General features: G+C 40.4%; 2 protein-coding genes and 1 pseudogene across 3 annotated transcripts in view; 1 reads left to right on the top strand and 2 right to left on the bottom strand.

The window, feature by feature from the left end:
- The window catches only part of LOC309601650 (mesoderm induction early response protein 3-like), a 21,688-nt gene extending 1,726 nt beyond the window's left edge, over positions 1–19,962 (top strand). The window contains exons 2-11 of the mRNA XM_082334808.1: positions 7,142–7,276; positions 8,813–8,933; positions 11,048–11,133; positions 11,333–11,405; positions 13,919–14,070; positions 14,546–14,627; positions 16,688–16,779; positions 18,859–18,986; positions 19,170–19,315; positions 19,452–19,962. Coding sequence (XP_082190934.1) covers positions 7,142–7,276; positions 8,813–8,933; positions 11,048–11,133; positions 11,333–11,405; positions 13,919–14,070; positions 14,546–14,627; positions 16,688–16,779; positions 18,859–18,986; positions 19,170–19,315; positions 19,452–19,909 — 1,473 coding nt within the window. The 3' untranslated portion in view covers positions 19,910–19,962. The remainder of the gene's footprint in view (positions 1–7,141; positions 7,277–8,812; positions 8,934–11,047; positions 11,134–11,332; positions 11,406–13,918; positions 14,071–14,545; positions 14,628–16,687; positions 16,780–18,858; positions 18,987–19,169; positions 19,316–19,451) is intronic.
- Positions 19,963–31,521: 11,559 nt separating this feature from the next.
- Positions 31,522–39,933, bottom strand: LOC309601889 (SET domain-containing protein 9-like; annotated as a pseudogene). The gene is made up of 7 exons: positions 39,848–39,933; positions 38,790–39,004; positions 37,233–37,383; positions 35,374–35,497; positions 33,688–33,803; positions 32,342–32,447; positions 31,522–31,619 (listed from the first exon to the last, which is right to left on the bottom strand). The product of its transcript is annotated as an SET domain-containing protein 9-like (transcript).
- A 6,342-nt stretch (positions 39,934–46,275) lies between these two features.
- LOC309601731 (mitogen-activated protein kinase kinase kinase 1-like) lies at positions 46,276–118,874 on the bottom strand (the record flags this gene model as incomplete). Its single annotated transcript, XM_082334895.1, has 21 exons — positions 46,276–46,425; positions 47,776–47,907; positions 48,367–48,509; positions 49,504–49,635; positions 52,518–52,680; positions 54,050–54,202; positions 55,255–56,527; positions 56,857–57,046; positions 57,305–57,396; positions 59,907–60,028; positions 60,468–60,758; positions 61,552–61,729; positions 61,861–61,942; positions 62,679–62,800; positions 65,214–65,362; positions 65,903–66,019; positions 66,916–67,116; positions 68,393–68,596; positions 71,296–71,446; positions 116,909–117,708; positions 118,719–118,874. 21 exons carry the CDS (start codon positions 118,872–118,874, stop codon positions 46,276–46,278), a joined length of 5,001 nt encoding a protein of 1,666 aa, XP_082191021.1.
- Positions 118,875–144,179: the final 25,305 nt, after the last annotated feature.

Genomic DNA, 144,179 nt, shown 5'->3' with positions numbered 1-144,179 from the left:
ACACTGGCTGGGCATCGGTTGGTTGGTGGTGAGCAATTGTTTTCATTTGCATCACTTGTCTTTCTTGGGTTTTACTTCCTCTCTCTCTCCTACTTTTTTTTTTTTTTCTCTTTTCCTTACAATTTTTAAAAATTATTATTTCTTTTAAATTATTAAACTGTTTTTATCTCAACCCACAAGTCTCTTTTTCACTTTTGCCCTTCTGATTCTCTCCCCCCATCCCACTGCGGGGGGGGGGGGAGTGAGCAAGCAAGCGAGTGGCTGTTTGGTGTTTAGTTGCCAGCCAGGGTTAAGCCACGACAGTCCACAGTTTGGTGCCCAACGTGGGGCACAAAGGGTTTGAGATAATAACAGTTTTGACCAGAGCGTATTAGAAGGGATTTATATCTGTTAACAGTTGCTGATCACAATATTGATTTATCTGTTCTCAATATTTGTTTATTTGATCTGTGCCATGCTCTTGTTTTTGCTGTACATGTTAAAGATTGGTGTTGGGTTTTGCAGTTTGCTGTGCTCTGTAGTGCTCTAGTGATGTTTTGTCTGGGAGATTTATTATTAAAACACTGGCCTTGAGCTTAATCCGGTATTTGGGCTCTGTACTGAAGCCATTACTGTGCTTGGGGTACCACTGCATGGAGACAATTAACAATTATACTTCTTCCTCTGAGAGTTTTTTTGTGGAGGAAATACAGAATGGCATCTTCACCACCTTCTTCTGTAATGTTTTCTCCCTCGTTACAATAACTTCTCAGTATCTTCAACATACTTGGGTAGTCAAAATACTTCTATTGGTATTTCTTAGGAATATTGTTTTGGCTTTTTCTAAGGTTAACAAGCAATTTAGGAATATGACCCAGGCCCTGTGGCAGTGTGGTTATGGGTGGCAAGGCATGTGGGAGAATATGGGCAGGTATCTAGAAAGCTTCTCACCTCCAATGGTCTGGAACTTCACTCCCGAACAAGTGCAGAATCCTGATGAAGTGATAGAATGTTTGGAAAAGGAAAAAAAAAAATAGTGCCCTGGCTATTCCAAAGAGGCACAACTTATCGCAGTGTGCTGGGGCCCAGCCTGCACCTACCAAACACTGCTCAATACTATTCAGCACCCTCGAGTTGAAGAGAGGGTCTCTGGATCTGAAAACATACCAACAGACGCTGTGGCTAAACCAGAGACCCAGCCTTCAACTATATCAGTCACCCCTATAACTAAAAAGAAACAATGGAAGTGGAAGTCAACTCGTTTAGTAAGGGATGAAGAAGCTTCTCCTAAGAGGGAGCAGGAGAAAGAATCAGAAGATGCAGTCTGTTCTGCAGCAGAGCAGTCACAAGAACAAGAGGAGGAAGAGACTGAAATCATAAATGAGACAGAAACCACCCTATCCCTAAGCAAGCTGCGAGATATGCAAAAAGATTTCAGCTGTCAACCAGGTGAGCTAATTCTCAGCTGGTTACTCTGATGCTGGGATATTGGGGCCAATAGTCAGGAATTAGAGGGTAAGGAAGCCCGGCACCTAGGATCCCTTGCTAGGGATAAGGCCATTGACAAAGGGATTGGAAAAGGGGCAGGAGTGCTCAGTCTTTGGCAGCGACTCCTGTCAAGTGTGAAGGACAGGAAGAATTCTTCAAGGAAGAATTTGTGAATTCCCAAAACAAACAGACCACCAGTGGTGGTCCATTGGTGGTGGAGGTGATCTATAACAACCTGGATGACGACCAGGTATCCAAAGACCCGGATGAAATCCAGTGCACGTGGTCCATGTGGCGAACGTTTGTACGAAATGCACCAATGTCATATGACAACACCCTGGTGATAATGAGCTGGACAGACACAGAGGCACCAACTATGGATGGATTGGCCAGACAACTCCAAGAATATGAGGATAACCTCACTTCTTCCCTATGGGTCTGTGTCTTGGCTGTGGAGAAACTGACCCAAAAACTGTCCGAGCAAACCAAGAAGGATAGGTCTTCCTCACGCACTCCAACCAAGGTCTCAGCTATTAAGTCAGCCTTTTTCTGTTCAAGGGAGAGGGTACTGGTGGCACACACCACGTACAACCCTGTGGTTCTTCCTGCGTGAGCAGGGGGAGGACATGAGGAAGTGGGATGGTGAACCTACCTGGAGACTAGAAGCTCGGGTACAGGAACTGCAAGGAAAAACAACAGCCAAAAGGCATCCATCGAGGAAAATTACTGCTCCAGTGTCTGTTGGGCAGAGTAGAAGGGCTGATCGTACTTTTGACCCTGATGAAGGGACTTCTGGTTTGCAGTTACAAAAATCAAGTAATGAATGCTCCGACCAGGAAAAGAGGGGCCCTGCCTTTGGCCAGGCGGAAGAAAGGGACAACTGGGTTTACTGGACTGTGTGGATTCAATGGCCTGGCACATCAGCCCCACAGGAGTAAAAAGCTCTGGTGGACACTGGTGCACAGTGTACTCTAATACCATCAGATTACAAAGAGGCAGAATCAATCTGTATTTCTGGAGTGACAGGGGGATCCCAGCAGCTGTCTGTGTTGGAAGCTGAGGTAAGCCTAATTGGGAATGAGTGGCAGAAGCACCCCATTGTGACTGGTCCAGAGGACCCATGTATCCTTGGCATAGACTACCTCAGGAGAGGGTATTTCAAGGACCCAAAAGGGTACCGGTGGGCTTTTGGTATAGCTGCCTTGGAGATGGAGGAAATTAAGCAGCTGCCTAGCCTGCCTGGTCTCTCAGAGGATCCGTCTGTGGTGGGGCTGCTGCGGGTTAAATAACAGCAGGTGCCAATCACTACCACAACGGTGCACCGGCGACAATATCGCACCAGTCAAGACTCCCTGGTTTCCATCCATAAGCTGATCTGGTGACTGGAGAGCCAAGGAGTGATCAGCAAGACTCCCTCACCCTTTAACAGTCCCATATGGCCAGTGCAAAAATCTAACGGAGAGTGGAGGCTAATAGTGGACTATCAAGGCCTGAATGAAGTCACGCCACTGCTGAGCGCTGCCGTGCTGGACATGCTAGAACTCCAATATGAACTGGAGTCAAAGGCAGCCAAGTGGTATGCCACCATTGACATCGCTAATATGTTTTTCTCGATCCCTTTGGCAGCAGAGTGCAGGCCACAGTTTGCTTTCATGTGGAGGGGTGTCCAGTACACCTGGAATCGACTGCCCCAGGGGTGGAAACACAGCCCCACCATTTGCCATGGACTAAATCCAAACTGCACTGGAACAAGGTGAAGCTCCTGAACACCTGCAGTATATTTATAACATCATTGTGTGGGGCAACAGAGCAGAGGAAGTGTTTGAGAAAGGGAGAAGAATAATCCAGATTCCTTTGAAAGCTGGTTTTGCTATAAAACAAAGTAAGCTCAAAGGACCTGCACAGGAGATCCAGTTCTTAGGAATAAAATGGCAAGATGGGCATCGTCAGATCCCAATGGATGTGATCAACAAAATCACAGCCATGTCTCCCCCAACCAGCAAAAAGGAAGCACGAGCTTTCTTGGGCATTGTGGGTTTTTGGAGAATGCATATTCCAAATTACAGTCTCATCGTAAGTCCTCTCTATCAAGTGACCCGCAAGAAGAACGATTTCAAATGGGGCCCTGAGCAACGACAAGCCTTTGAACAAATTAAACAGGAGATAGTTCATGCAGTCGCCCTTGGGCCAGTCCGGGCAGGACAAGATGTAAACAAATGTGCTCTACACTGCAGCTGGGGAGAACGGCCCTACCTGGAGCCTCTGGCAGAAAGCACCAGGGGAGACTTGAGGTTGACCCCTAGGGTTTTTGAGCCAGGGATATAGGGGATCTGAAGCCTGTTACAGTCCAACTGAAAAAGAAATATAGGCAGCATATGAAGGAATTTGAGCTGCTTCAGAAGTGGTTGGTACTGAAGCACAGCTCCTCTTGGCACCCTGACTGCTGGTGCTGGGCTGGATGTTCAAAGGGAGGGTCCCCTGTACACATCATGCAACTGATGCTACGTGGAGTAAGTGGGTTGCACAACAGGCTCGAATGGGAAACCCCGACTACCCAGGAATCCTGGAAGTGATCATGGACTGGACGAAACTTTGGAGTGTCACCAGAGGAAGTGACACGTGCTGAGGAGGCCCCACTGTATAACAAATTACCAGAAAATGAAAAGCAATATGCCCTGTTTACGGATGGATCCTGTCGTATTGTGGGAAAACATTGGAGGTGGAAGGCTGCTGTGTGGACTCCCACATGACAAGTCACAGAAACTGCTGAAGGAAAAGGTGCATTGGGTCAGTTTGCAGAGGTGAAAGCCATCCAGCTGGCTTTAGATACTGCTGAATGAGAAAAGTGGCCAGTGCTCTATCTCTATACTGACTCATGGATGGTGGCAAATGCCCTGTGGGGGTGGTTGCAGCAATGGAAGCAGAGCAACTGGCAGGGCAGAGGCAAACCCATCTGGGCTGCCGCATTGTGGCATGATATTGCTGCCCGGATAGAGAACCTGGTTGTAAAAGTACATCACATAGATGCTCACATACCCAAGAGTCAGGCCACTGAAGAACATCAAAACAACCAGCAGGTGGATCAAGCTGCTAAGATTGAAGTGGATCTGGTTGGCAACATAAGGGTAAGCTATTTATAGCTCAGTGGGCCCATGACACCTCAGGACATTTAGGAAGGGATGCAACATATAGATGGGCTCGTGATTGAGGGGTGGACTTGACTATTGATGCCATTGCACAGGTTATCCATGAATGTAAAATGTGCACCATAATCAAGCAAGCCAAGCGGCTAAAGCCTCCCTGGTATGGAGGACGATGGCTGAAATATCAATATGGGGAGGCCTGGCAGATTGATTATATCACACTCCCACAAACCCGCTGAGGCAAGCGCCATGTGCTTCCAATGGTGGAAGCAACCACCGGATGGCTGGAAACATACCCTGTGACCCACGCCGCTGCCCAGAATACTATCTTGGACCTTGACAAGCAAGTTTTATGGCAACATGGCATCCCAGAAAGAATTGAATCAAAGGGACTCATTTCCGAAACAACCTCATAAACACCTGGGCCAAGGAGCATGGCCTTGACTGGATGTATCACATCCCCTATCACGCACCAGCCTCCAGGATAATTGAATGATACAATGGACTGTTAAAAAATACACTGAGATCAGTGGATGCTGGGACATTCACACATTGGGATACACATTTAGCCGAAGCCACTTGGCTAGTTAGCACTAGAGGATCTGTCAGTCGACCTGGCCCTGTCCAATCAAAACCCCTGTGCACTGTGGAAGGAGATAAGATCCCCATAGTACATATAAGGAACTTGTTGGGAAAAACAGTCTGGCTTATTCCTTCCTCAGGAAAGGGGAAACCTATTTGTGGGATTGTTTTTGCTCAAGGACCTGGGTGCACTTGGTGGGTGATGCAGGAGGATGGGGAAGTCCGATGTGTACCTCAAGGGGATTTAATCCTGGGTGAAAATAATCTGTGATTTGAGTTATATGATGGCAGTATTACATGATGCTGTATGCCACCACTGCTGTGGCTGCCATATGTTAAAGGTATGACAGCAGGAACCTTTTGCTGCTAGCCAGGCTAGAGGCAAGAGGAGGATTTCATTGCAATGTTAAAGTTTATGGCCTAATCAAAAGGGGCCAGGGGTGGAGATTTTAATGGATATACCTCTAAATTGTCATAACCTGTGATTTGAGTTGCATGTTATAGGAAGTACTACAGCAGAAACCACCTGAACCAATGAAAGACGAATCTCTCGCAAGCAGCAGCGCAAGTGCAGTAGTGACCTGACTTGAGCTGGCTTTGGTGCCCAATAACTCCACGCAGCACACCACCTTTCCTGTCCTGAGTGAATACCATAACAGATGAAGCCCAAAGTCATAGACCAAATGAACTCAATGGACATTTTATGGATATTTATGGACATTTTATGGGGGGAAGGGATGGTTAATGAGGATGTATTGCGATAGGGTTGGACCTGAACATGATGTAAATGGTATGGAATAAGGGGTGGAGAATGTGCTGGTTTTGGCTGGGGTAGAGTTAATTTTCTTCATAGTAGCTAGTATGGGGCTATGTTTTGGATTTGTGCTGAAAATAGTGTTGATAACACAGGGATGTTTTCATTATTGCTGAGCTGTGCTGACACAGAGTCAAGGCCTTTTCTGCTCCTCACACCACCCCACCAACGAGTAGGTTGGAAGTGCACAAGAGGTTGGGAGGGGACACAATTGGGACAGCTGACCCCAACTGACCAAAGGGATATTCCATACCATATGACATCATGCTCAGGAATAAAAGCTGGGGGGGAAGGTTGGTGGGGGGGACGCTGCTCAGGGACTGGCTGGGCATCAGTAGGTTGGTGGCGAGTAATTGTTTTCATTTGCATCGCTTGTCTTTCTTGGGTTTTATTTTCCCTTCTCTCTTTTTGTTTTGGGTAGGTTTTTTTCCCCCCTCTTTTCTGAACAATCTTTTAAAATTTTTTCTTTGTAATTATTAAACTGTCTTTATCTCAACCCATGAGTTTTCTCACTTTTACCCTTCCGATTTTCCCCTCCATCCCACCAGGGGGGAGTGAGCGAGCAGCTGTGTGGTGCTTAGTTGCCGGCCGGGGTCAAACCACGACACCTTCTCAAGAGTCCTTATAAAATATATTGTGCGGGAGATGGAAAGGAGGGATAAAAACTTGCTATATTGGTTTACTTCTGTGGTGTTTTGCACACTTGCAGCTGTAACTATATAGGACTAAAGTCTTCAAGTTTTTCTGCATTTCTTTCTTGTAGGGGGATTGTTAGTGTTTCTAGTATATTTTCTGTCTTGAAGAAATATAGGCAAATCATGTTCTACAGTATGAATCAGATAAGGAGCAAATTTTTAATAATTATTCTCTATTTTCATCCAGTAAATGGTTTTCTTCAGTAGCTTGATGGGACTTCATTATATGCCAAGAGACATGGTTATGAATTATTTCAGTCCTGTGCCTGAAAATATTTTAGATCTTTAATCAAGATTCCTGCTTTCAATTAAGTTTTTTTTGTTTGTTTGTTTGTTTTTTTTTACTTTTGTTTTTTAAAATATGTCTTATCCTTGTAGGCCTGAACTGTTTACAAGTATTTGGCAATATGTTGAAATGTCTGTAAATCTTCTTGTATTAGGAAGGAAACATGCCATTGGAAGATTTACTGGCATTCTATGGTTATGAACCTGTGATTCCAGTTATGGCTGGTTCCAGTGCAGATAGCTCTCCAAGTGAACTTGCAGATGAACTTCCAGATATGACTCTAGATAAAGTAAGTCAGAACTATTTTCCCCTGTATTATGTTTTAAAAGCAGAAATCCAGGTGACCTTAAATTATATTTCACTATTTCTTGGTGTTACAAAATACATATCTTTGTCAATTTCAATATACAATTAAGAGTTACTGTACTAGTGGTGGACTTGGCAGTGCTAGGTTTACAGTTGGACTCAATGATCTTAAAGGTCTTTTCCAACCTAAATGATTCTATGATTCTCTGATTCTACTCTGAATTCATTCTTTTTCAAGGATATTGAGGATCTGAATCTAATTATAATTATCACACTTACACATGCATAGCAACTTTAGTAGCACTATATTACTACAAGTGAGGAATTAATAAGTTAACGGTTCTTCTGAAACACATCCAGAGAACTTTAAATAGATTACCTCTTTTTTTTTTTTTTTTTAATAGAAGTGGGATTTTTTCTGAAAAGATCTGTATTTTATTTTAATGTATGCAATGTCCAGAAATAATAATTCTGGCTTCCAACATCCATGTCATGTATCAAACCTTTGTGGATAACTTGAAAATGCACTCCTGAATGCTTTGGAATGTTCCTTTCAAATGCATATAATTTGGAAAGGTCTCAACTTTGCAGGGTGAGAGAGAGATAGTCGTTGAACATAAAACAACGTGTTGCATTGTTGAATATAAAAACATGAAACTTCAGTTTTTGTGATTTGCAGGCTAAGTTTGAATTCTGAGACTTTAATCTGATTTTTGGCTATAAGGCATATGCAGCTAGTAGTTTGTATTATAAAATCTGTAGTATGTGTCTCTCTTTATCTTTTTGTAAATATGATGAAATGATAAACTCCACAGAAAGTAGGGTATAATGATGGCTCTGCACATCTGATTCTCATTAGGAGTCACGATTGTGTTGAGGCTACAGAAATGTAGTCGGCTTGTTGTCTAATACAGTTCTTTCCCTCCCTAATCTCTATACAGAGGGTTCAAACATGTCTGCTAGTGGAGGAAGTGTGCTTTTTCTTTCTTTCTTCCTTTTTTTCTTTTTTTAACCTATAGAAACATCAATTATTTTTGTGTGATTTGGGAAGATAATGGGTTGTCTATTATCTGTAACTCTTCTCAGCAAAAGTGCCTGGCTGTTTCTTCCCCCCCACCCCAGAGTTTAAGGGGTAACAGCCTGTTAAAGCTTTAGTATATCTGTTGTGCAAAGAATGACAGAATTCTGAAGATTTCCACTGGCATTTTTCATTGGAAGCAGTTGGAGGAACATCTGAGATTTGATGCTTGCAGAGGCTACTACTTCTGCATTTATTTTAATAGAAGACAAGGGGGAAACGAACCCCTGTGTTCAACTCTGAAATGAATGGTTATATTTGTTCTAAGATTTAGGAGGAGTGAACTAGCTTTTTAATTAAGAGAGGATGGTCTGCTAAAATTAATTATGGTAAAATAATTCATTTTAATTAATGGGACTTACAATTTGCTTAATCTAAATGCTCACCAGTCTATACTTAATAGTCAGTCTGAGGTTTTATTTTTTTATTTTAATGATACAGGAGGAAATAGCTAAAGACCTCTTGTCGGGTGATGATGAAGAAACACAGTCCTCTGCTGATGACTTGACACCATCAGTTACTTCACATGAAACTACCGACTTCTTTCCTCGACCATTAAGATGTAGGAAACCTAATTTTATAATAGTACTCAAAATGTCTTAGCATTATATATAGCTTCCTAGCTTAAAATATCAAAATTGCAGAGTAGTGGTGACTTTACCGGGAATTGAGAAACAGTGCTTTGCAGGATGTTGTACATGAATGTTGTCTTTGGTTGGTATTATTGATTACCTAAAAGACCTGTATTTTGTACTGTGCTCAAAGCACAAGTATAATTAATTTTTCTACAAATACAGTAAATTTTCATAATTAATAGTTAATGTGTTGAGGAACACTCTTTGTGATTTTCCGTATCTTACTGAATGACATGAATATGTAACCCATTCTTTTAAATTAGTATTTCTCTACTAAAATTTTTTGCTACTGCTTTTAAGCCAGTGACTCCTCCATTCAGCCTGTGGATGTGAATTGGGATGTGGTTTCTTTGTGATTATTTCCCTTCACACATTCAACAGTTTTCCATAGGACTTCATGAGCCAAAGTGGTTTTATATGGGATGGGGCCTATGAACCCATGACCACCAAAATTTCACTACCCATGGAGCTATTATGGGAAAGATCCAAGAACCAGTGGTTCAGTTATCCAACCTGGATGAGATATTCCTCATTGCTCCAACTCTAGTACACCAGTGAACAAATGAACTGCAATAGGCAATGTGGAGGATTTTTATCAGTTTTAATTTGGCAAGCATCTTGAGCTATTTCTGGGGGATTTCATTCCTCTAGAGAAGGGGGATGATAAAGGGGATGTGCTGTCTCAGTCATCAGCAATTGTAGCCAACATACAACAGACAATGTAAGACATCTGTATTGAGAGAGAGAAACAAAAACCTTTAAAATTATAATGCCCTTTTTTAGTTAAGCAAGCCCCAACCTTGCTGGCACTTAAATATTGCTTGTGAACTGTTAATGAATATGACACTGAAAGTGTGGCAGTTTTATGGAAAAAATTGTTAGCCCCTCATCTTACTCAGGATTAAGAAACAGTCATCTTTGCTTTCAGCTATCATGGTTTTCTATCAGAATGTTACTCTTTCTCTATTAGAACTTTTGGTTGGGCATTTTAAAATCAAATATCCACCATTTCAGGGAGGGAAATGTCAGTTTTCTGTGCTGTTGACAGTTTCATCTTTTATTCTTATCCCTGTCCATTTCTCTAAGATAACATTCAATTTTAAGATAAACGTGTCTGACAGGCTATTTTATTAAATTTGAATTAACTGGAAAAAATAATTGCATATTATTATCTAGGCATATTGTTGTTTCATGCATTCATGTTAGCTTCTTGCCTGCTACTTCTAACAGCAAAAAGAGATAGACTGGTGATTGTAGTAATGACTACTCCATACAGTCTTGGATATTGTCTCTGATGTTGATGATTCTATTTAGTTGTGATGAAGCTAAAATTGCAACCCTATTTATGAGCATGTTGTTACTGAAAATTGAGAATACAAAATAGCTTTAATCTTATCAGAACCCAGTACCACAGTGTTCCAGATTATAAAATATGAGTTATTTTGTGGAGTACTGTATTTGAATTACTTGGAGTGCTCTGCTGTATTTTTTCCTAAGAAAAAAAAGACTAAAGAGGAATAAGCAGTCTTTTGCTGATTCTGTTTTGTGTATATCTACTATATCTTCACTCTATGCTGAGGCAGCCTTGTTTAAAGGAATGTTTTGAATGCCTATTAAAACTTTTGATGAAAGGCTTTAGTAGGTAATAAAGACTTGCCTTCAATTTTACTTTCTTTGTGATTAACCAGGGGCTAAGTCATAGCCCTGGAAGTTTTCTGGTTTTCTCATACCTTTTCTATAAGGTATAAGCCTTTATTGAAGAAAATTGATGAAGAAAAATGATCTCATTTCCTTTTGACTGTTAGAAATATAGTAGATTGTCCCAGTTGCAGTGATGATAAATGTTTTAGTTCTGCAACATACAAGTACCAGTGCTTTCTGACTTCATGCTAGTTTGATAGAAATTTAGATCAACAGACTCATGATGAGTGTCTCCCAGAATAAAAGCAGGGGCTCCTTTCAAAAGTAAAAGATATCTTGTAGTTCTGTATTTGAAATGAAAAGTCTTCCTAACTAAAACCAAACTTCTTTGTGTCTGAAGCAAATACTACGTGTGATGGAGATAAGGAATCAGATGGTGAAGACACAGAGGCAGACAATGGTAATTCATCTGAAGATTTGAGAAAGGTAATAACTATATCTTAAAATAAAATTAAGAAAAACTTTACTATTAAGAAAAATGCTTTAAGATTTATAGTACATATCTAAAATAGTACCTTAATTCTGGAATTCTCTGCAAAATGCCATGTTAATGGAATTTGTAATGCTTCCATACACAAAATATTAAGCTAATAGCTTTCTCTTGTGATTTTTGTTACATCTTCAGGAAATAATGGTTGGTTCACAGTATCAGGCTGAAATTCCACCTTACCTTGGCAGATACAGTGATAATGAAAAGGGTAAGTTCTTCTGACTGTTTTACTTTTTATCTAATGTTTATATATATCAATCAGTTGATGGAAAAAAAAAGATATTTAAATTTATAAGATAAATTCAATGGCTTAGTTAAAATCTTGGAGACCTTAAAAAGAAAAAACAAACAAAAAACCCCTAGTCAACTGAAGTAACACGACCACATAATTATATCTCAGAAATGTGATTTACAGTTTTGAGAGGAGATTCTCAAGAGGACATAGGAGGGTAGATTACAGCGTTAATTCTGAAGTATCTAGTAATATTAGGAGGCAACAAACTGTGGGTCAAGAAGGAAATATTTTCATCAGAGTATCATAACTGGGCTATGAGCATGTAACTTAGTTTACATTGAAGATCTTCAAAACAGTATTTTTCTTTGCTTGTTTTTTGGCAAGCACAACAGTGCGGGTTACAAAATGGATATGAAAAACAAAGCAATAAACTATTTTAAATTTCCATAGCATGAGTAGAAGATGTAGGTCCTGATACACCTCGTCTTTTAAAAAATATGTTTTAAGTATGATGTTATTTCTGTGTAAATTTAGGTTAAAAACTGCAATTGTGCTAGAGTAGAAAAAATAACTTATTTAATAGAGTTTTATTTTGTATCTTTAGAAACCTTCACTATGAGAAAAGTATAGCACATATAGCTGGGGAATTCAAAAAGCAAATATTGAAAGAAATTTGCTCATGGGTGGAACAGCTGTGAAATTAAGGAACAGTTTGGGGGAATATATTAATAAATGAAGGGCATTCTGTTTTTTCTTCTGTAAGTTACTTGTGTTTGAACTGTAACATTTCATGGGAATATCATTCTAGTGAAGTATATAAAGTCTTTTCACCATTACCAACTGCTTTTTGAAGAATGATCCTTTGTAATAGAGAAGAAGAATGTTTAGTATGGATGGAGCTGGAAGCATTAGCAAGTGAACATCTCCTGTGTTGCTTAAGAGACCTAGGGAAGTTTCCTATTTTCTAAGATTCAAGCATGATGCTTACTGGTTGTAAGAAATGGAGGAGTAAGAACTGGATTTATCCGGATAGTCCTTTTACTATTTACACATCTTGACTTCTCCTTGGCCGAGAACTAGAGAAGGGCCAATAACCAGAGGATGATCAGGAAGGCGTTAATTTGACAACTTTCTCTGGAATGAGCTGGTGCTAGAGAGAACCAGTGAGAGTATTGTCTGCTGGCATGGCCAAGAGCAAAGAGGTAGCTCCCAGATTGGAGAGCCTGAGGAGCTCCTCTTAAGAATATCAGGCATGGACTCCAGCAAGAAGTGCTAGGTTGTCTTGGTTGATAATGGAAGTTGAAGCTGAGCATCAGCAGTGCTCGGAGAGGTTGGACCTGGCTGTATGGGTGGAGGATTCTGTGAAAGCCTCTTCTGTACTCCCTGAAGAGCTTGTGATGGCAAACAGGGGCTTATATTTCTGCTGTGTAGTCCCAGCTACTGGAATTGTGCTAGAAGGCAGTTCTGCTCTTCTATAAACCTTACACTTGTAACACATCTGTTTGAAAGCTTTCTGTGTTCTTAAGCCATAACAGAACTTTCAAGAGAGATGTAATTTTATTCCTCACCTTAGCTTAATATTCTTTCCTGCAGTTTTATGAGTGATTTGAGAATCTTCTTCATCTCTTCTACTGTAACTGCCATTATGCTTGTGTGTGTTTGAATTTAATAACTCTAATTTTGTATTGCCAAGAGAGTACGTGAAGCATTATGTGTAATGTTAATCACATCTATTGTTCAGAGTAAAGGATTTATAGTTTAATCTAGAATTCAAACGTGTGCACAGACAAAGGTTCAGGCCAACTCTTGAATATTTCCAATATATTGTCTTTCAAATAAGCTACTTAAGAGGTGCATACATGATTTCAGTATACTGTGAAGGAGGACTGTACATCCTGATTGCTTGTAAAATATGGAACATACAAGTTGTTAACAGCATTTGGTTGTTAGTGAACAGAAAAAGAAATTACCACATTGAGACCTAGATTTCCATTCTGTTAAGTAAGTTTTGGCAAATTTTAGTTGAAAATGACCAGTTAGCTGCCTTTTTTTTTTTTTACATGTAATATTTGAAATATTAAAGTAATATCCTGCACTCTTTTACTGTAAACTATAGCTTATTTGTTGAAAAAAGCTGAATAAAACTAAGTGGTTTTGCTAGTTTGTTTATATGAAGATGATGAATACATATGCATAATTTGACTTGAATCATCTAGCCATCAACAAGCTGCTCCTCTGTAAAGACTCTGTCTCAAGAGTTCAGTCCCTTATCCTTATGGAAACTGAATTTCTTTGCCATACCACACTGCAGAGCCTGTCTCTTAACTGAGGCTTTTGGGGAAAAAGTGAGCTGCAATTTAAAAGTGGCGTGGTGGTGCTTGATTTGATTACTTCTGCATTCCTGTTCTTTGTCTTTGTGAAATAGCTTTTTATGTTATAGCCTTAAAAATGTCACACCTGGCATTAATGGATTTCTGTTTTAACAGCCTATGAAAATGAAGACCATTTACTTTGGAAACCTGATGTGATCTCAGAAAGTAAAGTTAAAGAATACCTTTTTGAAACCTCCTTAAGAACAGGAAATGAAAACACGATTGGCAGAATTCCTGAAGGACTACATACACGGGACAATGAACAAGTATGTTTTATATCCTGTTCTGTTTATGACACATTGCTTTGTAATTAATATGTGTTCTCTTTCTCTGCCTTGTATTATAAAGGCAGCAATATTCAATTTCTCTCTTTTTTTTTTTTTTTTTTAAATTAGATGTTATTGGGGTCAGGATCTTATATTATTTGTAATTTTAAGCATGTGCTTAAAATTACAATTATTTGAATGTTGGCGGTGTTGTGATCTGTGATGTTTGCTTGCTATGCTGTTGACAAATCCAGCTTTTCTAATAATTGCATGTAATGTTTTACATTTGCTTAATTAAACCTTGCCTCAACTTTTGGATGGTTTTGCTTTTGGTTGTTATTTTAAAATTTTCATCCTGTATAAAGATAAATCCTCTTTTTTACATTAGATATGCTCACTGAAAGGCTAGTTTCAGAAGTTTAGATTGGACATTTGCAAACTTTGACTCTTTCTAAAGACTACTTCTATTTTATAGGCGCTATATGAACTTCTCAAAAGTAGCCATAATGTTAAAGAAGCAATTGAGAGATACTGCTCAAATGGAAAGGCATCTCAGGGTAAGAGAGAGTACCTGCTTTTTAAGAAATGTGTGTTTGGAGGAAAACAAAAGATTAAAAAAAAAAAAAAACTTGCATAGAAAAACCTTGAGTAAGATTCAGATTGATGAGCACATCCCTTTCCATGATGTTTTTAGCACAGATTAGGTATAATCTGACTGTTGGCCAGATGGAAATTTCTGCTAGAGAAGTTAGCAACTTGTATAAAGGTTGCAGGATCAGCTGTTACACCTTTTCTTCCCTTCTTTCCTACATTGCCGTTTTAAGAACGGCACAGACTGAGGAGAAGGATGGGGGGAGTCGTGATTTTGCTCCCATAATGCAGTTCTCACCCACATTACAGTACCTTTTTGAGATCATGATCAATTATAATCTGATGACATTTATACCAGAATCAGGAGAACATAGCTGGCTATGTAAGTGAGCCCCACTCTCTTCATCACTGTGCTAACGCTGTGCTATGTCAACCCTAAACTGGTTCTGCAGTATAGTTCTATAGGTCTTTGGTAGAGTGTGGAGAGATTTACTAGAGTTTACAGTGGAAAACGAGCTTCCATCTTGTTTGTCCCTAACTTTATTACTCCCTTAAATAAAAATCAGAGTTTATCATTTAGCAAAGACGGTTCTTTGTCCTGTATTTTAACATGTGTTGCATAAAGCAGAAATGGACTATGAGCCCTGGTGTAAATTGGTATTCTGGCAGATATTCCCTACTCAGAACTGGATCCAAAGGGAATTTGAGTGTTTACAAGTTAGGTCCTGTGAAAGCTAAGTATCTAAGGTAAAGCTGAAGGGAACAATAAGGAATATCAGAGCAGTGCTTCAGAAAGCTCTTGTACAAGAAGAGATTGCGTAGAGCTAAACAATAAGGAAGTATCAGCTGCAGGGCTGTATCCTAAACCCCACACCTCTCTAGGATTTAGATTCTTGTTTTGGAATTGAAAAATACCTCTGCCCATTTGTGGGTCAGAGCTCCAAATTCTGTCCTAAGGACTAGTACTCACTCCCCCACCCCAAATCAGATGGGATTTATACCCTCATTAAAAATGGTAAAGGATGATAATACTGTTTAGTGCCTGTCTCTTAGAGTAACCATTGTGCTATGATCTACTCTACCCACTGAAGTTCACTGCTATTCTCAAGATGAGAGTTAAAAATCCACATCTCCCAAGATAATTTCTTAACAGTGACACTTTACATGGGGATCTTCTCTTCTCTTTGAAGCTTGAGAACTCTGTAGTAAGGAGTGCAAAATTAATGGGGTGAGAAAGAAAGAAAATCACCTTGTAGTGGAATGATTATCACTTTCATCTGGGAGCAGAAAGGTCTTGGTTCCAGTGTCTGCTTCCAGAAATGTTTTGAAATGGGTTTGTTGGTTGAGTTTTGTTGTTGTTCCCCCCCCCCCATAGCTTTAAATAACAGCTGAACAGATCACCATTACGAATGTAAGATGCCTGAAATATCCCTCCTTTTATTATATATAGACATAAAGCCATAATCAAGATAGGGAAGCAACAATACTTGAGACAAAACTGACCTACTCCAATAGTTTGAGCTACTTTGTTTTAAAACTCTTATTTTTTTTTTTAGTGATTTCTTTTGTTTTGTTTTGTAAAACTAAAATTCAGTTTTATCTTAAAAAAAAAAAAAAGATTGTTCCTTCACTCTTTTTTTCCAACAGCCACTGTTCTTTGTATCTGATGCAAGAAGAAATAGTTTAGAAAAATAATCTTACTGATATCTCAGTGATGTTATCAAATCTTGGTTTTTTGATGACAAACTTCTTAAGAAATAATAAATCAAGTCTTTTGAATGTCCTTTGCCCTCCAGGATAAAAGATTTCAGAAATCAGACTCTTTTATGAGTCTTTATAAACAAGAATGTTAGATTTCAGGTAGGATATCTATACAGTAAAGAACATGGGTCTAAATAACTGAACTATTGGGTTTTTTAGAGTGTGTTTGGATATTCATGCATTAGCAACACAAATATTTTATTCTCTGTAAAATGTTAGTGAGTGAAAATAAGTTTATCATGCTACTTTTGCAATTGTCTAGAAGAGATGTCAGCATGGACAGAAGAAGAATGCAGAAGCTTTGAACATGCACTTCTGATTTATGGAAAAGACTTTCATCTCATACAGAAAAACAAGGTTAGTATTTTACAGTTAAATGGAAGAATTGGTAGATGATATGATGCTGAAAATTTGTAAAAGCAATGCATTTTTCAGAAGCCATGCAGAAGAGTGAAATAAGAACCAACATATTAAAACCAGCTTGGCATTTTTGTGCTAATTTTACCTTCGATGTCATTGGAAAAGCTAGGCGTTGCAAGATGAGTCAATATATTTTCTCTGAAATTGACTTATGTTGACATTACTTCCATTTATGCATTTATATTATAATTTAACTTAAATTAAATGTCTGCCTCTCCTAGAAGTATAGTATTTCCATACCATGGCTGTGGGAGGGGAAAATGCATCTTTAATTATTTTTGTCACCAGGAAGGTGTAATTCTACAGAAACAGGATTCGTTCTTTGTGTTTTCAGAAAGTGTAGTCATCCATCAGTACTCTGGTTTCTGGCCAATGAAGGACTTCTAGTCTTGATCTGGATTGCTTCTGATTGACTCCTCTGTGCCTGAAGAATAGGAATTGGATTTTTTTTTTGTTGTTTTTGTTTTGGTTTTTTTGATCAAATATACGTATCATTTGGTACAGTTGACAATATGGATGTTTCCAAACTTTCTGTACATCTCCTGTATGTTTTGATACCACCTTGAGGTTTTGTACTAGTTTTGGCTGGGATAGAGTTAATTTTCTTCATAGTAGCTAGTATGGGGCTATGTTTTGGATTTGTGCTGAAAACAGTGTTGATAACACAGGGATGTTTTCATTATTGCTGAGCAGTGCTGACACAGAGTCAAGGCCTTTTCTGCTTCTCAGACTGCCCCACCAGCAAGTAGGCTGGGGGTGCACAAGAAGTTGGGAGGGAACACAGCTGGACAGATGACCCCAACTGACCAAAGGGCTATTCCATACCATATGACGTCATGCTCAGCAATAAAACTAGGAGGGTGAAGGTTGGCGGGGGCTGATGTTGCCTAGGGACTGGCTGGGCATCAGTAGGTTGGTGGCGAGCAATTGTTTTCATTTGCATCGCTTGTCTTTCTTGGGTTTTATTTTCCCTTCTCTCTCTCTGTTTTTTGGGGTTTTTTTTGGTTTTGGTTTTTTTGTTGTTTTTTTGTTTGTTTGTTTGTTTTAAATTATTAAACTGTCTTTATCTCAACCCACGAGTTTTCTCACTTTTACCCTTCCCATTCTTCTTCCTCCATCCCATTGGGGGGGGAGTGAGCAAGCAGCTGTGTGGTGCTTAGTTGCTCAATGGGGTTAAACCACAAGTTTTTTCTTTAGGAGACTGGTGGTTTTGTTGTATTTCGGGTAAACTTTATAGGGTTGTGGTTGCTGTTCAACAACAGTCAGCTAGTCCTGCTCAACACTTGGCTTAACCTGTCCTATGATAAATATTTGGGTGGTTCAAATTTTAAATGGACTTTACCAATAAGCAGTAATTCACCAGAGATATAAAGAAATAATTTAAAAATATTTTTTCCAACATGCAGCAAAGCACATGAGTTGATCTGTCACTATGGACCAGAATTTGTCTAAGTACCCAAAGTATTTTCTGCTTCACTTCTCTTAGGTAATTGATTTGCTCAGCTTTTTCCTCTTAAGAGAGAGTCTGTCTTATAGTTTAAAAAATTGTTATATAGGTTATGAACTGAAATGCTTCAGATGTAGATACAGTTTCAATCTAGTTTAAAAAAAACCCAAACAACAATAATGCATACAATAGAACAGATGTAGTACTTATTTAGAATAGAATAGAATATTTCAGTTGGAAGGGACCTACCAACTGCCTGACCACTTCAGGGCTGACCAAAAGCTAAAGCTTTTAAAGCTTTTAAAGTAAGGGCATTGTCCAAATGCCTCTTCAACACTGACAGGCATGGGGCATCAACCACCTCTCTAGGAAGCCTGTTCCAGGGTTTGACCACCTTCTTGGTAAAGAAATTTGAAACTGTAGATCTCTTTCAAGTCTCCTGATTTAATTGGTTTGTTCCAGATACTAGAACAGTAAAACTAACAATGTTGCAGGAATATGGGTACTGGGGAGATGACAAAACATAATTCTTTGCATTAATCTTGTCAGTTCTTCTTGCCTTCTTTTAGGTAAGAACCAGAACAGTTGCTGAGTGTGTGGCTTTCTATTACATGTGGAAAAAGTCAGAACGTTATGATTACTTTGCTCAGCAAACAAGATTTGGAAAGAAGAGATATAACCATCATCCAGGAGTTACGTAAGTAAAACATTCTTGGAATATGTTTTCTGTTGCAAATCGTAAATGTAGATGATGATCATTTTTTTTCTTCCCGTCATTGCAGTGTAATGCTACAGTAGCTATAGCAACTGAAATTAAATCCATCATCATTTTTAGGCCTTGTTTTCCTGTTATGAAATTATGAATGCCATATTCTTTAAGGGACTACATGGATCGTTTGGTAGATGAAGCAGAAGCCCTTGGTGGAGCAGTACATTCTTCAGCCTTAACATCTAATACTCGAACAGAAACCATTCCCGATCAACAGCTAAGCATTCTGAACTCTATCACTGCCAATGAGTTGACAGGTAAATCAAGGGAAAAAAAAAACCAACAAAAAAACCAACCAACCAACCAAACAAAAACCCCAAACCAAAAAAGCTTTTTGTTGTAACTATATAAACAGCTATTTCATTTACATTTTATGTTTATCTTTTTTTCCAGCATTGACAAACAGTGTAGCTACGGTCTGCCACACTTCAGATGTGAACTGCCTGGATGATGCCTTTCCTCCTATGGACAGCTTACCCCGAGCACCAGTTAATCATGAGCCTGTTGGAACAGAAGAATTGCTTAACTTGCCTAGCAATGGTGAAAGTGATTGTTTTAATTTATTTGAGACTGGCTTTTATCATTCAGAGCTAAACCCAATGAACATGTGCAGTGAGGAGACAGAAAGACCTGCGAAGAGATTGAAAATGGGAATTGCTGTCCCAGAATCTTTCATGAATGACGTCTCTGTAAATAACCTTGGTGTGGACTTTGAGAACCACACACACCATATTACCAGTACCAAAATGGCTGTTTCAGTGGCTGACTTCAGCAGTCTATCTGCAAATGAGACAAATGGTTTTATCAATACCCATGCTCTTCACCAACATACTGCCCTTCACTCAGAATGACTGTGGAAAACTAAACAAACAGTGGGTACTTTATGCAGTAGTAGTAAACTTGATGGGAGCTGTCAGGTTTGCTTAGTCTTTCACTGGAAGTTTGAACTTTATGACATCAGTGATGTCTTTTTATGTATAGAATTATATCTTGATTTATCAAGAGTAATTTCTTTTTTCAGTCCATAAATGTGGAAATGTTCGGCAGAGTTTGGGACTAAGAGAACTCTGTGGTGCAGCTTTAAGCTCTGCTTCAAGTTTTTTTTAAAGCCTGTAGACAGAGGCCACCATTTCAAAACCAGCACAGAAGTTCTGAACTGATTGGAGTGGCTTTTTAGTCTAAGTTACTTTTGCTGTAATGGATGCAGTGTAATAACAATGTTTACAGGTACCAATCCTGATCCCTGCTCAATGTAGCATATTTTTTTTTTCTTATAAAGGCAGGGATGGGCTGCTTTTAAGTTAAACTGCACAAACATACAAGGATGTTTTTTAAATGGAACCTTCTCTCATGTGATACTAAACTAGAGCACTTCAGTTTAAAAAACAGCAAGTTCATCTTGGTAGAAGCTAGCACAAGGGACTTAACATGAGTAAAGTATGAAGACCTATACTTGGATGCTGTTGCAAAATTATAGGCCATGGCTACCTTACACAGAAGTAATTATGCTGCCAGAGGTATCTGTGTACTTTAAACTTACTGGCTTAAACAGGTGCATCTTAGGCTATTGTATTCAGATGGGTTTTGTCCACAACTATGAAGATTAATGCACCTGTGTAACTTAACTTTCCTAAGGCAGCTGATGTTGTATAAAGCTACAGTCTGCACAGCTTAGGATTTACCACTAAACAGTCTACATTTTGGAAGACAAATTGTTTGGAGCACTGCAGTTCAAAGTGTTACAGTTTTGAGGGACTTTATCTAGTTTATATAGAAGTAGTAGAACCTTGAAGTATGTATTTGAAAGTTTTTCTTCAGCGTGGATTGCATTTATTTGTTTTGGCAAGTCATTGGCTCAAAAATGGCACTTCACAACCTTGGTCAAATAGGAAAGGATGAGTAAAAATGTTTCCCATAAAAGCAACTATTTAACTTCAGTAATTTTTTTATTTTGAACATTGAGTGCAATTTAGCCATCCATGAAGTTTTTCTTGCAAATGTTTGTTCTAATTCTTGCGGGAGAACATTACTTTGTTAGGATTACCCCTTTCCCTCCATACTTTTTCTTTGCACTGTTCATATTACAAATTTAACTGCCACTACCTTGTTTTCATTATTGAAGTGATTAAGCTTGCATTGTTGATATTTTTAATAGTTGCTTCAAGGTTATGCTGAGTAATTAGAAAGTAGTGACTTTAATATTTGAAAGTGAAGAGGGTATTTATTATGCATACTGTGAACTGCATTGACATCCTGAGTTTTGGATGCAGCATATGGAATTTTCTTTACAGCATTGTAATGAAGATGATTGCTTTGAAGCATTTATGCAATAGCACATTTACCACATTAAAACAAATTAGTTTAACACAGTGGACAAAAGTAAAGATAATTTTGTAATCAGTTCTTAACTTATACATTTGAAATATGTAATTCTAATAAGTACACAGTAAATAATGGGTAGCCTTGGCCCTGTGTTGTACTCTGACATTTTTAGCCAAGTTGTCAGCTTCTTGTTGCTGTGTTTTGTGCTGAACTGTGTACCTTGTTTCTTTTGTTTATGAATCAACACATTTTATGTAATTTTGTAAAATACTGGCCATAATCCTTCATTGTTATACATTCATGTTTATGGGTTTACAGTAAGTGGCTGGTCTGTAAAAAAATCATTATCCAAATATGACTGAATGCTTATACCAGTTGCACTTAAATGAACATACCCATTCTCATTAGCTGATGCAGTAATATATTCAGTTTATCTATGCATTGCTGGGCTCTTAATGTAGACAGAGACTTGTCTAAGGTTTGGGTTGTCAGCAAGTTGAATGGACACTTTAGTTATTAAATAAAGACTTTTGACCAAAATTCAGAAAATTATGAGAGAAAAATGAATTCCAGCTAGTCTAATAGATTTTTTTAAATGCTGATCTTAATTAGCCTGTTGGCTAGCTACCTGGTATCGTTTACTTTTAATTCCTTGTTAAAATGAGGCAATAATTTGCAAGATTTTGTAAATATGTAAATTCTTCATATCTTTTTAGATATCTATTTCAATATTTTCTGACTACTTCTGTGTATAGTAACATTTTTGTGCATGCTTGATGTGACATTCATAAATTTGTACCACTATGACTTTATCCATGTAAAATAGCTATTTATTGAATTTTTCTTTTAGAAGCTGGACTTAATTATTTTTCTCCCGGTTTAAACATTTAAAATGGAGAACTTGTTACTGTTTATTAAAAGAATTGTGTTTTGAAAGTCAGCATGAAGATAACTGAATTGCAACCATATGAAGAAATTATATTGCCTTGGTTCTTTGATGGTGAAGCACAATTCTTATAACAAACTGTGATGAATTCTTGTCCTCTGCCATACTTTTTCTTTATACAAACAAACCAAAAATCCATAATGGGCAACTGCAGTGTTGGTAAATGTATCCTTTTTATGTACAGGGAATTTGAAGACGATAGCTGATTCATTTAGATGTGTAACTTGGTGCTGTGATTATAGCAATACTTTTACTTTGGTTAGTCATGTGTCATCTTCTCATGCTAGGTTTTTAAATGTTTAGTTTTCTTCTTGTCATGGTCAAACTGCTGAATTTACTTGAAGGATACTAAATTGTGTACTGTTAGGTCAATGAATTGTGCAATTGTTTCCTGTTTTTAATTTTTAAAACTGAGGGTCAAAAATGTATGAAAGCTTCAGATCAAGTAAACATACTGATACTACTTAATTTAACCAAAGTCTTCAGGTAAATATTTCAACTTTGAATGTAAACTAATGGATAAACTGACCAACAGGGACACTATTTGCCCAGCACTACAAGCACATTGTCTACAGATGGGGAAACTAAATACAGTAATTTATAAAATAATGACAAGGTTACTATTTTTTTATTCCTATTTTTCATTGGAAGAAGGAAAATACTATCATCAATTGTAAAATACAGTAGGTATGGTTATAGTCCTCTTAATAAAACAGAGATTCCAGTTATTCTTGGTTCAAAGTAAGTACCCTGTGCATAACAACAAATTTAGTGACAATCGGAACATGTTTTTAATATCAGATGTTCAAGAGGAAGTTGCTATTGTTGCATTGGTTTTAATATTTGTACATAAACACTGATTTTTTTTTTTTTTTAGCATTATTTTGTATTTGTTGTACTTTAATACCTGGTGTACAATTCCAGAAATAAATGTCTGGAAACCTTTCTTTACTTGTAAAGCTTTTCATGCATCTGCATTATGTTTGCTACTTCCTTTTCAGAATTATTTAGCAGTAACTCTGAACATATTTTAAGATACTCTGGGTACTGCTGAAGTGCACGCTACCACTCTACCTAATGTTACAGATGAAATATTCTATAAGCAGCTGGGAGAAGTCTCATGATCGCTAGCCCTTGTTCTCATGGGGGACTTCAATTTACCAGATATCTGCTGGAAATACAACACAGCAGAGAGAAAGCAGCCTCGGAGGTTCCTGGAGTGTGTGGGAGATGATAACTTCCTGACGCAGCTGGTAAGCGAGCCAACCAGGGGAGGTGCCCCGCTGGACCTGCTGTTTACGAACAGGGAAGGCCTGGTGGGCGATGTGGTGGTCGGAGGCTGTCTTGGGCTCAGCGACCACGACATGATAGAGTTTTCGATTCTTGGAGAGGTAAGGAAGGGGGTCAGCAAAACCGCTACCCTGGACTTTAGAAGGGCAGCCTTTGGCCTGTTTAGGAGTCTGGTTGAGAGAGTCCCTTGGGAGGCAGTCCTGAAGGGCAAAGGAGTCCAGGAAGGCTGGATGTTTTTCAAGAAAGAAATCTTACAGGTACAGGAGCAGGCTGTCCCTAGGAAAAAAGAAAAAAAGATAGTTTATGACCTTTGGAAGAAGGGCAGGCAACTCAGGAGGACTACAAGGATGTTGTGAGGTTATACAGGGAAAAAAATAGAAGGGCCAAAGCCCAGCTGGAACTTAATCTGGCCACTGCTGTAAAAGACAATAACATTTCTATAAATATATTAACAACAAAAGGAAGGCTAAGGAGAATCTCCATCCTTCATTGGATGTGGGAGGAAACATCGCCACAAAGGCTGAGGAGAAGGCTGAGGTACTTAATGCCGCCTTTGCCTCAATCTTTAATAGTCAGACCAGTTGGGGCAGAATGAAGCCCCCATTATCCAAGGGGAAATGGTTAGCGACCTGTTACACCACTTAGACACACACAAGTCTATGGGGCCTCAATACCCAAGGGTACTGAGGGAGCTGGCAGAAGCGCTCACCAAGCCACTTTCAATCCTTTATCAGCAGTGCTGGCTAACCGGGGAGGTCCCAGCTGACTGGAGGTTAGCAAATGTGACACCCATCTACAAGAAGGGCCAGAAGGAGGATCCAGGGAACTACAGGCCTGTCAGCCTGACCTCGGTGCTGGGGAAGGTCATGGAGCAGATCATCCTGAGTGCCATCATGCGGCACGTATGGGACAACCAGGGGATCAGGCCCAGTCAGCATGGGTTTATGAAGGGAAGATCCTGCTTGACTAACCTGATCTCCTTCTATGACAAGGTGACCCGCTTAGTGGATGAGGGGAAGGCTGTGGATGTTGTCTACCTGGACTTCAGTAAAACCTTTGACACCATTTCCCACAGCATTCTCCTGGAGAAACTGGCTGCTCAGGGCTTGGACGGGCGTACTCTTTGCTGGGTTAAAAACTGGCTGGATGGCCGAGCCCAGAGAGTGGTGGTGAATGGAGTTAAATCCAGTTGGCGGCCAGTCACAAGTGGTGTTCCCCAGGGCTCAGTATTGGGGGCAGATATGTTTCATATCTTCATTGATGATCTGGATGAGGGGATGGAGTGCACCCTCAGTAAGTTTGCAGATGACACCAAGTTGGGTGGAAGTGTTGATCTGCTGGAGGGTAGGAAGGCCCTGCAGAGGGACCTGGACAGGCTGGATCGTTGGGCTGGGGCCAACTGTATGAGATTCAACAAGGCTAAGGGCCAGGTCCTGCACTTGGGTCACAACAACCCCATGCAACGCTACAGGCTTGGGGAGGAGTGGCTGGAGAGCTGCCTGGAGGAAAAGGACCTGGGGGTGTTGGTTGACAGACGCCTGAACATGAGCCAGCAGTGTGCTCAGGTGGCCAAGAGGGCCAATGGCATCCTGGCCTGTATCAGGAATAGTGTGGCCAGCAGGACCAGGGAGGTGATAGTGCCCCTGTACTGGGCACTGGTGAGGCCGTACCTCGAGTACTGTGTTCAGTTTTGGGCCCCTCACTACAAGAAGGGCATCGAGGTGCTGGAGTGTGTCCAGAGAAGGGCAAGGAAGCTGGTGAAGGGTCTGGAGAACAAGTCTTATGAGGATCGGCTGAGGGAGCTGGGGTTGTTTAGCCTGGAGAAGAGGAGGCTGAGGGGAGACCTTATTGCTCTCTACAACTACCTGAAAGGAGGTTGTAGCGAGGTGGGGGTCGGTCTCTTCTCCCAAGTAACAAATGATAGGATGAGAGGAAACGGCCTCAAGTTGTGCCAGGGGAGGTTTAGGTTGGATATTTATTAGGAAAGATTTCTTAGCTACTTATATTTCCATTAAAGTAATCTCAGGACACATCCACTTCTGCCACTAAAAAGATAAGCAGCCCCTGAAATCTTTATAGTGCTTGGCTATTTATTTGGTGCATAAAAGGTCCACAAAATGCAAGGTGGCAAAGACTTGAAACATAACATAAACCCCAGAGACCAGTTTGCTAAAACACGTTTTACTAGTTCTTGGATTTTTCTTCCCTCGCTGCAGGGAAAAGTAATATAGAGCTTCTAGCAAATCTTGGCCTTCCAATAAGGGGGGAGGGAGGCCAGGATGCCTCAGCAAAATCATGCTCTCCTGCTGCTTTTGCGCTATGCTGAAATTATGGGCCTCTTCCTGCCCTGCGGTGTGGCTGCTTCTCTCCCCCCCACTTTGCGCCGTAGTGCTAGCACACATCTGCCTGCTACACAAACAGATTTAACTCAAGTCATTAACTTGACAGAAGAACGTCAATTCCTTTTGGTGAAGTTATTGACTCTGCTATCTGTGTCATCAGGTGAGTTCCAGAACTAGCACAGCGAAGGAACATGCAGCCAGGGAGCAGAGCTGCCTGATAGGCAACAGCTCCCTGTTGCCTAAGTACAGCATCACCTTTATATGCAAAATGAAAGCATCTTAAAGCATGGCTTCACAAGATCCAGTGAGTCAAATTAGCAACTCACAGCCACCAACTATAGGCTTCCTGCTGGATCGCTTGTTCTGACCCCTCTATGAGCTATTTCAACTCACTGCAATAGCAGAAAACAAAACAAGTGAGAAAGCCTGGGGTTTTTGTTAGCAAGTCAGATCAGCTCACAGTAGGGTCTGATGAGCAGTGGCCAGGAAGGAATGATGGCTTTGAGAACAAGGAAGGAGGGAAGGATGAGCAGCAGCATTTACACACACTCACACCTTCCCCCCCCCCTCCTATCAGAGTGCCACAGGAGTTGCCTGGGGAATGGTAGCCACTACACAAGTCCCAGTTAGATATATGTATATTTATATAGAAACACACCTGTGTATATATATGAATATATATACACACATGAATATACATATATATGAGAATATATATATTCATGTATATACACACACATATATACCCTTCGGTAGTTTAACAGATTATTTTTTTCAGTGCCTGACAAACTCATTCTCAGTCCTTCCAAATCTGAAGTGCCACAGCAGGGAGACATTTGCCTTGATCACACTCTCTGAGGCCACACGCAGCGGTGACAGACAAAACAGCTCCAAGAATGAATCCCTGAGGGAAGGTGGCTGCCTCTGAGCTGCCACCAATCGCCCCCCAGCCCAGTCGTTCCTGGTGGACCCCCATGTGGACAGGGATTTCAAACACAAGTGTGCTAGCCAGGAAAGCTGTCCAGCTACTCTAAATCATACTTATGGTTGTGCATCAGCAAGCAAAAATCCCACTACCGTTCTGCAGCCCCAATTAAATAGTCCTAGTACTGGGCTGACCTGTACTTCTCTGCTCTGGCTCTCCCAGTGGCATCTTCTCATCTTCCCAACTCCTTGAGGTACTGTCCTCAGACACTGAGAGGTACTGCTCTGCCTTGCTTTAAACGTCCATCCTTTCTGTCGGCAATTCGACTGATGTCAGCGTTTAACTAAACTGCTTCTCTTACCTTGCACACTGATCCCTGTTCGCCTCACTTTTTGCCAACAATTGTTTTATCCCTGCACCTAAGCAGTCTGCAAAGGGAATTACAGAAACTGCAAACACATAATCTTGTGCAAGCTTCTTGGCTGCTCTGCCCCTCCACAATGGGGAATGAGCTCTTCTGGGAACTGGGGTGCCTTTTCAGACATGGTGCACCCTGTGCCTCATTGTTCTCAGCAAGCCAACCAAGCAGTCCTCAGTCTCACCTGTTCCAAGTAAACCTTTTGGTGCAGGACAGTCATACTGCTGCTCCCTTCGCTTACTTCAGTAGCTTGATTAACAATTGCTTTTTTAAAGTGAGTTTCTGATTCTTGTGCTGACGACAACCCTTTGCAGCTCCTTCCCCCAGCAGACATGTCCCTCTCCTACTGCGGGTCATCTCTCAGTTCTTTCTGGGAATCTGCAGCACCTCTGCAAAGTTTTTAGCTCATCTCTTGATCTTTCAAGCACCTCTGTTTTCCTGCCATCCCAAATCAACAGGGATTCCAGTTAACAACCTCCTGGAGAATTACAATCGACTGTTACCACCAGCTTCACCTTTTGAGCTAAGAAGTCAAAAGTCAGAGCCTTGCAGACCAATTTTCTTCAGAAGAGCCTGGTGAGAGCAGCTGGGTGTCTCTTGATGCAATCATCTCATTTATTCCAAAATCTGATTTCACTATCTGAACAGCAGCAGCAGGCCCTCACAGTTTCCAAATCAATACTGTAGTGTCAAAGGCTCCATCCTCCTGCTGAGGAGGCACATGGATTCAGCCCAACCTGCTAAACTTAGCCTCTCACACCCCCACAAGTTGGCAAGCTGCATTTGAGTGCTGGTACCTGCAATCAGGGGACTCCCTCACTGGCAGCACCAGGACTGCCAGGACATTTACCACAGGGGTGAGGAGTGAGTTTGGACAAATCCAGGAAAAATAAGCCTAAAACTCTCCATGCAGTAGTGAGCCTTTCCCTTTTCCCCACACGCTCCCGGTTTTGCTCTTATGTTGGTGATCCTCACTGAGGATCCAAGCCAGCGCATCACAGCTGGCAACAGATTTAAACATATGAATTATCTCCTGAATTAGTACAATATTTACATGTGCAGACTATAGGTCTGCATCTGGGAGAAGGACTTTACAGACCTGGCCTATAAGTTGAAACTACCTTACATTTTAGTTTGATTTTCCTTTCCTCCTTCTACCACTAAGTGTACAGGCATATAGAGGTAGAGTTAGCCAATGAAGTCCCTATTTTTAGGGAATTCAAATGAATATTACCCAGGCAAATCATCTTTCAAGAGAGAAATTGTACTTACTGTAATGAATAATTTATTATTATTAACAAACAATAAATAGATTGTATGGGGAATTTTACTGAGATATTAATCAGATTGCACATTACATCTGAAATAATATCAGAATGTGTCCTCCTCTTAGCCACTGTTGGTGTCTGTTTGGTGGTAAGGAATGGACACACAGGGAATTAGAATGACTTTCAGCTTTAACAAAGAAACAGGAATCTAAAGACAAGGAAAAGTCTGATATACCTGAAGCCATTTCCATAGGCTGTAGCACTTTACCGGGACCATTATTTCCACTCTTCCATTTTCCTCTCTCCTGCTCAGTCACCATGTTGTGCTGCTTCTTGCTCAGAAGTACTACCTAACTGCACCTCCTCCTCCTGCCAGTTTTTGGCTTTCTATAGCCACCATCAGACAAAAAAATCAATTGCTGCTGCCAGTTGAAGGCCAGGTCTTGCTTTCCCTCATGTATGAGCAGTCCCTGAAACACTGTCAGGTTTCAGTATTTCAGCAAGGAGAAACAAGTCCCATGTGTCCTGTTAAGTGATATGCAGCCTGTACTTCAGCACTGCAATCCTCCACTACTGTGCAACATTCACATCCAGGAGGCAGCAAGTGCAGTAAAGCAAACCATTCTCAATAAATGAGTTGTAAACCTAATTTCCACAGTTGTCAGACAGGAATACACTTCCAAATCCGGTCATTTAATAATTAAATGTATAATGAGACAGCTGAAGTAATCTATGCCCTTGCATGACAGCATCTCAGCCTGGAGAAACATGAACAGCACCTGCCTTTTCTGGCATGCTGAGACTAGTATTCCTCACCTACCCATAAACCTTGACCTGTTGAGCTAAGCAACATTGCAGGCACCCTGACAACCAGCTTCCTCTTCAGAGATCAAGAGATGCCCAATAACCTCCTCCCAGAGAGCTGGGGAAAAGGCCCAGCTCAGGAGAAAAGGGATCCTCAGAGTGATGGAGAAGCATCCTCTTCAGTAGACTGGAGATCACCGCCTGCTCTGATCTGTTACCACAGTGAAGACACAACAAGGACTGCCACTAGAAGTTGTCCCCAGCATCTTCATGAAGGTTGTACAACCCATGCCGAGCCACATGCCCCTGTCTCATAGCTCTGATGTTTAAATCTTAAATCTGAGAAGAACTTCCAGATGAATATGAAAGACAAGGTTCAGGCTTGGAAGGGGACTAAATAACATAGACACCAAAAAGTTTTGAATTCTGAAAAGGAGACTAGATGCTTCTGCAGCTAAGCAGGGCACCTTGGCTGTCGCAATCACTACCAGATTTGTTAGAGCACACCATTTCCCAGCTCCTCCTTTCTCATGTGTTCCGTCCCAGTAAACTAGAAAGGAACCGATTCGCAGATTCTTTGAGACTGAGTTAAGGTGAAACGACACACAAGGTCCAAGTAGTAAACACACACAATTTATTTGATGCACGACCCAACAGCAAATTACAGTCTCTAAGTCAAGCTTTGCGTCAATCGTTACAAAATCTAAATGTTCTTACAATGTTAAAACAAAATATACATTGGCCCTTTTAATAATTATATCTAATAAGACACTCTCACAAGCTATATGGCTTTATATAAACACCGACTTTAAACTGGGGTAAGGCAACAACTTCAAGAGGAGAGAGGAAAAAGAGAGAAAGAGAGAGAGAGAGAGAGATCACCAGTCCTGGCTCCAGCGTTGGACCTGCCAACGGGGGGGCTCCACGTGGAGAAAAAAGAGAGAGCGAGCCCCTATTTAGAGGGTCCAGTCTCAGCCCCTGGAACCTTCTCTCGGCCCAGTTCTGGGAGTGGTTGAGACATCTGTCAGTCAAGAGGAGAGACACCAGGCCCCTCCCCATAACTTGACTCTGTTTCCTGGATCTTTCTCTCGGAGCATGGTCTGGGCTCACATTACAGGGGCTCGTCCCTTACATCATGAGCTTATGCCAACCACAAATTCATTGGGAGGCTTGCTTGGACTTTTGCAGTAAAATACTGGGCTGATTTTTCTTTCTCAAGAAAGCTGTTTATCCAGACCCAAAGACTGACAAGCTGTCTCTTGTTTACTTTCTGAAGGCAGTTTGCAGACAGCAGCAAGAATTAACATGGGGATGGCTGGCTCTGTTTACGCCAGTAACTCATTAAAAAAAATACACAGCACACTTGGTTGGCATTATTTCCTCCAGCTACGCTGAGAATAAAAGCTATGAAAGTTGCCACATGCCAGGAAACCTTCACTGAACCACTAAAACTAGGGTTGGACAGGGCCTCAAGATATCATAGCATCTTTCCTGCTACCCCAAGACAGGCATAGCTAAAGCGAGTGGCTGAAGTTGGCCTCTTGATGACAGCGCATCATGCAGGCACATCAGAAATGCATATTAACACTGTCCAAAAGGCTTCATAAGAGATTTGGACAACTGGCTACACTGAAATACCTTCTAAAAGGAAGCAGATACCAAAGAGAATAGAACCAACTCCAAGAAAACCAGAGCAAGAACTAGTAATTACTGTAAACTACTGAGGATCATCTGAGGAATACTTCACAAGAGGGAAGTAATTTTTACAAATTGTGTCCATTGTAACCATGAGAAGTGAAATGGCAAAATATTAAAACTGAGCCACAGTTATAGACAACTATGCAAACTAGAAGATTAAATGACATGTCCAGAACTTACATTTTTATTTTATGAGATATTGTATGGACAGCTGAACACCAATAAACAATAATATCAACAGTAGATAGCTGAGAAGCTAATTATGTAAACAGTTAAACCTTCACCTCTGCATCAAATGTGGAGTATTTTCAGGGAAATACAAGCCTACAGCTTGCTTTCTAAATGGTAAAGCTACAGCCCTCCATTGTGTAAAAATGCTCATGAAGCTTGAAGTACACACACAATAAGTATTTTAACGACACAGATTTCTTCAGTCTTGAATCTATTAATTCAGTTAACAGCAGTGTAGTAATTCGAAAAAAGTTCTTCTCCTTGCTTGATGTATCAGAGTGACAAGCACTACACACCTCAGGTGTACAGCATCCAGGCTTCCTAAAGTTCAGTCTTACCTCTTCTTTTATTAGCATTTATTTATTTATCTGCAGTTTATAAGTGCATCTTTAACCTTGCCTCAACAAAGTCTAAGGTTAATCAGAAAAGCCGTTTTTCCAATATGCACCATAACTCTCTCAGAGTTTTAAAATAGCTCCAGAATTACATTACAAGTCTAGATGATCTGCTCTAAAATCCTTATACATCCTCTAAATGAAGAGGATTAATTTGGTCCCTGAAGGTAGCAACTGGACCCAGGAGTGCAATTTCTTTGGTGTGTTAAATTCAGGACCAACATTACAACTTACTTTCTCACAGCTTCAAAGTTATTCTTGACTACATACCGGTACAGGACACTCACTTGCAGACAGCTCCTTGCAAATATTCATCTAATTTTCACTTTTCCCACATTTCCAAACAAAACTACTACTAGTACAAAACTACTACACTGTAGTGCAACCACTGCTTATAAAACCGCATCTTCAGAGCTACGCTGATCTCATTTGCGAAGATGTGGAAAAGGGAACAAAAAGAAATAGTCTTGTAAATCACTTAAAATCAGTCCATTCAAAAAGCTAACTCTTCTACACAGGTGCACACTTTTGTGTAACTCATCTTCATATGGAGTAATATTCTTCTTCAACCATGTTTGTCATTTTTACACATACAGTATGCTTTGTATCATACAAATTTATGAGCTCTTTGATTCACTGATAACCTCTCTATGTTATGGTTGTAGATGATGTTTGGTAGATACTGTTTCACTTCTGCTGAAAAATATCCCAGCACATCAAACTCCTGATAACACACATTGGCTGCTTTTTCTAGAAATAAGAAAAAAAACCAAGTGTCTCTGATACAGAGAAATTCTTAGATAGGGTTTAGAGATGTGTAAAAGTAATAAATGTCCTGAAAAATCCTGCAAAAGGACCAGATGCTTCATCAAGCCTGAAAACCATGCCTCTGTTGTGAGCTACTATACTCCTCTGAAGTCCTATTTTGAATTTACACAAGAGATACACAGCCAACTATGGGAGCTTTAATTCATCCTTATTGCATTAAACAGGGTGACCTGATTATCAACGTGTATATGAAGAGGCACAATTTGCATAGCACCAGGGATAACTTAGAGCATTGCTAAACATTGCTAATATACATTTGCTTGTACAGTTAAAATAAAAATCTTGAAAAAAGTTTTCATGGTGGTAAGATGTGTCATAAATACAACCAGGGAGAAAATCACCATCTGTCCAGCAGGAAGAAGGGAATTTTCTTTACATGGACATTGGACCTGGAAGAAACAGTTTCATGGGACAGAGTTTTGTCTCTGTGCCAGTCAATACCTGGTTCGCTACTCCAGCAACCTTTCTGGATGCTACTTGGAGGCAGGATATCTTTAGTGTAATGCAGGCTCTGAGAGCCACTTAGAGGCTAGGTATGGTAGCAACTGAACTTTCTGTATCTCACAACCATTCTCATGAGTTAGTTATTCCCCCAAACCTTAAGACCAACGCATATTGTGAGGTAGAAGAAATAAATAGTTCCCCTCCATGTCCAACAGCTATATCATACCAAGTTTCCTAGATTTTGCACACAAACTTAAGGAAGTCTAAAAAAGTATTATAGTCCAAACTGAGCAGTGAGAGAATCTTATTGTACATGTCACTGTGTGTATGGTTTTCTCATGAAGCCTGCTGGAACCATACTGGGGAACTCTATCTGCAACTCTGTGTACTGCCTCAGTCCAGTGGTCCTTTGCTAGATATCCTTTCCCCCAGTCTCACATTTTGGGATGTGTGCCTTTCATTCTACATACCAGTAGGGAGACATCTGGGGAATCAGTGAGAAAAGCACAAGGATATTTGAAGCGTTGCTGTGCTAAAGGATTCTAACACCTAGCTATCACAAAAGGCCTCAGAAACTCTTTATCCCGTAAGAACCTATCTTGTTTTAAACAGCAGTTTTGCCCCCCAAGGTCAGTATCTGATTCTCTGTTGTCACCTCCAAAATAATTTATATCCATAAAGACAAACTCATGCATGGAAAATTTACCTGGCAACTTACCATGTGAGCAGCTGTTGACATACTGTCCCACTGCCAGCAGGTTTTGAAGGGCAGCTGTGAGCCAGCTCACATTGCTTGTTTGAAATGGGCCAAGTTGATCTCTCCTGCTGCAAGACCTGAAATGACCAACAGCATTAATGTGAATCACTGCTCCTTCACTGTCGTGGTTTAACCCCAGCCAGCAACTAAGCATCACGCAGCCGCTTGCTCAATCCCCCCTCCCCGGTGGGATGGGGGAGAGAATCAGAAGGGTAAAAGGGAGAAAACTCGTGGGTTGAGATAAGAACAGTTTAATAACTGAAATAAAGTAAAATAGTAGCAGTAGTAGTAATCATAATAATAATATACAAAGCAAGTGATACACTGTACAATTGCTCACCACCCGCCAACTGATACCCATCCCGTCCCCGAGCAGCGGTGCCCCCCTCCCGGCCAAGTCCCCCAGCTTATATACTGAGCATGACGCCATATGGTATGGCATAGCCCTTTGGCCAGTCTGGGTCAGCTGTCCTGGCTGTGCTCCCTCCCAGCTTCTTGTGCACCTGGCAGAGCATGGGAAGCTGAAAAGTCCTTGACTGGTGTGAGCACCACTTAGCAACAACTAAAACATCAGTGTGTTATCAACATTATTCTCATCCTAAATCCAAAACACAGCACTATATCAGCTACTAAGAAGAAAATTAACTCTATCCCAGCCGAAACCAGAACATTCACTTAACAGGCAATCTGTACATCCTCCTGTAGAAATGTCCACAGTAGCTGGGTAAAGTTACAGCTGTCCAACCTACCTGGGCAACAGGACAACATTGGGGTGGGGGGAATGGACAACACAACACAGACAACACCACCAACACCTTGATGATACTTTAAAAAGTACATTTAAACCTCCCACCAGTGTGCGGTGTCTTTCAGACTCCAGTGGAAGAACCCGTACAAAACCACCATGTACAATTTCAGAAATCAACATCAAACTTTACCATTACAGAAGTGTCAATAGATCTTGTTCACCTCTAAAGATGTGAAGGCTCATTACAATATCAACTTCAAACTCATTCCCAGAATTCAAATCTGGTATTAGTAGGTATTAGTATTCAAATTAGGTATTATTTTAGATCATTTTGCTTGTTATTCATTTTATTTTCTTTTCATGTCATGTTTAAACACAGAAATTGCTATAAATTATATTTTAAGGTAAGCTAAAACAGTCCAGTTCATGTCAGCCTCATGATTACTATTAGGGGTTACTGCTCCCTTCTTAAGTGCTTCTCATCTGTAGACCAGAGCTAGAGTTACCAGCTTCACCCTTTTGGTATTAGCAAATCCATATGCAGACTTTTTTTGTTTGTTTGTTTTTCATTCACTAAGCAGATTTGAATAACAGCTCAGAAGCATTTCAAAAATTTTATGCTACGTCCTGCTCCTATTAAAACTATTTTCTTTACAGGAAACAGTCTCTGTACATCAAAACACATCTCATTGGCGTTACAGATGGAGACACAAGTACATAACAGATCGCATCCAGCAGCTCTTACCCTCGTACTGTTTGTATTACAGTACGAGATACACATAGGTGGATGATATTCAAATATAACTCAATTTAGGGTAAGTCAACAGGGAACTGAGACCTAGTACCACCATTTTAAATATCAGTTGAGTGACATTCCCCTATTTCTTTTGACTGTTTACCTGTACACTGATCTTGATAGTCCTTTATTGTTCCCATCAATAAGGATGCCATCTATGCACCTAAAAATAAAGGGATTGCCTAGGAACTGGAAAAAGATGGGCTCATGCTTTCTGTATACTGTATCTGTTGCAAGACAGATATGATTATTTCAGAAGAAAATAAGTAAGTTAACTGTCAGAATGGGTTTACAATATCATCCAGTCCCCTCCACACAGAAACTCAAAAGAGATAGAGGGGGTAGGAGAACTCTTCTCTCAGTTCATGACATTAACACTTGTAAACCTGCAAGCTTTTAGACACATCTTTGTGCGATACAAAAAAAAAATCTATATGAGCTGAGATATTCCAAAGAGAGAAGCCATTGAAAGAAATCATTAAACGGAAGGTCTGTGTCCAGTACCCATGTGAGAGAGAGATAAAACATCACAGTCAACTGGCCTGCCTTCGAGAGGAAAACATGAAGTGATGTTTGTTCAGGAAAACACAGCTGAAGATATTCAGCTACTTTTTGTTACTACTATGTCAGGACTCTTTGAAAAGCACACAGAGACAGCAAAGAACCTGAAACACCCCACCCCCCCAATCAGAGGTTTTTGCTTGGTACAAGAGGGGGAAAATGCCAGACCAAGAAGAAAAGACAAATCATTTCAGCAGAACATTCCCCAAATCTGTGGGCAGGATTTAACCTGCCTTGGGTTCCAAGCAGACAAGTGACAGCAGACTAGCTTGCAATTTTTCATGATATTGCAGTCCTGCATCCCTCACACCCACTACATCTTCAGCAACCCTCTGCATAAAACTTTCATTGCAATCTCGCGAGGAGCTAGGTGAAGGCCCTGCCGGCAGGCTGCGCTCACTGCCAAACAACAGGCAGGAGAGCACTGACCTGCTCTCTCCACAGGGTCCTTTCCCCAGCCAGCAGCCCTGCGGTTTCCTTCGTATCCCTGAAAACAGCAGGCATTTCAACAGCTCATCCTCTTGTTTTGCTAGATGAGCTGCTAGATGACCCTCTCGATGAGCCTACACTCACATTTAGTATGTGCCTGAAATTTGAAGTGAGATGCAAGGTTGCAGACTTGTTCCCTGTGATTTTCACTTGGCAATCGCTCAGTTTACCAGTCAATGGTAATAGCTAGATACTCCTGCTTTAGCAGGCAAAAAATGCTCTGCTGCCCAGTTCTTGGACTGGTCCCAATCCCATACCACTAGCATAAGCTAGAGACCACATGCAGGGGATGATTCTGTTGACAAGATCTGTCCTAGCTTGGCCATACTGACAGAATTACAAATCTTTTAAAGAAATGTAAGCAAACACAGTTCCAAGAAATGAGAAGGAAGAACAGAGAAGTGCTGATTTTCCAAACATGCTTTACTGGAAGAGAGTTCCGCTAAGTAAAGGGTTTATTTTCATTCTCCAATTTGTATTTTTGTGCTTTGAAAAAATTCATAGTCTTGTCTGCTGATCTGTGTGGAGACCTCAAAACCCCATTTTTCAGATCCTTATCCAAAACAAATCCCCCAAAGGATTGCTCACCTGCTTGAAATTGCTCCCATGCATTTGTGTTTAAAGAATCTGGAACAACTTTTCTAGCAGCTGAGAAATCAGACATTGAGTATGGAAAGGGTTTTTTTTAGAAATTAAATTACCCCCCTCCCCCTAAATATTACTTTGTTTATTTCCAAAATAACTCTAGTCAGTTTATACAAAAAATATTCTCATTAATCTAATCTGTGATTTTGTTAAGGAATGACAGAAATAAAACCCATGGAAAAAAAATTAGTGTAGAATTTTGGCATTCTATAATTAGATGGTTAGAAATCACATCTAACTTAACCAGAAATAAGAACATTTCATTACCAGGATACATAGATACAACCATCCCTTTCGGTACAAAACCTTTGGTAACAAAGACTCCAGTTCCAGCAGATACCAGGGAACTTCAGACTCAAGTAATACTGAACCATAGTGTATTAAACAGAACTTCCTCTGGACTAAACACGCATTGACCCTGTGTCGTGGTTTAACCCCAGCCGGCAACTAAGCACCACACAGCCACTTTGCTCACTACCCCCCAGTGGGATGGGGGAGAGAATCAGAAGGGTAAAAGGGAGAAAACCCGTGGGTTGAGATAAAGACAGTTTAATAGGTAAAGCAAAAGCCGTGCACGCAAGCAAAGCAAAACAAAGAATTCATTCACTCCTTCCCATCGGCAGGCAGGTGTTCAGCCATCTCCAGGAAAGCAGGGCTCCATCACACGTAATGGTTACTTGGGAAGACAAACGCCATCGCGCCGAATGTCCCCCCCTTCCTTCTTCTTCCCACAGCTTTTTATTGCTGAGCACGTGTCGCGGAGGGAGTGAGAGTGTACTTCACTCGTAAGAGAGAAGCAAAAAAAAAAAAATTTTTTATTACTATAAACCAGTGAGTTAACAAAGTTCAATGGTAAATGCGACAGTGGTTTAGCAAGATTCGATGGCAAGGTACACTTGATTATTTACTGCATAGAGGACAGGGTCAGACAAGACTGTCGGGGAGACCCTCCCTTTGAGTCATGAGGTTCAGAATAGACCCCCTTGCTTTCTAAACTCCTTCTCAGAGAGGAGTCTAGGTGCGGCTGGATCCAATCCTAGTCCCAGACTTGGTCAAGGGTTTATGTCTAAAAGATTATATATGCACGATCAATCCTTTATATCACTTAGCTAAGATTACAAAGTTTAGCATGCTATTAGTCACCTACCGAGGATCTGTTGCGGCAAGGAATCTCTCAACCTTGAGGAGTAACCTTGAGAGGCGTCCCTGCTCAAGGGGAGATCCTGGCATGCAGCCCACTGCCATGCAGGAGAGCTCAAAGGGCTCTTGGGCTGCTCACTATTTATGGAGGTAAGATGATTGACTCAGTCATATTTACATATTGACTGCATATATTAGTTTCTTCCAAATTTGGCTTGAGTCAGATGTTGACCAGCACTGTGGTTAGGTGGACACATTACCATAAATTAGCCCTTGGCTATTGTGCTGTTATCTGTCTCCCCTGAATCCACTTTGAGCTGGATGCATCCATCACAACTGCCACTGGTGATTATCACTTGAGCAGGGTTATGGGAAAAGGTCAAGTGTGTGTGTGAGGGGAGCACACCACCACAGCATGGCGTCATATGGTATGGAATATCCCTTTGGTCAGTTGGGGTCAGCTGTCCCAGCTGTGTCCCCTCCCAACTCCTTGTGCACCCCCAGCCTACTCAATGGTGGGGTGGTGTGAGAAGCAGAAAAGGCCTTGACTCTGTGTCAGCACTGCTCAGCAATAACAAAAACATCCCTGTGTTACCAAGACTGTTTTCAGCACAAATCCAAAACATAGCCCCATACTAGCTGCTATGAAGAAAATTAACTCTATCCCAGCCAAAACCAGCACACTCTAATAGTTACATGAATTTACTTTTGATCGCTTCCACTCAACAATCGGTAATTCCAGATATTTACATTTAATTTCTGAAATTAAGGCCAAGATATGCATTTCTCTACTGAAATAATTAATGAACAGAGCTTTAAATATTTTCAGTAGTGTTTCAAGGACATCTTCATCAGAGATAATTTTGTCTTGGGAGCTTTCAGGAACATATCAGAGGGTCCTGGGGAAAAAAAAAAAAAAAAATCTTAAGATTATATTTTTCCCAAATAAAATACAGGAGAGTCATTTTACAGCAGCAAGTTATCTGCACTATTGTTTTAAACAAACCCAAACTCTAAACAATATTCTTTCGTACCGGTCCTACTACAAACCCATCATCTGATGTATTTACAGCAACACAGGTAGGTTAAATCCCACTGAGCTCTTAGTGACAAATGTACCAAAAATCAAATATATATATTTTTATATAAATTTTGATAATCAAATATAAGTTCATTACACTTTAAATGAGGAGAGGAAAAATATTATGCTGACTAAGGACATTTTAATTTATGTTACTTACAACAATGTCCTACTCATTTAAATTCAAGCACTACTTTTACATTCGAAAAGATGGCAGCCATCTTATCGGGGGAATAAATAAATAAATTCCATCTGGCTACTTCAAGCTCTGATTTTAATGTTAAATACCATTCTAAAGTATCCAAGTATTAGAGTTTTACGCCATTGAAGTGACACAGAAGACTGAACCACTTTTGCAAAGCAGCCACGTCACAGTGAAAAACCCGAGTTAGCTCCTGCGGTGCCCCCCATCACTCCCGAGAAGGGTGGGGGAAGCGGGGTCTCAGCCACGGCAGCCCCTCGCCCCCAGAGGGGAGCTCTCCCCCACCTCCAGCTGCTACTCAATGCCGGAAAACCCTGCGGGAACCCACCAGGCGGCGCCGGCCGCCGCCTGACCCCACTGGAAAGCAAAAAGGGCGGCGGGGCGGGCTTCCCCCCAAGCAGCCTCGCCGCTGCGCCTGGGGGAGCTGCCGCCTGCCTAGGGCCTGCCCCTCCGCCTCACCTGCGCTTGCGGCGGAGGTTGAGGTCCAGCCAGGGCACGAAACGGTACGTGTAGGCACCCCAGCGCCGCCGCAGGACGCGCAGCATGGCGCCGGGCAAGCTGCGCCCGCTCCCTCAGGGCCGTCCTGGGCAACGCTCTTTCTCGAGTCGCGCCCGCGCAGCCAGCCCAGCTAATCTCTGCTCCGGACGCGCGGCCGTATTTGCGTGCGGAGCTGCCGTTAGCCGGTAGGGCGTGCAGGGCGAGCAGGCTCCGGGGCTCCAAGCTTCAGCCGGGACCCAGGCTTCGAGTGGCCAAAACCCAGGGCCCGGCCGGAGCTTGGAGCTCCGCGGGCTGTAATAACAAGCAGTACCCCACGCATGAGATCAAACGTCACTTAGGAGGACAGATAAAAAAAGAACATTTTTAAGTAGCAGATACCAACTTTACTTAATGTAACATTGCTGTGCACTTAACACACATGAAGGCATAATTGCAGTCAAATTTTTTTTATTTTATTTTAAAAATTTATTTTTAAAATTAAAATTGACATAGGTATTTAAATAAAGTAGAACAAAATACAAGTCAGCCCATCAGAGCACTGAACTGACTGACTGAGAGGGCTTCCTCACTCCCTGCCCACCATGCATCTGAGGCACAATCCCATCACCCCCTAGAGCCAGGGAAGGATGCCCAGGGAAATATGGATGGATTGACTTGTCCTGCACAACCTAACAGCTGGGCAGGGAGCAGCTTTCACCCAGCTAAGAAGAGAAGGCAGCTCACAAGGACCATGAGAAACTTTTTAATGCCAACATGGAGTTGTTCATTGATGAAACTGTACTCGTGCAGCTGGGACTCTGTTCTTCAACAGCTGACAGCATATGAAGAGCTAGTTAACCATAGGATGCTATATATAAAGTCATGATATATTTGCACCAAAAAAGGGAGAGTTGTGGGCACTGGAAAAGAAAACTTGTATCCCATGGGTGCATATTTATATATGTAAATACACACACATATCTATCTAAAAGATATTACATACCCCTTCTGTGTTTTATTAAACAATCAAAAAAGGCAAGATCTGATACCAAAATGAGTTAAAAAAAAATGAGCTAGAAGCAGCAGTTGAACCCCACCTCCTTGACAATTCTACATTCAGGAGCAGTCCAAACGCTATCATCAGCTCACCTTTCCAAAATTATGCTGTGCCTGTGGTCTACTGACACTGAAGACTGTCAGCACCTCAGATGATCCACTTCATAGGAGTAGATCAATAGCCCAAAGCTGAAACCTGTTAACATTTCTGTCCACTTTTGAATAGTATTTGGCCCTGGTGACAAGGAGACATGAGTTATACTTTGTAGCATCGTAAGCAACTGCAGCTTAAAACATACAGCCCACTTACTAACCTAACAAAAGGAATATATTTACAAATTATGAGCATTTAGGACTCAAGTGTGTGTGGGGTGAGGGCGAAAACTCTTTTGGTGCCACATTCTACCATCAATTGTCTGTAAAATGAACCAAAAAAAATCTAGAAAAGAAAAAAATCATTCCACAATTGATCTTCAAAAATTAACTAACTACATTATGTGTTGGTACCTAGGTGTAAGTTTACATAAATCAGCCCATATGCAAATGGAGTAACATTTGGGGAGGGTGATAACAAAACCATTTATCAAACCAACTTCATAGAATGAAATTAAAAAAAGTGATATGACATTGTTCATAAACCTTGACTAGAGTGCTAACACAACCTGGACTACATGCTATGACCCACCCAAGCCTTACTTGGTGTTCTTAAGAGCAAGGTACTTTATTCTGACAAAGGCCCCCAAATTATTCTTTTCACATCATAAGTTTAGAACCTGTTAAGAGATATCAAGATAAGAGTAATCTTATGATCTCCTTGGTCACTGTTCTGTCTCAGTCTCCCTTCTCTGCTTAGGTACCTACTTTCATAAAACTTGTATCTTTAATGGTGCTCCTGATCTGTAATTTTAGTTAAAATCTCCCAATGAAGCCAAAAGTTACTGGGAAAACAAGACAGAACATGACAGCATATATCTTTCTTATGAAACTAGCTTAAAAAATAATCATAAGCAGCTAGTGTTTGGGAATTGGTTTTCGGGTGAACAGAGAAAGCAAACCTCAAGTCACTGTCAAGGCTTAACTCCTAAGTCTGGATCTGAACTCTTGCCAAGAGTTTGGGATTTTGAGCCAGACCCACCAAAGCAATGAAACAAGCAGGAGAATTCACTTCCCATCTCAGAGCCTTACAAATATTTATAAATTGCCTCTTCATTTACTCCATATCCACTTTAATTCTATTGTTGGTCTTGCACATTTTTCCAAGAACAGGAACCGATATACTGCAAACTGAAATAACTGAGGGAAATAAAAGGAAATGGCACAGTACATCAGGGTAAGCCTCAGCCTTTGGCTGGCTCAAAGTGCTTTCCCGCCATCTTCTGGACTTTCTTGGTAATGACATGGAAGAAAGGTAGCAATTCACAAGTAAAATTCTGAATTTGAGCAGCTGTGTGCCTTAATGAGAAAACAACATGAATGTTTGCCACAGTATATGTATATTGTAGCTCTTAAAAGCAAGACTGTCACATTCATGATTCAGCTCAGCAAGGAACACTAAGCAATGAGAGAAAAGTTAGTAAGGGAAATAGTGTCTCAGGAGGTGGACAGTCAGGACAGAACAGCCATGCATGAGTTTACCCACTCAGATGATGAAGAGGAAATACATGATCCTCATGACATTCCAACATGCTCTGAAAGCAATCATTGCCTTTCAACAAGAACTTGCAAAGATGAAACTCTGTCAGACTTCAACCTATGACAGTCACATAGAACACAACATAATATTATTCCCATCAAAGAAACCAAAATGGGCATAACTTACTATTTGCCTGTGGAAGAACTGAATATGCCCTTTGCAAATGAAGACATTTGGTTCCATAAGTAGGTGTCTTTGACATTTACTGCCAACTGCTGGAGACAGGTGATCTCTGCCATCCCTTGTTCCTAAAAAGGAGACTGCAACATTATAACTACCACATAATACGGTAAAATTCAGGAGTTTTACAGTAAATCAAATGAAGGAAAAATACCTTACACTCAATTTATCTTTTATTTAACCCTCACCATATGTTCTCCTTGACATTTCAGTTAATATATTTTTCTGATTTTAAAAATCAGATATTATAATTTAACTGAATATTGCTGCTGCCAAGTTTTGCTGGTGAATTGATATGTTCATCTCTATTTGCAGAAAAAAAATCACAAATAATGGAGAATATAAAGATTGATCCTTCAAAATGTAGAATTTAGTAGTCACAAAAGAGGCTACAGAACACTTGAACTTAATTTTCAACTATGCAAAAATGAATTAATTTTTAAAATATCCAAAAAAATCAGGAGAAAGACAAGCAACTGAAACAAGCCCTAGTTTTGCAATACATATTCGGATTGCCTGAATAAGGAAAGATTTGTTTGCTACTTAAATCAGAAGCAACAGAATCATTTCACTGAAAACCATAAAATAGCAGATTAACTTCCAAGATACACCTCAATGGCTCCAGAACTTATCTAACCAAATCAACTTGCTTGACTTGGCAATTAATAGTTACATTTCTGTAGTAATGTGAAATTTAGACATTTAATGTTAGATCTAAGGGCATAAGCAAAATGAGGTTCATAGATACAGAGCAGTTCCTACCTTTATTATCAATTAAAAAATATTTAGTGTTTGTTGCTGCCCTTTATCTAAGCATTCTTCATTGATATACCTAAGATATATCAGCCAATATTCGTATGTCATTTAATATTAGAAACAAAGTCTTACTATATCAAGTGTTGCATATGAAATTCTGTATAAACAGTGAAGTGTACCAGAAATATTTTATTCACATCGTTAAACTGAACATATTTACATTAAAATAAGCAAAGGACAAAATTTGTTCAAAAACTTTTATTTACTATAAAGAAAAAACACCAAAATGGGTACAAATTATACTATATAAAATTGGTTCAATGGGGTAAAAACTTAATTAAAATATCTTGATATATTTAAAATAACAAAGGATACAATGAAGCCAAATTTCTTAACCCAGAGATTTCTGTAAAATTTGCTTGCACAGTAAGGTGCTAATAGAAGTTAGCCCTTAAGCCCTGGAAGCCTTAGGAATCTATCACATAGCAAATATAATTTCATTGTGAAAGCGAACTTTGGTAGAAGAAACTCTATAGGACACCTGAGGTAGTAGAAACTGGAACAAACAGCAGTAGATGTTATTTACAATTTAAGTACCAAATAACATTAAGAACACACACAAAAAACCATTACACAATACAATTTTCAGTCCAGCTTTGATCCAAAGAAAATAAGAATGCATCACATCTGCATTTTAAAAACACCACAATTACCAGCAAGCTGAGGGAAACACAGACAAACTCAAACAAATACATTTGGACACCGAGAGGCAGTTTGAGTTTGAAATGTGGTAGGCATGGTGATCTACAAAGTAATACTGATTAGCTGAGGTTCATTAGTTTATAAAGTTTACATTTCTGCCAGAAACAGTATTAATTTGACAACTGATCTTCCAATACATGAATTGGCAAGAGGGCATCCTTTAAAGCCTGCACATAAGAAAGACTTGGAAACAATTTTATTAGAATAAGAAATTCTAAAGTGGTCAAAAAAAGTACAAAACAGTTAGAACTACCAAACTTCACATTTCAGTATTATCTTTTTAACTCTTCAAAGTCTGTCAATCTTTCAAAACAAAGGAATGTAAAATTTCCAAAAGAAACACATTCACAACTAACAACACTGCTTTTTATTAGTATGAGCACTATCATCCCTGTAAACTTAATCTTTAAGATGTTTTACTTCCAATTTGTACTGTACATTTTTAATGTACTATAGCTTATTTAGTTTGTCCTGAGTCTTTGAAAATAACCAATTCTATTTCAGTCCAACAATTCAACTGGCTTCTGAAGAGTTAAAACATGAACAATATTTTTTTTTTCCCAAAATTGATTAAACACAATGAGTATCTGATTTAAAAAGATCCCCCCTCTTAAAAAGGCAAAAGAAAAGCTGCCATTTTCCTTCAGCATTACATACATCAGAATCTAAAAACTTGCCTTTAAAATAATTTTAAACACACACCTGCTAAAAACACAAGTTTTGCACTACAGGTGAAGCTTTACTTCACATTTTACTTAACTTTGTTTTTCAAGTCCAAGTTTGTTTCTTGTTAAAATAAATACCTTTCTTATGGTATTATTTTTAACATTTTCAAATTAAATTATCACTAATGGCTACAGTAAATAGATGATGTACAGCAGAAGGAAAACAGCAAGTAAAACTTGTTATCGGTGGAGAATGTGACCTCAGTTTTGTTACACAAAGAATGAGATTTGCTCATAGTTGGCACCTGCCCCCATTGAAGTACAGGACAAAGCCTCCCATAAACTTTAATGAGAGCTGGGTTTGGGGCCTTTGACATGAAACTTCTCTACACAATTTGCCAGAAGGAACTGCTATATGAAAAGAAGGCTCAACTTTTTAGCACGATTCAGACTAAGTTGTTTTATGCAAAATATATTTTTTTAATAACCTATACTCTCAGAGGCTGAAACACTGACTTGAAGGTGGCATTTTATTTTATTCCAGATTTCCAGCAAATCTGTTTTTAAAACTCGTGTCAGCAAGATGTTCCATGACACAGTTTGCATCTTTTTCTAAAGACTATTTTAAAAGATCACCTTTCCCTGAAAGTTAAAAATACAATGAAAGCAAACTTTAATTTCAAAAGAAATTACATGACCAGCAGTAAATGTACAGTGAACTACAACTGCCTGCTCTTACTTTAAGGAAGGCAAAATGTTTTTTAAAGTATCCATCAATGTTTGGATTGGTTACTCAGAGAACTTTGTATAATTAAGAGAGACAGATACAGAACTTCCTTTTAACCAGTGCTGAAAACTGACTAATTGCGGAACCCTCTGTTTACATCTACACGATGTGAAATGGAACAGTGATTGCGATATTAAAATAGATCCTGAGCCCCTCAACTGCTAATATTGCTGAAAAAGTGCTCCAAATAAAATAAAACTCACTTATCTGCTAAATAATCATGCAGATTTAAGGAAAAATGCTTTTGTGTTCACATAGAGCCAGATGTTTGAAAAGGCACAGTTTACAAGTCTCTGCACAAGTTGTGAAATGTTGCATACTGAGCTTAGATAAAGATCTAGATTTGTCAATCACATACTTAGGTAGGGTCCTCCACTGGCCTTATGTCCTTGATGTACCTATCATTAAGGTCAGCAAAATAATACAAGCTACTGTGCTTAATTGCACTGCAAGACAGTTATCATATATTCAGTAGCATCTTCTTCAGTATATCAGCCTTACACATAAGTAGCTACCATGTAGTACGGAAGACTGGGTGTTTCAGCAGCTCCCTTGATGGGGGTCTGTCCTGAGGTTGAAGTTCTAAACACCGAAGAGTTACATCTCTCAAACCAGGAGACAGATGTGAAGGGATTGATGGAGCAGTAGTTGCACTAGCAATCTGAACAAAGGGAAAATATCTTTTTTAGAAGTCAGTGATTCTTAAACCCCCTCTCCTACCCCAAAAACCTTCAACAAGCTAATAATTTTCAGCTGACTAGTTATATTATGAGCTTTTATCCACTTATATTTCCTACTGAAGTTTGAGGATTACATTACTGCTTCCATTTTATAAAATGGGTCTTAAGTTCCCTTTATGCTTCTTTCCCCAATAACATATGCTCTATTGCTTTTCACAGTCTGCCTCTCTCCTAGCACTTTTCTCTAAATTTTCTTCTTACAGCAAGATTCTGCAGTAACCATCTACTAAGCAGGCCATAAGAAAAGCTCTTACGCCACACTTATGGGTATTCTTTAGTCTAATACTTGCCACCACTGTTAACTGGCATAGCATAAGCAAACACTGAGATATATTAAGCTGAGTGATGTTACATTATGATATATTAAGCTGGGTATATGCTCTCTTGCATTGTCTTACCGTATTTGTGCTACCACCCCAGAGGGCAATCTTTCTCAGAGAGAAGCAGATCACTCCCAACCAAATTAATTTTGATCTTCTCTAGATCAAATTAAGCAAGACTGAGAACACTAGGGTGGCACCACCAGATTCACACAGACACAGAACCAAGACAATTACATCTCTTTATGATAAGTGATTTATACTTAATTAGAACATTTGAATACCACTGTGCTAGTTCTGTTTTGTGGAAAAACTTTCTTCACTCATGCTAGTGAAGATGCTAATCACTTTCTTCACTTGTGGCAGTATTTTCTTCATTCATGCCTACAGTTCAACTAGATTTTTAGAATTAAATATACCTAATTGATTTTAGTAAGAAACATGAATGCCAAAATAGATGACCTAGAAGAGGGAGGGATAATATTCATATATAGCATGGCATAATGGTAAATATCTTTCAGCAAAATCTGAACATGGAACATCAGGTGTTTACCAAAGGACATTCCCCACCATGAAATATGAATACACACATAAATGTTTTACGGTAGAAAAACATCTTTTGCTCCTGTATTTTACAGGATTGTAAAGAAAGAGTTCAAATACCAATCTTCTGCCTAGAGTCAAGATCAGCTCTGTTACATTATGTATTTATATCTTAGAACAGCGCTTTTTCTGCATATTATTGTGTTGGCAGCCTTTTTTTTTTTTTAAAAACAAGCAAGTATGATTATTATGTTGGTATCAATATTGATTTTGTACTAACAGCTCCAATATAAAGAAGAGCCATTGCAACAAATCCTACTACTTGTATACTTTTCTAAAATTCACATTGTTGTATATGAAATTAGTCAGTGTCTTTTGTAGCATATTTGTAGCAACAAAGTACCTCACCTTAAATATCAGAGCAAGATGATTGGAGTGTTTCTCTGCATTCCAGGGAGGTTTAGCACAAGCCATTTCTATAACAACACAACCAACGCTCCACACATCACAGCTCCTACCATACTGCTGACCTCTCAGAACCTGAACAGATCAAAGTTCAGATTATCCAAAGTCTCTTAACTCTAAGTAATTTAGAGAAAAAAAAAAAATCATCAATCAAGTGCATTCTGATTAACATTTCAGGTTGAGAGTGATCAGTGATGTAAATGCCATAAGATTTATACAGCTGTAAAGAGCTAGTAAATAAAATGCCTGATCAAGGGGCAAAGCAAAGTATCTTGCAATAGTTAGCTTTTGACCAAATGGTCATTTGAGCTTTAATAACAATACTTATTATGTATCTTGCAAAAAACTACTTAGAACAACTTTGACAGCAAGAAAGAAATGTCATTAATGTTGGAATCATTCCTAGTTTTTAGAACAAGTACATTTAAAACACATTTGAAGCATTTACAGCAATTTTCTGTTATTTGGCTGTATGAATTAGCTTAAAGAGTACAAACAAACTTTTTGAAGTAACTTCCAAAACTGGTTTCTTACCTCTGGTGCCATAAATGCAATAGTTCCCAACAACTGTCCCTGAAACTCCCCTGCACCAGTTCCTTTTGATGCCAACCTGGCTGCAGCTCCAAAATCAGCAATTCTTAATCTATGACCTGTGCTGTCAATTAGCAAATTGGCACCTGTCAACAGCATAATAAAAATACTGCTAGTTGGCTTTTTATTAAAAGCAAAAGGATGAACAGACACTCTTCCTCCCTCTGTTTCAAAGCTATAAATAGGTTGATAGTCCCCATCCACAATATCAAGGAGATCTAAAAATCAAGGACAAAGTCTAATAATGTCACTTTTCTGTTATGCCTGAATGATACTGCACACAGCTTGAGGCTGTCTGAGAGATTTAGAGAAGCAATCGAACTTTCAAAGTAGGGCAAACACAGGATTCTGGGACAATACCTGGAGATGGAGTAATGAAAGAAAATGGTGACCTAAAATCCTGGAGGTTTTCATTGCCTGCAGCTCCCTGTGAAATTTAAACTTATTTCATCCTTAAGCAACTTTGAGTTGTCTTGAAGAGAATTACAGAGCAATTGAAAGTTTTCCTATTTTAAGGAGAAATATTAAAAGGTAAATATTTGCCATAGCTATGTTGCTACTTATCTGGATATCTCTCCAGTTTATGGACAGCTATAGTGACATTACAGGGAGAAGTTTAGTAAGACTGGTATTTCCCAATAAAGTCCACATTTTGTTCATCAAACAGTACAACTGTGTTTATGTTCAATTAGGATGAAGGAAGAAAATCCATCATAATATTCCTATACATTAGAAACCTGACCTCTTTATTTTGGCTTATTCACAGATTTTACTATGATTTCAGGGTATTTACATTAATTTAACCAACAATCATTAAAGCTATATGTCAACTTCATATTTTATTTGAACAAATTCAGAAAACAATTTTTCTAAACCATTGGCACAGGTAGCAAGTATCCCCAAGCATACTACGAATGTTCTGATTAATTTCAGTAATTAAAGATTCTTAAATATGATCAGACAAACCCAATAGAAATAACACTCTTGAGACGGTATCCAAGAGAAGCAATAGGTCTCAAGCCAAAATAAGTGCTGCTTTCGGAATATTCCTTTTTAAAAGACATTCTAAATAATTATCACCTTTAACATCTCTGTGGATTATCTGATTCTCATGGAGGTAAGAAAGGCCACGTAACAGTTGATCGGTATAATTAATAATAACAGATTCTTTGAAGGCTCCATATTTACTTAACAAATGAGCAACTGAACCCCCTAGAAGATAAAAAAAAAATACAATTTATCAACACATAGAATCATAGAATCATCAAGGTTGGAAAAGACCCTTAAGATCATCGAGTCCAACCATTAACCTAACACTGCCAAGTCCATCTATACCATGTCCTCGAGCACCACATCTATCCGTTCTTTAAATACCTCCAGGGATGGAGACTCAACCACTTCCCTGGGCAGCCTGTTCCAATGCTTGACCACCCTTTCGGTGAAGAAGTTTTTCCTAATATCTAACCTAAACCTCCCCTGGCGCAGCTTGAGGCCATTTCCTCTCGTCCTATTCGTTCGTATTAGTAGAATGCAGCACTGCCTCCTAAAATTGGAACTTGGTATTGATATTCCTAATTTATAAATTGATTTCCCCCCATCAAACATTAAAAGTTCCATAGGCAAAAAGTAATATACTTGGTTACTTAATTACTTTTTACCTGGAACTGTACACATTACAAAGATATTTCCTAATATTTTCATCTGTCCTTAAAAGAATGTACAAATCCCTTAGCGTACAAAGTACTGTTGCTGATAAAAAGCTACATATATTTATATCTACGTTTTGCACTAAGGTTTTCAAGTAGTAGAACACTAGCTTTCTTTGGGGCAATAAATATGTGCAGCCTCCAGTAAGTGTTCCCTCTGATAATCTTAATTTACTTTTGTTATCATCTAAGTACCAATATATAGAAGTAACTATACAAGCAAGGAAAAGCAGTATCTTCCTCTGTTTTCCAAAAGTGGTATCTAGATCCTCAAGATTTTGGATTTCCATTGTGCCTCTCAAAGTATTCTAATATAATTTGGGCTTGAATGAGGTAAAGACAATTCCTGACATTTCATTATCTAAATAATACTATTTCAGAAAAATTATACTTAAGAGTTAAACACCCTTAGTTTTGAGAAAATATTTTCTGCACTATTGCTTGTAATAACACATACTTTGGCTTTGCTTGTTAGCACTTTGGTATTGCCAAGTGGTTTCTGCCAAAGAACGTAAGTTAAGGTGCAATGTTGTCTTTTACAAGAAACAAGGATGTATAAAACACCAAATCTAGTCTTAGTAACTGGACTGCAACAACATATAATCCCATTCATAAAATTAATAAAGCTCCTTCTTAAAAAAGGATATAAACTTTCTTGTATCCGCTTTATAAAATAATGAGGAGATTTCACTGTTTATTACTAAAATTACCACTTCATATACTTAAGATTTGAACATGTTTTTCCCAAAGCATCCTGCTTACTCCCTGTTATTAGAAATTTACTTCTCAAATGCCTTTGCATGTCACCTCACGCAAATTTTATGAAAATGCATGGGACAAAAACCAAGTGACAGGTATTCCAAATTTTCTAGCAAAGTTATTTTTAATAATAATTTAAAATTACACAGGTACACTGAAAATGCAATAGTTTGATGTATTTCCAACTGAAGTGTCTGTGTCTCAAAGTTTCTAACTTGTGATGGGTTGACCTTGGCTGGATGTCAGGTGCCCACCAAGCTGCTCTATCACTCCCCCTCCTCAGCTGGACAGGGGAGAGAAAATATAACAAAAGGCTCGTGGGTCAAGATAAGGACAGGGGGAGATCACTCACCAATTACCGTCATGGGCAAAACAGACTCAACTTAGGGAAATTAGTTTAATTTATTACCAATCAAATCAAAGTAGGATTAATGAGAAATAAAAACAAATCTTAAAACACCTCCCCCCCCCTTCTTCCCAAGCTCAACTTCACTCCCGGCTTCTCTACCTCCTCCCCCCGAGCAGCACAGGGGGACAGGGAATGGGAGTTGCGGTCAGTTCATCACATGTTGTTTCTGCCGCTCCTTCCTCCTCACACTCTTCCCCTGCTCCAGCGTGGGGTCCCTCCCATGGGAGACAGTCCTCAATGAGCTTCTCCAATGTGAGTCCTTCCCACGGGCTGCAGTTCTTCATGAACTGCTCCAGCGTGGGCCCTTTCCACAGGGTGCAGCCCTTCAGGAACAGACTGCTCCAGCATGGGACCCCCATGGGGTCACAAGTCCTGCCAGCAAATATGCTCCAGCATGGGCTCCTCTTTCTCCATGGGGCCACAGGTCCTGCCAGGAGCCTGCTCCAGCATGGGCTTCCCATGGGGTCACAGCCTCCTTCAGGGTACATCCACCTGCTCCAGCATGGGGTCCTCCATAGGATGCAGGTGGATATCTGCTCCACCATTAACCTCCATGGGCTGCAAGGGGACAGCCTGCCTCACCATGGTCTTCACCAGGGGCTGCAGGGGAATCTCTGCTCCAGTGCCTGGAGCACCTCCTCCCCCTCCTTCTTCACTGGTGTCTGCAGAGTTGTTTCTCTCACATATTCTCACTCCTTTCTTCTGGCTGCTGTTGCGCAGCAGTTTTTTTCCCCCTTCTTAAATATGTTATCACAGAGGCACTACCACCGTCGCTGATTAGCTCAAGCTTTGGCCAGCAGCGGGTCCATCTTGGAGCCGGCTGGCATTGGCTCTATCAGACATAGGGGAAGCTTCTAGCAGCTTCTCACAGAAGCCACCCCTGCAGCCCCCCTCACTACCAAAACCTTGCCATGCAAACCCAATACATAACTCCTCATTTAAATTCAGAAATTGAGGTAGTAGTAGAAGAATTTTTGTTCAGGGCTTCCAATTACTTTAATTGTATGACAGATTAGGTATGGAAAATTCCAATTCAAAAAAGGATGCCAGTAAGAATACCGCTTAAACTGTTCTGTAAGTAAACCTTTATACTGGTTACCAACAGCAATAAAAATATAAGTTTGCAAACTGAAGAGATGCATAGAATATTTTGCAGTATGAAACTACATAGTTCAAGACTCAACTGATACTTTCATTTTCTTTGGCATGCAGTTGTTTACCTGCCATCCATTCAATAAAGAGGTTATAGTTACTCTTCTCACATGTAGCACCCAACATTCGAATAATGTTAGGATGGTTCAGATGACTCATCATCCTTATTTCTTCTCTCAGCGCTTCAACTACCTCTTCTTGCTCAGATGATGTGTTCCTGACATACGTCACCTGTTTTGAAATATGGTATTCAGATTTACCTTACATAATTACCAGCCCTGTAACCACCTCCCTTCAGTACAGTAACAAGAACGAATGGTTTTCTGTCCCTTTTCACCATCTGGAAATAGCAAGTATTCTTTTATCTCAAATCCCTTCAGCTGAGACCATATATCTCCATGTGAGACAGTCATAGAAAATTAAGAGTGATCTTCTGGAGAAATACCAACAAAAATCTCTCCAAGTGTGGCATGGGGAAACTTCCCTCTTCACTCTCCTCTGCTTAAACTAGGATTTTTTTTCAATTTTTTTTTCCAGATATTGAAGAAAAGGAAGAAAGATAAGGCCTGAAACAGGATTCTGACAGTGATGTTATTTGTAAGACTTTTTACCACTTTAACCATACTACCTGTTTCATAACTAAACCTCTTATCCCAGAAAGTAGATGGACAAAAAAAAAAAAAAAGCTGATCAGAAGTCCAGCAATGGAACTGGAGCCAACCCCAGCTCTGATCCATACTAAATCTGAAATAATAGTATGCTGCAGAGAATTTCCCCTGGGCTTCAGAATAGTCATCTCTCCAGGAGGAGCCTCAGGGACCACATGGACAGTCCTACTTTCACAAGCAAGAGAGTTTCAAAGGAGAAATACCTGATGACAGATATTCTTTCCCTGATTAAATGTTTTGAAACTGCTCAATTCCATAGATATAAGTTCATTCTAGAATTAATAAGAAAATGTTAGGACTAAGATTCCCTCTATGTTGGTATCACTGATTCAGACCTAGGGCACCTTAAGTGTGGAAGATTTACTCATGTCTAGAACCTTCCAAAATCTTGAACGAAGCATGTGCATTTGGGCCTCTTTCCTCAGTCACATTTTTTTATCTAATAATTTAAATATTAAAAATACTTGCTTCAAAGCTGGCTGTTGGATTGGAGAAAAAAAGCATTAAACTACATTTCCCCTGCTTAAACTGTTTTAGGAAAAAAATCTTGACAAGGGTAAATTACATTTAATAGCTATCTTTCAAATAGACCATCAGTTTGGAATCAAGAGACCTGGACTCCATTCCTATCTCTGTCACTGATTTGTGAACTTGATAAAAACAAAAATGCATTTGAAGAACTATGAAAGAAAAGGGGCATATAAAAAAGTACTTTTTTTTTCCTTTTAAGGAAAAGTGAAAGAAACTGAAAACATTATGTTAATTCCATGCACATAAAGACTTTGTATTATGGATCATGTGAGTATACACGACAGGGAGAAGAGGAAGTAGGGAACAAAAGTTGTCTGTGAGAGCAGAGAGCTTTTATATTTAATATTTCAAAGAAATATTGAAGAACAAGCACAATATATTCAAGAAAGTGAAGTATTTACCTGTTTTACAGCCATTAATGTCCCTGTTCCTACATCTTGAGCTTGGTAACAGGAAGAGAAAGCTCCAAGACCAATTTGCTGACCTTTAAGCCATTCTGCATCTTCTCTGTAATGGTGTTTTGCTTTGGTATGTCCAGGCAAGGTTTCTGGTGTCTGCAAATTAAATTCCAAATTAATCCCATGTTTACTAACATGCATCTAAAATGTAGATATTCTGGAAGGTTAAGAAATATCCAAGTTTATATGCCTCTCCTCTCCCTTACAGTTATTTGTACTGCATGTTATACATGTTTCAGTTGAGACCAGAACACCAGTGTATTCCTTAATCCACATATTCCTACTGTATGTAAGAACAGAGAGCCTCCTCTATGTTACTACCTGAAGGTGAAAGGCAAGATGTAAGGACACAAATAAGAGCAAGACTTTTTTCTATTCCTGATCTCATGCCTAGTCAAGGTTTTAGTCAGCACCTATAGTAAACACAAACAAAATAATGTTTTCTACTTAATTTATTTCTGTCATTTTATGCTTCACATGCTGTTACCTCATGCAAAGGATCGCAAAACCCAACATTTCATTCCTCTTTCCAGTAACTCTACCAAGTCTGTTACCTTTCCTATGCATGCAGCCTCACAAGCTTCCAGCACCTGTCTTACTCTCAAGTCAATACACTCAACCATTTTGTGAACTTCTATAAAATACTCCTTTCTTTCTCTATTCTTATTTCTTATGCTTTTATCTATTTGCAAACATCTTTTTTCTGATTTCTAAAGTATCTCACATCTTCTCTCTCAAGATGCGCTGACAGCAAGATCTCTTCCTACTCTATCTGCCTTTTCTTTCAGAAACTAATTTGGTTTTGTACAATTGCCTTCAAAGTAAATCAGCATTAAGGTCCAGTACAGTTCTACTCCTGCTTAAAAACTTTGTTCTCATTTCCCGTTTCCCCACTTTTACACTTTCTTCTTTACCATTTTAAAGGTTGGTATATGATATGATGTCTCTCTTCCAAATACTGTCTCTAAACTTGTTAATAACCATAGAAGGATTCTGTTAGCATCCTCAACTGGTTTATACTCCAACTTCTAGGAGAGGGTATTGAGACCCTTTGTGTTTTATATAACTTTGGAAATACAACAGCACTGCCTTATAAATTCAGTGAACCTCAGTTGAGACTTCTGCTAAATTACCATATGTATACTTACATCCTGCTGAATGATTACGATATCTTCACCATTTTCAAGCTGTAGTTGGGGAATTATTGGCAGGGCATCTTGAGATGCTGACATTGCCATAGCAATAGCTAAAGCTTCCTCTTCTTCAGCTTCCATCTTTTCCTTGCATTTTTGATTATGATTTACATCATCTTTGTAAGTATCATCATTTTCTGCCTGCTCAGGAGAAAGAACTGCAACTTCAGACTTGAACGTAACTGTGCCATCACTCGTTGGCATGGAGGCCTCGAGCAGGTCCTCAATACTGGAATTGAGCTCTGCATTAACATCCAATTGACATTTCTCATCTACTGGTGTGAACACTGTCTCTTCACTTGGTATAACCACACTGCTACTACTATTCCCATCACACTGCAAAATATCGTTCAGGTCAAGTATCATACTAGTTTTTGAGGTTTCTCCCTGCTTGTTCACATCACTTGGGGTGGGTTGTGATGGCTTTGGCCTGTGTATGTGACTGGATGGCAATGGCCTGGCTTGGGTAAAAACAGGAGAAAGTTTCTCTGGTTCTTTATTTTTAGAACAGTTTCTCTGAAACTTAAGAGAAAGTTTCCGCTGTGTTTGAGGAGAAGGTGAGGGGATTTTGCAGGGAATGAATCCCTGAGGTCTAAGTTTAGAGACATCTGTTACAGTGCCAGCTAGTACAGATGGGTTTGAAGGAGACAGAAGCATTGAGAATAGTGACCGAGAATGACTGGATGAGGGAGAAGAGTTCAAACACTGACTGAGGGTTTTTCCTTTTGTTTGAATGGCTGGCTTTAGTTGCTCAGTGGTTACTGATGAAATGGGAAGTCCCACAGCAAGGCCAGCCAGTGTCTCAGAAGCTTCCTCTGCACTAGCACTCAGTTTTTTATCACTTAAACTTTTCTCACTTTTCCTTGATAACTGGACAGTATTGCTAGGAGTGTTACTTTCTGTAGCTTCTGGAGAGTTATCTGGTACAGGTAGCTGCAAAAAGTCTTCATGTTGACATTCCCCAGAGTGCATTTCTTCCATGCCTAGCTGGATAGCATCTGCAATTTCCATTTCATCTGCTATTGCCATCAGACGTCGACGCATCCTTGCGTAATGTGTTGAGCTTGTCACACTCAACATTTCTAACAGTTTTACAAAAACATAGGGCACTCTTGCCACCATTCTTGCTGCACTCAAAAATACTCTCCGCGATAGCTTTCCAACCATTGAGTGGGAATTGTCAATTGACTGCAAGGCGAAATTTAAGAGAGAGAGAAGTTTCTTATACCTGAAAGTTAAAAAAGAAAAAAAAAAAAGAAGTGTCTTATAAACTTATATGCTCTAGTTAACTAGTGCCAAGAAAGCCATTTCAAGATAATCTATTTAGCTGTCAGTTCTGCAGTAGAAAGGAGACTTATTGCTGCACTAGTGCTTCAGAATTGTTTCATAGGTCAGAAGTTTAAAAAAAAAAAAAAGGCAACCATTTACTCTGTAAAGTAGGTGCACTTTTGCATATACACTATTTGTTTACAGGAATTAAAACAACCCATTTTTGAAGAAATCACCAACAACACATTCAACTATAAAGAGTAACAGTCACATAGTATAAGTAAGTACCTGCCGACTATAGTATCAGCCTGTAAAACACCTCCACAGACAATGTGGGGATAAAATTCACCAGGAAATTCCAACAGAAGTCTGTCTATTAGACAAAGTCGCCCCAGTAGTGCTTGCCAGTTGCTAGACTTGGTTTGGGTTCCAAGAATACAGTTTAAGACATAATCAACACCACCGATACCAACAGACCCTATAAAAACGTTGATAAAATAAGGATTAGATATGTTCACAACCTAAATTCCGATCTAAATAAAGATCGGAACTATATCATACAGAAATACACAATGTGCACCCAAATTAACACCACCCTCCCCCCCAAACTGCTGAGAGCCACGCTGTTCTCTTTGCCATGCTGGCAAATAGAGGATAAATCCTGTATTAAATTTAAAACACTTCAGTATATTTGCTTGTAATTATAATTCAATTATATATGAAAAACTATTATTACCAGATTTAAGTATTTCTCTCCCAACTGCCAGCTCTCCCACTTGGCCTTTACACATCTCCAATAGCGTCGAGACTGAAAGTTGACTTGTTCGACTATAAGAAATTAAGACAAAAAACCCAAACAACTTTTAGCAGATGCTTTCAAGAAAAAACATTTTAATCATTACATTTCAACAATCGTTAGCTTGGAATTGTGCTTGGAAAATTATTTCACATCACTTCATTCCAATACACTTTTATAATTATCTGTAAGCTACCAATATGTCCTGGTTTCAGCTGGGATAGAGTTAATTTTCATCTTGGTAGCCGGTATGGGGCTGTGTTTTGGATTTAGGATGAGAACAATGTCGATGATGATACACTGATGTTTTGGTTCTTGCTAAGTAGTGCTAAGCTGTTGCTAAATAGGTGCTAAGTGGTGCTCACACCGGTCAAGGACTTTTCAGCTTCCCCTGCTCTGCCGGGGGCACAAGAAGCTGGGAGGGGGCACAGCCAGGACAGCTGACCCAGACTGGCCCAAGGGCTATTCCATACCATATGATGTCATGCTCAGTATATAAGCTGGGGGAAGAAGAAGGGGGGGGAATATTGGGCCTGATGGCGTCTGTCTTCCCAAGTAACAGTTACATGTGACAGAGCTCTGCTTTCCTGGGGATGGCTGAACACCCGCCTGCCCGTGGGAAGGAGTGAATGAATTCCTTGCTTTGCTGTTTGCATGCACATTTTTTTGCTTTGCCTATTTAACTGTTCTAATTTATTTTACTTCAATTATTAAACTGTTCTTATCTCAACCCACGGGTTTTCTCCCTTTTACCCTTCCAATTCTCTCCCCCATCCCACGGGGGTGTGGTGCTTAGTTGCTGGCTGGGGTTAAACCGCGACAGTCCTTTTTGGTGCCCAACGTGGGGCACGAAGGGTTCGAGATAACAACAGATTTAATTGGAATGCGCTAGATCGAATTTATAGCTGTTATTGCTGTTTAGCTGTTAATCGGCAGGCTTCTGTGCTTGCCATGGGGCTTGCTTGCCTTACTGTATATTAGAGTCTAGTGCTTGTTAGTGGCTGGTTTTTACTTTTGCTGCTTGCTGTACTGCTTATCATCTTACTCTGCTGTGCCTGGGAACATTTTGATAACAGCAATGGCCAGGGCATCGCTGCTGTTTCTGTACCGCTGTACTGGACAGGCTGGAACTCCAGCATGAACTCGAGTTGAAGGGACTCTGACCTGTGGATGAGTCCCTGTGGGAGCAGAACACCCCAAAGTGTCTGTGGACATGGATAATCCCATGTCAGAGCAGCCCATGGAAGTTAAGAGTGGAGCAGAGATCCACCTGCAGCCCATGGAGGACCCCATGCCAGAGCAGGTGGATGCACGAAGGAGTCTGTGACCCCATGGGAAGCCTGTGCTGGAGCAGGCTCCTGGCAGGACCTGTGGACCCGTGGAGAGAGGAGCCCACGCTGGAGCAGGTTTGCTGGCAGGACTGGTGACCCCGCAGGGGACCCACGCTGGAGCAGTTCGTGAAGAACTGCAGCCCGTGGGAAGGACTCACGTTAGAGAAGTTCATGGAGGACTGTGCCATGGGAGGGACCCCACGCCAGAGCAGGGGCAAGGGGAGGATTCCATTGCAGTGTTAAACCCTTAAACCTGGCCCAAAGGGGTCAGGGGTGGAGATTGTGATGGAAATACCTTTAAATCGTTGTAACCCATGATCTGAGTTGCATGTTATAGGAATTACCATAGCAGGGTGGGGTTAAACCATGACACAGTAGTTGTGACATTTTTTACAAGGACACTTCCAGAAATGTAATGTCTATCACTAATAAATAAAAAACCCACATAGAAGTCAGCTTCCCCATTTCTCAAATTCTTTGAGACTTTCAGGCAATAATCTCTTTATTAAAAAAAATTAATTCAACTGCACATTAGAATCTCATCCTCTTGCACAAACAGGTCAAATCCAGGAATCCAGCACCACAAGGAACAGTTCTATTTCACTTATACCTTTAATTTTAGATTTTCTATTGCTAAATTATTGCCAGTGCATCTCTAGTTGCAGTTTCAGAAGCAATGCTGCTTAGGAACTAAACTGAAAGGAACAAAAAACTTAAGAAAACCCCAAACAATCTGGTGGACTTCTGCTACCACTTCATGACATAGATGCACAACAGCTTTTGTTCAAGTAGGAAGCATACATATATTAAAGACACAAAATTTCATGACTGGTACTTGCTGACTGCTTAAAGGAGAGTCATGAGAATTAGACCAATATCAACTGAGATGGAGGGGATGGTTGATGACTGCACCCAACATATCTTCTTTTATTTTAAGGGGAAAAAAGGCCTTACGCAAGCAAAGCATCATTTAAGATCTCTAAGTGCTGGAAAAATATCATCGGATACTTTCAAAACTTACATCTTTCAAGGTAGAAGTTGGTTGGTAGCAACTAGACTTTAACAAAAACATTTATACGCATGATCTACACATTTTATTTCACCGCCACCTATAAATGGTCTCCTAGTTCCATATAAAATAGCAACAAATGAAGCTTCAAGACATTTCAGTAACAATCCAAAATGAATTTGAAGTTCATGAGACACCATACCTGTTGGCATCTGCACATTTAACTAATATTGTCTCTACAACTGGCTTGAGAAGTTGCTGTAGTTTAGTCCTCTCTGCTAAAGTATGACAAGGAGTATATACCAGCATGGCTCTTAAGGTTTTCTAAGAGAAAGGAAAAAACAATACACATGAAATCAAATTAGCTACACAAATTTATTTTATTTTTTTTTAAAAGTTGTAAATAGCTCTATATAAATTGCATTCAAAATATCAGTGAAACGTTCAAAGGATAAACAGCTTACTACATATTCACTTTTAGAATTAGTCATGTATTCTTTGAAATTGGAAAGAATCTGGTCATACAAGTACTGTTAATACTTAGCACTGTAGCAAGCATTTCTTTATATTTGACCAGTGGAGTCATGCCATTTCACTCTTGTTGAGGATTTTATTCAACTCGCTTTCAGATGATGGTTAAAAGTCAAGTCATCAGTGGTGCTCAAGAACAATTATTAGGATTCCTGACTTCATATATTTCCTCCCTTTCAAAAATGAAGTCACTTGGAAGTTAATAGAATACAACGAGTAAACAGCTACTTACTAAAGCAGCAACATACACTTTGTAGACAGGGTCAGCACAGACCATGGACAGCACACTGCAGCAGGATTCTACCACCACATCTCCTGAGATACTGGTCTGAGATGACCCACTAACTGCTCCCAAAGCTCCAGCACTTGTGTTGTTTCCATTGCTACTTCCAGAATTTCCAGTGCTTTCACCATTAGCCAGTAATAGAGCACCACTAACATCATGGGAAAGACGCCTAAGTGCCATCTCTCGTATATTCCAGTTTCGAGAAAACAAGCAGCCAACTAACTCCATTCCAAATACCTGCCAAGGAAAAAGCAACATTACAGGAGTCAAATTGAATAATACTGCAACTTAAGTACTTCAGAACAACAATCAAAAAGAGCAAAGAAATGTTTCTGGTGAAAGATCACCTTAAGAAGCCTGATAGCAAAAATGTGCCAGAAGGTGGTGTCTTAAAAAAAGATTCTGTGATAGAAATGAAACATCATAAATGATAAGTCATCGGTTCTCCAAAACCTCTGCTAAGAAAGGTGGGGGAATGTCTGTATGGATGGTTTCATTCACTCTGAATTTTAATTATTCAGTATGGAGTTCATTTCTAGACATCGATATAAACAACCCTGAAACCAAGGTCCAGCTATACCAGACAAAAGTTACAGCAGACATATAGGCAATACAAAGTTCTCCCACTCTTAAGTATGTGATCCCTGCTCAGTTGAACCCACCTCTAGACTCTAGAGGTTATTTAGGTCATTTGGCTCCTGCAACCCAACTTGGGTAACAGTAAGTGCCAACTTTGTATTTATGTGACACTTGCACAACCAAAACTAGAATTAATACTACTACATTTTATTACATGGACCTTTAATACGAGGCCTGAGATGAAGTCCAAAACTGAAAACCCCAGTGAAAACAAGACTGGAAAACCTTTTCTTCCGATGCAAGTTAAATATAATTCTTTCCAATAATAAACAACCATAAAGCTGATGGGATTCAGAATAAATTTTTGAATTGTTGATTTGACAAATCCAGCAAAACAGTTAAAAAAATATCAGTTTTTACATTTGAAGCTTCTTTTACAAAGTAAAATTACCTGAATCCATGGCTCAGCTAAATCTTTATAGGCAGAAGGGATCTGCTGGACCCCATAATGAGTAAGGTTAAAATTGCTATCTTGGATTCTTCTCTGTGATGCAACTGTAGATTGCTGCTGAATTTGTTGATGAACCACACGGAGAACAGAAGAATCCACAGGGCTTGGCAATTCATGACTATAGATTAACAACAAATAACGTGGATTAACAAATGAAACATTTACCAAAGTGAATACTTTAGCATATTTAGGAACATCAACTAAGGATCCAGAAACAGATAGTTTGTTATACTTAGACTGAATCCTTACCTATAGAAATCATGAGATCTCCATTTAGATCTACAAAGAGGACATATAAGCGGCTCTCTGTTTCTTCTGCATTCTTCTGCCCCTGGAACATAGCAACAGAATAATACGTATTTCAAGTTTTACAGTGCATAAAACCAGAAGATGGTATTATTATTTTTTAAGTTTTACTGAAGAATGTCAGTTTCAGGATAAACACTTCTGAACTGAGCCATGTGCAGAAGCCTGATAAATACGTGCATTTAAACATTTTTGCATGCAGAAACACTTCAGCTTAGCACTACAATTAATATTAAAAGTTATGAAATGAAATGCAGTTCTTTGTGCCTCAAACATAAGCAATGCTTTTTCAAAAGTATTAAAACATGGGAGATGGAATTTTATTTGTTAAAGAAAACTATTTATATACTTTATTTAATGCAGTATATAAAAACATACTCCATAATTCACTATATAATCCTAGTAGATGGCTTTCATGCATTCTAATGACAAGTCACAGAGGGGTAAAAGTCTGTTCCTAACCTTGCTCTAATTGGACATGATCTTCTCACTCAGGTAAGAGGTTCAAACCTCTAGCCCTGCAGTTAACTTCTTTCTCAAAGCATTCACAAATCAAGTTTTAATTTGATAACTAATAAATAAGGCATATCAATAGTACCTGAATGACACCAAACTCTCAAAGAGCTACAGTCATCACTTAAGAGCAGGTTTCTGTTTAACTTTTAAACCAAACAAAAAACCCTATAACACACACACTAACTTATAATACTTTTGCATATTTAGAGTCACCAGAACTTAACGAGACAAAGATGACAACGTACATATTGACATGCAGTGGTGGTGTAATTTGTTCCTGCAGCCATCTTCACACACAGTTAGGCTCTCTTCATCCAGCATGCCTAACAAACAAATGGGGCACATCTGTTCTTCTTCATCCTTCATACTATAAAAATAAATATTTGTGATTCTAAAAATGGCATATCAGAATTCAGAACAGGCTTTAACAGTGAAAAAGATTAACTTCCAGTTTGGAACAGTCACTTCTGAATAACTATATTCTATTAATTAATCATTCTCCTAAACCTTGGTGTGAATAAGTGAGCAACCAAATTTTTAGAAGCACTGAGTACAGACAACACTTTGTTGAAATGAAAGGAAACGTCACAAAATGCATGACATCTTTTCAAACTAGGTCAGATACCAATTAGAGATTGAAAGGCCCAGCCTTGGGCACTTATTCCCCCCCCAAGGTTTCTTTAAACAAACCAATCTTTGCTTTTTTACTTATCCTTTGGTTTTGAAAAGCTAAGACATGTTTAGATTTTGAAAGCTATATACATTTTTTTTTCCACACTCCTTTCAGAGTACCGAGTCACAATATAGTCTTTAGACCATCACAGAAAACTGTAAATACTATTTGATGAACATATGTAAAACTCAAAAAAATTAACAAAAGATAACAGCCACTCAAGAATTTTCTGCCACTGAGAAACAGATGTAAGATTCACATGAACACTAATATATCTACATATCACATGTAGATTTAAAAAAACCACCATTTTCCCTGTTTTACATGTTGCTTCCATTTTATTTACCCCTACCTTAATTTTTAAATGGATATAACCAGAGATTTCACCAGAAAAATTATTCTGAACTTAAACAACATGTAATGAAAAACACAGATTTAATCTTCCATAATATTGTTTACATGTGCAAAACATGTGCAGGAACCCTGTATTTGTTCAGCAACAGTATATTTTTAAAATAAAAATAATTTTTATATACATTGTTTCTATACATATATATTCGCTTCTATTTTCCTGCAAATGGCTGACACTAATTTTCTTTGTCCTTGAAAAATCCACAAAAATAAGCTTACTATGAAAAATTCAGTTCCACGGCATGTATAGAAACACAAGTATTAATTTAAAACTTATTTTTGAAGAATTAGTAGTAAACCAAAAATAACTGCAAGTCACAGTAATTATCAGAACTGAGTAGACTTTTATCTCAAATGAATCTGATGCTCAGTATTCTCCAATACTTATATCATGCAAGATTAGACTCACACAGAATGACAACTTATCTCATTGAACCAGTAATGCTGGGAACTAATCATCAGGTGTACTGGCAAACAACTGAAAGAATCTTTCATCCTGTCAAAAATGAGAACTAATGTAGCAAAGTTCACAGTCCAATGAAGCCATTCCTATGGAAAAAGAAAATATCTTCCTACGCAATGTATATAATTAAAGGAACTGGCTTGCCAAATAAACCAACCAGTTAAATACATAATATACTCTGGAACTATTTGTGTAATTTATTTACAATGACACAATTTGACAATTTGGAAAAATAATTAAAAGACTGAGAAATTAAGGTCACAATCTGTATATCAGAATTATAAACCTGTCTGAATATATTCATCTAACTATATGGTTCTTATCACAAAGTAACATATCAAGGTACTCCTTAAGTTTCACTTTACACAAAAGAAAGCTGCAGTTTTGGTTGTCTTCTGTGGTTTGATCTCTCTATAGGATGTCTAGTTCACTCAGTCCACTAACTAATGCATGCACAAATCACTTGTTTAAGAAGTTAACCAATATCTTCTCAAAATAAAGGAAAAGAACAAGCAAAAGCACTCAAGTAGAAGTCAGAAAAAAACTATCAAAGAATCAAACATCACTTAAAATTGATAAGGCATCTTTTAATATGGTATAAACTATAAAAATCATAATAGTTTAATAACTCCCTTAAAATAGTTTAACCACTCATTTTGCATTAAGTGTTTTTTAAAATATATGCTTACTTAAATATATATAGATATATAAAAACATTTATTATATACGTTTACACAAACACAGTACATTTACCCAGAAATTTTTCAGTATATTGTCACAGGCACAAGCATTTCTCCAAATAGTACAAAGTTATTAGGACAAGAGGAAAAAAAAAAATAAAAAAAAATGAAATCCTGTTTCTTCATTTGTCAACATTTGCACAAGTGCTGTATTTGAACAAATACACACAAATAAACAGGTTTCCAAAGTTAATATATGCTTCAGTCTTGCAGATGATCACTTACATTTCTAGAGTTTGTTTCCCAAATTCACAGTCAAAAAAATTCTTTTTACAACTCTAACGTTTTTTCAAACAGAAGGTATAAAGCAGATATGTCCACTTGGTATAACTGTGACTAATGTGTGCATGACTTGATTGTTTGCAAATACAGAGACTTAACATGGCTTGAAATAAAAGCAGCTTTGAACGGAAAGAACATAGGTGATTCTAAACCTCAAAAATTAGAAAAAACTACAGAATAAAGCTTTTAAGTCCTTTAGAAAAATACTAACCTGTTTTCTGAACTAGATGTAGAAGTACTAGATGATGACAATGTATGAGAATTTGACATGCGTGAGACAAACTTCTGGATGGTGTTACGAGATGGAGCTTTGATCCTCGAGCTACGCCTACTGTGATATTTCTGGAACAAACTCTCAACCTAACATCAGAAAAAAATAGCAACAGTCATATTTATGCTATGAATAGCTTGTATTTAAAGGTAATATTACTGAAGCTTAACTACTGCTAAGAAAGATCTATTCACCTTCACAACAATGCATTAGCAGTAGCAGCAGCAGGAATTTCAGAAGTCTTACTAATAAATAGATCACAAGAAACTTCACAACAAAAACCTATTTGCTTATTAAAAATAATAGCTTTAAGTATACACATGATTACTTCTGAAGATCCTTGTTCTCTTTACCTTTCAGCTAATCAGCGAGACAGACAAATTAGAGCAGAAAATGCAAGATTTGAATCACTTGCTAAACTACAGCTCTCTACTAATTATTTTAGTTATGCCTTTTATTTGCAGTTTTTTTTTTTCTACTTGCAGAGACCCAAATTAAAGATATAATTAAAACCATATATTCTTGTTGCTTTGAAATGCAGCAGTTCTCAGCATTTTTAAGATAATACCCTAAAGACTTACCTGGAGTGTATTTTAGATCTGCCATTAGATCTATTAGAAATCTATTACCTCAAAGTTCTTCAGTGTCTTTCTCCAGAGCATTGGGTCTGAGGGTTCAAGCTGGAAGACCCGCAACATAACAAACAGCAGATGAATACAAAACGTCCCACGGCCACAGCTACAAGTCTGCAAAGAAAACTATATGCTAGGGCTCTACTGGATTGATAATTACACAGATCATTAAGTGCATCATGGAGACATATACTAGTCTGCCCCCCCACTTTAAAAAAAAAAAAAAGGAATAGTTAATGCAAAATATTTCATACATAGACATAAATATCTTCTTGCATGGCCTTACAGAAAATGTGAATCCCCAAAACATTATTCAGGAATACGTATGGAAAAGCAGACAATTATAACACTAGTTTTCTCTTGACTTTTTTATTTTTTAAAATCAGCTGAAGCTATTGCTATGCTTCATACTAGAAGGAATTTATGCATATAATCATCACATATCCATAACATGACAGCAATCAAACTTAAATGAGATGCTTCTGTTTACTCAAAAACCTAAACGTTCCCCAACGCAGCATCACAGCAGTACTATGCAAGTCTCTGAAAAGAACCTCACTATGGGTATTAATGAAATTATCACACCATTAAAGGAATTGTGTCATGTGCTTATCATTTATATATCCCATGAATAGAGGAAATATAGTGTTTCAGAGTGAGAAACTAGAAAAATGAAGTGGCCAAATTATAGCAAAAAATACTTAAGACATATAATTAGGAGACACTTCTAGGAATAAGAAATATACAGAACATTAGTAATTACTTCCCATAGTTTTTGTTTTTTTTTTTTCTTAAGATAAACTCTAGACAAAACTAATACTTGCTACATATTTGAAGAAATACAAGCTGATCATTATATTACATGAGCACAAATTACAACTTTTAAACATTACTTTATAGAACCGTTAGCAAGGGTTGGTGACTAACTTGATCTAATTTGGTTTTGTACAGTTTTCCAAGATTAACTATAAATTAGTTAAAGCTACAGACAACACAAAAATGTTCTCTACCTGAGGCCCAATAAACACTCTGTATTTATTATCAGGGCTGTCTCCTCCAATTAAGAAAGAGTTGGGTCCTATCTGCTGCAGCAGGTACAGCCTGGCTCTCATAACTTTGTTGACACGACGATTTGTTTCCTCAGGGCTGTATGGAGAGGAGCCATCTGGAGATGGGGCTCGTCGAGGTGGTGTTATTCGTCCACTCTGAAACTACATAAGCAGTTCCATCGTGAGCATTTCCAGGACAACAGTAAGTTTAACTACGTATTTTTTCCCCAAATGACATAGAATTAGAGTCCCCAAAACCTGAAGAAACTATAACCTGCTTAGACTATATGAATTTAAAATGATTAATTTTGTTCCATGCCCAGAACTCAAGAGCAGAAGAGAGTTGTAGCCAAAATTTCTGTAGCCAAGGTTATTTCATAAATGAAGAAATCCTATGACTACGGTTTACAGAAGGGAATATAAGGTCAATGAAGAATAAAAGTTAAAGAAATTCCAAAGGGTTTCCAAAGAAAAGGAAAAAGGATACAAAGAAAAACAATCGAGCAAAAACAGATCAAAGGTGAAATTGTATGTGTGTGGGTTTACATTTCAATTTCTTTTGTCAAGAGGAAAGGAGCTGTGCTACAGCACTGTAATTTGTGATTTTTGTCCCTAGTTCAGAGGAATGGCAATACTTATTTTAATTGATTTTGGAAACCTTGTTTAGAGAGCAATGGGACAATAAAAAACAATCAGATCTTATTCTTACTCTAATCGCACTGTGAAGTTGTAGGCAAGTCAACTGAAGCTTAACTGTGGATGAGCATTTTTATAACAAACTTGTTACATACTATTGCTCAAAACATTATGTTCTTGATCTTCTTTAATAAAGCCAGTTACTACTGCTCAAAACATTCTATTCCAGATCTCAAATGTAACGATAGAGATTTTGGTCTTCTAACAATGCACATAACTAAATCTTCTCTAATCTGTACATAACAATCAGTTCTTGAAGAGAGGATCACAAATAGCATACCATAGCATACCAGTAACACACTTCTGCAGCAATCTTAATCCAGTCAACAATCCTAACCCCAAGGGAATGTACCTGCCTGGAGAACTGACATCGGGGTGGGGGGGGTGGGGGGGGTACCGGACAGACGACTATGACACATGCAGGACAACACAGACATGACAAAACCAAAACAAAAAACCAAACTCCTGGCACCTCTTCATGCAAATCAACCTAAGAGAACATACCTGTCTTCACAACTGAGTACCTATATTTCTTAATTTATTTCCTACAAATAAAAATTGAAAGCAGGACTGAATTAAGAAGAAAACACGCACATACAAGCAGAGAACAAAATTCCACACATAAGAGAAATGTAACATGAGATATGGTCTGCAGGATTAGGATTAGATACCAATTGCCTCCCTAAGCAAAAGATTGCAGAATATAGCCAAATTCAAAATTACATCACAGCTTGCAACTTACAGGCACTGGAGATACCCTTTTTCTTCTAACACCTGGTGATTCAGATTTAACTGTCCTAGAGGATGATGAAAAGCTACTAGGAGAAGGACTACGTCTTCCTTTCTGTGTAGGTGAAGCAGCAGCGCTTTGTCCTTCAGCCTGAGGTTCTAGAGAGATTTTGTTCATTTCCGATCCATCTCCTTTCCCAGGGATAGGTTTCACCACCTTGCAGGAATTAAACCATGTGTTAGAATTATGAATTGATCATTTTACATTAAAGCAAAACAAATTCATCAAAACTTGTTTTGCTAGCATTATAATAATTAAGCCATTATTTAGACATCCAAAGTTTGCATGTTCCCCAGGTTCTAATATTAACATCTAATAGGGGCTATCTTGTTAATCTATATGCAACACAAGCAAGAACCTTTTTTCCTGTCCATTTGTGCTACTTATGTTAGAGTTGTGGCAGCAACTGATTTGATTTTCTCAAAGTGCTTCTGTAATTGTCATTCATGGTATCTCAGAGGACAGCAATTCTCCCATTTGGATAATAAGAACCAAAAGATTTTTTTTTTTTTTTTCTACAGGCATTGTCTGCTTTTTTAAGAGATATAACCTTGGATCCATCTGTTACATACAGTATCAGTTGATAAATACTAGGATTGCTATTTCTACAGCACAATATGAATGCTTGCTGCAAAGTAGTTACTTTAAACCTGGAGGCAATTCAGCAAAATTAAGGTGTGCTGTGCCCTATAAGAACCACAGCCAGCTTTTCTGCTTGCAATACAAGTAAAACAGCTACACTGCATCTCGTATCTGAGCTAATCACTGTGCATAGTGCTGCACTACCTGAATAGACACATGTGCTCAAGAAGAGTGAGCACATACACTTCTAATACAGTGATTTGTTGCATAAATGCTGAATTTTGACATTGAGATATGGAATATTTCAAGACAACTTTCAGCTGCCTGCTCCTCAAACCTACATAATGTATGAGAAGAGTAAGGCCCCATGGAATCAAATTAAAAGTAGCCACAGCAGGCAGTCAGCTTTAGTTCTACATTTCTCCATATCTTAGAGGCTTGACTCAAAGCCAGAGGGAAACTCCAAGTAACACTTCAGATTAACAGAGCAGCTCTCCTAGAAAGTTGCAGAAGTCTCTTTGATTTAGTCAAAAAAAAAAAAAAAAAAAAAAAAAAAAAAGCCTGCTCAGGGCATGAGGAAGAGACATCCAGCCTCAGTGCCTTTCTACCTGTGGATTTAGACTGCATCCACAAGGTCAAATGCTATTTTAAACTGAAGCATTTAACTCATCCAGCTGAAGCTGTTCCACTATCCAGAAATGCATTCAAGTTTCAGCAAGCTACACGGAGAAGAGGACAATGAGAAGGTTGTAGCCTAGCAGTTAGGCACTGCCCAAGAGAGGAAAAACCTGCATTTACAGCCTTGATCCAAGCACTGCTTGTTATACTTTAAGAAGTCACCATATTGAGTGTATACTTATTTCTGTTCTAGAAAAGCTGCCCTCAAACATTTGTTTACTGCATCAGATGATCTTAGCTTTAAATTAGCACCCCAATCAAGTGTTACACAGGAGTCACATTGACCACTGCAACTACGTTTATACGTAACTAATTGCTATTAATTAACCAGCATTATACTGAATATGCTAGTGATAGAATCATAACTGTGTTTAATAAGTTTTCAGTTTGATCTGTCTGAAATTTCTTAAAAATTACTTCTGAGCCGTTTATACAAAAGCATTACACAAAAAGGCTAATAGGAATACTCTGGCATCCAAATTTTAGCAGAGTTGAGACTTACGTGAAAGAGTTACTCAGATTTGATTTGTCTGGTTGTAATAAGCTTGCGGTTTGTACATTTGTCCTGGTTTTGGCTAGGATAGAGTCAATTTTCTTCCTAGTAGCTGGTGTAGTACCATGTTCCAGATTTAGTATAAGAATAACATTGATAACACACTGATGTTTTAGTAAGCACTGCTCAGCAACAACACTAAGTCAAGGACTTTTCGGCTTCTCATACTGCCCTGCCAGCGAGGAGGCTGGAGGTGCACAAGAAGCTGGGAGGGGACACAGCCAGGACAGCTGACCCCAACTGAGCAAAAGGGCTATTCCATACCATATGATATCATGCTGAACAAAAAACTGGGGAGGCTGGCTGGGGAAGGGCACAGCCACTGCTCAGGAACTGGCCAGGCATCGGTCAGTAGGTGGTGAACAATTGCATTGTGTGTCACTTGTTTTGTATATTCTTTTATCATTATTATTATTTTCCCTTCCTTTTCTGTCCTATTAAATTGTCTTTATCTCAACCCATGAGTTTTACCTTTTTTTCCAATTCTCTCCCCCATCTCGCTGGGGGGGGGGGGGGGGGGAGAGAGAGAGAGCACGCACGCGCGCGAGCAAACAGTTGCATGGTATTTAACTGCCTGCCGGGTTAAACCACAACAATATTAATCTAGCAAGAAAATCCACACACAGTAAACATAGAAAACTTTCATTTAACATTTTCAAACTAAGGAAATGTAAAGTCACAAAACCCTAAAGAATGAAGGGAATACAAAGCTCTACAGTGCAGTTTTACACTCAAGTGTAAGTTTTTATCTAGTGAACAAGAGTTACTTAACATTAGAAGGAAGTGTTGCCACAGCAGTACTTTATACTACACAATCAGCAGCACAGCAATGTGCCTTTTTTTAAATAAAGCTCAAGAAATGCGTACACTTCAGGAAATCAGCCACAGTTTCCTGTTAAACAGCTCTTAAAAAAAAAGAATGAGAGGATCACAAGAGTCCGCAAATTGTTAACAATAAAGAGGTTTCTAAAAGAAAGAAATTTAAGGGATTTTTATTTGTAATAGTTGTCACAGATATCACCCTTACTTCCGTGCCACTTACCACAGGGCCTCTCCTGCTTCTTCTTTCCAGCCATTCATGCTTCCAGGCTGGCATACATGTTGCCTTGAGTTTCTCCCTGATCATACGCTCTTCTGGGCGGTCATCCATCTTCTGCAACCCCCTGAGGGTTTCTCTAGTCTCCACGTCACACCTACATTGGGGGGGGGGGGGGGGGGGGGGGGAAATTATAGTCATAGTATTATACCTTAACTAAAAATAATTGTACCTATACCATTCTTAAGCTTTGTGCCATCCTGTTCTCCCTCTCCTTACAATGCAGCTACTAAAACATTACTTCCAGCTGACTGCAACAAGCCTGTCAAGAGTTACAATTTTTGAGTTAGCTGATAGTGGCATCAAGACAATCAAAATGGACTTTAGACAACTAGGGCAATTGCTTTAGAGAACTAGGTTGCTAGAGCGATTCCTTAAGAGAACTAGGGCGATTGCTTGAAGGATCAGGAGCGCAGGTAGTGTTTTTCCTCCATCCCATCAGTAGCCGGGAGGCATACGGAAAGGAACAGGAAGACCCACCTCATCAACACGTGGCTCAGAGGCTGGTGCCAGCGGTGGAATTTTGGGTTTTTCAACCATGGGGCAGTTTACATGGCACCAGGCCTGCTGGAGACAGATGGGGTTCACCTGTCACAAAGGGGGAAAAGGATCCTGGCCCAGGAGTTAGCAGGCCTCATTGAGAGAGCTTTAAACTAGATATGAAGGGGGAAAGGGATAAAACCAGGCTTGCTAGGGATGAGCCTAGGGGTGGCATGCCTGTGTTGGAGAAGAGATCTATAGCCCAACTGAAGTGCATTTACACCAATGCACGCAGCACGGGCAATAAGCAGGAGGAGCTGGAAGCCATTGCGCGGCAGGAAAACTATGATGTGGTTGCCATCACGGAAACACGGTGGGATGACTCACACAACTGGAGTGCTGCAATGGATGGCTACAAGCTCTTTAGAAGGGACAGGCTAGGAAGGAGAGGTGCTGGGGTAGCCCTGTATGTTAGGGAGTGTTCTGACTGTCTAGAGCTCAACGACAGTAATGATAAGGTTGAGTGCTCATGGGTAAAGATCGGGGGGAAGGCTAATAAAGCAGATATCCTGGTGGGAGTCTGTTACAGACCACCCAACCAGGACGAGGAAACAGATGAAGTATTCTACAAGTGGCTGGCTGAAGTCTCACAATCCCTAGCCCTTGTTCTCGTGGGAGACTTCAATTTACCAGATATCTGCTGGAAATACAACACAGCAGAGAGGAAGCAGTCTCGGAGGTTCCTGGAGTGTGTGGGAGATGATAACTTCCTGACGCAGCTGGTAAGCGAGCCAACCAGGGGAGGTGCCCCGCTGGACCTGCTGTTTACGAACAGGGAAGGCCTGGTGGGCGATGTGGTGGTCGGAGGCTGTCTTAGGCACAGCAATCATGAAATGATGGAGTTTTCAATTCTAGGAGAAGTAAGGAGGGGGGTCAGCAAAACCGCTACCCTGGACTTTAGAAAGGCAGCCTTTGGCCTGTTTAGGAGTCTGGTTGAGAGAGTCCCTTGGGAGGCAGTCCTGAAGGGCAAAGGAGTCCAGGAAGGCTGGATGTTATTCAAGGAGGAAGTCTCAAAGGCGCAGGAGCAGGCCGTCCCCATGTGCCGCAAGTCGAGCAGGCGGGGGAGAAGACCGGCCTGGCTGAACAGGGAGCTTTGGCTGGAACTCAGGAAAAAAAGGAGAGCCTACCGCCTTTGGAAGAAGGGGCAGGCGACTCAGGAGGACTACAAGGATGTTGTGAGGACATGCAGGGAGAAGATCAGAAAGGCGAAGGCCCAGCTGGAACTTAAACTGGACACTGCCGTTAAAGACAACAAAAAATGTTTTTACAAATATATCAGTGACAAAAGGAGGGCCAGGGAGAATCTCCCTCCTTTGCTGGATGCAGAAGGTAACCTTGCCATGAAGGATGAGGAGAAGGCTGAGGTACTTAATGCCTTCTTTGCCTCAGTCTTTAATAGTCAAGCTAGTCATCCTCAGGGTTTTCAGGCCCCTGAGCTGGGAGATGGAGATAGGATGCAGAATGAAGCCCCAGTTGTCGAAGAGGTGGCAGTCACTGACCTGCTCCTCCACCTGGATGCGCACAAGTCCATGGGACCAGACGGGATCCACCCGAGGATACTGAGGGAGCTGGCAGAGGAGCTGGCCAAGCCACTCTCCATCATTTATCAGCAGTGCTGGTCAACCGGGGAGGTCCCGGATGACTGGAAGTTAGCAAATGTGACGCCCCTCTACAAGAAGGGTCGGAAGGAGGATCCGGGGAACTACAGGCCTGTCAGCCTGACCTCGGTGCCGGGAAAGGTCATGGAGCAGATCATCCTGATTTCATTATGCAGTAAGTGCGGGACAACAGGGGGATCAGGCTTAGCCAGCATGGGTTTATGAAAGGGAGGTCCTGTTTCACTAACCTGGTTTCCTTCTATGACAAGGTGACCCGCTTAGTGGATGAGGGGAAGGCTGTGGATGTTGTCTACTTGGACTTCAGTAAGGCCTTTGACACTGTCTCCCACAGCATTCTCCTGGAGAAGCTGGCTGCTCATGGCTTGGATAAGTGCACTCTACGCTGGGTTAAAAACTGGCTGGACGGCCGAGCCCAGAGAGTGGTGGTGAATGGAGTCAAGTCCAGTTGGCGGCCGGTCACGAGTGGTGTTCCCCAGGGCTCAGTGTTGGGGCCGGTCCTGTTCAACATCTTCTTTGATGATCTGGATGAGGGGATGGAGTGCACCCTCAGTAAGTTTGTAGATGACACCAAGTTGGGTGGAAGTGTTGATCTGCTGGAGGGTAGGAAGGCCCTACAGAGGGACCTGGACAGGCTGGAATGATGGGCTGGGGCCAACTGTATGAGGTTCAACAAGGCTAAGGGCCAGGTCCTGCACTTGGGTCACAACAACCCCATGCAACGCTACAGGCTTGGGGAGGAGTGGCTGGAGAGCTGCCTGGAGGAAAAGGACCTGGGGGTGTTGGTTGACAGCTGCCTGAACATGAGCCATCAATGTGCCCAGGTGGCCAAGAAGGCCAACAGCATCCTGGCCTGTATCAAGAATAGTGTGGCCAGCAGGACCAGGGAGGTGATAGTGCCCCTGTACTTTGGAACTGGTGAGGCCGCACCTCGAGTACTGTGTTCAGTTTTGGGCCTCTCACTACAAGAAGGACATCGAGGTGCTGGAGCATGTCCAAAGAAGGGCAAGGAAGCTGGTGAAGGGTCTGGAGCACAAGTCTTATGAGGAGCGGCTGAGGGAGCTGGGGCTGTTTAGCCTGGAGAAGAAGAGGCTGAGGGGAGACCTTATTGCTCTCTACAACTACCTGAAAGGAGGTTGTAGCAAGGTGGGTGTCCGTCTTCGGTCTCTTCTCCCTAGTAACAAGCGATAGGACGAGAGGAAACGGCCTCAAGCTGCGCCAGGGGAAGTTTAGGTTGGATATTAGGAAAAACTTCTTCACCAAAAGGGCAGTCAGGCACTGGAACAGGCTGCCCAGGGAAGTGGTTGAGTCCCCATCCCTGGAGGTATTTAAAAGACGGGCAAACGTGGTGCTCGAGGACATGGTATAGTGATGGACTTGGCAGTGATAGGTTCACGGTTGGACTCAATGATCTTAAGGGTCTTTTCCAACCTTAACGATTCTATGATTCTATAACTAATTTGCTAGTCTGCAGTTCACAACATATCTGATGTAACATTGGACACCCAGTAAAGAGGAATGTCTTGGCAAATATTAAACCAATACAAAAAATTACCCTGTATGTCATGTCATTCACCAAAAGTTTCAGAAGTGTTGCGATGGTTCATGCATGCATTGGCAATTCATAGCTTGCAATCTCTATTTTAAAACAATTTACAAAGTGTGTATAAATTAATGGTGAAAAGTTTCCATCTTGATAGGACGCACAAGGATGAAACTATGTATGTAGTGCCTCTTCCTATACATGAACTCTTCCTCAAAAAAGAGGACTTGTAAACTAATACACAGTATGTTTAAACTAGACATAGAAATAACGAAAGTAAGGCTAGTGTCCTTGAAAATTGGTTTCTGAGTGACTGATGACTCAAAAGCACTTCACGAGTCAGCTATAATTATATCTGTAAAATGAAAGCATAAGTCATCTGGGCTTGTGCTTTTTTGACCTACAGCAAATAGTTGCCTGTGATTGCTGGCAACTACAAAGGAGCATAAAATACTGTCAGACACTGAAAGACAAATATGAACAGTCTGGAAGATTTCCTGATTCTGTTGAACTATCTGCTAAACCACATTCTTAAGCAGCAGTACATGATCCCCTTCCATCTTCCTGAAGTTATCAGTCTTTAAAAATAAGCAAGCTTGACTGCCCTCAGAATAAAATTTTGTTTCAAACAAAGTCACAACTTAAAGTAGAAGATAAGGCTAGATAATAATTTAGTTACAATGAGAAGCAGTTGCATATTTACATCCGCTGCTTTCATGCATGCAGTATTCAACTTTTAAAACATTTAGCTATGCAGTTAAAACTATATTTATGTACTGTATGACAACCTACAACATATTCCCTACAACATTCACTGCAATAACATGTCAAAATTACAATGCCTATCAGCAATGTATCACTGAAGTTAATTTATCACAAATCCCTACTTAGAAAAGTGAGAAGTTTTCACTGGTCAGAAGGAGTCATCAGGTTATTTTTTTCCTCTCATTGTAGACACAAAGGAAACAAAGTATTCTGAGACAGGAAATAACTCTTCCTGTTCAGTGCTGAAACATAATAAGCAGATGGATATTGTAAACAAAATTAATTTTCTTTCAAGCAACATCTAAACCTACTGTTAGCAACCAAATTTAGACTCTCAGAACCATGTCTAGCAATTAAATAATTAATAAATAGAAAAACAATCCACCTATTAATGTTTTTTCAGAGGTTAAGCATTAATGCTTGCTTAACTTCAAAACTAATGCAAGTGAGAAGTTATTTTTGTCCCAACACTGAATTTCATACTATTGATTTCTAGAAAGAGACAAAATCTAGCGATTCTTCATGAAAAACAGACATCATGAAAAACAGCAGGTAGAGTCCAAATGGAGAACATGCCTAAAAGCTTAAAATAGGGGAAGAAACACTATTGTCTAAAAAGAGCTGATTTTACATTTTTTCCTCAGTCAAAAAATATCAGTTCAAAGACAAAAATCTTCATCTGCATAAGAACAGTACAGCTCCAAAATAATATAGGTGCAAGTTAAAAATATAGAGTTACTCTGGTTTTTATATTAGTTATTCCATGGCATGAACCATCTCGGTTGCATGAATACTTTGTATACAAGACAGAAAACACTATTCCAGCAGCAAAAGAATGACACAGTATTTCATTTGTTCATATAACCATGATTAACTTCCCAACTGATATAAAAAAGTCTTTTAGAGGCCCTTGGACTTGAATTCATGAACAATGCAATATGACAGTGGAGGCTTCACAATCTGTGCTTGTTCTCTAAAAAGCAGAAGCAACTATCTTCCTGTCATGTGACAGCTAAACTGATCTACTCCTGCCTGCACAAAGAACTCTTGTGCTTTTCCTCCACGCAGGTGGGAAAGACCAACCAAGTCTGAAAGCTTTCGCTCAGTAAACCAGTTATCTTTTGCAGAATTTAATTATTGTGTGTATTTTTACAGAACAGTTTCTGAAGTGTTCAAAAAACCTTCCTATTTTAACTCAAGCTTGGCTAAAACTATAGTTTATTAAATATTCTTATACTGCTGGATCTGTGGAAAAAAAATATTTTTTTGTGAATGCACAAAGTTTCTTGCATACTGCAGGACATCCTCATTTTTGTAGCCTAAACCTACAGGTTTTGTTTATTCTTTAATCTAAAGCAAAGTCCCTCATCTAGTCAAGCTGAAGTTTGCCTATGTGACAACAGCTGGGTTGCGATTCCCCATATCACTGTACCTCAGTACAGAAAAATAAAACCCAGAGTGTACTCCACTGATGACTTGATCCTGCTCTGATCTTGATCTTCATACAGCAAAAGCTATTCCCGAGTCAACGTAACGATGTGCTTAAGTGACTGCCACGTGGTACTTTATTTGAACAGCAATAACACAGCTAAGGAACAGGCAAAAAAATAAGTCTCAGAGAATGTGCTAGCTTGGACCAGGGAGTCTGACATTTCTCAACATCCCACCCTTCTGTTTCACCAGGAAGCAAGGATTTTGCTCTTAAGTGTTTCAGCTTTCCATGAATCAAGCAAGAAGGATACAAGGCTTTTTTCCAGATAAATTTTAACTTTTAAACTCCCCCCCCCCCAAAGGCAGCATTAAGAATCTTTTAAATTCTTTTTATTATTATTTTTAAACCATCAGACATTAGCTCCTGTATTATTAGTCGAGAAATTCTGAAGAAATGGGTCCAAATTGTAATTCTAAAGTACTGAGCAAGCTCAATAGTGCAATGACTGTTTTTTAATGAATAAGCTTAGTGGTCTGCTCATTAATAATTGCATTGTTCACTTTGAATTATTTGCTTCATGAACTATAAAACTAAATACACTAGAATTAATGTATTGCATGGAAACAGTCTAATGCAACATCTTGTACAATACAGAAGGCAAAACTTTGTCCTTTGTTTCTGTCTCAATTTTGAAGACTTGCAAACAGTAATTGAACAGTTAGATTATTAACAACTGGTTCTCTATGGATCAATGATTCAATATTTTAAAACAAGGTATGCAATACACATTATTTAGCAAACTATTGTGAAATACACAAGTTTTACTTCTGAATGGCTCAGTGAATTTAATACTAATTCTCTGTAAGTATTTTTCTTACAAAGGGCATATAACAGTATATGAAAGCTGAATAGTAACTCCAAATCAATTTTCCTGTGATTCTCAATGTTTAGAAACAGTTAGATGTCTGCTTCTCTGCTATCTTATTTGGGAAAACAGCTTTATCCAATAGCCACACTGGACCAGATTTTATTAGCAGTAGGAAAACAGGAAAGAAGCAAGTTCTGAAATAGGAAAGAGTCAATTCACCAAGAAAAGGAAAGCTCTGTCTGCCATATCCACAAATACTCAATCGTAGGGAGGAAAAAAGTTATTAGCTGCTGAGTTTTTTGGTGTTTTTTTTGTTTGTTTGTTTTTTTAACATTTGTCTGAAGCAAGTTAGCAAAGATAACTTGCATACCAGCAGTGGTCAAACCATGGGTGACCACAGAAAACACTCATGAACAAAAGTGGTCACACAGCAGCTCTATCAGAACAATCAATGCATTTAACAACAGGTTGTGAGAAGAGCCCGGGGTTTGATGGAAAAGCACTGAATGAGAAGGAACGAATATGGGAGAAATTATATATTCTGCTCAGTGCAAATATATATGGTGACAATCAATACTGGGGGCAAGCTTAGATGGGAAGTACAGAGCTCATTTTGGGGACCTTAAGCAAGAAGTAAGAATATGGGCACCCAGCTACCTGCAACCCAACCCTCAATAGGTCCTGAGAACACTGGGCTAGTCAGCTGGCCTGGAGGCATGCTAGGAACAGCTTTCAGTGTGGGGAGCAGGGGCAAAAGAGTTAGCCATTCCCTGAATTGAGAAGGTCAGCTATTAGTGTTTTAGATAACTTCTTGCCACTAACAGTTCCAGTAGTGCTCAAAGTTTCTCTTTTGCCATTAAGTATTTTCAATAATATCAAGATCAGTAAAAAAAAAAATAATCAGATCAAGATGGGCAAGGCATGGTCTGTCCTCCTGCCAGTCTCCCATTCCTTCTCTTCCTGATCCACTACTGCTGGCATCTAACCATTTGTGTCCATCTTAACAAAACAAAAGATCAGGTATGGCACATTTCATTAAAATTAAAAACTTAACAGGGAACTTTCTCAACCTGTTACTAAACGGCAGCAACTGCCACTTAAAGACAGCAGTGAACACACTACTTCATAGAGACTAATGAATCTAGCTTCCTAAAATAGTTACAGGGATTTTAGCCAAATGTTATAAGTGTGAAATTAAGTTCTATTCTTCTGTTAGCATAGCTGACAAATACAAAAGGGAAAACAATAAATCTTATTTCTTTTTTCTAGCTGCCTCACCTTCTCCAATAGCTCTTCATCATCTTCCCTTGAGAATAACATAGACTCTCTTCATTTGGCCAATACACTTCCCACTGAAGCTCACAAGGAGTATGTATTGAGTGGTACTCTGCACCCACTGTTTGCCTTTCACTCACATGAAAAACCTGCCACTTTATGTCATTATGAATCACTAACAAGCATTTTGCATTTGAAAGGTGTTTCTATTTACCTCAAATAAACTTATATCTTCTACATATATTTTGAAACATACTTATAAAATATAAATACATTTACATGTTACAAAACTACAGAAAAAGCATAAGCAGTGCCCAGGTGTAATGAAACAGAAACATAACACCCAGCAGGTTTCTGTGGAACCTCCACTGCCCTGGGGATCCCAGGCTGCAGTGCAAGCGTCCCTGCTGGAAACCACCATCAGGTGACAGCCACTGCATCTTTACAAAATAGTTTTAAAAGCTAAAGCATATCCTATTTCTTCCAGCATTTTTCTATAAAAGGCTAACAAATCTATTTAGAATGTGAAAACATGGAAAAACCCTTTCTGTTATTTGTCTCTGAACCCAAAGCTACTGAGCCTACATCTCTACTAGCTTAGTAGCAATTGTTATTTACTCAGTTTGATACATCCCTTGTCTTCTCTCCCTATAAAGTCTCAAAGACCACAACAATCAAGCATATCTCTGGAAGACTGACAAATGTGTCTTTTGACCTGTCAAAAAGAACATTTCACTGTTAACAGGACAACATTCACAACTGAAGCACTAACTCCACAGACTGAGCCATCACCTTCAGCGGAACCTCACAGGCCCTGGTCAAGAAGGATCATCTCCTCAGTGATGAAGACACAGATCTTCAAAGATGAGTGTCTAAAGTTAGAGGTAAGTTACCTGCCATTTTCTAGCTCCTAGTACATATTTGAAATATGTTAAAAAAAAAAATGGTTGGATTGCTCGCTCTGAAGCCACCTAATCATACTTTGAGATTGTGGCACTATTCAGCAGCCACTGAAAAGGAGTCCTCCTACAAAACAAGCCAAGAAATAATTGGCCTCTATTTGCAACAGATGCTTGCCACAAAGCTAATGAAATGGGCTTCTTTTCTGTATGCTTCCTAAGAAAGCTATCAGACATCTGAAGCAAATGTTACAAAAGCTCCTAGGTCTCTCTAATCCTTCCTGCTGTTATTTAGTCTCTCAGTACCAACTCAGATGCATTAAGGTATACACATACTGTGGTATTTTCAAGATTTAAAAATAGCAGTTCATTACATGATCTCTCAAACTCTTTACTTTCATACTAAAAGGTTTGCAGAGGGAGTCTGGTATTTTATCTCTATAAAACTAAAAGTTTATTCCATTATTGAGCAAAGTTTCTAAAAATTACAGGAAGTAGATAATTTATATTGATACATGGAGGCCCAAAGCTACTAATAATTGTGCAGCTTAATTCTTGTTGTAACTCTATGTATTTGGACTAATATATCTAAAGTGTGACAATACAGCTTACACAATGATTCAGTAAATTTATTACTGTATGACAAACTTCAGTATCCCAACAGAGAAAAGAATCCAATATGCCCAGTTCACATTGGGCAACTGAAGAGAAAAAGCATGTCCTGCCCCCATCCCAGTGTGACATACTACTGGGCATTACTCCAAGAACTGCAGTAATGTCATTAAAAAGAAAAATATAGCAATAAGAGTGCTCACTGACAGTTAACTATGATTATTTCACCTGCACCAGGTTATAGGATCACAAGCACAGGTATTAGAGAAAGGGATTAGCATATAAACAAGTAACTTGGACAGGATTAGCTATGTAGATTTTCCAAAGCTACAACCTATTAAATAATTTCTTGAGGATTTATAAACAAGAAAGGGAATTTAGACCATTCTGGCACTGTTCAAAACTGCAGAATTATCAGCAGATATCAAATGTTCCAAGATTGCTGCTGTAAAGAGAATTTTAAAGTTCTCTCAGCAAAAGATGATCATAAAAATAAATCACATAAAGAAAATAAGAAAATAAAGACTTATAAATATGTTCTTCCTAGCAAAGAAACATAACAGTCTAAAATTTTTAAGTCTTAATGACTGGTTAAGCAGTAAATGGTATGTAATGCAAATGGAGAACCAAACTTACTCTTTTCAAAACAAATAAGTCTTAAGATTTAAAGCTAAATTTAAGTTATAAAACCCAACAATCTCTGGCCTTACAGAATGAAACTAGAGACCCAGAAAGATGTTTAACAGGTTTGCTCTTGTTCTTTTCTGAAGAATGATTTTAATACCATATTTCCATGGTAAAAGTCATATTTCTCACCAGGATTATGTTTGTTAGCAGGGTACACTAAGAAACAACTATAACAAATTATTATTGTCATCTACTAGTTTTACTGAAGTAGCATTTAGAAGTCATGAAGCAGGACCCTGGTATGCTAATCATCCCAATTTATATTCTTATTTATGTATCTTGTCTGTATCTGCTTTTGTTATTCGGTATTCATCTTTAAGCTTATGCTCCAATTTGTTTTTTCTTCTTTTTTCATGTAAGCTTGTCCATATATTTATCAGTCTGAGTTACACTGGCAATTAGTATTATTAATTTTATTTCTTATGATTTAGGAATCCAATAATAAACTGTATTAAATAAGCACTAAACCTTGCTAAAGAGATATCTGTCTTGCTCACTGACACTCAGAGACCCATTCAAAAATGTCTCCTTGTTCTGCAAAGACTCATGCATAAGCTGAACTTGGCTCCAAAAGCCAAAGGGGACTAAACATTTCCACATATATTTCCGGCTCCAGCATAAAAAGCTTTCCTGGGGTGCAGAGATAAAGTAAAAAATTCCTTGCAAGCCTATTTTGAGTAACTGCTAGGTGAAGAACCACCCTATAGCAACGCATTAGACCCCTTCACTCACTTATGGTAGATCCATAGTGGACAGCATATTTTCTATCAGCAGAAAGTCACAGGTGAACTGCACTCTCACCATGAAGACCCAGACTTAGGATCTTCAGTAACTCTCACATGCTATACAGAGTGCTCTGCGCTGTGCAGGAAGAGCAAGTCTCCTTGTGCAACAAGGAGGGACCTTTTGGTGATGTCTGTCAACTAGTCTAGCCACAGGCTGGGCATACAACTACACCCATTCTAACAATGTCAGCTACTATTACAAGTGTTTATTTTTGTAAGATGATAAGCTACCATGACATGTTTTCACTTGAAAGGCAGCAATACTTCCCTTAAAATTGTCTTTTTCAGCTTTTCATTATAACTACCTTCTCTCCTCACAGAATTTGTCATTATATATGATACTGCCATGTTACTTCAAAAGAACACCTATTTGGTTTTGGACAAGTAATGATACCAAATCAATTTTAACTAGCAGGTAAAGGTAGTATATTTAAACTGGGACAACCCGAGCAAACATACTTTCCTTTGCACCAATCTGCCACAGTTGATGACAGCTCCTAGCACTAGAATACATATATGCAGACAGTGACTTTTTAAGATGCTGCAGTCTAACTCTACAAGATTTTGCCTAACAGAGTCCGTAGGCAAACAATATAAACTTCCACAGAAACACAAAAAGGAGCAAACCCCAGACTTCTAATACAGCATCAAAACACAAAGCCTGTTTCTCAAAATCATTGTTTACATATTTACAGTACAAGTCTTCTTTCCAGAATCTTTTTTTCCTCATTTTGAAATATTGTCAATATTATCAGTTATTCAGTGGATTTATTGTGTCCCAGGCTTTATGCATACAGTTCAACAGTTTACTTCTGTGAACATACCCTCCAAGCTTCACACTGAATTGAGAATTTTTTTCATGTTGAAAGAACATATTGCAAAATTAAGACTTTGTCAGAAATTGACTGTCGGCATTCAAGCTAATAGGTTCCGATTTCCTATATGTTGTTGATCGCTTAAGATATCAGTTACCATTTAAGACCAGCAATATTAATTTTTCTTCAATCACATACAACCTACAATTACTCAGACCATCTTTCAGGTAGCTGATAGAATAAGCCTGGGGCCATTCAAACTTTTCAATTAAGATAGTCAAAGCAGAACTGCAAGAAAGACTATGAACCAGCAATCAAGGAAAATCTGGTTTTAAGAACTGCCATGCACCCCAGCCATGCTAAAGGACTCAGAAAAGTCTAGATAGGAAGTGGTTATTAACCATTTGTGCAGTATCCTCAAACATTGCTTCAGCTGAGATAGCAGCACTCAGTGAAGTCCACAGTTTCAAAGAAGAAACATGAATACACAAGTGTGCCTTCAGATTTTTAAATTGCTCTCCCACATAGCCCAAAAGACAAGATTGTGTTTGTTTTGCAATACTACACACTAGGCTTTTGTGGACTACTCATGTAAGCTCATCAACGCAATTCTCAAACCACCATCTTCTGTCTGCAATTGTGTTCCCCCTCTATAGATTAACTCTGAAATTTAATGGAGCAGTTCTCTGGAATTATGACACTATCAGTAACTTTGTATTAAGAAATCTTAGCAAGGCCCTTTTACAAGTATTCCTAATTTAAGAAAGAATGCCAAGATGCTCCTACATTTAGTTCACAATGCTTAAGTATTCATTTACAGCAATGACAAGGTTTCCTTGCCTCATCCCTGCCCCCTCCAGAAGGAGCCAATTAAAAAAAACTGGTATCAAACACGTGGTCAGGCTAAAATGAAGCATTAATGCTTACCTGAGCTTTACAGTGAAGTGAAAGCAATGTACTGCTTCCCCAAGACCAGAAAGCCAGAATGTACTAATGCTTTTAACAGTAACTTCCGTAACAAAAATTAAGGTATACATAAAGGTAAACTTTAGCCATGTGCTGAAATTAAAACTAAAACCATTAAAAATATTTTTGATAGGTTGAGCAGTCACTTAGTTGCACATATATACAAAGCTGCTCCACGGTTTTCCCAAGCTTCTCATGATATGTGATTGAGAAAATTGTACTGACAGAGAGACCTCCTATTATCTGTCTGGAGGATGACATCTCACTGTTACGCATGAGAAATAAGGACATATTGAAATTAAAATTGCAAGGAATTAAAGTTTTCTTTAGAAGGCTTTCCTCCCAACCCTAAATTTACAGCACAATTTTCAAAAACTTCTTGATTTGCAGACCTTATTTTTCATTGTAAAAGTATGCCTTTGTACAGAAAAGCAAGGCTTTTCTTAGCTGTATTTCACAAATTCCTTAAAACTAGGCTATAAACCCTGAGGCAATGTGTAGGCCCCTGTTTCAGGGGCACCTGTTCTAGAACACAAACAGTTGAGTCAAATATCAACCTGATGAACAAGAACAATCATTATTAGGAATTAGTGAGCATGATTCAGAAAGCAGTAGAATTAAGAACATTTTTGTATTCTATTTAAAACAGCACAAGACAAACCTGAGTCCTGAATAGCAAAGATTTTATTCTAATTATCCTTGCATACTTCTTCGCTTTACAAAAATAAAAGTATCAGAGGTTTTATTTTTAGTTTCACACATATTAGCACTGTCCTTGGAATTTTTTTCTTTTTTTTTTTTTTTTTCCTTAAGAAAGATATCTTGCAGGGTAAGTTAAAGCTATATAGGGAAAGCATGTAAACTGTGTCAGTCCCTGTATGAGGAGCGTCTCATTTATAATGAGAACATAAAGTGAACATACTTCATCTTAAATGTTGTTGCCACCAATACATTAAAAATTTTAAAAATCCACACATTAAACAGAGAGCCTGCTATACAAAACCCTATGTACAGGATAGTATTTCCATAGCTCTGTCAAGTCCCACAAACAAGACAGAAGAAATTCAGATGCTGCTGCAATCTTATCGCATTTATCACTCCTACAAGGAAACTTTAACATTAATATTGCTTTAATGCACAAGTGTGTTTTATCCATTACCTGTATTTGCCTACATATTAAGCTTTAGCACTCCACCCCAACAATGTTGGATTTCAGATAGTCTGAATACAATTAATTCATAATCAACACTAAAACCTAACTATACCATGACAAAAAGATAGGAAAATATTGTCTTGCTTACAGCCACACTTACGTGCTCTAGAGGGATACAAAATTACAGCCCTCATCTGTATGACCTGCTCCCAGAGCAGACCAGTTTTCAACTTACCACCTAACACTATCAGCACAATCAATGTAACACAAAATTCAGCATTGGGTAGGAATGTGTAAACACATAGTTAGACTAGGAGTCCATGCTGATGTGTGGTGGGTTGACCTTGGCTGGACACCAGGTGCCCACCAAGCTGCTCTATCGCTCCCCTCCTCCTCAACTGGACAGGGGAGAGAAAAATACAACAAAAGGCTCGTGGGTCGAGATAAGGACAGGGAGAGATCACTCACCAATTACCATCATGGGCAAAACAGACTCAACTCGGGGAAATTAATTTATTGCCAATCAGAAGTGGGTAATGAAAAATAAAACTAAACCTAAAAACACCTTCCCCCCACCCCTCCCTTCTTCCCGGGCTCAACTTCACTCCCGATTTTCTCTACCTCCTCCCCCTCAGCGGCACAGGGGGACGGGGAATGGGGGTTGCGGGGAATCTCTGCTCCGGTGCCTGGAGCACCTCCTCCCCCTCCTTCTTCACTGACCTTGGTGTCTGCAGAGTTGCTTCTCTCACATATTCTCACTCCTCTCTCCCGGCTGCTATTGTGCAGCAAGTTTTTTCCCCTTCCTAAACATGTCATCACAGGGACGCTACCACCATCGCTGATTGGCTCAGCCTTGGCCAGTGGCGGGTCCGTCTTGGAGCCGGCTGGCATCGGCTCTATCGGACATAGGGGAAGCTTCTAGCAGCTTCTCACAGAAGCCACCCCTGTAGCCCTCCTGCTACCAAAACCTTGCCACACAAACCCAATACGTACTGTTAAATGCCTTCCTTAAATTTAGTTCAAGTATTAATGACAAAATGCAGTTACAGCAGCGTGACAGGCATTTAGACTCATGAAAACTGCTCTGTTCCCCTTTTCAGGGAAGGGGCACAGTTAAGAGATAATATTGTCAGCATAGAGCTAACTACTACATGAAAGTGTAGTCAGCACCCTGGAACTGACAGAAGCGATTTAATGAGGAACTTCTAATCAGGAACAGTTAACTTTGAAGAAGAAACAAAAGACTGATAAAAAGGAGTCTCCCGGTCACAGGGCTGAGAAGTTGCCACACAAGAATTAAGTCAACAGATTGCTGGAGACACCTAGCCTGAGAGAAGAAACAGGAGGACACCACAAAACAGTCAAGCCAGGAAATACCAAGATAAGCATGAGAAAACAAGGCCACTGATAAAGCCGAAGTGAGAATCGCTTGAACCATGAGTGAACTATCCTAATTAACATAGTAAAAACCACAGCTCCAGCAATGAAGCCCCCCGGCCCAAGCAAAGACCCCTACCCACTGAGCATGCTCTGGAAGTTTAACACACACTGTACCTTTAAGTAGGAGACGAGGCTTGTGAGAACCAATAGAAGCAAGACTGAATACGCGGAATGGTAAAACACTGATAACAGATACTTAGAATGTATAAAATGTCGCTGTATGTTAACCAAGGTGTGCTTGATTTGTGGGAAACCACCGAGCACCCAGGATTGCGCAAACCTGAAATAAATAAGCAATGTCTCTCCTGAGTATGTGACGATTGGCTTATTGCACACTGGGTAATGAATCCGCTTTTCAAACAACGGTTTTCTGGCGACCCAGATGGGACTGCCGTGAAGCCTTGCCCAGATCGACTTGCCGGCTACCGGAGGGGAGAAGCTACTCTTCGGATTCTGGCGCGCACCGACCTGTTTGTTTGGGGACTCCGTGAGTGCTCTCCCTGTCTGGAGCTGGTAAGCAACTCAAAGGTGCAATGCGTAAATTAGAGACGTTGCAAGGGGGTATAATAGGTGGAAGATTGTATAAAAGGTAAAAAAGGTATTTTATGAGTTTCGTGCACGCTTGACAGCGATGACTGGAGTGCATGAAAGCGTGGGTAAGAACATTCTTTTTGGGTAAAAATATGGGAGCGGGACAAGGGGCAGGACAGTCTGGTGAACCTCCCCTCTGCTCTCCATTAGGATGCATCCTGAAACACTGGGATAAGTTTGGTGGGGATCCCCTAACAAAAAGAAAATTAAAAGAGTACTTCAGTCAATGGTGGCCGATGTATAAATTGGATGATGGGAAAAATGGCCAGAAATGGTGTAGAGAACTGCTAGTGCAAAACAACAAGATGTCTCAAACAGCCTGGGTGCTAAAACCACAATGCAGAGCGACGGTCGCTAGGACCCAGGACCGGACAGTACCCTGGAGTGAGGGTGAGGGAGGGAGCCCCGTGGAGACAGGGCGGCCTTGCCTCGGCCCCATCCCCATGGTCTGCGAAGCGTCTTATTCCCCCCCACATCTACTGCCTGGGGGACAGTCCTGGTATCGCTCCTCTTGGTTTGACTGGTCGCTGATGTAATTTTCCAATTAGCAAAACTACTAACCACTTGTGCCTTGGGAAAGGCACAAAAAAACAAAAAGCAGCAGATTTCAAACTGAAGCCTCAACTGCAAACTTTGTTTTCTATGCAGTTCAGTCCAGAATAACAACTTCCTGATCGCAATTTAAAAATTAAACTTCATAAATTTCAATTTATTAAAAAAATTAGACTATTAAGAAAAATCCCTGTGTAATTTGTTTAATAAAACCCGTTGTGTAGTTAGACACAAGATGCAACATTTTCCCTAGTTTGCTCATTCTAAAACACAAAAAACAATTAAATAGAAATGTTGAATTTAACTCAAACAACAAGTAAAGCTGACCATTTTATTTTTTAATATTTCAACTAAAGGATGTACTCATACAACAAAAGGGAAATTGGACACGTAAAGTCTACTCTATAGGCCAGAGTTGAACTGGATCATAAGCCAGAAGAGTCAGGAGTACTGTGAGATTTTTTTTTTTTTTTGCAACATAAATCAGCTCACAGCAGGCTGCAATGAAGTTCTAAGAGCTTCCAATCTACTAGCAGTATGTGACAGAGATAAGTTATTTTAACATAATAATGTAGTCTTTAAAAGAAGCTGAACTGAATCGCAGAGAAAGCTATCAAACTGAAGGTCATATATAACATTTGTAAAACTGGAAGTTCAGAATGATTACTGAAAATCTATTCCATGGGACAACACAAAGAGTAAACATTGCAAGGTTTTAGTTTCTTTACTAAGCAGCTTTCAAAAATTTGAAAAAATAAAAAACAAAACAATTTTTCAGAGTATTCATTTGAATGCAAACCCATTTAAGCAAGGCATCCAAATTTCATCTCTTACCACTGCCATATCTGCCATTCTATATCCATTAAGGAAAAGCCAAGTTACTGTTGCTGTGGGTAATTTAAGTTTTTCAGTTTGGTTATGGATCTAAATCTCAGCCATAAACACTTAAAAGTTCTATAGATTAAGATACTTTTAAGCATGAAAAAAATACACTGAATATTTAAAAAAAAAAAAAGCAAAGAGTCCATAAAATATTTATGCAAGTAGGATCTTGAATTTGCTGATAAAATACTCTTAGATCAAGTACTATTAGAACTAGAGCAATAACAAGCACAGAAACACATTTAAGTAATTTAAATACCTAGACTCTGAATAAACAGCTATATATGCCACTACAGAGGAAGAAGGGGCCAGAAGCTATCCTTGGGTAGGTAACCTATTGAAACAGTTCCATATACCATCTTCCCAGCAGCAATATCAATTTAAGCAGTTCCTACTCCCTACCTCAATTATTCACTTATATCTCTTCCCACTGATGTAGATATAAAAAAAAACCACCCCCACCACCCCACACAAAAAAACCACAACATATTTTGAAACGAAGTTGAAGAGGAGACAGTGGAAAACTGTTGAACTGGTTACAGGACTGGTGCCACAGCCAGGGGTTTGGCTACTTAGACCATGGAACTTGCTTTGAGAAACCTGGTCTACTGGGGGCTGATAGGGTCCATCTGTGAGCAAAAGGGAAGAGTGTCTTTGGTCATAGGCTTGCCAAGCTGGTGAAGAGGGCTTTAAACTAAAGCTGCCAGGGGAGGGGAACCTCAATCCAGTTTGATGCCAGTGCCAGCAATAGATGCCTAGAGCCTGGAGAAGGATCACAGGTCAGCAGGAGAGCACCTGAAGAGCAGCACAAAGGAATTCCAACCAGTAAGTTGGCTTCATCAAGGACCCAACTTAAATGCCTCTATGCAAACACAGGTAGCATGGGGAATAAAAAAAGAGGAGTTAGAGACATGTGCATGCCTGCATGGCTATGATCTTATTGGCATCACAGAGACATGGTGGGATGGCTCCTATGACTGGAGTGTTGGAATGGAAGGATACAAGCTCTTTAGGAAGGACTCTTTGTTGGATGCTGTCGTGGTTTAAACCCCAGCCAGCAACTAAGCACCACGCAGCCGATCGCTCAATCCCCCCTTGTTGGGATGGGGGAGAAAATCAGAAGGGTAAAAGGGAAAAAACTCATGGGTTCAGATAAAGACAATTTCATAATTGAAGTAAAATAAAATAGAACAGTTAAATAGGCAAAGCAAAAGCCACTCACGCAAGCAAAGCAAGGAATTCATTCACTCCTTCCCATCGGCAGGCAGGTGCTCAGCCATCCCCAGGAAAGCAGGGCTCCGTCACACGTAACGGTTACTTGGGAAGACAAACACCATCATGCCCAATATTTCCCCCCCTCCTTCTTCCCCCAGTTATATACTGAACATGATGTCATACGGTATGGAATAGCCCTTTGGCCAGTCTGGGTCAGCTGTCCTGGCTGTGCCCCCTCCCAGCGCCCCCCCCCTCCGTGCACCCGGCAGAGCATGGGAAGCTGAAAAGTCCTAGAGCAGTGTAAGCACTACTTAGCACCTATTTAGCAACAGCTTAGCACTACTCAGCAAGAACCAAAACATCAGTGTATCATGGACATTGTTCTCATCCTAAACCCAAAACACAGCCCCATACTGGCTACAAAGAAGAAAATTAACTCTATCCCAGCTGAAACCAGGACAGATGCGGAGGGAAACTTTGCCATGAAGGATGAGGAGAAGGCTGGAGTTAGCAGGCCTCGTTGAGAGAGCTTTAAACTAGATATGAAGGGGGAAAGGGATAAAACCAGGCTTGCTAGGGATGAGCCTAGGGGTGGCATGCCTGTGTTGGAGAAGAGATCTATAGCCCAACTGAAGTGCATTTACACCAATGCACGCAGCACGGGCAATAAGCAGGAGGAACTGGAAGCCATTGCGCGGCAGGAAAACTATGATGTGGTTGCCATCACGGAAACACGGTGGGATGACTCACACAACTGGAGTGCTGCAATGGATGGCTACAAGCTCTTTAGAAGGGACAGGCTAGGAAGGAGAGGTGCTGGGGTAGCCCTGTATGTTAGGGAGTGTTCTGACTGTCTAGAGCTCAACGACAGTAATGATAAGGTTGAGTGCTCATGGGTAAAGATCGGGGGGAAGGCTAATAAAGCAGATATCCTGGTGGGAGTCTGTTACAGACCACCCAACCAGGACGAGGAAACAGATGAAGTATTCTACAAGTGGCTGGCTGAAGTCTCACAATCCCTAGCCCTTGTTCTCGTGGGAGACTTCAATTTACCAGATATCTGCTGGAAATACAACACAGCAGAGAGGAAGCAGTCTCGGAGGTTCCTGGAGTGTGTGGGAGATCACTTCCTGACGCAGCTGGTAAGCGAGCCAACCAGGGGAGGTGCCCCGCTGGACCTGCTGTTTACGAACAGGGAAGGCCTGGTGGGCGATGTGGTGGTCGGAGGCTGTCTTGGGCACAGCAATCATGAAATGATGGAGTTTTCAATTCTAGGAGAAGTAAGGAGGGGGGTCAGCAAAACCGCTACCCTGGACTTTAGAAAGGCAGCCTTTGGCCTGTTTAGGAGTCTGGTTGAGAGAGTCCCTTGGGAGGCAGTCCTGAAGGGCAAAGGAGTCCAGGAAGGCTGGATGTTATTCAAGGAGGAAGTCTCAAAGGCGCAGGAGCAGGCCGTCCCCATGTGCCGCAAGTCGAGCAGGCGGGGGAGAAGACCGGCCTGGCTGAACAGGGAGCTTTGGCTGGAACTCAGGAAAAAAAGGAGAGCCTACCGCCTTTGGAAGAAGGGGCAGGCGACTCAGGAGGACTACAAGGATGTTGTGAGGACATGCAGGGAGAAGATCAGAAAGGCGAAGGCCCAGCTGGAACTTAAACTGGACACTGCCGTTAAAGACAACAAAAAATGTTTTTACAAATATATCAGTGACAAAAGGAGGGCCAGGGAGAATCTCCCTCCTTTGCTGGATGCAGAAGGTAACCTTGCCATGAAGGATGAGGAGAAGGCTGAGGTACTTAATGCCTTCTTTGCCTCAGTCTTTAATAGTCAAGCTAGTCATCCTCAGGGTTTTCAGGCCCCTGAGTTGGGAGATGGAGATAGGATGCAGAATGAAGCCCCAGTTGTCGAAGAGGTGGCAGTCACTGACCTGCTCCTCCACCTGGATGCGCACAAGTCCATGGGGCCAGACGGGATCCACCCGAGGATACTGAGGGAGCTGGCAGAGGAGCTGGCCAAGCCACTCTCCATCATTTATCAGCAGTGCTGGTCAACCGGGGAGGTCCCGGATGACTGGAAGTTAGCAAATGTGACGCCCCTCTACAAGAAGGGTCGGAAGGAGGATCCGGGGAACTACAGGCCTGTCAGCCTGACCTCGGTGCCGGGAAAGGTCATGGAGCAGATCATCTTGAGTGCCATTATGCAGCAAGTGCGGGACAACAGGGGGATCAGGCTTAGCCAGCATGGGTTTATGAAAGGGAGATCCTGTTTCACTAACCTGGTCTCCTTCTATGACAAGGTGACCCGCTTAGTGGATGAGGGGAAGGCTGTGGATGTTGTCTACTTGGACTTCAGTAAGGACTTTGACACTGTCTCCCACAGCATTCTCCTGGAGAAGATGGCTGCTCATGGCTTGGATAAGTGCACTCTACGCTGGGTTAAAAACTGGCTGGACGGCCGAGCCCAGAGAGTGGTGGTGAATGGAGTCAAACCCAGTTGGCGGCCGGTCACGAGTGGTGTTCCCCAGGGCTCAGTGCTGGGGCTGGTCCTGTTCAACATCTTCTTTGATGATCTGGATGAGGGGATGGAGCGCACCCTCAGTAAGTTTGCAGATGACACCAAGTTGGGTGGAAGTGTTGATCTGCTGGAGGGTAGGCAGGCCCTGCAGAGGGACCTGGACAGGCTGGATCGATGGGCCGGGGCCAACTGTATGAGATTCAACAAGGCTAAGGGCCGGGTCCTGCACTTGGGTCACAACAACCCCATGCAACGCTACAGGCTTGGGGAGGAGTGGCTGGAGAGCTGCCTGGAGGAAAAGGACCTGGGGGTGTTGGTTGACAGCCGCCTGAACATGAGCCAGCAGTGTGCCCAGGTGGCCAAGAGGGCCAATGGCATCCTGGCTTGTATCAGGAATAGTGTGGCCAGCAGGACCAGGGAGGTGATAGTGCCCCTGTACTGGGCACTGGTGAGGCCGTACCTCGAGTCCTGTGTTCAGTTTTGGGCCCCTCACTACAAGAAGGACATGGAGGTGCTGGAGTGTGTCCAAAGAAGGGCAATGAAGTTGGTGAAGGGTCTGGAGCACAAGTCTTATGAGGAGCAGCTGAGGGAGCTGGGGCAAGGTTGTAGCGAGGTGGGGGTCGGTCTCTTCTCCCTAGTAACAAGTGATAGGACGAGAGGAAACGGCCTCAAGCTGCACCAGGAGAAGTTTAGGTTGGATATTAGGAAAAACTTCTTCACCAAAAGGGCAGTCAGGCACTGGAACAGGCTGCCCAGGGAAGTGGTTGAGTCTCCATCCCTGGAGGTATTTAAAGGACAGGTAGATGTGGTGCTCAAGGACATGGTTTAGTGATGGACTTGGCAGCGATAGGTTAACAGTTGGACTCAATAATCTCGAGGGTCTTTTCCAACCTTAATGATTCTATGACAGGCAGGGGATATGAGGGGGTGTTGCCCTCAATGTCAATGACTAGCTGGAGTGCATGGAGCTCTGCCTGGGGATGGATGAGGAGCTGACCAAGAGCTTATGGGTCAGGATTAAAGGGAGGGCAGGGACAGGTGACATTATAGTGGGGGTCTGCTACAGGCCATCCGACCAGGAAGACCATGCGGATGAGGCCCTCTATAGACAAATAGGAGCAGCCTCATGTTCACAAGCCCTGGTCCTCATGGGGGACTTCAACCACCCCGACATCTGTTGGAGGGACAACACAGCAGGGCATAAGCAATCCAGGAGGTTCCTGGAATGCGTTGATGGTAACTTCCTTCTCCAAGTGATAGAGCAGCCAGCAAGGAGAGGTGCTATGCTGGACCTTGTTCTCACCAAGGAGGGGCTGGTGGGGAATGTGAAGCTCAAGGGCAGCCTTGGCTGCAGGGACCACAAAATGGTGAAGTTCAAGATCCTTAGGGCACCGAGGAGGGTGCACAGCAAGCTCACTGCCCTGGACTTCAGGAGAGCAGTCTTTGGCCTCTTCAGCGATCTGCTCGGTAGAGTACCATAGGATAAAGCCCTGGAGGGAAGAGGGGCCTCAAGAAAGCTGGTTAATATTCAAGGATCACCCCTCCTCCAAGCTCAGGAGCGATGCATCCCAATAAAGAGGAAGTCAGGCAATAACGCCAGGAGGCCTGCATGGATGAACAAGGAGCTCCTGGACAAACTCAAAAAGGAAGCCTATAGAGGGTGGAAGCAAGGACAAGTAGCCTGGGAGGAATACAGAGAAATTGTCCGAGCAGCCAGGGATCAGGTTAGGAAAGCTAAAGCCCTGATAGAATTAAATCTGGCCAGGGATGTCAAGGGCAACGAGAAAAGCTTCTATAGGTATGTTGGTGATAAAAGGAAGACTAGGGAAAAATGTGGGTCCTCTCCGGAAGGAAATGGGAGACATGGTGAAGGCTGAGGTACTCAATAACTTTTTTGCCTCGGTCTTCACCAGCAAGTGCTCAAGGCACACTGCCCAAGTCCCAGAATGTAAAGGCAGGGACTGGAAGAATGAAGAACCGCCCACTGTAGGAGAAGATCAGGTTCAAGACCATCTATGGAACCTGAAGGTGCACAACTCCATGGGACCTGATGAGATGCATCCGAGGGTCCTGAGGGAACTGGCAGATGAAGTTGCCAAGCCACTATCCATCATATTTGAAAAGTTGTGGCAGACTGGTGAAGTTACTGCTGACTGGGAAAGGGGAAACATAACCCCCATTTTTAAAAAGGGAAAAAAAGGAAGACTTGGGGAACTACAGGCCAGTCAGCCTCACCTCTGTGCCTGGCAAGATCATGGAGAAGATCCTCCTCGAAACTATGCTAAGGCACATGGAAAATAAGGAAGTGATTAGTGACAGCCAACAATGGCTTCACTAAGGGCAAATTGTGCTGACAAATTTAGTGGCCTTCTACGAAGGGAAGGGCAACAGATGTCATCTACCTGGACTTGTGCAAAGCATTTGATACTGTCCCACACAACATCCTTGTCTCTAAAATGGAGAGACATGGATTTGATGGGTGGACCACTTGGTGCATAAGGAATTGGCTGGATGGTCACACTCAAAGAGTTGCAGTCAATGGCACAATGTCCAAGTGGAGATCAGTAATGAGTGGCATTCCTCAGGGGTCAGTATTGGGACCAGCACCATTTAACATCTTTGTTGGTGACATGGACATGGATTGAGTGCACTCTCAGCAAGTCTGCCGATGACACCAAGCTGAGTGGTGCAGTTGACACGCTGGAGGGTAGGAATGCCATCCAGAGGGACCTTGACAGGCTGGAGAGGTGGGCCCGTGCAAACCTCATGAAGTTCAACAAGACCAAGTGCAAGGTCCTGCACCCAGGTCAGGGCAACCCCCAGTACCAGTACAGGCTGAGGGATGAAGGGATTAAGAGCAGCCCTGAGGAGAAGGACTTGGGGGTGTTGGTTGATGAGAAGCTCAACATGACCTGGCAATGTGCGCTTGCAGCCCAGAAAGCCAAACGTATCCCGGGCTGCATCAAAAGAAGCATGGCCAGCAGGTCAAGGGAGGTGATTCTGCCCCTCTACTCTGCTCTGGTGAGACCCCACCTGGAGTACTGCATCCAGCTCTGGGGTCCTCAGTACAAGAAGGACATAGACGTGTTGGAGCAGGTCCAGAGGAGGGCCACAAAAATGATCAGAGGGATGGAGCACCTCTCCTATGAGGACAGGCTGAAAGAGCTGGGGTTGTTGAGCCTGGAGAAGAGAAGGCTGCGGGGAGACCTTATTGCAGCCTTTCAGTACTTAAAGGGGGCTTATAAGAAAGATGGGGACAGACTTTTTAGCAGGGCCAATAGTGATAGGACAAGGGGTAATGGTTTTAAACTAAAATAGAGTAGATTCAGACTAGATATCAGGAAGAAATTTTTTACAATGAGGGTAGTGAAACACTGGAACAGGTTGCCCAGAGAGGTGGTAGGTGCCCCATCCTTGGAAACATTCAAGGCCAGGCTGGATGGGGCTTTGAGCAACCTGAACTAGTTGTAGATGTCCCTGCCAATTGCAGGGGGGATGGACTAGACCTTTAAAAAGTCCCCTCCATCCCAAAGCATTCTATGATTTGTATATTCACCAATTAGTACAATTAAAAGCAAACAAGATATTTCACTGTATACCCCTTCAGTGCTTCACAAATTGATTTTTATTATTAAAAGCAAGGCTTCTAGTGTAAAATATACTGTTAACTGTTAAGACATTAAAGCTACACTGGTATTAATGGCAGCCCCACAAATCAATCAAGCAATTCTATCTAAACAAGCAAACAACTGACACAATCTGGGAAAAGATGTAAACAAGAAGTCTTGAAACAATATCAGAGAAAATTAAAATAAATCAGTCCAGCACCTGGCCTGGCTCTCCCCCCTCCAACCCAATCTATATATTTTTTTCTTGCACTTTATTCCATGAAAGTACTCCCAAATGTTCTAGCTAACATTACATTAGGTTAAAAGAAATCATATTCAGATTATTGAAATATCTCATAACTGTCACTTGTGCCAGAGGTATGTGCCCAAGTTTGCTGGTAAACTCCTTGCTTATTAATAGGCAATGAAATAAATTGAGACAGAAGACTGAAGCACTTTTTTTTTTTTTTTTTTTTTTATAAAGTGCTGAAAACCAGCCATGACAATGATACTCCAAGACTATTTAGGCATTTCTGTGAAGTAATTCCTGGTACAGGCAATTATGCCATACTATCATAATTATTACAATATTCTCCTCAAAGATTAAAAAATGAGGAAATACTAGGCTGAACCTGTGGAACAGGTTTAAATTATAAGCCATATTTGTTTCCCACTTTTTTAAACCATTACTCTTTAAAAGCAGCTTCCAGATTTCTCACTTCATAGCAAATCCTATGTGTTTTTATGCCAGTATATCTAGTACACCTTTCTAACTCAGGTATGAAATGTAATGTAAATGGCTATCTGATGGAAAATTTCATACCAGTGTGCAGATTAAGATTTCTGCATCTGCAATGAAAGCAAACTCCATAATTCCACAATTTCTCTGATTTTAAAAGCTTAAGAAAATATCCCAGAAAAGAATAAAACTAAGTACTTTGTAGGACCTACTTGGTAGTAGACAATATTAAAAAATATTATATGAATTTAAGGGTTTTTAAACTACAGTATTAGACCTAAACATGGGTGCAATTAAGGAAGAATATATGCTTTATTTTTAAATCTTATGTTTGAAATTCATCTATATAATTTTGCACCTAGTGGCCTCATTTATTTCAAGGAAATTTTCAGTCAATTTTGCTTATATTCAGAAAATAAGATTTAATTATCCTTTGTCTTACAAGAACAGCATTATTTAATTTAACATTCCTTGATGGTCTGTGCTTTTGGGGAAAAAAGCTAAAAACAGAAACCCTCCTCCCAAAAGATCTAGCACAGATCCTAACTACAGAAATTTTTTCCTTAACTTTTACCCTACTGTTTACTGCTGTGAAGAACAATGAATGAAAAATACTTGAAACGTGTACAACAAAGGTAAACCCAGAACAATAGGCCATAAATGACAATGCTGAACCTGCTCCAGAGTTTCAGTAAAGCCAAAACCTGTCTTTCTCTCCACATCCCACTGTCTGAAACAAATCCCTACCAACACAAACCACAAGTTTTGAGGCTGGCTGAGAAACCATTTTCTCTTGCAAAAAGTCAAAAAGCCTGATCATTTGCAAGTTTTGCCATTTCACTTTGGGACCAACCTAGAAGTGAACTCCTCAGCCATTTCACAACACTTAATTCACTAATTGAGATACTCTGTCCTGCAGTTTTAACAGGAATTTCTGAAAATAACACATACATTCCTGAAGGAAGTTTTTACTTCAATTTATTACAATTTATCAGTTTCTCATGAAGATTCTCCAGTAGTTTTGAACACCATGATGTCCTAAAACAAGAAAGGCACCACGTGAATCTGTGCTTTCAAGTGTGTGTCAGCTTTCTGGGGCTTTTCCAGGTCATTTTATTTCAGTGGTCTAAGGGAAGGTTAAACTAATGTTGAATGAATTTTATATTTCTGTTCAAAACCATCTCAATTTCTTAATGCAATAACAAATTCTGGTCCATTAAAGCAATGACCTTAAAAAAAAAAAAAACTTATTGGGTTTTCAAATTGGTGAATAAAAGCCAGCTAGTCTCTCTTCAAAAACATTTAACAAAAACCATTTCAAGCAATTTATGTATTTTGAGAAAAGTAAAGTTTTGGTATTATTCTTGGAAGATTCTTAACCACTTCCAACTTCAAATTAATAATACAAATAACACTATGTTATGCAATCAATCCTAAAAAAGCCAGAATAAACCACATCACTTCAAGCAAACTGGCTGATAAACAGAGTCCTCAGTAAGTTTGTTCCCATTGCCAGCTTCGGGGGGGGAGGCCATTACACTTGAGGTGAAAGACTACCAGTGGCTGCTGTTCTGGACTGTTCCCCTCCCTGCCTTCACATTACAAAGAACACACATTCTTATTTGGAAAGATCAAGTTGTCAAATCTGCCTTATAAGCTTTCTTCCAAAAGTTTCATAGGTGTTTTATGCAGAAATACTCATAAGAAATATTTTACTAAGTTGCATGTTATCCACACTTTCACAATCTATTTGAGGATTTGAAAATAGAATCCATATAAAAATCAGTATTAACCTAGAGCAGGATGTTTTGGGTTTTTTTTTTTTTTTTTTTTTTAAGCAACACATTTAAAGATAAGAAACACACAGGAAAATTCCATACACACCACTTTTTGCATATACTTTTCAACAATACAGAAGACTACTGAAGTGGTTATTTGCTAAATGTCCTCTAACAAATATCAACCAAAACCTGAATTTAACTTCAGCACAACAATACTGAAAGAAAACAAAACAGATGAAAAATGTGTTGTAGCTGCCGATATTCGAACATTATACTCAACTAGATTACTGTAGCTTTGTTACATTACAATGTAGTGAACTGGAACTTAGAAAAAGAACAAAGTTAAGGCTGATTATTCCTGTCATTCAAATCATATATTAAACTAGATCTGCTAATTTAAAGTGAGACACCAAAGCCTAGCAAAAAAAAAAAAAAAAAAAAAAGGGCTATAGCCATAAAACAGTCCTAAGGTCAATTGTTTTCACTTTCTGACCTTTTTTTACATCATTACATACAAGAATGAAGCAGAATCAAAATGCACAATATTCTAGCCTACCTTTCAATTAGTATCTGCCCTACTGAATTAAACTGAGAATTTTATGTATGGTCAAACTGCTTATGGAAGACTCTCAACCTGCACTTCCTTCCCACCTTCTTACAAAGCTAGCTCTTACTAAAACAAGCAACACTTGGCACACACCTTTGAAAAAGCCAAGCAACACATGATAATTACTGTAGTTTGTATTTCACAAAAGTGGCACTCCAGACTGTCACAGCATTCTTATTAAGGTACAACTGGAGCTGTTATGACTTCTCAAAATATTCTTGTTCAACACAATCTCACCTGAAAAAAAAAAGCCTTCTACTGCCTTCAGCTAATGATGCACCCAATTAAGACACTACCAAAAATATTAGAAAAATATTTGTGTAGGGGATGGGAAAGGACAGGAAAGAGTCTTCTGAGGTTAGGAGTGTTTTGTTACAATAATCTTTTGACCACTCTTAAGTAATTCCTTACATGAAATGTTAATTTTCACCTCTTCATGTGAGCATTTTAGGTTCTGTCATGTTACTGGTTTCTGAAGAACTCCCACAAAACACTCCAGGCAAGAAGTTGACAAACTGTGATATGTATATGACCAGTAGTATTCATTATACTTCAAAAAGGCACATGGCCTAGGAAATAGGTACCCACCATTGGCAATACTGACAATTATGGCAAAACCCTTTATGAGCTCTCTCCATTCAGAAATCTTGCCTCTTTAACTGTGTTAATTAGTATCAGCTAGTTCGGTTTTGATAGAATATAAGACAACTTTGCATTTTGTTAAAATATTTTAAAAGAGTTATAAAACTATCCACCACATACAATGCATAACTTCAGTGAGGGTTCAAACAGTTACTTCAAATTTTAAATTTAAGGTCAGAAAATCCAAATTTGTAACATGAAGAGTTATCTGCTGAAACAATATGAAAGCCTATGAGATGTTATGCAGATGTTCCATCTTTGCCATTACATCTTTATTACCTTTTTTAAAAGATTATGTATATATTTATATAATTTAGATAAGTGTATATATATGCATGCACACACAAACACAGAAAATAGATACTACTGATGATCTCCTTTAGTCACATTCCTTACTCTCTACAAGCTAGGACTGACTTGAAGCAGTAATACCTACTATAGTAATATGAGAGTCATTAAAAAAAGTGGGAAATAAAATTGTAAGGTTTCAACCAAACCAGCTTAAGAAAGGGGAAATAACACCCCTTGTTACAGAGGAAGTCTCTTTCACCCAAAGGAAATTAATAACAACTGAATCCGAAGTCATTCCCTGAGGTGCCACTAAGAAAGCTTTTGCTCATCAGCTGTGCTTCAATATAAGAAAGGATAAAGAAGCAACAAATTAAACAGGTGATTGCCAAGCAGTCTGATCAGCTTGGCAGCTGTACTGTTTTATAGTCCCATTTGTGACCATGCTGCTGTGTTATGACTTTCAGCCTTAGAGTTAGAAACAACTTGTGTTAACACAACTTAGTAAGAAATCTATTCCATAATTTGTCTGATTATTACAAATTCATAATCCAATTTCATACAAGTTCTACTCTGAAAGAATGAAAAAAGTGGAAAAAATCCACACCTCTTACAACTCTGGAAGGTGCTTTAGTTTAATGGCATTGCCACATATTAAGAGATTACAAGAGGAACCTTATGTCAAATCAATGCATGATCATAATGTCTTAGAAGTTTAACTACTGACACTGAAGCATATTTGAAATATGCAGATTTTAAGGTCAATGAAAAGCATACTATTCTGAAAGACCTTCAGATGAGATAAGTGTCAAAAGAAGATGTAAAAAGCATTTACTTTAACACACATAAGTTCCTAAGTTAATAAAATATTCAAAGATTAAGCAAACATTTGTGATCATTAAAGATGGCTTAGACTCATTTTACTTCTTACCATAAAGACTTGTATCACAGTAACAGCCTCTCAAAAATGGGAGAATAACTTGTAACTGAGAAAGCGGTCTCACTTCTTTAAACAGGTGCATAAAGTGCTTTTCAAATCACTATGAAACTACATCACATATATAAGAAACCAGAATTAAAAACTAGTTTCCAGGAAACACTGGTGGAACTATAGGTGAAAAAAGTCAGTGTATGAAACAAGTCATGCCCTTGTGTCTTACTAATGGACTGTTTATGGAAATACTTTTCTCAACAGGTTAACCTTATACTAGGTACTGGAAGCAGCCTAGCTGTGAACTAGAAGCTGATGTCACTCATTGACTTAATTGCTACACTAAACTTACAGGCAATAGGATGCAGAATCTGTGACTAGGGTGACTGAGCCCCAAGTCCATGAAGACATCAGAAGGAAGACACACCTTTGAAATGGAATTGGAACAAGGCTGACTTCAGTCCAGACTGCACAGGACAAGTAGAGAACACACTTCTACATAATTCTATCCTGGAAAACTAAAGGTGCTTGCATAGTCAGCTTCAGTCATATTTTTAACAACATGTAATATGCAAACATTTAGATATAGGACCCAAACAGTATTTCTGACCACTGCAGATAGGAAAAGTCAACACTTCCACAAGACAGCCTTCCCATCTACTTAATATGTCTGGGTTAAGCATTAGCCAGCCAGCCACGCATCTACACAAAGTTAGAAGCAAGGTGCTGTATGACTATGGAATAGCACAATTCTCAACACTTCTACTGACTGCTCATTCACAGCTTCTGAAGGACTAGTGTAGTTAAACTGAAAGAGTTAAAAACTTTTCAACTCATAATTATTTTAGTGACTACAGATAAGTCTACAGTAACCCAACAAATCCTTATCAAAAGTTGCCATGGTAAGAACTAGCTACATTAACCACTTCCCTCATGAGAGCCAGTTTTTCCCCTCCGAGTTATAAACACATGCCATTTATTTGAACATGGAAAGGTAGTAACAGTGCTAGACCCACATTGTCTCATTTCCTGTTTCCTTTTAGGTATCAAAATGCAGACCTTACCACAATAAGGTTCAGAAATACAATGAAGCAGACACTGGACCTTCGGGGGGGGAGGGAGGGAGGGAGGGAGAGATGTTAGTTCTCTAAAGTGAGCTTGGGGGGGGCAAGTGCTATGTAATCTTTTTTTTATTTTCTGAAACTGATTGTAAAGAAACCTGAAAGATTAGATAGACTGTTACTGACAAATGCCAAAAACCTTGGCCAATTATAACAACTACAATGAAAACATCAACTGCATTTATGCTTACCCACTAATTTTTTGTGGTTTCAAGAAAAAAAGTCTTAAAAATTTCTTTAGGGCAAAATCCATAGGTCTGCTCTGTGCCTCCACCAAATCATAATTTGTCATCATGCTCGCTGCATAAGAAAGTGTTTTGAAATCCAGAGGCAACTGTGTCTTCTCCCCCAAAGTTTTACTGAAAATACTTAATGGCAAAAAAAGAGCTTGTCCTTCTTAAGGTACCAGCTCCCATAACACAAGCTGTGTTCTCCCCACAGGAGATAGAGCACAGCTGGTCCCAACTAGTATAACTAGTAGAGCTCTTTTGCAGATGACAATGTTTCACAGATCTGAAAATGCAACAATTGCATAAATCAGTCCTCCATCTATTTTTGGCTTTGTTCCAAGCCAGTTTACCTACTTACCAGTTGTGCAAATCAGGGAGATGTATAGACCTTTTGGCTCTGAGATCAGAGAAACTTTATGCACATTTTGTACCAATGGTAACAGGAGAAGGTTAATTTGTTCAGTAGTCTTTCCCTTACAAACATTAATTGGAACAGAGCTGAATTATTTCCCAATAAGCTGGAACAAGCAAACAGTATTTTTTTTTCCCCAAAAATCTTATGGCTCCTTAAGTATAATTATTTATAGTTAAAAAGATCCTAGGCTTATTAAAGAAAAAGAAAACAAAACAATCATATTCTTACTTTTGACAACTTTCACTGTTATATCTTTTGAATCAGGGTTTTAATCATGACAAACTCACTCTTTTTAGATATTTCACAAATCAGCACGGCCCAGGCAGAAGCAACCTAAGATTAGTGAGGCAGACCACTCTTATGAGCCCCATAGCAGGTTTTTATGTAGCTGAAGGCCATAAGATGCAGAGCACTTACCTAGTCATTGCGAGCACAACAGGCTTCATACCAGCATAGCCCTGCTGCCAGTAGTTCGATAGAGTTGATAAGCAGAGAAGCTTCAGTCAGAACCTTGCAACAGTCACATGTAACTCCAAGGCAGGCATAGTGGTAATTCGGGTCCTGATTTTCCTCTGAATTAGGATTCAGGTTTTGAATGAAACCCAGATCAGAGAAGTTTCACCTACTCGGTGATAAACCTTGCTTCATCTCAGCCTAAGGCACCAATACCACAAATTGTATAGATACACAAGTGAACACTTGCTCAAAAGAATACTAGTAAAACCTATAAGGCTCCACCATTGCATAAGGTTTTTACTAGAGGCTCACTCACAAGATTAAAACCTGTATTTTTGTTTAGGTCCCAGCTATTTATGGTTATTTAGGTCTCAAATATTTGTGCATATGTGAGTATTGTTAAAGACAATGGAACTACTTATGCATACAGCTAAGCTGCTGCCTAGAAATTTTTTTTAATTATTTGTCAAGTCAGAGACCCATTTTGATGAAGCTCCTATGGAACTTTGTCTACACAGTAGAAGCTGGCAGATTTCCTACTAGTTCCCCTTGCTAGCTCTTCAGCAGTCCACCCTGTGGGCTGAAAGGAAGTCAAAAGCCTAAAAGGTCTGGCTGTGCTCTCCCTTGCAGTCTTGATTCCCAGGGTCTACAAGTGGCCTGCCCTGGCACTGGACCTCTATTCCCATTTGCAGTCAATTTTAAAAATATAGAAATGTAATTCATACATAGCCGATTTCAAACTACCAAAGTCCTTGTCCTTCCCCACTTGGCTTCACTGGGCATTCTCACTAGTGGCAGAACTGTAAAATACTGTCACAAACATGCAACTCAGAGCAGGTCAGAACAAGCAAACAGTAGAGCATACTAATTTTCTGCTGAGGTACTAAGGGGAATTATATGCTTCAGCATATTTACTAGGACAAGATACTTTACCATTGTACCTGAACATGCTGGAACTTCACCACATGCTTAAAAGACAAAACTGAAGATACAGTAGCACTGTTCCTCTTCACCATATTTACACATAACTTTCTGAAGAGCTGATCTATACTTCAAAATTTTCAATATAAATAAGTTTCAAGACCAAGTATACTCCAAATGAGTTTAGGAAGATGAACATTAAACAGTTTCATTAGTTTAACCAAATCTTTCCCCTATTTTCTCTAGTGATATTAAAGACAGTACCTTTCTGAGAAAGGCCAGAGTTTTCACAAAGGTTTATGATGTTATTAGTAAGCTTACATTATATAGAATATCCCAAGAGCAACAGCCAAGGAAAGCTACCAACACTGATGCATTTGGTACAGACAGTAAACATTTGAATGAGATGTCATCAAGACTTCTCTCATGGACATCTCATAGGGCAACTTTCAGCTCAAAGCCTTCCAGCAATTTTTTTTTTCCCCCTTCAGAAAGGCAAGTCCAGCTTCCATTGTAGAAGAGTCTAGGACCGCAGTCTGCAAGCCCTGACTTCTCTTATCTTGGACAGAAAAAAGCTTGGCCTGAGAAATTCCTTTGGGCTGAAATGTGCATCCCAGATACAAGGAAACAGTTCATATTTATTCTACTGATCTGCTGTTTTCTATCCCTTTCCCCCGTGTTTTCCCAAGAGAGTCACTTGGGCCCATCTGCCTTTGAAGTACCTACACAAAAAAAAAAAAGGCGCTTTCTTTTAAAGAATTGAATCCTTCCACTACCAACAATAAAGCCAAAATGAATGACAACGGCAACCATTTTGAATGGAGGCATGCTGACCCACAGCAGAAGCCAAAAGCAATGGCCAGGCATTACACCACTGTAACCCACTACAACAATTCTAGATTGCCCCATATCATCACCTAAACCAAATACTTTGCCAGTCATTAATATTACCCTCAGCAAGCGGAGTGAGAAGAATCAGCGTACATCAGTTTACAATACTTAACACATCCTTACATGAAAGAACCTTCCTACTTTGCACATATGGAAAACTTCTTAGTTTAATGCAAAATATTTTATTACTCAGTTCCCTGATGGGGATTACCTGCCTTCTTCCCACAAGAAAAAGGTAGTTTGAGTGTCAGTCTGCATGTCAGTCTTCACAGTGAGAAAAACCAAGTAGATGAGTCATCCAATCTTTTCTATATTAGTTTGGCACAACGCACTCCTAAAATGACAACCCCGAAGACTATCTGCATTGTTCTCTGCCAGAGATCTGCATAGCTTAAGGAGTTTCATTTCATGCCTTCTTGTACACTAGGCAGGGGGCTGAGAAAGCTCCTTCTCCTCCCTCTTCCTGTAATACTGGCTTAAAACAAATACAGAGAACAATCTGCATGTCTTCAAGACCTCTTCCGGACATACCCCTGCTCTTCCTCCCAAGAGCCTCTGAGAAGGATAAGAAACATGCAGTTGCGGCTCAGAGCAAATTCTTGTCATTCTTACCAGTGCAGGAGATCCTGACCCTAACCTTGGAGGTTCAAAGAGAAAGCTAGTTCTGCTTGTTACAGTAACCTTGCCAGAAACCAGCAGCCACAACTGCAGGGCAGGCAGCAAAGAGTGTGGCTGTGTTTGCTTCGCAGTATGGAAGAACTAGTTTCCACACTTATGACTGAAAACCTAATAGAAACCCAAGTGCCCCTGTGCTTCCTACTGACTGGGGCATCCAATGTGCCTGCAGAGCACAGAAAACCTACTGTATTGAATTGTTAATTACAAATAAAAGGAGAACTTACAGTTGAAAGATACAACAAATTCATGTCTATTCTATATTTACAGAAGAGATTGTTTTCCAGAACTATATGCAGACATTGAAATTATTTTAAAAAAATAAACTTAAAACTATATTAATATGCATAAGAGAAACTCCATCCAGCCCCACTGTTTAAAAACCAACCATTCACATTTTCATTTCAAGTTTGAACTTCCTGACAATGCATTTCACAACTATAGGAACCATCACCTATGTTTTATATAAATAAATAATCCAACAAAATTAATAAGCAATATGGATCCTTATATGGGAGATCCTTTCCAAATTTTTAAGAACATATTAACACTGTTTCAGTGAGCTTCCATACTAATCACAACTGCAAAATTTTCTTACATTAAGCAAACAAGCCTTTAGTCATAGGCTAGGCATCTTAAAGATATTTACTTCGGTGAAAAAACAAAAGTTTCAGATGTATTTTATGGGAACATTTAAGATACTGATTACATATGTGGTGATAAAGTTAAAACTTGCAACAAGAGGAAAAAAGTGAAAGTAACATTAGTATCATACCTGGCAACTCTGCAGTCTAAAAACATGAAAAAAGTTTTAAAACTGTAAAATATTGATAAATTGAGAAAACTGTCACTGACTACACATGAATTTTCAAAATACATATTCAGCAACCAGAAATTAGAGTACTGTCATAAATCAAAGCAATTAGAATATTGTCTTAACCATGACAACAGACAAACACTTGCCTGCTAGAGTACGTTAATCTGACAAGGTCAAACTCTACATGAACTGCAAACTAGAGGTAACTGCAAGTTTCACCACACATTTCAGATATTTGAATTTTGTATGCCTCTTCAGATACAGAAAAGGGAAATATTACCTGAAGGTAATTGGGAGACCCTATTATCCACTCAGCTTTGACACTTCCCTTTTAAAGAATACAAAGGATTACCAAAATAAAATTCCACAAGCATTTATTGGTAGTAGAATGGGAGGTAACACTGATTTGTTTAAGAAACAAAACTGTTTCTCAAATTGGTATTATCACAAATTAAATTTTTTTTCCTTCAATGCCAAGCCCTTTCAGATACTGAAAGGAACAATTCTGATGGTCATAAAAAAATCCTCAGAGTGTAAGAGGGTATTTGACAGAAATAACTAGTGAAATGGAATGCATATCCATGGATCAAAATAAGGAGTATTAGTCACATACCTTTGAGGGTTAACTACCAGCTCACAAAAGGACCTGATCATCATTGCCAACAGCTGAGCAAAGACTCATTTCAGTTTGCTCAAAAGCAAGATGACAGGATGCTCAAGAGGAGGATGGAAAAGACCTCAGAAAACAAAGTGTCAGATGTGGTCAGATGTCAGCGTGGTCTAGCAGACAGAATCCATTTCTCCAGCACTCTACTCCCACTTTCCAGAGTAACCCTGGGTAAGTTACAAGGAGGTGCAGTATCAACAGCAGTGTGTCAGCAATAAATACTGTGAAATCTATTGATGAGAAATACTAGGGAAGAACTGAAGTCACCTGGTGTAATAGGTATATTAGTAGCCATTCCACTACAAATTAGAATATTAGGACAAGAGAGATGAGAACAAACAATGATGATGCAAAGATCCATCCAAGGGGTTGACTAAGGTAAGCCATTCAGCCTCAAACATTACAACAGCAACCGGTAAGAAAAACAGAAGGGTAATTGTCATAGGCAACTCCCTTCTGAGGGGAACAGAGGGCCTAATATGACAACCAGACCCATCCCATAGGGAAGTCTGCTGCCTTCCTGGGGCCCAGGTCAGAGACATTACTAGGAAGCTCCCTAGGCTGGTAAAATCATCCGATTATTATCCACTATTGGTTGTTCAGGTTGGCAGCGATGAGGTAGCCGACAGAGGTACAAAGACAATCAAAAGGGATTTCAGAGAACTGGGGTGATTACTTGAAGGATCAGGAGCACAGGTAGTGTGTTCCTCCATCCCATCAGTAGCCTGGAGGCATACGGAAAGGAACAGGAAGACCCACCTCATCAACACGTGGCTCAGAGGCTGGTGCCAGCGGTGGAATTTTGGGTTTTTCAACCATGGGGCAGTTTACATGGCACCAGGCCTGCTGGAGACAGATGGGGTTCACCTGTCACAAAGGGGGAAAAGGATCCTGGCCCAGGAGTTAGCAGGCCTCATTGAGAGAGCTTTAAACTAGATATGAAGGGGGAAAGGGATAAAACCAGGCTTGCTAGGGATGAGCCTAGGGGTGGCATGCCTGTGTTGGAGAAGAGATCTATAGCCCAACTGAAGTGCATTTACACCAATGCACGCAGCACGGGCAATAAGCAGGAGGAACTGGAAGCCATTGCGCGGCAGGAAAACTATGATGTGGTTGCCATCACGGAAACACGGTGGGATGACTCACACAACTGGAGTGCTGCAATGGATGGCTACAAGCTCTTTAGAAGGGACAGGCTAGGAAGGAGAGGTGCTGGGGTAGCCCTGTATGTTAGGGAGTGTTCTGACTGTCTAGAGCTCAACGACAGTAATGATAAGGTTGAGTGCTCATGGGTAAAGATCGGGGGGAAGGCTAATAAAGCAGATATCCTGGTGGGAGTCTGTTACAGACCACCCAACCAGGACGAGGAAACAGATGAAGTATTCTACAAGTGGCTGGCTGAAGTCTCACAATCCCTAGCCCTTGTTCTCGTGGGAGACTTCAATTTACCAGATATCTGCTGGAAATACAACACAGCAGAGAGGAAGCAGTCTCGGAGGTTCCTGGAGTGTGTGGGAGATCACTTCCTGACGCAGCTGGTAAGCGAGCCAACCAGGGGAGGTGCCCCGCTGGACCTGCTGTTTACGAACAGGGAAGGCCTGGTGGGCGATGTGGTGGTCGGAGGCTGTCTTGGGCACAGCAATCATGAAATGATGGAGTTTTCAATTCTAGGAGAAGTAAGGAGGGGGGTCAGCAAAACCGCTACCCTGGACTTTAGAAAGGCAGCCTTTGGCCTGTTTAGGAGTCTGGTTGAGAGAGTCCCTTGGGAGGCAGTCCTGAAGGGCAAAGGAGTCCAGGAAGGCTGGATGTTATTCAAGGAGGAAGTCTCAAAGGCGCAGGAGCAGGCCGTCCCCATGTGCCGCAAGTCGAGCAGGCGGGGGAGAAGACCGGCCTGGCTGAACAGGGAGCTTTGGCTGGAACTCAGGAAAAAAAGGAGAGCCTACCGCCTTTGGAAGAAGGGGCAGGCGACTCAGGAGGACTACAAGGATGTTGTGAGGACATGCAGGGAGAAGATCAGAAAGGCGAAGGCCCAGCTGGAACTTAAACTGGACACTGCCGTTAAAGACAACAAAAAATGTTTTTACAAATATATCAGTGACAAAAGGAGGGCCAGGGAGAATCTCCCTCCTTTGCTGGATGCAGAAGGTAACCTTGCCATGAAGGATGAGGAGAAGGCTGAGGTACTTAATGCCTTCTTTGCCTCAGTCTTTAATAGTCAAGCTAGTCATCCTCAGGGTTTTCAGGCCCCTGAGTTGGGAGATGGAGATAGGATGCAGAATGAAGCCCCAGTTGTTGAAGAGGTGGCAGTCACTGACCTGCTCCTCCACCTGGATGCGCACAAGTCCATGGGGCCAGACGGGATCCACCCGAGGATACTGAGGGAGCTGGCAGAGGAGCTGGCCAAGCCACTCTCCATCATTTATCAGCAGTGCTGGTCAACCGGGGAGGTCCCGGATGACTGGAAGTTAGCAAACGTGACGCCCCTCTACAAGAAGGGTCGGAAGGAGGATCCAGGGAAGCTGGCTGCTCATGGCTTGGATGGGTGCACTCAGCGCTGGGTTAAAAACTGGCTGGACGGCCGAGCCCAGAGAGTGGTTATGAATGGAGTCAAATCCAGTTGGCGGCCAGTCACGAGTGGTGTTCCCCAGGGCTCAGTGTTGGGGCCGGTCCTGTTCAACATCTTCTTTGATGATCTGGATGAGGGGATGGAGTGCACCCTCAGTAAGTTTGCAGATGACACCAAGTTGGGTGGAAGTGTTGATCTGCTGGAGGGTAGGAAGGCCCTGCAGAGGGACCTGGACAGGCTGGATCGATGGGCCGGGGCCAACTGTATGAGATTCAACAAGGCTAAGGGCCGGGTCCTGCACTTGGGTCACAACAACCCCATGCAATGCTACAGGCTTGGGGAGGAGTGGCTGGAGAGCTGCCTGGCAGAAAAGGACCTGGGGGTGTTGGTTGACAGCTGCCTGAACATGAGCCAGCAGTGTGCTCAGGTGGCCAAGAGGGCCAATGGCATCCTGGCCTGTATCAGGAATAGTGTGGCCAGCAGGACCAGGGAGGTGATAGTGCCCCTGTACTCGGCACTGGTGAGGCCGCACCTCGAGTCCTGTGTTCAGTTTTGGGCCCCTCACAACAAGAAGGACATGGAGGTGCTGGAGCGTGGCCAGAGAAGGGCAAGGAAGCTGGTGAAGGGTCTAGAGCACAAGTCTTATGAGGATCGGCTGAGGGAGCTGGGGTTGTTTAGCCTGGAGAAGAGGAGGCTAAGGGGAGGCCTTATTGCTCTCTACAACTACCTGAAAGGAGGTTGTAGTGAGGTGGGGGTCGGTCTCTTCTCCCTAGTAATGAGTGATAGGATGAGAGGAAACGGCCTCAAGCTGCACCAGGGGAAGTTTAGGTTGGATATTAGGAAAAACTTCTTCACCGAAAGGGTGGTCAAGCATTGGAACAGACTGCCCAGGGAAGTGGTTGAGTCTCCATCCCTGGAGGTATTTAAACAATGGATAGATGTGGTGCTCGAGGACATGGTATAGATGGACTTGGCAGTGTTAGGTTAACGGTTGGACTCAATGATCTTAAGGGTCTTTTCCAACCATGACAATTCTATGATTCTGTGAAAAAAAAAAACAAACCCTAAAAAGCCAAAACACACGTCCCAAACCCACAAACCTATCTTATAGGAAAAAAATAATCAAGACTATTCACCACCAAGCAGGATTCTCCAGTTCTGCAGGGTGGTGAGACAGGAAATCAGAAGTGTCCTACAGGCAACACGCTCAGCTTCCAGGTAAAGATAAAAAGGGAGGGAAGCAACAGAAAGCAACTTTCCACTTAACCACATTCTCCTAGTCACCTAGAGACAAGTAATGAAGCCCTCTTAAAAGCTTTCTGTCCATTTTGCCTCGAACAAAAGAATGAACTGTAATTCTATCGTTTTAAGTGAGAGCAGAGCAGATAAAAAGTAAAATAAGACAACCCTTGGGTCTTCACAGAGAATCTGCCAAGAACACAGAGATTAGCATTAGAAACTCCAGAACTCAGACCAGATTCATTCTCTTATCACCACTGCTGCTAAAAACTAGCTTTACAAGTTTTTTTAAAGAACAGCTATGTGGCAACATATAATTTCTACTTTATACAACCTTAAGCCAAGTTTCACCAATACTGGAAGCCAGCAAAAGCATTCCCACAGTCACCCCACCCACAGCCACTTGTTTCCACTGCCACCTCCTCCTCTCCTGCACTGGGATAGACTTCTGCACAGCTGCACCATTACCTTTACTCCAACTTCAAACAACAACAAATGCATTAGCACAGTAAAAAAAAAAAATCTCATGAAGTTCGAATCCATCATACAGAAGGAAAAACTGATCTTCAAAAGTATCTTGTACTCTACATGTTTGAGCTTTGAATAAGGCACAATTGCACACATCTATACACAGGTATCACACTGATCAGTACCTAGACTCCACTGAGTGACAGTGAAGACTTAACCTTTAGTATCACTAAATCAAATGAGACAGAAAGCTCCAGATTAGTTAGTTACAATCTATTTACTTTGCATAGGAACAAAGAACCTGCCATACCAGATCAAATCATTTAAGCAGAACCCTACCACTTGCAATAACTAATAGCGATAAAAATCAGACATGGTAGAATATGACCCTCTTCCAAAAACACTCTCAAGCCACAGAGCACAGAAGAGGTAGGAGGTGAAACTTCTCTCACAGTAGTATTCAGCTTAAAGTGGAAGCAGAAAATTTGGCAGCTTATTTAAGCAGACAGTGAGAAATATCCAGCATTATGGACTTGGTTAAAACACATTAAATTATATTTTACCTTAGCTATTCTTAGCCAAGGTAAATAAGCTATATTTTTTACCTTAGCTACATTCTGACAATGTGAACTGAGAACATTATCATTTCAGTAAAAAAAGAGCATGTCAAACCTTGGCCACACTGTGCTTTCACTGTACTTACTCTCCCTCTGTTCTCACTCCACTGCCCAGTCCAGTGTTCTCAATATGTTCATGCCCTCCTTTGAAAGTCACCAAAGGTGCTACAAATTGATAAGCAGAGCTAAAACTGACAAGCTTTTAGTAGTACACTTGTACATATAGTCAAAACTTCAGTTTCACAGTGTGTCTTTGGTATCTCTAGCAGACATCAATGCAAACAGCAATTGCAGAAAATATAGCATAAATATCTACAAAGGTTGTCTTGCAGCTGAACTGACAAGTCTGCACAGCATATGTATTTTCAAATTCAAACACTTAGTTTTCACCCAAGTCACACAGTACATGGTTACTATATTCAGAGGAGACTAATTGCAGCATTTCCCACTTTTCATTTTTATAAACACAGGGTTATAGAAGTATAACTAATTCTGTACTCAGGGATGTAATAAGTCACCTACACCGATTTCAGACACAAAAAACATCACTTAAATGGTTTGAATGTTTTAAGAGAACATGGTTAAGGTCGCAGAGAAAGAGGTGCATTTTGCCTACATAAATTTGCCTCAAACTGGAAGTTATAACTCAAGTTACAAGAAATCATATTACAGTTATCACTGAACTCACCGTGAGGATCTTTTTCTATAAACCAAATCAATATACTGTCAGTATAGACATGGGATAAAAGGTCTGAAGTGCTTTATCTTGAAGCTGCATTTCCTAGTAAAACAACTCCCTCCTCCTCTTACAGCAATATAAAAAGATAGCTTATAACATTCACAGCTTTTAGTGAAAATATTTGTTCTACTGCACTGACAAGCAGAATGCTTGAGAGATTAAAGAAAAAAAAAAGGTAATATTTACATTTAGGACTTAACAGCAGAGTCAGTTTTCCTTCTCAGCTTCGTTCTGAGGATCATGCAGGTCTTCCAGCATAAACAGAAAATCTATTTAAAAAGAAAGTGACTGTAATAACAGAGACTGATAGGACAACTTTGGAGCAAGTACAGTATCTTTTAACAAACAGTATAGCCTTACAGGAAAGTACAACTACTGTATTTAAAAACAGAATAGAAAACCTCCACATAACATTATTTTGATTATGCCCTTCAGTTCACTTCTTAAGTGTCTGGGCAACAGCTGCATGCACAAATTTAATCTGTAATACGCTAACTGCTACTCACATACAAATTTATCTCCCTCCAGCTATAGCAAGTTAATATTACAATAAGGGCAGAAAGATGTTTTAAATTCTTGATGTGGCCTGACAAAGTAGTACTTTGTCCAACATCTGTATGTCGCGTTACCAGTAAATAGAATTACTGAGATATCCTATAAATGCTCACGTAGAGTATTTCTGAAGAAAAATCACTATTAATGCTGCCATGTATTTAAATTTATCGTGAATACAGTTGAAAAGTAGACTATCTCACTAAAATACTAAAGGGAAAAGCACTTGGAATATAAACAAATCATAGAAAATGCTAAATGCCTAGTCAAATGTGAGAGAGCATTTGGGGAGAAAGGTTTTAACTCATACATACACTCAAAGCACTGACTTGTCCAAATGCAGGCACTTAAAAGTAAGCAAAACTGTCCATGTGAAAGGAAAAAATCCACAGCTGCTCTGACATTACTGCTGTGGGACTGACTAGCAAGGATGATGTCTTGGTTTCAGCTGGGATAGAGTTAATTTTCTTCTTAGTAGCTGGTAGAGTGCTCTGTTTTGGATTTAGTATGAGAATAATGTTGATAACACACTGATGTTTTAGTTGTTGCTGAGTAGTGCTTACACTGGTCAAGGACTTTTCAGCTTCCCATGCTCTGCCAGGTGCACAAGAAGCTGGGAGGGGGCACAGCCAGGACAGCTGACCCAGACTGGCCAAAGGGCTATGCCATACCATATGGCATCATGCTCAGTATATAAACTGGGGCAAGCTGGCCAGGGGGGAAGCAATCACTGCTCGGGAACGGGCTGGGCATCATCGGTGGGTGGTGAGCAATTGTGTCATGTATCACTTGCTTTGTATATTATTATTGTATATTATTATTACTACTACTACTATTCTATTTCATTTTACTTCAATTATTCAATTATTATTCAATTATTATATATAATATTACTGTTCTTATCTCAACCCACGAGTTTTTCTGACTTTCACCCTTCCAATTTTCTCCCCCACCCCACCGGGGGGGAGTGAGCGAGCGGCTGTGTGGTGCATAGTTGCTGGCTGGGGTTAAACCACGACAGATGGACTCAATGTTTCAGCATCAATGCAACATACATTGACCTTCCTGTACCTCTAATATCAAGCGTAACTCCCACTTATTAAAACAACTCAAAGTCTCCTGGTAATAAACATGTTCTGACACTGACTCTATTTTCCTTGAAAGCCATGAAACTGGATACAATTGTATTACGAGATACAAGACATTATAAATTCCCGACTCAAGAGACAAAAGTAGTGCTAAGAGTCATAAAAAAAGCCCAAGATACTTGCTAAAATTCATACTTTTTCCCCCCCCCCCCTCCTGAAACATTTAAGATTTCCCACTAATCCTTCTTTAAGTACAGAAGCATTTCTTATATGTTAGGACCACATGATATCAAGTATTTTTACACTGCCCTAGAAATAGACCAAAATCCATCAGACTTGCTGAAAATTCATATAAACAGGACATTGGTCTATAAACCAGTTTTTATTATGGTAGTCCCAAGATAAGTCAACCTTTAAAAAAATATCCTTGAAGGTTAACTGCCATAAGGGCGGTGATAGTGCCCCTGTACTCAGCACTGGTGAGGCCGTACCTCGAGTACTGTGTTCAGTTTTGGGCCCCTCACTACAAGAAGGACATCGAGGTGCTGGAGCGTGTCCAGAGAAGGGCAACGAAGCTGGTGAAGGGTCTAGAGCACAAGTCTTATGAGGAGCGGCTGAGGGAGCTGGGGTTGTTTAGTCTGGAGAAGAGGAGGCTGAGGGGAGACCTTATTGCTCTCTACAGCTACCTGAAAGGAGGCTGTAGTGAGGTGGGGGTCGGTCTCTTCTCCCTAGTAACAAGTGACAGGAGAAAAGGAAACGGCCTCAAGCTATGTCAGGGGAGGTTTAGGTTAAATATTAGGAAAAACTTCTTCACTGAGAGGGTGGTCAAGCATTGGAACAGGCTGCCCAGGGAAGTTGGTTGAGTCTCCATCCCTGGAGGTATTTAAAGAACGGATAGATGTGGTGCTCGAAGACATGGTATAGATGGACTTGGCAGTGATAGGTTAACGGTTGGACTCAATGATCTTAAGGGTCTTTTCCAACCTTGACGATTCTATGGTTCTATAAGACACAACTAAAAATAATACACAAGCCATCTGTTCAAACTGGAACTAGATTTCTTATGAGGTTTAAATAATTAGCCAGGCAAACTGTAAGGCAGCACTAAAATAGGTTTTTTGATGTTAATACTACATCCTTAAACTACACAGTCCCTATCATATAAAACCTTACAAGAAATCCATACGAAATTATCAACTTCACATCAAAATTACACCATCACTACTGCAGTGCCTTCCCACACACATACCAGTTTGACCTAGCAAGTACATATTAAAGCTGAAATGCGCTCTGAAGTACTTAAACTGCTTCACCATGGACATGTTCACTTTCACCCTGAATACTTCTACATATATCAAATAGAACTGCTCATACTATGCCTATAAAACCTCAAGAAATTGGACTTATCAAATAAAACACACGGAAAGCAAACAAGGACTACAAACACAAGGGCACTAAATGAAACCACTCAAATGTATCACCTAGACTGAACCACTACAAAATTACTTTCTCTCTGAAAAAGAGAAAGGACGTTTATGTTTGAAAGCCTTCCTTCCCCCCCCTTACTAAAAAAAAAATCAAAAAAGAAAATCAAAGAAAAAAAAATCAAAGAAATACACAATACCACGATGCTGCAAGTTAGAATTAGACTTCAGAGAAGTCCTTTTTTTTTTTTTTTTTTTTAAAGAAAAAAATAAAATTACTCAATTTCGTGCAGCAAACTGCTAGGAAAGTGCAGAAAGCAGTTAGGTACTCAGTGAGCACCCGAAGCAAAAGCACAGCTGCCCGCTTGAACCACGCCGCACCCTCGCGCCCTGCTCTGGCACCGAGGCGACAGAGCTGCAGAAGAGTTAACGGGCTCCACTCGCACCGAGATCCAAAGGCTGACACATCCGACCTCGGTCCCCGCCACCACCACAAACTCAAACTTCAAAGTCTTTTGGAACTCCGGCAGAAGTTAAACGCAGAAACACTCCCCCACACGGCTCGGCTCCCGCGCAGCTACGCCCACGGCGCCGGGACGCGCCGCCCCGACCCGCTGCTCCGGCGCCGGCTGCTGGGCCCCGCGCAGCCCCGCACCGCTGACAGCTGCGGGCGGCCCGCGGGGCAGCCCGGCGGCCACCCCTCCCTCAAGCACGCACCAGGTACCTCCGCGCCCCAGGAGAAGACGGCGGACGAGGGCTGCCCGCCGCGCCCCAGCCCTGTAATCCGCGGGCAGCTCCCGCCACCCCCGCATCCGCTCTTGGCCAGGCGGCAGCCGGGCGCCCGCGGGGGAGTGGAAACGGGGCGCCCGAGCCCTCCCCACGGGAACAGCCCCGCCGCCTCCACTGTCGTCCCCTCCCCCCCACCTCCCCCTCACCTCGTGGGGGGAGACGGCTCCATCCTCCGCTCCGCAGCGGGCTCGGTCCCCGCCAGACTCCCCGCCGGCAGCGGCTCCAGGAACTCGGCGCAGCGGCTGGGGGAGGCAGCCGGGCTGGCGGGGCTGGAGCGCGGCCCAGGCAGGTAGCGAAGCAGCAGCGTCTCGGGAGGCTCCAGCGAAGAGGAGGAGGACGAGGAGGCGGCGGTAAGGAAAAGAGGCGCCTCAGGCAGCCGGTCCAGCTCCACACTCCGCACTTTGCGCAGCTGCTTCCGTCTCCAGTCAGAACGCTGCTCCCGGCAGCCGCCGCCGCCCGCCTCCCGCAGAAACCCCCCACCGCTCCCGGCGACGCTCCCCGCGCCGCCCTTCAGGCTCCCGGCAGCGGCCACCTCCGCACTACTACCCGAGGATAATCCCGACGACGAAGTGCGATTCCCCACCGCCGCCATTTTCTCTAGCAGATCACATAGGGCTCCGAAGGCTCGGGGGAAGCTAGTACTCGACCCACTACGGAAACGGCGTAGGGAGGGGGTGGGAGGCGGGCAGCGGGCGCGGATTGGTGGCAGCAGGCGGGGCGGGGCGGCCGCCTGTAGGTGCAGCGGCCCGCGGCGGCGTCCCGCCCCCGCACAGGTGTTGGTGTCGCGCTCGCTCGTCAGGGGTAGGGTCTGGCCTGAGAGCTGGCGGAGGTGTTGGATGGGGAGGGTGTCCCCGTCCCCACGCGGACCTTCCCATGTGCAGGAGAGCGGTGGGTGCTCCTGCGGCCTCGAGGCGTGGGCCAGCCGCCGCTCTGTGAGGAGCCGGCGCTGTGGGGCAGCGCGGGAAAGCCCTTCCCGAAACGTGCCGGCTCCTGGTGGCGCCGCGCCCCAGCTCACAACACCCTGTCTGTGTGCTCTCTCTCCCTAGCACTCCCAAAACTTCCCCAGGCGATGTCCTCCCTGGGTGCCAGCCGAGAGGTGAGGAAGGAGCAAAATGCCTGCGGTGCCTTCCTGTGCTGCAGTGAACCGCTGGGAAATCGCTGCTGCGCCCAAGCTTACCTGCTCATTCGTCTCTGGGATTAGTACGTAATTCAATGCACATCCTTGTTTGCAGCCTTCACGTGTCCTTCTCTGAGTTGGCAGGTGCTGCTTCACCTGTCCTCTGATACTTTTCCATGTCTGTAACTACTTGGAAGCATTAATGTCTTGTCAGAGTACACCCATTTCCATGTGTGCATATATATGCACATCTAGTTTAGATTATAGCCTGCCACATATACCTACCGCTGTGGCTTTTTCCCAAGAGACTGGGAGAGAGAGAAGAAAGGTAGGAGACATCACATGACCAGAACCTTGGGGAGGTCCAAGTAAAATTTACTCTTGGTCTAGATTTCCACTCGACCACAATTGGGTGGTTTTGCTTTCAACCTCTGAGCTGTGGAGAAGGGACTTAAAATTTTGCAAGAACAGAAAGGCATACATTGTTGTCAGAGAGGTGCTGTTTTGCTGCCATTAAACAAGTCTACCTGTTTGAATGCTGATTTAATCTGAGACAAGAAAAGAAAAACTGAATGTCGCTATGCATACCAGGTTGTTTTCAGGTTGGTGTGATTTTTGATACAGTAGAAGTCACACAGTTCAAAGCACTTTTTTTTAGTTGAATATCTTAAGCTTATTTCTCAGAATTTGTTGTGTATCCCCCAGGTGTAACATTAGCTAAGCATCTTGACAATGATTTTTAGTATGGTCACTTTGCTGGGATTGCTGCTTTGATCTGAAGCGCTAGTTGGATGAAAAGTGCCTCCTAACAGAAGCAGATTCTTTCTTGTCTTACATACGTGATCATATGCTAACCTAAATGTAGAGTCTTTGCTGAAGGATATGACAAGCAGATTAGAAGAGTTCTTTTCCTCTAGACTTGCAAGAGCAAAAGCTTGAGGAGACCGTTTCAAATGGTACTCCATATAATTGCAGAATAGTATCAGTATGCACATGGCCTCAAGGTCACACTAAGTGAATCACTTAAATGGTCTGTTAAGATGCCATGTTCTAACTACCCTTATGAATGTTTTTCAGTGAAGGATGCTGTGAGAAAGTCAGTTGCGTTCATTGTCATCTTGTAAGTAGGGTACCTTTGGGATAAGCAGGTCATCTAAATATCCTCTTGTAATGTGCAACTCAGGGATGTACATTTAAAGATAAATTAATTCTGAATTTCATAAATGCAGTATTTGACACTTCTCTTATTTAAAGCCTCAACTATGTAGTAAATTAGGGACAGTTTTCTGGAAGATTCCTAAACCAAGCCTTATTGTCAAAGTGAGGATGTTACTAAATGCAGGGAAGAACAGAGAAAAAGTATGTGTTTTGTAGAAGTGGGATGAGATTAGCTGCATGCAAATTCTGAAGCAGATGGTTGAAATGAACTCAAATTATTACCAGTTGTTGGCAGTGTAACCTGCATGTACACAGGATCATCTAGTCTTCAATAGAAAAAAAAAAAAAAACAAAACCAAAAACAAACTGCACAATTATACCTTTTCAAATATTCCTCTCTGCCATAAAATCCCATACACAGAAAAAACCCTTATGCTTTTAAAGTATTCTGAACAGAAAAAAAAAACAACTTTAGGAATTTACTAAACACTTGTCACATGGAGAAGGAATACAGCTTTGAATAGCAATTGGTTAGAAAAGGATACAGAGAAGAAAAAGAACAAATCTCTAATAAAACTAAATCTTGGAAATAAGAGTGCATACACGTCCTTTCGGTCTGACAGAGTCCTAGGGGGCACCTCTCCCAGAGTGCCAAGGCTCCAACAAGGCTTAAAGGAGAGGGAAACTTGGGAAATTTGAAGCAAAATGTCAGAGTGGCAATGGGGTGCTGAGGAATGTGCATGTGCACTGAGGTGAAATGATTTCTGGAAAGCAGCTAAGAACAGGGCAAAACATGAAATCCAGGGACAGCGGGAGGCACCAGTGTAAGAAATAATTAAGCACAGACAAGTGCTGTCACCATCCCTGTTAAGGCACGACTTTGCTGTTTGAGTAAGGCCGGCACTATCAAGGTTTTGAGTTACTTTTTGGATAAGATGGAAAGTGGAAAAACCTCACTATTTAGTCATTAAAGAATACATGGCATGCCTTATAAGGGCTGTTTATCCCCTGATTATTGGCTGAAATCCAACTAATAAATTACATTTTGCCTATGATCCTTATATTCAACCTATTGTTTCAAATGGATGTTTCTCCACTCTGCCTTGACCAGGGGAGTACAGCAGCAAATGAGAAAACACCTGCCGTGCCTCACTCCAGAACACTAGGTAATGCAATGCCTGTATGCAACATAGATTTATGAACAGTACAGAGACACTGTATAGTAGAGGCTCTACTAGAAGCACTAAATTCTGAAATCATTAATTGAACATGCTGACTGACGCCTGTGTTTTCTTGTGATCTGCTCTTAAAAATCCTTTTGCACTTAATCAATATGAGTTGACCTAATTGTAAAAAGCATAAAACTTACTGAAAAACTCAGAAAGATACTGAGTTATCTCTTGCACATATTCTTTCTCAGTCTATCAAACTGCTGAGTTCCAATGGGCCAATTTAAAATGCAGCTCTGAAGGGTAACATGAGACTTTTTGCAGTTTTCAGTGAGCCTGTTTCCTCTAAGTCATAAGTAGTGGCACCCAGGGTTTCTTATGAAACAGAAGCCTTTGGCCTCAAATTAGCATCATGCAACATTTGGAACATCAGCTGTTGTACACAAAGAAAGTTCTGTTTGGAAACACACTAAGTTTTTGCAAGCCAAGGAGTTTCCTTGTTGCACAAAACCTGTAACAGTATCATGAATAACCAACAATTTTCAACATGCTAGAGATAGGAATCTGCAGTGACTCTGAATATATAACATAGGCATCATCATCCACAAACAGAATAAATATGAGAGATGATAACACAGTGTCGTGGTTTAACCCCAGCCAACAACTAAGCACCACACAGCCGCTCGCTCACTCCCCTCCGGTGGGATGGGGGAGAGAATCAGAAAGGTAAAAGTGAGAAAATTCATGGGTTGAGATAAGAACAGTTTAATAGGGAAAGCAAAAGCTGTGCACGCAAGCAAAGCAAACTAAGGAATTCATTCGCTACTTCCCATCGGCAGGCAGGTGTTTAGAGCCATTTCCAGAAAAGCAGGGCTCCATCATGCATAACAGTTACTTAGGAAGACAAACACCATCACTCCGAACGTCTCCTCCTTCCTTCTTCTTCCCCCAGCTTTATATACTGATCATGACGTCATATGGTATGGGATATCCCTTTGGTCAGTTGAGGTCATCTGTCCCAGCTGTGTCCCCTCCCAACTCCTTGTGCACCCCCAGCCTACTCGCTGGTGGGGTGGTGTGAGAAGCAGTAAAGGCCTTGACTCTGTGTAAGCGCTGCTCAGCAACAACTAAAACATCCCTGTGTTACCAAGACTGTTTTCAGCACAAATCCAAAACATAGCCCCATACTAGCTGCTATGAAGAAAATTAACTCTATCCCAGCCAAAACCAGCACACACAGTCCATAGCTTCTGTTCTTCACTAAACATGCAAAAAGTGCTTTAATACTGTATACAAACTAGATTCTCCCTGCCTTGTTCTTCTGTGTAGAAAGACTTATCCCCACCTTGATCTTCCATTCATTCTTTCCATTGTGAGAAAGGGAAAGCAAACCTGCTCCTAAGCCATAATCCTTTCCTGTTTACTCCTCTGTGTAATGGAGAAGTCAAGCAACTAAATGAGGACACAGAGTCTGAGGTCCTTTTCATTCTTGTTTCCTAGGACCTGCTGTGAATCTGCTGGCATCTCTGTTGCCTATAGAAATGCTTTGCCATCTTGCTGATGCTCAGTTCTTACTTTGTAGCATAACAGGTGTGCCTTTTAGAAGCAATTCCACCTCAGATAATCAGGATCCTATATCACTTTTCAGGAGAGAGAAAGCCAGGTAAAACCAGAATCTGTTACAGGGAAGTCTCTGGGTTTAGTTCAGACACTGGGAATGTCTAGTCTTACTATTATTTAAGTATTTTTCTTACTGGTTTGCCCATTAATTTCAGCATTGATTTCCATGGAAAATGTGTTTAAAGATTTCTTCCCTCACGTTTCAGTTCACACAGAACTGAACTCCTGTTAAAAAATGTATTTTGGATCCACAAAACTTAAGATTACATCTTGACCTAGGTTTCAGACACATTATATAGGAGAAGAGCTGTACGTAAAGCCTCCTTTTTCTGCTAAAGCACGTAATCATAGTTCTCTGTTTCTTTTTAAGAACTAATACTGATGTTTCTTCTAACAGCCCTGTACCATCTAGTCACATTCGTCACAGTTATTGATTTTCTTCCTGTAGCATCTGTTCATGAACTGGGGAACCTTTTGGTCTATCCACCATATGGTCCAAAGTAAAAAGGGGATCTGTTCCCAAAGAGTTTGCAATTTAAGTATGAAAGACAGGCAAGGATCGACGAAATCAGCAAGCTAGATTGCAGTCCTTGTACAGCAGAAGTCTATCTGCTGCCTTGACTTTTTTTGTCACTAGTTTGTACATCTTGCATTAACTACTAAAATCAGTTCAATTTGTGACCTCAGATAGTTTTTAAAATATCAATAATTTGACGTCTAATTTGGATATTCTTCCTGGCTGTGCTATAGAGGATTTTTCTGACCTCGAATAAGTCACTATCCTTTCGTGGCTCAATTTTTCCCAACTGTAACAGGGTAACAAATATATTTACCTACCTCAAGCCTGACAAAAGGCTGAGGGATTTAATATTATTGAGTTTCTAGGTGATCCCTTGCTCAAAAGAAGTACAGTAATGAAGTGAGCAAGACCTGTTAAGCCTCTTCTCATACATCACTTGGGAAGAGCTACCAAAATTATTGCAGCCATCAGCTCTTTTTCTTATATTCTTCCAGACTACTAAATTGACAACATAGCTCTCACCCAGATCAGCAGTTACATCTATTGTAAGCACCATTATCAGTTCCCTCTCCAGGAGAAAGCAACTGTACCATTTCAGACTCAGGAGACTAGCAATAGCTTAGTTTCCCTTTACTGCTCTACCACTGGTTGTTACGTCTCTTTCAGCATAGGCGCTTATTATTCCTTCTGTTCTGTGAGACAAAGGCATGGGGAATGAGCGCAGCTGTTAATAAACTGTGGAAGCTTTTCTCCACTGGAAGCTATAGATTTCCAAATTACAAGGGAACAGATGCAAGAGTTTCACTCTTATTTTTGTCTCTAAGGACAATATAGCAACCTCCTGAAAGGGAACGTGAAGGGTCACGATGGAAGAAGGACCACTTCCTCACTCCCACCGAAGAGGACCCCACAGTTATTCTTTTCCTCTGCCTGCTTCTCTGTCATCCTTCTTCTGCCAGCAGCAGAATCATGCAGTGCCAAAAATAAACTGCACTTATTAGAGGACAGTAACATGACAACAGCATAAACATCCAACCATCACCAAACACAAAAATGAGGCCAAGTCTTGTTGGCGTGTCTCAGCATGGCTGTGGGCTGTGAACCAACAGTCTCACGTGATGGGTATATTCAGCACATAACACACAAGCTGTATGAGGATCCTGTAGAAGAGGAGCAGACAAGAGGGACACAGTTTGACAGCTACCTCTGGATAACTGCCTCCCTAAATAATCACCAGATGAGCAAAGAACTGGCAAGAAAGCCCTCCAAAGAGTACCCTTCTTGCTTTCTCCAGAGCCAGTGCATATCTGAATAATCATTTCTGGGTGCAGTAATGGCATCCTGACTGACACATTCTCTCCCTCCTTTTTATTTCTATTCATCCCACCCTGCCCCTCTAGTAATATTGTCTGTATGGTTTCATTCATGATGGCTAGCAGTGGTGGCAGTGCTGTTCCCCTTCTTAAATACAGCAGGCACACCCTGCCAAGGCCCTCACAGTTGTCAGAGAGAATAAGAAAACTCAGCAGCAACATTAGTGCCTAGTACATCATGTGATCCCTTTATGCCAAGACTGTCAGTTTTCTGGCACCATGACAGAAGCAAATCAAATAGCTTTTTGCTGTAATGATGGCAAGGAGTCCACAGATCTTAAAAACAGTTATGGGATCTTTTATGTCCAAACAGCTAGATCTTTATTATACCCACCTTTTTAGAAAAGTCCACATCATATTTTTCCTAAGCTCTTAAATATAAATTATTCCCTCCAGCAATTACAGTAGGTCCAACACTACTTTATTGCTTGTGTACCAGTGACAGTCCATGAGAATGGTGTTTCCAAAGCCATTTAATCACAGTGTCCCAAGCTACCATCTAAACTGAACATCCTCCAAAGCCAGATGATCTGGACATGAGTAGTAGGCATTTGCCTATCCTGAGACAACATGTTTTCAACATTGTATTGCTTCAACAGTTTTCTCTTCTGTGCATGCATAAGTACATGTAATAAGAGCCCACGAGTCCTAAAAACAGAAACACGGTGGGATGACTCGCACAACTGCAGGGCTGCAATGGATGGCTATAAACTCATCAGAAGGGATAGGCAAGGAAGGAGAGGCGGTGCGATAGCCCTCTATGTTAGGCAGTGTTCTGATTGTCTAGAGCTTAATGATGCTGACGATAGGCTTGAGTGTTTATGGGTAAGAATCAGGGGGAACGCCAACAAGGCAGATATCGTGGTGGGAGTCTGTTGTAGACCACCCAACCAGGATGAAGAGGCAGATCAAATATTCCATAAGCAGCTGGGAGAAGTCTCACAATCCCTAGCCCTTGTTCTCGTGGGAGACTTCAACTTACCAGATATCTGCTGGAAATACAACACAGCAGAGAGAAAGCAGCCTCGGAGGTTCCTGGAGTGTGTGGGAGATGATAACTTCCTGACGCAGCTGGTAAGCGAGCCAACCAGGGGAGGTGCCCCGCTGGACCTGCTGTTTATGAACAGAGAAGGCCTGGTGGGCGATGTGGTGGTCGGAGGCTGTCTTGGGCACAGCAATCATGAAATGATGGAGTTTTCAATTCTAGGAGAGGTAAGGAGGGGGGTCAGCAAAACCGCTACCCTGGACTTTAGAAAGGCAGCCTTTGGCCTGTTTAGGAGTCTGGTTGAGAGAGTCCCTTGGGAGGCAGTCCTGAAGGGCAAAGGAGTCCAGGAAGGTTGGACATTTTTCAAGAAGGAAGCCTTAAAGGCGCAGGAGCAGGCCATCCCCATGTGCCAAAAGACGAGCAGGCGGGGAAGACCACCGGCCTGGCTGAACAGGGAGGTTTTTCTGGGACTCGGGGTGGAAGGGGAAGAAACACACACAAAAAAACCCCCACACCAACAAAAAAACCCCAAAAAAACAGAGTTTACCATGTTTGGAAGAAGGGGCAGGCAACTCAGGAAGACTACAAGGATATTGTTAGGTTATGCAGGGAGAAAATTAGAAAGGCAAAAGCCCCAGCTAGAACTTAAACTGGCCACTGCAGATAACAAAAAGAACATAAAAGAAAAGAGATAACAAAAAATATTTTTACAAATATATCAGGAACAAAAGGAGGGCCAAGGAGAATCTCCCTCCTTTGTTGGATGCGGAGGGAAACATCGCCACAAAGGCTGAGGAAAAGGCTGAGGTACTTAATGCCTTCTTTGCCTCAGTCTTTAATAGTCAGACCAGTTGTTCTCAGAGTACCCAGCCCCCTGAGCTGGAAGACAGGGCTGGGGAGCAGAATGAAGCCCCCATAATCCAAGGGGAAATGGTTAGCGACCTGTTACACCACGTAGACACACAGAAATCTATGGGGCCAGATGGGATCCACCCAAGGGTACTGAGGGAGCTGGCGGAAGCGCTCACCAAGCCACTTTCAATCCTTTATCAGCAGTGCTGGCTAACCGGGGAGGTCCCAGCTGACTGGAGGGTAGCAAATGTGACGCCTATCTACAAGAAGGGTCGGAAGGAGGATCCGGGGAACTACAGGCCTGTCAGCCTGACCTCAGTGCTGGGGAAGGTCATGGAGCAGATCATCCTGAGTGCCATCACGCGGCACGTGTGGGACAACCAGGGGATCAGGCCCAGCCAGCATGGGCTCAGGAAGGGAAGGTCCTGCTTGACCAACCTGGTCTCCTTCTATGACAAGGTGACCCACTTAGTGGATGAGGGGAAGGCTGTGGATGTTGTCTACTTGGACTTCAGTAAGGCCTTTAACACTGTCTCCCACAGCATTCTCCTGGAGAAGCTGGCTGCTCATGGCTTGGATGGGTGCACTCAGCGCTGGGTTAAAAACTGGCTGGATGGCCGAGCCCAGAGAGTGGTGGTGAATGGAGTCAAATCCAGTTGGCGGCCAGTCACGAGTGGTGTTCCCCAGGGCTCAGTGTTGGGGCCGGTCCTGTTCAACATCTTCTTTGATGATCTGGATGAGGGGATGGAGTGCACCCTCAGTAAGTTTGCAGATGACACCAAGATGGGTGGAAGGACCTGGGGGTGTTGGTTGACAGCCACCTGAACATGAGCCAGCAGTGTGCTCAGGTGGCCAAGAGGGCCAATGGCATCCTGGCTTGTATCAGGAATAGTGTGGCCAGCAGGACTGGGGAGGTGATAGTGCCCCTGTACTCGGCACTGGTGAGGCCGCACCTCGAGTCCTGTGTTCAGTTTTGGGCCCCTCACTTCAAGAAGGCCATGGAGTTGTTGGAGCGTGTGATGGGCAACGAAGCTGGTGAAGGGTCTGGAGAACAAGTCTTATGAGGAGCAGCTGAGGGAGCTGGGGTTGTTTAGCCTGGAGAAGAGGAGGCTGAGGGGAGACCTTATTGCTCTCTACAACTACCTGACAGGAGGTTGTAGCGAGGTGGGGGTCGGTCTCTTCTCCCTAGTAACAAGCGATAGGACAAGAGGAAACGGCCTCAAGCTGCACCAGGGGAAGTTTAGGTTGGATATTAGGAAAAACTTCTTCACCGAAAGGGTAGTCAGGCACTGGAACAGGCTGCCCAGGGCAGTGGTTGAGTCCCCATCCCTGGAGGTATTTAAAAGATGTGTAGATGTGGTGCTCGAGGACATGGTTTAGTGGTGGACTTGGCAGTGCTGGGTTAATGGTTGGACTTGATGATCTTAAGGGTCTTTTCCAACCTAAACAATTCTATGATTCTATGAAAAACATTTCCCAGGCAGTTTCTGGAAGAAGAAAGGTTGCAGCAGAGAATTCTGAGGAAAGTAACTTTTCAGTGGTACCATTTGGTTGGTATTAAAACCAAACATCTTGCCTTTATATTGCATGAGCATCTGGCTTGAAAAGAAACACAATGAAATAAAATATATCTTTGCAAAACAAATTTGTTACCTGTCTTGAGATCTAATTTACTGATAAAAAGATAATTCAATAAATATTCTATCTATTCCACAGTATAAACCTACTTCTTGAACTTGGTTGCTACTCCTGGAGTTTATTTATCATTCATAGGGCTCTTGCTGCTCTATATCATAGCTTCCTTTGCTACACCCAGTTCATTTACTTTTTTTATGAAGTTTGTAGAGATTAATGAATCTCACCTATCAATAAATCATCAGTAAATAAATCCTCTGATTTCTGCATACTTACATTCCTTCTCTTCGATACTGAAATCACAGAAAATAGATGTTTTATCATCTTTGACATCTGCAAAGTTAATTTTCATGTAATATAAATACATGTATATACTATAAATATATGTATAACATATATATGCTGCTTCTCTAATAGATTTGGTTTATATTTTGCAATTTTTTTTTATGATTTCATTTCATCCTGCTGATGTAACCTAAAAACATTCCCAGGATACAAAACTGAACTGACTTCACATGCTCTACGTGTTTTCTCTATGAAAGGACTTGAGAAGCAAAGAACGACCTTGATTGATAGATAACGTTTGTGTGGATTTGGGGGGGGGGCATTAATTTAATGCTTGCCAAGGTAGGTTACATAATTTATTTTGACTGATTGCCTATCTATTTTCCTCATTCTTTGTGGTTTAAGCCAAAACTTTTCATGTTTTGAACAAAGGCTTGCAAGTCTCAAGAGCCTAAATGACCACTTACTGTTGGAAGTATTGACCACTCAAACCACTTCCTCTGAGTTGCGTAACTGCTTTTCGAGGACGGTGCCTTAATTGAGTTTGTGCACAGTACTAACAGTGCAAGTCAGATCACTTCAAAAATACATGTCACTATTTTCTCTTGGATTTCTTTCTCTTGGAGGTGATTTTATTTACAAAAGTTAACACCAATTTCATTATACTTTCATTAGGTAGTCTCTAACATCTTAATCATAAAGCTGCATGAACTGTCTGCTTTATGTTGAAAAGAACAATCTTTTAATTTCTATCCAAGATAAGAATGTGTATTGACATATTTACATATTAGGCACAGAAGTCTTGAGATTATAGCTATTTGTTTGCTCTGTTTAACCAGAACAAAGGATCCTTCTTAGGGCGGTAACATACCTTTCAGTCTACAGTAAGAACTACTGCAGGCCCCTTTCTAATAACTTCTTGCACCCTGTGGATCATACCCATGTATATTTTAAGTATGGAGAGATACCAAATGTAAAAATAAAATGTGGGGTGAAGAAGCTAAATAAAGAAAATAGCACCTCCTCTTATTTTTAAGTTCCTAAAAGCAAAACTTTCTGAGTTATTCCCAAATTCCTTTGCATATTCTAACTCCCCATGTTTTCTATGAATGGTGACAATATATATTCCTTCTCCTTTTTCGCAGAGAACTCAGATTTATTTGCTTTTAGTTCAGTGAAAGCACTTACTTACACATAATTGCAACAACATTTTAAATATGAGGAAAGCCCAGCTCTCCATGTCAGTTAAGTTACAGGCAGACATTAAACTCCTTAAACCCTAAGAAAAGCTACTTTTCTCTTCATGTATTAAAACAGCTTCATAGTTCAGGTTAATCTTTTATTATTTTATCTTGCCAATTAGATTTTAATAGAGTAGATATTGCCATTCACTGCATCATTAATCAGTAGATAGCCCTCTTCTCTCTCTGACTAGTAGAGTCCCTGTTCTTTTCCACATTTCCCAAAATCCCCCTCTATTTTTAAAACTCAACTTTGCTTTTGGGAATCTTCAGTGTCAACACAATGGTCAGATATATACTTCTATAGAGCACTATACATACTCACCAGAAGCTTCTCTTTCAGATTTTGAAAGATTTGGGGTAGTATATACACTACTATATGAGAGTCTAGATATCAAAGAACATTACAGCTCATCTTTTCACCATTCTAAATTATCCAAAGTTTGAAGGAAGCTGAAAAGCATCAGAAAAGTATCACTTCAGAAAATTATGAAGGAAGAATGTAGCCAATTGGAAATGGCTGCAGGAAGACAAAAATCGTATTTTTTTAAAACCAGCATTTCCCCTAATATGAGTGGTATAAAAAAACTTATTTATGTCTGAAATAAATCAGGAGTATTTCCCTAACTCATGTGAACATGTGTGTTAATCAGTCAATAAATGCAAAATTCTTTGTACGTAATTTTTTTCCCCTTAAAATTATCTTTTGTTCTTATTTTTCATTCTGAAACTATTACTAATGACAGCATATTAGAAAGATATGTAACATAAACTCCTGTCTCCTTCCTCCTTCCCTCTTTTTTTAAAGTACTGAAAGAAGAGAAGCTAAATTCCAATGCATTTTGATGATGTCATGAAAGCCAAAGTTGTAGCTATAAAAAGAAAACATTTCTGTTTCCCCTGCCCCCAACAAAGCATGAGATAAATAGCTACTATTTGGAACAATATTCATATATGAGACCTAGACTAGCTTTATAAGCCTGCAAATTAATTTGTTTAAAACCATAACCAAAAGTAGATTTGATGTCAGATGCATGTTACAGAACTGCGTGAGGGTGTTTGTAGTCTGTGTTGGTACATGGAAAGGCATTCCAACCATCTTATTTTAGTACTTGTAGCACACCAAAGACAACAAAAGCTGTCCTGAGACTGAAGTGTATGATGCTTTCAAAGCGGATTCATTATGAATATTCAGAAGGTCGTAGGTATGAATTCCACTGATCTCTTGCATTCTAGTCTTGCTGCAGAAGATGGGAAAGTATGAATGAAAATTTTGCTAGTAAGCCCAAGCTTACCATATGATTTACTGAGTATTTTGGCATTCAGTGGTCTAGAAGAGGATATATGGAGGCTCTGAAATTACAGTGAAGAGACAAAATCTGTCCAGTTCTCTTTAGCACTGCAATCTCAACTAAGCCTTTGTAGGGCACCAGTCACAGTCCAGATGGTTCAACTCCAGTGACCGGGGAAGGATCCTGTTACCTTTCCTGCTAAGGTCTCTGGGCCTAGTGAAGGCAATATCTGCCAAAAGTCCTCTTTTGCCCAGAGCCCAACTTTAAGGGTTCTGGATCTTGTCCCTATAAGAAGTTCAAGCTTAGAAGAATCTCTTAAAAAATGGAAGGTATTTTTCCAAATGAAGCAAAGAAATCAAAATATTGTGTGTCATCTCATGGGTCTAATGAAAGGTGTGAGCCATATTGTATTAATACTGATATGAAGATCTACTTAAGCAAAGCATTCATTGCAAGGAAAAGTGTTAAGGTTGCCCCACACCTTTAATGCTGTCATTCTCTGAATATCTGGACCTTATTTGTACAACAGCAATTCCTAAAGCACAGACAAGTGAAACAACTTATCATCACACAGAAAACTCATGGCCTAAGCTGGAACTTAAATTGAATGAGACCATCTTCTCTGGTCACCAGGCACAGGCTCATCTCCTTGTGGAGAGAGAAAAGAATTATGGGGCTTCCATGTCATGGCTTGGGCTGCCTCTCTGCCTCAGCAATGAGTGTTTTGAAGAGAGAGATCTAGTGCTCTGTTCAATGCTTCTTAGTTGAAACGCCATTGACTGCAGTTAAGATAGCAGGTTGGCTAGATACTGTTTCTCTTGGATTCAAGCATCAACATACTCATACTGGAATTCTTACAGACTCATCTAAAGCAGAATATGTTTAACTCTGCTGCAAACACACATACTTCCCCCCCAAATTAATAGAAATCATCCAGGATTAAATTAATTCATCTAGGCCATTGCATTCTACTTCATTTACTCCCTCTTCTTGTTACAGTCAGAAAAAAACACATTAATGTTTTTAAGCTCTAACCATTTTTTGATAACATGAGTCAGATAAGGGGGTTTGTGACAGTGTCATAGAGAATCACATAGCTTTTTTGCACTTCAAGAACACACACAAAAATTACAACTCCTGTCGCAATACACATTGGACAATGGTCACTATTCAATTTTCACTAGGTCCAGGTAGCAGAAACCATGACAAAGGGGCTAGGAAGTCTGCAGAATAAAGAGGCTGCAGTGGTCACACCCTCCTCTTTGCCTGTGCTGGGCTCAGCAAAAAGCAAACTGAGCTGGCCAAGAATGAGTTGATTCAGCATGCTCTGCTGAAAAGGCTCTTAAGCTCTTCCAGACAAAACTATGAGGAAGGATGACAGTGACAACACAATCTATCCTTCAGGCTAAGTCCCTCCCCCAGGCTTTGGACTGTTGCCAAAATGAATCATCTCTACTTTAAAATATACGAGGAAGTCCATGTCTGACACAGTTTGTTCCTTAGTTCTTTTTAATTGTCCTCCATGGCTGCATGATCTTGAAACTTGAAAGTTGCAAGTATGGTTAATATTGCAGCACAGAATAACGTGTGGTTGAACTTCAGGTTAAAAGGCTGGATCTCATTTGCTATTACATTCATTTGTATAGCATGATCCTGAGTTAAAACAGAAGGAGGTGAAAGCCAATGAGAACTGGTTGTGACTGGAGTGCTCACTTCAGAGAATTTTGCTCTGCACTGCTTGACCTGCAAATACATTCCCTTTCCCCTGTACTTATTGCTTCAGGCTTTGTCTTTGGTCTTGTCTGTACTACAGAGTTGCAATGATTTAACTGAATCAGTTTCTGAAGGAACATATTTAAATCAGAGCAATCCTCTTGTATGAACATTTGGAGCACCCTGAGTAATTCCCAGTGATAAGACCTTTTATTTAATATCAGCAAAGTCTCTCATTTCGTTTTTTTCATCAATAGATCTCAAAGTACTTTATAAAGTAGGTCACTGCCATTTACTGTGTTTTGCAGATGGGGAACAGATGAAATGATTTGCCTACTGTGAGCAAGTAGAAAGCTGGGAATAAAAACCTGTGTCTGCCCAATTCAGTGTTTCAGCCACAAAGCCACATGGGGTTTCCAAGTTTTCCTGCCATGAATGTGCTTTGAGGATCACATTTCTGCTAACCTTGTAATGATGTACTGGTGATTTCATAGTAATCACAATCAACTTGGAAAAAATACATAATAATTATTTGGTGTACTTTAAAGTGTTTTTTATACAATGTTAACTCCTAACAGAGCCTCCATTTCTTAGAACTTACTTTTTGCCAATGCAAAAAATATTGGAAGCATCTGTAAAACATCTAGAGTCTCTCTTCCCTCATCAAAGTCAGGCCACAGAAAATTCACTCCAAAGTTATGTTCAGATGATAAATAAACCATCTAACAGCCAAAATACTGCGCTATAGCAGAATATAAATCAGCCAAAGTATGAGCATACAACAAATTTAACAAGGAGCAAGAAGCAATAAAAATGATTGTATTGAAACATCACCTCATTTTCCATCCATCCTTCAGGATGCTTAGCTTATGTTTTCAGTGAAGCTATCCTAACACTGAGCTATCAGGTAGTGGGCTGCTAGTGGATATTTTTTCTATTAAACCTTCTTCCTCTGTCACTGGAACAGGATACTGAGGGATGTAGTGACATCTCCATCCTTGGAGGTTTCCAAGGCTCAGTTAGACACCACCACAACTGACCTGATTTAATGCTGGCAATAGTTCTGCTTTGATCAGGAGGTTGGACTAGATAACCTCAAGAGAGCCCTCCCAAACAACATTTCAACAGTCCTGTGATTTTAAACTTGGTGTGAATGCAATGAATCTTACATTTGGATTGGCTTGTAGTATCTGAAAAAGCATGAGAATGGATGAGCTCTTGCAGAATTGCCAAGTTAGTAAAACTCTTGATCTCAGAAAAATAGAAACACTTGATTTGGTATGGTATGCTTTCTGTTATGGTAGGAGAGGAATTAATAAGGTTTTTATATTAGATAAGTCTTGTATTATGTATAAGGAGATGCTGAAGCAGTTTATGAATAGGTCGCAGTCATTAACCCAGTTTTACAGATGAATAAGATGAATTCCTGTTACAAATGATACTTAGCCCTTTTCTGGACCCTGGTATTCGTCTTTCCCTTTGCAAGAAAAGGGGGAAATTTGCAGATCAGCACAGGCATTGTGATCTGTAATCTTTTTCTTTGTCTTACCTTTTTGTTCAGTACTTCTAAAGGCTACTAACTTGCATGAAGGATCCAATGATGGGAAAGGTACCACAGTCTCATTTTATTACCAATGCCTTACTAGAACTGGGAAGACACCTTTTTTGTCACAGGGAAAAAGCCAAAGCAAGAGAAATACAAGCATCCATGTTATATGCTGTCTTATCAGAACAAAATGTTTGTGTTGATTTCAGCTGAATTTTTTTCCTCAGATTTTTCACTTGGAGTGTTAAAAAAAAATTGAATTCAAAAGAAAGCCAGACTTTGAAATGAAGAAGTCCTTCTGCCAATGGAATTCCTGGCTCAGGTCTGTTACTAGTCATGTTTGCAAGATTCTGGAGAGCTCTTACAAGACAAGTGAAATCTTGGTTTCCTTTAAGTCATTGGGAGTTTTTACTATGAACTCAGTGGTAACCTTTGGGTAGAAGTATTATTTTTTAAACAAATGAGGTGCTCAAGTTCAAGGCCTTTCTTTGGGGACACCTAAAATATATTGGGTTTCAAAAATGTCTGTATATCTCTGTACAACTGCGAACATTCTTTGTATATTGCTCAGTTTTCCCAGAGCAGTTGATGATGAACAGTTGCTGGAACAACAATAAAACAGAATTAGGATGGACATTTATCAAAGCTATCAAAGTTATTTTGCTTAGAGTTGAAGTTAATGGTATTTATTCAGTGTCTCCTGGTAAGCTCATTCACAGAATAGTATCTTACTAGAAAAAATACACATAAATCAACACAAAATCAGAAGCAGACAGTATCAACATGAGTACATTGGAGTTCTTGTTAAGCATGGATTCATTGTGGCTATTTTACAACTCTAGAAATCATCACTTCAGATATAGAAAAGTAGCAAGATGCTAAGAAGACATCCAAAGTCCTGTGTTGTTTTTTTTTCCCCAAAGTTTTTTTTGTGCTGAAAAATAAAATTATGCACATAGCGACAGATACATATTAGGCATTTTTTAAGATGTTAAGTCAAGGGTCCTGCTGATTTTTGTTGCTACAAAAATCATATATAATCCTTTTACATAACTGCTCACAGTACCATCAAATGAAGAACAGCTGACAAACTGTCAGCTCATGCATTTGACATGATTTGATACATCAAGAAAAATGGATATTTCAGTAATCTTATTTTTGTTGGAAATTCTGAAAGATACTTTAAAATACTTTCAGAAGGGAAGAGGATGTGCAGGCTTTGTGACAATGTATATTTAAAGAAGAATTCGGTACAGGAAATTGATATACATGAGGAAGAACTTGCTGCAAATAAATATTTGCAGGAATAGGCCATGTTCTAACTGTTCACATTTAACATTTTCTAAAGTGTTGGTGTATGAAGAAAGCTCTTTTGTTGCTTCATTTTAAATTAAAGAAACTTACATTTCTTATTAGTCTTTTTTACTTTAGGGTTTTTTTTTTATACGCGGTGATTTTTTTCACCACATAAAACCCAGAAAGTTTTGGAAGCACAAACCTCCAAACACTGGCACTGGAGAATACATATATTCTCTTTTTATAGCCTTCTGAATCACAAGCTGTGTCACACTTAAATCCTGCACTCTGATCCAGTTCATCTCTGCATCTAAACTGAATTCCCATTACACATGACTAATCTGTTGGGAGCAGATTTGTTCAAGACATTACCAAACTTCTGAGCCCAGCACCTTGGTCTCAGCATCCCAAAAGTTTCTGTCCCCACAGTTGTGTCTATTTTGTTTCTTATATGGCTTGTCTAAACCAAAGTTGTGCAATGACCCTGCTTAAAAACCCAACCACCTCTGCTAAGAGCACTGACTACTGAGCAGATGTGGCATGGCTGAGACTGGCGACTCAGGACACTGCTTTCCATGCACAGACGGCTGAGCTGTTCACAGATCAGCTGCTGAAGTACTGCAGATTACAATGTGGCATTTGTCTTCAAATTTTGCTATAAACTGTGCTGGTTCAGCAGCTTGTTTGTGTACATCTCAGCCATTCTTGCAACTGGGGAGTGGGGAAATAAAATTGTCAATAATGACCTTATCAGCTGTCCCAAGGTATGCTTTCCCTCCTGGTGAATTAGAACCTTTTTAAAAAGAAGTCACTCTGTTTGTTTGTTTGGTATTTTTTGAGTCAGATCATAAGCATATCCAGTTTAAAGAGCAGACACAGCAACAGCTACTGGCACAACAGAGGAGATGGCAGCTTCTAGCCCAGGAGGCAGGAACAAGGGGCCATGGCTGATATAACCTCGAAAATTGCATTCTGTCTTGACAGGGCCCTGATGTACAGCCACATACGACAAGGGAATTTGGTCCAGTTATTGCAAATGTACATATTTGGTTGTTGTTATCTACAGGGAGATATGCTTTGCTGTCCCTACCCTAATAATGTCACCTTCTGTCAGATGGGTCCTACAAACATTCTCATTCTCTGTGGTAGTTCTTCCCAAAGAAAACCTCATCAGTGCCCATGGCACATGTGTGCGTAGGACGGCAACTGCAGGAGACCCTGGCATGACCAAGTCCCAGCAGAGTCCAGCAACAAAGTCAGTAGGACGAGGCTTGGGGGACCTGAGATTTTTCTGGATCTCTGCATAGACTTACTCACCCCACCCCGATGTGCTCTCCAGGGAGGGACTGTCCCCCCACACATTGATACCCAGCTCTGTCTGCTGTGGCTGGCTGTGGCTGCCACACCAGGGAAATTTTGATGGGCAGGGTTTGAAAGCAACTGAGAGCAGGGTGTGCTGGCATGGAGTATGTTAAGTAGCCAGGTCCCTTCCCTCTGAAGAGAAATGAGCCAACACAGGCTGGCAAAAGGTCTGGACACAGCTCAGCCTGCCCTGCAACAGAGCAGCGGGATGCTGAGACATCACCCTCATTTCTGTCCAAACCACTCCTAAACCTCCTTCTACCCCACCTCAATAACCAGTAAACAGAGGTAAGAAACAGTCACATAAGAACCATATGTGCAGAGTTTTAATAGTCCAGTGGCAGAGCCTTCAAAATCAGAAGCGTCATTTCTTCTGTCATCTGAACTATGTAAATAAAGGCCATGACTACATGCATTTAAATGTAGATCAAAGTCTTACTGACTTGAAGACGTGATTCCCAAAAGAAATTAATTTATCTGGGACTGGAACATGAAAGACCTTGAAGAAGGCAATACAGATGACTGTCACCACAGCATTGTTCATATTTGTGACTTATAATGCTTTCCTCTGTAAATAAAAAGAATGAGAAAATGATCCAGTTTAATGTCTGCAGACAAAAAAATCACTGTACCTGCATGCTTTGGAGTGACAGGAAATCCTCTCCCCATGGCAGCAGCAGGACACTAAGGGCCAGCACAGCTCACTGCAGAGCACAGGCAAAGGATGGACAGGTCCTTGTTATAAAAGTACTGATAGCAACAGATGTGCCCCACTGCAGGCCTGTGATGCCAGCACCGGCAGCACAGCACAACGCACTTTCTTTTGCTCTGGAAAGCCATGAGACAAATGCAGCCACTTGGCGGGCCAGTTACAACAGCCAGAGAATATGTTTTCCAGCAGCACCTCCCCTTCTTTGGGGTTTTAAGTTAACAATATGGCCTTAGTCACCTAAGCCTGTGTTCATCATCTGAGCTATCCTGTCTGCCTCCTGCAAGGTGGCAAAACCCAAGTGATCTCATGTACTTGCTGAGAAAAAGCTTGAGACATTTGAAGTAGCATCAAGATTTATCAATTACGCCTCATATAGAGTTCTTGCAATTATAGTCAGAGATAAGTGTTAGTCTCATATCTAACTCAATGGTAATGATACTAAAAAGTATTTTTGCAGCAACTCCCTTATTTTCCAGCAATATTTAAAAGGAAATGTAAACTGATAGCAATGCCTGTCCCAAGGCAGACTAGTTTGTCTGTTGCCTCAGTGTTGTGAAACTGATGTTGTGAAACAGCAACTGAAAGAAGCCTAGCCCAAGACACAAAAGGGGTGATTTGTGCTACTGACTTGAGAAAGAAAACTGTCCAGACACTTTAAAAATAAATAATGCACTGGGATCTTTTATCTTATTTCTGTAATTATTGCCAACCACATACTGATTTAAAATCTTTATATTATACAAAACTGCCAGCAGTGAAACCTGGCATGGAATTAGCAGCTGAGAAAGACAGAGAAGATGAATCATGATCACATGGATACAGTGCTGCACGTACTTAGCACTGAAAGTTGTATATTTTGTAAATGTGGACTAGCCATGCAAAATTTCACTCTTCTTTCAATTACAATGCATTCACATGTTTTAACAACCCGTAGCATAAGAACAGTTCTACCAAAGCCATTTTGGAGATCAAAATTCAAAGATCTGAAAGGGAAGATGCATTAGAGTCTCTTAGAGCAATTAGTATCTTGTAAGTAATGTGTGAAGGAAGCATCCTGTATTTAGACAAGCTGAACTGATTTCAACAAGGATTTAAAGATTTCAACAACTGATTTAAAGGTATGCATACTCTGGGTCTACACTACTTAAAATTAAGCCAATTTTAAAGTATACTAAGATCTATATGATCTGTACAAACACTTGTCAGCTGGGTGCTGTGTAAAATGAAGGCAAAACATGCATTTAAAAACATACGAGAATGAAGACTGTGTCTACATATGATACTTACTTCAGTGTGTGTAAGAAATGACCAAGGGGGTTGATAATGTATCCTTTACTCACATAAATCATTCAAGACTACCTACTTAGAAAAATCAAGTTCAAAACATGCTTCTAGCATCATATTCCTCTAAAAGAAAATGAAAGATTATTGACACTAGAGCTAAGTATTAACACTAGAGGTAAGTTTTCTTTTGATTTCACTTATTTTTATCATTTAAAGCTCTGTATTTTTTTATGACCAATTCAGAAAGTACATGGAGACATGCCCTCTAAAATTTGTTATTAGAAGAACAGGAAAAAAAAATATTTAAAAACATTCCATGCATGGATTTGAATTACTATTTGTTTTCTTCTTTTATAGCTTCATATAGAGGTAGTCAATTAAGTAAACCTTTAGACAAAAGTCAGTGATGGCTGACCATGTCTGAAAATACAAAGTAAAAGGTATTGATCATTTTGCAGATGATTAGATCAGGTTAGAATTATTAGATCAGTTAGAATAATTTCTAGTTCAGCTCTGGGGTAGATCATAGTAGTAATAAAAAAGTCTGCTATCTGATTTCTAAACGTCCATCTTCTTCCATTTCTTAAGGGCTACATATCCACATCTCTACTGCTATATAGCTGACAGTCTGGGGCCAAGGAATGATCATGAGAAGAGTTCATCTTTCTAAATGAGAGGTCAAGAGACTTCCGGGGCAGGAAAGGATTGCATCAGTTGCACTGTATTCAGAAATTGGTACTATTTTCATTTAACCTGTGATGTACTGCTTAGATAAGGGAGCTTCATAGTTGCTCCAGTCATGATAACAACATAGTAATTTTATTAAACCCTGAAATGGCTTTATCAAAAAGAAACTTGGAGCCTAATTTAAGTGGTTTATTTTCTGCCAAACCATGTATGGCTTTTTGGCATAGCAGGGAAAATTACAGGCTTAATGCATCTCTCTTCTCAACTTGTTTCTCATTGTACCAATTACCTCAACAGAAAATTGGGGGAATAATTATCTACATGTCTAGAAAAATAAAATAATCAAAGAAAGGCTTTTTTTCCCACAGGAAATAACTTTCTTTTTGAGGTAGTCTGATGCACAAGAAAGCATTATGTTCAGGGAAAGGAATTTACAATTTATGTAAGATCAGACTGTTCTTACAGCACATTGCTGGTACACAGCATGTGGTGCCTTGTCTGAACTCTATTGTTAGACCATATTGTCTAACAAATGTTTGTGCACATGATTGTGCTTTTCACTTAATTCCAGCTTCTTTGACAAGAATGATCTACTTATATATCTCTTACAGTTGGAAATTTTACAGTCTAAGTATTTCAGACAGGAATTTCCTCTAATCTCAGTGACCAGCTGTGGAAACGTTAGCCACACACTTGGGTTTTCTCAGACCAGTCCTTTACATCTTTACATTAATTTAGAGACCACTGATGTTATGAGAACCACAGTAGTAATTCTATATTAATAGAAATTATAACTTGCAGCCTTTTTTAAAGATCTGCAAGCTAACCAGCCCCACAAAATGGAGACAGCCTTGTGTTTCTCTTCTCTGAGAATATTTGTGTGCTATAAAATATGAAACAGAGTTCACACTCATCCTGAGCTGTCAGTACCTGAATCAAGTGCCTCAAAAGCAAATGGGATAAAATAATGCTACGTGATCAGTAATAGAAATGACATGTTGCTAAAATGTCACCATATGTTACTATTTTGTACGCTCCAAAAAGCAACATTCCAGCCTTTACAAGATGAAAAATAGAGACCTTTTTTTGGCTTTCAGAATGTAATTTTCAATTCCCAACCCATTAAAAAAATTGAAAGTTTTAAATTAGTTCAGAAAGGCATCATGTTTGCCTTTTAGTTAACAGCACTTTGTCAGACAATAGCTAGAAAATGTTCTGACAACTGGAAATTGTCAATGAGAGGAACCTAACAGCCTAACATCTATTTCTATTTCTTGGATTTATGATTTGAGAAAAACCGCCTCTGCAACTCTCTGACTTCAGACCACTGGCTCCTGGAGTGCTCATTCCCTGCTACATTCCAAGGAACAAGGGATTGCATGGAAACGAATCACACCAAAACTGCAACTCTGTAATTTCCTCAAACAAACCCCAAATGTCTCTTATTTTACCTGATATTAGAGATTAACCTGGACCTTTTAGGGAGCCACCCCTGGGACTGACAGGGATCCGTGGCCTCAAGGCAATGATTGGATTATTGACCCAGGGCCACACCTTGAAAAAGAAATGAAGTAAGGAGTTTATCTGGCATCAGTACAGCTGAACTGATGAACTGCTAGGAAGTGAACAAGTCCTGATAATTATTTATGAGTCATTATTGTAATTAGGTAAAAATAATAGCCTGTAGTCTCCTTAAAAGTAGTTTCGGGGAAGCCCAGTTTTGTATAATTGCAAGACACACAAAATAGTATTGAAGGACTTTGTACCCTATGGAAATATAGGTAAATCCCAGGTGAGAGCCTGCTATTGACTCTCTGGTGCTCACTGGAAGACATTCAGACATATTTTTCAGCCATTATCAGCCATAACAACATTTTTGACTGTCAAACCGGTGGCTCCACAGATGTTTTCCAGCATATCCAGGCACTGAACTATTGACAGCTTTATGACTAGATCAGACCCAGGGAATGAGATTACAGTGCAAGGCATGAAGGCCTATGCAGTATCTGTCCTCCCTCCCCATGCATGTATTGGACCATTGAGCCCTTCTTCAGTGTCAAATGTACTGCTGCAGCTTTCCTGAAGGTAATTGAGACACGTGACTACCTAATCACAATTTGGTCTATATCTGAAAAGGCCATATAACTTAGGATTTTCAAATATGTGTTTACATTCATGCACCTAAATCCATATGCAGCAATTAAATAAGTAGCCTGATTTTCAGAAACGAATTCATTTGATTGTATAGTGCTCACAGTCAGTAGCCCTTAAGCTGCATATCTTCTAGAAGAGCCTGTTTTTTTAAAATAACTCTGTTACAAAAGTGTCTGTAGATTATTTTTCAAGTATTTTGCTCATTATTAAAGAGCTAGATGGGATTATGCATAACATGAAAATCCATGACGACCTTTGGTTAGATTTAAGCCTATAATACCACTTTGATTGAAATATCTTAAAATGTTAATATGGGCTAGTCTGCTCAGTTCCAGTCCTCACTCAGGCATGTACAACTAGACTGTCATTTGCATTTCTCTGTCCTACAGACAGAAAGTGCAAGGTTGCATTATTTATAGCTTCCCCTACTGACCAAGTACATTTAAAACAGAGGTGGGACAGAATTAACTAATTCACTCCTAATAAAAAGTCCACTCTCTGTATTTACCCGCATAAAAGCTATCATTAAAATGCAGTTTATTTTAGCTAACTGAAAACATAAGCTTAAAAAAATTAGAGAGCAAAGTAAATGATGAGAGTTTATACTTGTTACCCAGCCAGGAAGTAATAATCCTGGTGCCTTCCTTGAAATAGAATCAGGGGTTCAGTAGGTTTATGGGAGATGAATGTCATTTATTTGCTTTATTGTGGTGCTCGAGGGCTTCAGCTGAGACACGAGTCCCACTGTGCTACCAGAAACAGTGAGGCAATCCCTGCCCCAAAGCATTTTCAATTTCAAATTGCAAAGGTTCAAGGGCTGTGACGGTCTGTGCTCCCCGCATCACAAGGTGGTTGAGCTGAGTTTCCCTGGGTGTCCTTCACTGTCCAGCTGATTAACAGGACTCTGTGGTCTGGGTGCCCACGCTAATGCTTCATGTCTGCAGCCCAGGCTTTCTAGGAGTCTGACCAAGCAAATGCTTCAGTTCAGTGCTTTCTCTCTCCAGACAAACAATAGCTGACTCACATAGCACATTAAAAAGCTCAAGAAATACATAAATCAAACAACAACTTTTTCACATTTTTACAACTTTGGGTTCAGCACTCTGAGATCAGGATCTCTACTGACTAAAGAGTTTGGGATCCCTTCTCTCTCATTGACTTTCTGAACACAATTTATCTCCTAAAATGTGTGATATCTCTCTAATATTTTCTTCCTTTAAGAAATTACCTTTCTTTCATTTTCTTAAGTCTTCAGATGACTCATTAAGTTCATCAGCTGTTTTGTTGGTTAGTTACTTCTCCAAAGAAGTTCAGATTTAGACTTCTTTTGTCTGGAGCCATCTCTTTAAATGAATCTGTTTCCACGTGAAGAAAGATCTCCTAACTACTCACTTTGCACATATCCACTCAGTTCATATCCTAGATCGTCTCCACGGGACACTGAAGCGTCTACATCATGAATCAAGAGAAGCCTTCTAGCAGTTCCTTGTCAGAACAAAACCCATCATTTCACAACCTGGGCTCACACGAGGACACCTTATTTTACGATAAATAATCTAGCCCGTTGCCCTTTTACCTTGGAGCTCTCTATTGCACATTATCATTCTACTGAAATTATGCTGGAAATGCAAACTCCACAGTGACTGCAAGTGAAAACGCATCTTTTTGTAATAAATTTAAAGCTATCAAGCTACATACTTATGTGTGTGCTCAAAAGCAGAAAAACGCTTGGTCATCACTTCCTATAGCCCTGATGAGTGCTCAGGCTGTAGGGAGAAATTCCGGGACAGTTTCTGTGACAGCTTGATTCCAGTACAAAGCTGTATGGTCTGTGTAGTCACATTTAAACCTGGGGCTATGTTATTGATCATAAAAATGTTTTTATGTTGTAACATTTCTTTTAAAATTGCCAATTTGTGATGCCAATTTGTTTCCTCTCTTCTCATTTCTTCACACAAATCTCCAATTTCCATGAACAGTGTTGTGTTGCAGGGAAAGACTTTTAACGATGAGAGCATCTTATGTATCTTGCACACAAAAGGAATCAAATCACAATTTTAAGGCTGTCTAAAGAAGCTAAATAGGAAATACTAAATTACTGTTTCCTATTGAAAATGACAGTAAATAACCAAATTCAATTTCCAAACAGAGCCCAATGGCTGCTTAGTAGATGCAGATTTTGGACCATCAGAAACTATTCATGTGTCTTTTATCCACACCAGGTGTTTAAATTTTTTAAAAAATCCATAGAAGTATCTTTATACAGCAAAGTGACTATATGCTAAAAGCCTTCCAACTTGTTTCCTTTCAATTTCTCTAAGCAATGTTGACATGACTGCTAATGAAAAATGCTAAGAACATGAAGATACAGGGAAAGGGAAAAAATTATATTCAAGTGTAACTTCAAAAGTTCTCATTAACCAAAAATAACCCAATATTTTAGTAACCAAGCTTGATTACTAATGCTGAAGGCCAGAGGCTTTTTTGTGGAAATTCAGTCTAGCAAGAATCTTTTTTTAATGATTCACCCTGGGAAGGAATCACAATTTCTCAAAGCTCACATAAATCTTTACTGAATATTTATGAAAGAAAGAATGCCTACAATGTAGATGCTTCTTGTGCTTGAATAAGAAATAGTATTGGAGTCTAAAATCCCTCAAAAATATGAGATAATAGTCCTGGAAGTCTAGTCCTCTAAGTACAAAGGAGCAGAGATGCAAACTGATCAAGGCTCTTCCTTGAGTAGGGAATGATTATACATAGGTGATACTTTGATTATCATCTATGTCATATATCTCAGAGAGAACTTATATCTTTGTTTTCAGATATGCAGAAGGATGAAATGTAGATAGGACCTTTACTAGATAAAGTTAGAGGGAAAAAAGGAGATAGAAGTTGACATTATTTCCCCCTTATATTTTAAAAATTAACAAATAAATATTCTAAGATATAAATTATTCAATAAGTACAGTCAAATTATACAACACCGTTCAGCAAGGTCATAGCTATGTAGCCATTGAGCATCAGAAGTAATGCTAGCTAATACTGAGAATTAAGAATGACTCTGTCTGAAATATATCATCCCAGTCCATGATCACAGGAAATCTCAAATTAAGTATTATTAAAGCTGTATAGCAATTAGCTAAGAAAAATCCAAATAACTGTCAGAAGATACCAATATGGCTTTTCTTTGTAACAGCTCAAACGGGGAGGATGCTTGAGCATGTTATTGCTGAAAGAAATGTCTTTTCAGTGGTTAAAATCCCAGTAACTGAGGTTCTCACTACAAGACATCATAAAGAACCTGTGGCATTTCCCAGATTCTTAAGAAGGAACCTCTATACCAGTGTCGTAGCTTAGCAGTTACTCTTCTAAAGGGTTTGTGAAAGACAACCCAAACACAAGTACATTAACAA

The sequence above is a fragment of the Platalea leucorodia genome (genome assembly GCF_965183815.1).
Source record: "Platalea leucorodia genome assembly, chromosome: W".
NCBI lineage: Eukaryota > Metazoa > Chordata > Aves > Pelecaniformes > Threskiornithidae > Platalea > Platalea leucorodia.
Note: the sequence above shows the minus strand (reverse complement) of the source record. Positions and strands in the feature narration are given on the sequence as shown.